The sequence below is a fragment of the Sus scrofa genome, chromosome 6, assembly GCF_000003025.6.
Source record: "Sus scrofa isolate TJ Tabasco breed Duroc chromosome 6, Sscrofa11.1, whole genome shotgun sequence".
NCBI classification, from domain to species: Eukaryota; Metazoa; Chordata; class Mammalia; order Artiodactyla; family Suidae; genus Sus; species Sus scrofa.
In genome coordinates this window covers 12,677,166-12,821,344 of record NC_010448.4, presented here as the reverse complement: position 1 = coordinate 12,821,344, position 144,179 = coordinate 12,677,166, and the positions used below count along the sequence as shown (strand labels likewise).

Below are 144,179 nucleotides of genomic sequence, written 5' to 3'. Positions count from 1 at the left end.
TGGATTGGCAGGTAGGTCCAGGGACCGGGAAAACACGATGTCGACTGGGACACGGCAGAGCTGGAGGACCAGAGGCAATGAAAGGAACAGGGCAGGAAGGACAGAACCAGCCTCCTCTCGACCCTCCCTGTCCCCCGACGCCGCTGATACTGAATGTGCTGAAGCCAGTGCCCATCCCCAAGAGCCTTTAATAACTGTTTTTCTAGAGTCCTGGTGTCCACTCTGTCCCTGGGGCTTCCATCTGATTGGAGGAAGTGTGCTGCCTGCAAAGGGCTGGGTCCCCCTGGAGGAGTGGTGACGGCAGATTCCTAAGGCCCCACTGGCCCGGAGCTCAAGGCCCTCGAGAGCATCTGAGGGAGGCAGCTGGATGCCTCCGCCCCCAGCCTCCAAGGCCTCCCTGAAAATTCCTGACCGCTGAACTTCCAAACTCCAAATAAAACGCCGAGGCGCACTGAAAAGAAGACTCTGAGATGCCCGATTCCCTAATTATACAATTCCACTTAAGATTATAACATCACACGTGAAACCTGCCCGAATGCTCCGAGCAACAGCTGAATTGTCTCCAGATACAAAAAAACCACAGAAACCAGTGGCTTCGATGTAAGGTCTGGAAAGAAATAAAACCAAACCTGATCAGAATACCAGCCTGTGGTGACTGGGTGGTGGCACAATGGACTTGAATCATCCTGATTTGGGGAATCTGACACGATTCACTGCCCAGGGCCGTCTTTGCAAAGGCCTAAGCCAGGAAGGGAGGAGGGCGAGAGGGAATGTGTGGGGTGACCGTAGAAGGCTGCGTGCTTCTGAAGGAACAGAGGTGGGGATGGGCTGTGTGCACTTGAGGGGACTTGCGGTGTAGACACAGGCTGTGTGTATCCAAGGAGATATGTGGTGTGTAAGCAGAAGGCTGGGTGCTCACGAGGGGACCTGGGGTCCAGAGGCCAGTGGCTGTCTATCTGAGAAGTCTCGTGTGGGTAGGAGGGCTGCGTGTGCTGAGGGGAGCTGGGATGTGGATGCACACACCTGAGAGAACCTACTGTGTGGACACGGAAGGCTTCGGGTACTTGAGGGGACGTGTGGTGTGGACATGGGTACCTAGCCAAGGGGATTGGTAGCGTGGACAGAGAAGGCTGCGTGTTCCTGGGGACACACATGGTGTGGTCCCAGAAGGCTGTATAGACACAAGGAGACCTGTGGTGTGGACATGGGTATTTGTGGGTACCCCAGGAGCTGGTGGTGTGGACACAGAATGTTTGTGCACCCAGGGGAACAGTGGTATAGACACGGACAGTGAGAGTACCTAAGGGCACTTACAGTGTGGACACAGACGGCTGTGTGTCCCAGAGGTGGTGTGGCTCCGAGCACAGAAGAGAGTGTGTATTTTGAGAGGACTGAGTGTATAGACAGAGATGCCTGTGCATCTCTGAGGGACTTTGGCGGGGGGCTTAAGCCTGAGTGTCCCCAAAAAGAACTTGCAGTGGAAGGAAGAGGCTGTGTGCGTGTGACGTCACTTGTGGTGCGGACCCACAACCCGGCGTGTTCCTGAGGGTTCGTGCGGTCTGGGGAGAAGACACGGAAGGCTGTGTAAACCCAAGGGGACCAGAGACACAGATATCAGAAAAGAAGGCTGTGGGAACTCAGAGGGGCATGTGGTGTGGACCCCTGGGTCTGCATATGTATCTGAGGGAACGCGTGACGGGGACGAGGAAGGCGGGACGTGCCCGAGACGACGCGTGCTGGGCACACGAGCACGTGCAGTCCGAGATCCCGAGGAAGCAGAAGGCTGCTGGTTCCCAGCATGACGGGCGGTGTGGACGCGCACACATCTGCGTGGGGTGAGGACCTGGGATGTGGGCTTCAAAGGCTGTGTGTCCCTGTGGATAGAAGGCCACGTGTGCCACAGGGGCCTGCGGTGTGGACACAGAGGCTGTGGGTCCCTGAAGCAACCTCTGAGTTGGACAAGCAGGCTGTGCGGGCAGGAGGCAGCTTGTCGTAGGGAGCAGGGGTTCTAAGTACCTGAGGTGACCTGTGGGGCTGACCTAGAAGGTTCTGTTGGCCTGAGATGGCTCGTACTGTGGACGCAGTACACTGTGTCAGCCCAGGGGGCGTGTATGGATCTGGAAACCAAGGGGGCTTGTGGTGTGGATACCGGTCTCCTCAGTACAGACAATAACACACTCGGGTGAGAAGCCGGAACCGCATACACGGCAGGTGGGAATGTGAAGTGCACAGCTGCTCTGGACAGCAGTCTGACGGCTTCTCACGACGGTAAACACAGAGTCACTGCCGTGGGACTCCAACACTCAGGAGAAATGAGAGCATAGGTCCCCGGAGAAACGTCTATGTGCATGTGCATGGCAGCCGGACTCGCAACAATCCCAAAGCAGAAACCACCCCAAAGTCCATCGACTGATGAAAGGATGAGCAAAATGTGGTGGACCCAGCAAATGGACTATGACTCAGCCACCAAAAGCAGTGGGAAATCCCTTCTGGGCCCCTCTCCCCGAGCCTGGCGGTTATGGGTGATCGGCTGATGCTCCAGAACTTGGGCTTTATCACTCCAGGCTCTGCCTCCGTCTTCACAGCCGCCCCCCGGGTCTCCGCATGTTCTCCTTTGGGAACCTCATATGAAGACACTCAGCACTGGCTTTAATAACCCTAGTCCAGAATGATCTCATCTCATGACCTTTACTTACAGCGCATCCACAAAGACTCTTCTTCCAAATGAGGTCATATTTTGAGATTCCAAGCGGACGTATCTCTGGGAACCACAATGATGGGGGTACCGGCTATGAGGTACAGGGTTCCTCTGGGGGATGATGAAAACATTCTAAAGTTGGTTGTGGGAGCTCCCTTGTGGCACAGCAGGTTAAGGAACTGGCATTGTCGCTGCAGCAGCTCAAGTCACTGCTGCAGCGCAGGTTCGATCCCTGGCCTGGGAACTTCTACATGCTGTGGGTGTGGCCAAAAAAAAAAAAAAAACGATCATGGTGATGGTTGCACGACTTTATGGATATACTGTAAGCTGCTGAATTTTTTATTGTTTACTTTTTATTTTTTTTAGGGCTGCACCTGCGGCATATGGAAGTTCCTGGGCTGGGGCTAAATTAGAGTTGCAGCTGCTGGCCTACATCACAGCCACAGCAATGTCAGATCTGAGTCACATCTGCAACTTATGCTGCAGCTTCTGGCAATGCGGGATTCTTAACCCACTGAGTGAGGCCACGGATCAAACCCACGTCCTCATGGATACTAGTCAGGTTCTTAACCTGTTGAGCCAAAACAGGAACTCCCTGAATTGTTTACTTTAAATGGGTGAATTGTATGGTATGTGAATTCCATCTCAATAAAGCTGCTATTAAAATAAAGAGTCACATATACAGACGGCCAACAGGCACATAAAAATACATTCAACAAAGCTAATTATTAGAGAAATGCTAATCAAAACTACAACGAGGTATCACTTCACACCAGTCAGAACGGCCATCGTCAGTGGAATATGGCTTAGCCATAAAAAGAATGAAATAATGCCATTTGCAGCAACATAGATGGACTTAGAGGTTATCACACTAAGTGAAGTAAGTCGGGCAAGGACAAATAACATATGATATTACTTACACGTGCAAGCTAAAAAAAAAGATGCAAATGAACTTATTCACAAAACAGAAATAGACCCACAGACACAGAAAACAAGTTTATGGTCACCAGAGCGGAAGGGGGTGGATGAGTGAGGAGGAGAGGACCCGCATGAACACACACTGCAGTAAACACAGAACCAGCGAGGACCCAGCGCGGAGCCCCGGGAGCGAGACTCAGCATTTGTCATAAGCCACAAGGGAAAAGAATCTGAAAAAGATATATATATATATCTCACTATGAATCACTATGCTATACACCTGAAACTAATATGACAGTGTAAATCCACTATACTTCATTAAAGAAAAAAAAAAGAGCCACAGCATCTTAATGCACTCCCTACTATTCAACTATGAGTGATAGGTCTGCTTCTTTATGGAGCCATGATTAAAACAACCAACCAACCAAAGCCCTGCCTCTTGCCCCACATCTCCGGCACAGTAAGGTTCCCTAAAAATTGAATTATTGAGTATCTGACTCATAAAGTGGTTTTTGAAAGAGAAAAGTGGCCGGCCAACAAAGTCATTGCAAAGTACCCTATCACTCAAAGATTACCATAGCCGCCGCCGCCGAGTAGGACTTTCCAAACCAAACCAAATATTAATTCAGTGGTAAAGTTGTAAACCCACACAAAACCAGTACCCCTTCCTTAGCGCTGTAGTTTTAGAAATTGTTACTTAGATATCCTTGAAAGGCAAACAACTTTCCCAGCAATGTTTATCTACTTCTTAGTAAATACTAACCGCATGAGGCCAGATACTAAGACTAAGGTTCAGACATCAGAATATCTCTGACCTTGATCTGACCCTCTGCTGGAAAGCCAGGACTTTTCTGGCTGCTGTCAAGTTTCCAGAGGGCAGGGCAGTATGATGATGTCTTCCATGCTTTTAAAATGTGGGCAAAGGTTTTGAATGGAGCAAAGCCCACAGCGAGTCAGCACCTTGAATCTCCTGCTAATCTCTGGAGAGTGCAATTCAGACACCACTTCCTCCGTGAAGGCCTCCCTGATGCCCTGGACACAGCTCTCCTTCCCCTGTACTCCTGTGGTACGAGGCACATTCCTATTCAATACATTGGTTAAATGTAAACCTAATAAAATACGTTTTACAGAAAACAATGTAAAGCCATAAATGCAAGCCACCAACGGAAACTTATATTTTCTGGTAGCCACGCTTAAAAAGATAAAAAGAAATAGCTCCTGAAGTTAATTTCAATAATGTATTTTATTTAACTCAATAAACCCCAAATATTTTTAAGGAAACATGCCATCACTACAGAAAACTTTAATAAGATATTTCATTCTTTTTAAAAAATGTATTAGAAGTTCCCATTGTGGTACAGCAGAAACGAATCCGACTAGTGTCCATGAGTGCTTGGGTTCAATCCCTGGCCTTGCTCAGTGGGTTAAGGATCTGGCGTTGCTGCAAGCTATGGTGTAAGTTGCAGATGTGGCCTGGATCTGACATTGTTGTGGCTGTGGTGTAGGCCAGCACTTGTAGCTCTGATTCGACTCCTAGCCTGGGAACTTCTATATGCTATGGGTGTGGCCTTAAAAAGCAAAAAATAGGAATTCCAATCGTGGCTCAGTGGTTAACGAATCCGACTAGGAACCATGAGGTTGCAGGTTTGATCCCTGGCCTTGCTCAGTGGGTTGGGGATCCGGCGTTGCCGTGAGCTGTGGTGTAGGTTGCAGACACAGCTCGGATCCCTCGTCGCTGTGGCTCTGGTGTAGGCCAGTGGCTGTGGCTCCCATTCGACCCCTGGCCTGGGAACCTCCATATGCCATGGGAGCGGCCCAAGAAATGGCAAAAAAAAAAAAAAAAAAAAAAAAAAGCAAAAAATAAAATAAATTTTAAAATTTAAATTAAAAATAATAAAAATTATTAAACTTTACATTAAAGTTTAATTAAACATGTATTAAACAAGTTCCCTAGTGGTTCAGTGTGTTAAGGATCTGGTGGTGTCACTGCTATGGCTCCAATTGCTGCTGTGGTATGGGTTTGAGCTCTGAACTAGGAACTTCTGCGGGCTGCAGGCATGGCCAAAAAAAAAAAAAAAAATGCATTAAGTCTCTGAAATCCAGCACATCTCACGACAGACGAGCCGAATATCTTTTTTTTTATTATTACTTTCTTTTTATAGCATATGGAAGTTCCTGGGCTAGGGCTGCAGCCGCCGGCCTACGCCACAGCCACAGCAATGCCAGATCTGAGCCACATCTGCAGCTACACTGAGGCTTGCGGCCATGCCAGATCCCTAACCCACTTGAGCAAGGCCGGGGATCGAACCCACATCCTCACAGACACCATGTCCAGTTCTTAACCCACTGAGCCACAACAAAAGTCCCAGATCAGCTGAACTGTAATGCTCAGGAGACACATGTGGCTAGGAGCTACCACACTGGGTGGCACAGACTAGGGGCATCTGCAAACAGCAGCCTCCACACTGAGCACTTTATCCCATAATCAGCCTGGACTGTGTGCCTCAGACTAACCCCACGCCAGGCAGTCTTTCTGCTCAGGGCTTCACTTGGATTACTGCATTAATCTTCGCAGCATGCCTGTGAACATACACCATCAGGAGGCTCGCTCATCCATGGGAGGGAAGTGAGGATTAGAGATGTTAATAAACTAACCCAAAGCTGCGCAGCTCCTGTGCGAAAAAGCCTGGCCAAGAAGCCTTAGCAGGAGCTGCCCTCATGAATAGCTCCCGCCTGGTCTCCCCCAGATCCCCACATCCACCTTGCAAAGCAGGTTCTTGTGTTTTTTTGAAAAATAAGTCTACCCGAACATTCTTTCAGGCTGAGTTGGTAAAGATTGAGCTCTAGCTATGCGTTCATTTCAGCCCAATGGAAGCCTCATCACCATGACCCCATTCACCGCTTCATACGTTATTCAGAGACAAGGTGTGACTTCCATTGCAGCCATCTGTCTGCCTGTAGTTCAGAAGTAAAAGACTAAATTATTTCCCTATTGATTTGACTGATGATTTTCAGTTATGCAGGTTGTTAATTTTCACACAGAGATCAGAAGAGGAAACGGCTCTTTTTGCTTCTCTCCATGTTTGGCAATGGGATTGAAGTGGTTCTTACAAAGGCTAAGATTCTTCGAAACATGTCATCAACGTTCTCCAGCTGCACACAGGCCACTGCAAAAATAGCTACTTTAAGGAAAGCAAGGACATGAAGCTCTTGCGGCAATTTCTCTACCATTTGGATGTGGGATTCCCTTAGATTGGGGGGTTTGCCCTACTCCTAATCTCCACGGTAACCGTGAACACAAGGGCCTGAAAGGAGGTCTGGCAGCCAGCAGAGGGGATAGCCTGGAGCTCCTTAGACGCTTCCTTCCTGGAGAATCATGGTTCCACCTGTCTGCTGGCTCCCGAGAAAACCACTTGCAAGGCTCTCTTCATCTCACCTGACTTGAAGCAAACCCAGGGAAAAGTCTTTTCCCCGGGTTGTTTGTCAAAAAAGAGTTTACAAGGAAAACCTGGGTTATGAGATCTTCCTAGAGCTCTGACACACTCTAATACAATCTTGGAACTAGTGAGAGCCACAGGAGAGAAGGGTTGTGCGCGTGCACAACGACGCGTGCAAAAAAAGCCTTGAGTTCTCCCCTCTGGCTGACCCTGAGGCTCTGCCCACGCAGGAAGTGAAGGAGAAGGTGGAATTATCAACTGCCAACTGAGTGTTAAAAGCCAGCCCCAACATGCACACACAGCCCCTCGGCAAAGACGTTGCTTCCAAGGGCTTAAGGAAATCTCTCCAATCATGAGCCGACACTAAGCAAACCAAGCAGAGATGCCAGTGGTCAACATGACCAAGGTCACAGACTTCACAGAATTTTTTCCAAAAGGTTACTAAACAGGAAGGCAGTAGCAACAAACAGGAGAAACCACAGACTCTGGCAGGAGAGTGTAAAAGGATCTGATTTCCAGATTTACCAGATTATGGTTCTTAAGACAGCCAGCTTTCAATCAAAAAATTATGAGACATATATGGGAGTTCCTGGTGTGGCTCAGTGGTAATGAACCTGACTAGTATCCATGAGAATGCAGGTTTGATCCCTGGCCTCCATCAGTGGGGTAAGGATCCGGCATTGCCGTGAGCTGTGGTGTAGGTTGCAGATGTGGCTCAGATACTATGCTGTTGTGGCTGTGGTGGCAGCTGCAGTTCTGATTCAACCCCTAGCCTAGGAACTCCCATATGCCGCAGGTGCAGCCCTAAAAACAAAGCAAAAAGAAAAAACAAAAAAGAAGGAAAAAAAATTATGAGACATATAAAGAAACAAGAAAGTACAGAAACTACAGAGGAAAAAAGCAATCAATAGAAACTGTTCTTGAAGAAGCCCAGACACTGGACTTCCCAGACAAGGATTTGATTATATTATTATTTTTTTGGCCGCGTCCATGCCATGCAAAAGTTCGTAGGCCAGGGATGGAACCTGCACCACAGTAATGACTCAAGCCACAGCTGTGACAATGCCAGATCCTTTAACTGCTGGCTACCAGGAAACTCCCAGACAAAGATTTTAAATCAGCAATTTTCTATATGTCCAAAGAACTAAATTAAACATTTATATAAAGAACCCAACAAAAGGCTTTGGAATGATATTTCACCAAACAGAAAATACCAAGAGATAAGTTTTCGTTTTGGTTTTTTCTTTGGCTGCACCCATGGCATATGGAAGTTCCTGGGCCAGGGATTGAATCTGAGCTGCAACTTTGACTTAAACCATAGCTGAGGCAATACAGGATCCTTAACCCACTGCACCAAGCCAGGGATCAAACCTGCACCACTCAGAGACGACACCGGATCCTAACCCAATGCTTCACAGTACGAATTCCATGAAGACAGGTTCTTTATAAAAGAGAATCGCATACACATTCTAGAGTTGAAAAACACAACAGCTGAAATTAAAAATTCACTGAGGTTGGAGTTCCCATCATGGCTCAGTGGTTAACAAACCCGACAAGTATCCATGAGATTGCGGGTTTGATCCCTGGCTTCGCTCAGTGGGTTAAAGATCTGGTGCTGCTGTGAGCTGTGGTGTAGGTCACAGACACAGCTTGGATCTGGCGTTGCTGTGGCTGTGGTGTAGGACAGCAGCTACAGCTCCAATTGGACCCCTAGCCTGGGAACCTCCATATGCCGTGGGTGCGGCCCTAAAATGACTAAAAAGACAAAAAAAAATCATTGAGGGGATCAACAACATATGTGAAGAGGCAGAAGACAAAAATCAGAGAACTTGAAGATAGGTCAACTAAGATTATCCAGTTTGAGGAAGAAAAAGAAAACTGAATGGACAAAAATGAACAGAGCGTCAGAGACCTTCAGGACACTATTAAGTATACCAGTGCACAAAAGGAGTCCCAGAAGGAGTAAAATGAGCAAAAAGAATACTTGAAGAATACTGACTGACCACTCCTCAAATTTGATTTAAAAAATTAGGAGTTCCTACTGTGGCTCAGCGGGTTAAGAATGCAACTGCAGGAGTTCCCGTCATGGCACAGTGGTTAACGAATCCGACTAGGAACTATGAGGTGGCGGGTTCGATCCCTGGCCTTGCTCAGTGGGTTAAGGATCCATCGCTGCCATGATCTGTGGTGTAGGTCGAAGATGCGGCTCAGGCCCAGCATTGCTGTGGCTGTGGTGTAGGCCAGCAGCTACAGCTCCAATTAGACCTCTAGTCTGGGAACCTTCATATGCCGCGGGAGCGGCCCTAGAAAAGGCAAAAAAAAAAAAAAAAAAAAACAAGGAATGCAACTGCAGTGGGTCAGGTTGCTGTGGAGGTGTGAGTATGATCTCTTGCCTGGCACAGTGGGTCAAAAGATCCAGCAACATAGGTCACAGCTGTGGCTTGGATTCAATTCCTGGCCTGGAAACCTGGAAACATCCATATGCCTTGGGTGCGACTGTTAAAAAAAAAAAAATCAACCTGCACTTCCAAGAAGCACAACAAACTCCAAGGAAAGAGAAGGATACCCGCAACAAGACATACTGTGATCAAACTTTTGAAAGACAAAAAGAGAATTTCAAAAGCAGCAAGAGAGAAGCCCTTCATCATGTTCAAGGAAGCCCCAATAAAAGTAATAGTTGATACTCATGAGAAACCATGGAGGCCAGAAGGCAACATTCAAAGTGCTCAAAGAAAAAGACTGTCAATCAAGAATTTTTTGGCAAAGGCCATATATGACAAACCCACAGCAATATCATTCTCAATGGTGAAAAGCTGAAAGCATTTCTGCCAAGATCAGGAACAAAACAAGGATGTCCACTCTCACTACTTTCACTTCACATAGTTTTAGAAGTCCCAGCCACGACCATCAGGGAAGAGAAAGAAATATAAGGAATCCAAGGAGTTCCTCCTGTGAAGTAACAGGGTGGGTGGTGCCGCGGGACCACAAGGACGCACGTTTGATCCCTGGTGCACAGTGAGTTAAGGATCCAGAGTCGCTGCAGCTGTGGCTTAGGTCACAACTGCAGCTCGGATCTCATCCCTGGCCTGGGAATTCCATATACCACAGGGAGACCAAAAATAAAGCGGGGGTGGGGGGGGGCCAAATTGGAAAAGAAGAAGTAAAAAGGTCACTGTTTGCAGATGCTATGACACTATACAGAGAAAATCCTAAAGATGCTACCAGAAATCTTGTAGAGCTCATCAATGAATTCAGTGAAGTTGCAGGATATAAAACTAATACACAGAAATCCCTTTATTTCTATACAGTAACATCGAAAGATCAGAAACAGAAATTAAGGGAAAAAAAAAGAGTTCCCATCATGGTACAGCGGAAATGAACTCAACTAGGAACCATGAGGTCACGGGTTCAATTCCTTGCCTCCCTCAGTGGGTTAAGGATCCAGCATTGCTATTAGCTGTGGTGTAGATCCCAGACAGGGATCCTGCATTGCTGTGGCTGCAGAGTAGGCCAGCAGCTGGAGCTCTGATTTGATCCCTGGCCTGGGAACCTCCATATGCTGCAGGTGTGGCCCTAAAAAGCAAAAAAAAAAAAAAAAAAAGAAATAGAAATTAAGGAAACAATCCCATTTACCACCATATAAAAAGTAATAAAATACCTAGGGATAAACCTACCTAAAGAGGCAAAAGATCTGTACTTCAAAAGCTATAAGACACTGTATGAAAGAAATAAAAGGTGACACAAACAGATGGAAAGATATACCATGCTCTTGGACTGGAAAAATCAATATTGTTAAAATGACTACAATACCCAAGCCAATCTACAGATTCAATGCAATCCCTATCAAACTACCAAGGAAATACTTCACAGAACCAAAACAAAAAAAATTATTTTATTTAATTTATTTTTTTGTTTCTTTAGGGCCACTCCTGCAGCATATGGAGGTTCCCAGCCTAGGGGTCAAATCAGAGCTATAGCTGCCAGCCTACGCCACAGCCACAGAAGTGCCAGATCCAAATGGCATCTGGGACCTATACCACAGCTCAGAGCAATGCCAGATCCTTAACCCACTGAGTGAGGCCAGGGATCGAACCTGTGTCCTCATGGAAGCATGTGTCCTCAGTGGAATTCATTTCCACTGAGCCATGATGGGAACTCCCCCAAAATTTTAAATTTATAGTCAAAGCACTCCTGAAGAACAAAAATGGAACTGGAGGAATCAGGCTCCCAGACTTCAGACTATACTACAAAGCTACAGTCATCAAAACAGTACATTACTGGCACAAAAATATAGATGAGTAGAAGAGGATAGAAAGCCCAGAGATAAACCCACACACCTATAGTCAACTAATCTATGACAAAGGAGGCAAAACTATACAATGGAGAAAAAACAGTCTCTTAAGTAAGTGGTGCTAGGAAAACTGGACAGCTGCATGTAAAATGATAAAATTAGAACATTCTCTAACACCATACACAAAAATAAACTGAAAAATTGGAATTCCTGTTATGGCTCAGCAGGTTAAGAACCTGACTAGTATCCATGAGGATGCGGGTTTGATCCCTGGCCTTGCTCATTGGGTTAAGGATCCAGTGTTGCAGCAAGCTTCGGTCCAGGTCACAGATGCAGCTTATATCCAGCATTGCTGTGGCACAGGGTGGCAGCTGTAGCTCCAATTCGACCCCTAACCTGGGAACTTCCATATACTGCAGGTACAGCCCTAAAAAAGAAAGAAAGAAAAAAGGATTAAAAACCTAAACTTAAAGCCGGATAAAAACCTAAACTTAAGGCCGGATACTATAAAACTCCTAAAGGAGCTTCCATCGTGGCTCGGGGTAATGAAAACAACTAGGATCCATGAGGACGCGGTTTTGATCCCTAGCCTTGCTCAGTGGTTTAAGGATTCCTCGTTGTCGTGAACTGTGGTATAGGTCACAGGCACAGCTCGGACCCTGCATTGCTGTGGCTGTGGTGTAGGCTGGCAGCTACAGCTCTGATTCATCCCCTGGCCTGGGGACTTCCATATGCCATAGGTGTGGCCCTAAAAAGACAGAAAAAAACCAAACCAAAACAAAAAACTCCTAGAGGAAAACACAGGCAGGACACCCTCTGACATAAATCACAGCAATATCTTTTTGAGTCCACTTCCTAGAGTAGTAAAAATAAAAGCAAAAATAAACAAATGAAACCTAATTAAACTTAAAAGCTTTTGAATGGCAAAGGAAACCATTAAAAAAAAGAAAAGACAACCCACAGAATAAGAGAAAATCTTTGCAAAGTGAGACTGACAAGGGATTAATCTCCAGAACATACAAACAACTTCTGCAGCTTTATATCAAAAAAATGAACAACCCAGTCAAAACATGGTCAGAAGATCTAAATAGACATTTCTACAAAGAAGACAGACAGATGCCCAAAAAGTACATGAAAAGATGCTCAACATCACTAATTATGAGAGAAAGGCAAATCAAAACTACCCTGAGGTGTATCACCTCACACCAGTCAGAATATCCATCATCAGAAAGTCTACAAATGGGAGTTTCCATGGTGGCCCAGAGGAAATGAATCTGACTAGTATCCGTGAGGAAGCAGGCTCGATCCCTGGCCTTGCTCATTGGGTTAAGGATTCAGCATTGCCATGAGCTGTGGTATAGGTCGAAGATGCAGCTCAGATCCCACATTGCTGTGGCTGTGGTGTAGGTCAGCGGCTATAGCTCCAATTCAACCCTTAGCCTGGGAACCTCCACTTGCCGCAAATGTGGCCCTAAAAAAAAAAAAAAAAAAAAAAAAATCTGCAAACAATGAATGCTAGAGAGGGTGTGTGGAGAAAAGAAAACCCTTCTACAATGTTTGTGGGAATGTAAATTGGTGCAGTTCCGATGGAGAATAGTATGGAGATTCCTTTAAAAACTAGGAGTCTCGTCGTGGCGCAGTGGTTAACAAATCCAACTAGGAACCAGGAAGGTTTCAGGTTCAATCCCTGGCCTTGCTCAGTGGGTTAAGGATCCGGTGTTGCTGTGAGCTGTGGTGTAGATGGCAGACGCAGCTCGGATCCTGCACTGTGGCTCTGGTGTAGGCTGGCAGCTACAGCTCCGACTAGACCCCTAGCCCAGCCAGAAATGGCAAAAAAAAAAAAAGACAAAAAAAGAACAAAACACACACACACACAAACTAAAAAACTACCATATGATCCAGCAATCCCACTCCTGGGCATCTATCCAGATAACACCAAAATTTGAAAAGATATATACATGCATGCCACTGTTCATTATAGCACTGTTTACAATAGCCAAGGCATGGACACAACCTAAATGTCCATTGACAGAGGACTGGATAAATAAGATGTGGTACATACATACAATGGAATACTACTCAGTCATAAAAAAGAACAAAATAATGCCATTTGCAGCAACATGGATGGGTCTAGAGATTATCATACTAAGTGAAATAAGTCAAAGATATACATCATATGATATCACTTACATATGGGCTCTAATAAAAAATGATACAAAAAAGAATTATTTTGGCAAAATCATCCTACAAAAATGAGGAAAAAATTAAAATATTCTCAGATAAATAAAAAACTGATAGAATTCGTTACTAGCAAAACTGCCATTCAAGATATGCTAAAGCAAGTCCATCAAGCTGAAATGAGACAGTAATATGAATTGACAGGAAGAAATCAAGAAAGTAAAGGTAACTACCTAGGTAGATTTACAGACATTATTTATGTAGTTTTGTTTGCAAATCTCTTTTTTCTGCTGATTTAAAAGACCACTGCTTAAAGTGATTAGTATCAATCCGTGCTGATGTGCACATAATCTATAAAGATGTCACTCGTATGATAATAACAGTATAGGAGTTCCCGCTGCGGCGCAGTCGTTAACAAATCCAACTAGGAACCAAGAGGTTGAGGGTTCGATCCCTGGCCTTGCTTAGTGGGTTAAGGATCTGGCGTTGCTGTGAGCTGTGGTGAAGTTTGCAGACGCGGCTCGGATCCCGCGTTGCTGTGGCTCTGGCGTAGGCCAGTAGCTACAGCTCTGATTTGACCCCTAGCCTCCGATTCGACCCCTAGCCTGGGAACCTCCATATGCCTCAGGAGTGGCCCAAGAAAAGGCAAAAAACAAATAAATAAATAAGTAATAAATAACAGTACAAAGGAGGGGGAGAGAATGAAGCCATGGAGGAATAAAGATTGTGTGTGTTACTGAAATTAAGTTATATCCGTCAGAACTAGATTCTTTCAGGGTCAGATGTTAATTGTAATTCCCAGGGAAACTACTAAAAAAAAAAAAAAACCCACAAAACTTCAAAAGCATAGTAAAAGGAATGACAAAGGAATTAAAATGGCACCCTAGCAAAGAACGATTTAACACAAACAAAGGCAGTAACAGGCGTGTTTGAGGAAGAGTTCGAAGAGCAGGATGAGAAGGTAGAAATCAGAGATACGGGCAGGACCCTAGGGTCATGCAAAGCCTGATAAGCCGAGTTCGGAGTTTATTCAAAGGGTAGGAGTACAGTGGGTTCTGATGTCTCTCCGTCTGTCTGTCTGTCTCTAATAGAAAGAAGAGCAAGCAGAATCTTGAGTGTACCTCCTGTCTCTTGGGGACCCCTGACCCACACAAGGGTAAACAGTGTGTATCACAGACACAGAGACAGACCTGTGGTTGATGGGGGGGGTGTGGATGGAGTGGGATGGACGGGGAGTTTGGGGTTCGTGGATGCAAACTGTTACATTTAGAATGGGTAAGCAGTGAGGTCCTGCTGTACAGCACGGGAAACTGTATCCAGTCTCTTGGGATGGATCATAATGGAAGGTGAGATGGAAAGGGAAGTGTATATATATGTACAGATGACTGGATCACATTGCTGTGCAGCAGAAATTGGCAGAACAACTTAAAGCAACTACACTTTAATAAAAAACAAACAGTGCGTAGAACCAAACTAAGAAAGTCCAGCTAGGAGGAGTTCCTGTCCTGGCGCAGCAGAAACAAATCCGACTAGGAACCATGAGGTTTTGGGTTTGATCCCTGGCCTCTCTCAGTGGGTTAAGGATCTGGCGTTGCCAGGAGCTGTGGTGTAAGTCGCAAACACGGCTTGGACCCTGCATTGCTGTGGCTGTGGTAGCTGTAACTCCAATTAGACCCCTAGCCTGGAACACTCCATATGCCACAGGTGCAGCCCTAAAAAGCAAAAAAAAAAAAAAAAGGAACTAGGTCCATGTAGGTATAGGCCATCAAATAATTATTCAAGGGAAGAGCAACTTCTTTGAACACTTAAGAGTGTACCTAAGATGTATAATTAACTGCTTTGATGTACTGCTCTAGAGTGAACATTTTCCTATACAAAGTTTTAACAAGTTTCCTGCATTCTAGCTCATTTATTTAATTGCATTTTATGCAAAGTCGAATGTCTCTTTGGATGCCCTCTGGAGTATCATAGTGCTGATTAGTGAGGCTTAGTTGTATAAAGTATTTTCTTGATGAATGTCTGAACCATATCCATTCTAACTCTTTCCTAATGTCCTGGTGTGACTGGCGCAAGGTGAAGTCACACTAATCCTTGCTCTCTATCAAAGCTGCAGGAAACAGAACAGAACAATTTCTTACAAGCACGTTACCATGTGAGCTGAGTAACTGGAGACCTAGAGGGGCTCAGGGTTACCGCTGTTAAAGAGACAGACTCAGCAGAATTTATAGGAAGTTTCAGAGGAAGCTGAAGGCCCGAACCTCAGATTTAAGCAGAGGGATTTTATTCTCTAATTGTACTTTTAATAATTTAAAAAAAAATTTTTAATTAGGAGTTCCCTTCATGGCTCAGCGGTTAACGGCTCAGTGGTTACCTGTCTAGGATCCATGAGGTTGCAGGTTCGATCACTGGCCTCAGCGGGTTAAGGATGCGCTGTTGCCATCTGCTGTGGTGTAGGTCACAGACGCAGCTTGGATCTGGTGTTGCTGTGGCTGTGGCGGAGGCCAGCGGCTGTAGCTATGATTCAACCCTTCGCCTGGGAACTTCCAATGCCGTGGGTGCAGCCAAATAAAATACAGAGTTTAAAAAATATTTTTAATTAAAAATTTTTAAAACTGGGAGATACCATTGTGGCTCAGTGGTAACAAACCCGACTAGTATCCATGAGGATGCAGGTTTGATCTCTGGCCTCACTCAGTGGGTTAAAGATCTGGCATTGCCGTGAGCTGTGGTATAGATCACAGACACGGCTTGGATCCTGTATTGCTGTGGCTGTGGTGTAGGCCAGCAGCTGTAGCTCCAATTCGACCCCTAGCCTGGGAACTTCCATGTGCTGTGGGCACGACCCTGAAAAAGAAGAAAAAATTTTTTATCTTTTAAGTTAAAAAATTGGGGGAATGACAATTTTTTTTAATTTTTAATTAAAAAAATTTTTTAATTTTTAGAATGATACTTGTCTCATGCCTTGTCTTTGTTAGCTTCCACATTTAGCAAGCACATCTGGCAAGTTAAAAGGAGAATGTAAATGGAAAACTATTCCTCCCCACCTCACTTTCTGCAATTCTTTCTTTCTTTCTTTTTTTTTTTTTTTTTTTTTTGTCTTTTCATCTTTTTAGGGCTGCACCCGCAGCATATGGAAGTTTCCAGGCTAGAGGTCTAATTGGAGCTGTTGCTGCTGGCCTACACCACAGCCACAGCAACGCCAGATCTGAGCTGTGCCTGCAATCTACACACAGCTCACAGCAACGCTGGATCCTTAACCCACTGAGCGAGGCCAAGGATTGAATCCGAGTTCTCATGGATACTAGTCGGATTCATTTCCGCCAAGCCACGAGGGGCACTCCAGTTTCTGCAATTCTTATAACATGCTCATTCTTAGCCTCCTTCCCTCTTCCAGCCCATCCTTCTATAAGGTCTGTTGACAGCTTATGCGATTTCATTGATTCATTCAACAAACACCATCTAAAACGCTACCCCCATCCTTTGGTTGTGGGAAGATGGCCGTGTTAGTCATGATTCTTGGTTGCAAGAAGCAGAAACCAACTCTACATGTACACACAGAATATTCTAGAAGAAATAGACGGGACAGAGGAAAACCGGGCTTGGAAAATGGACAGGAAGTAAGGCAGCTGTGGAAGGCCAGCAAGCAGGGAGACAACAACCATTTTCTAGCAGACACCACTTGGTTGGGATGCTACCACCACAGGCCACAGCAGGACGCCACCGTCACTGAACAAGACCTATCCCTCTCACCGTCTGAGATTCTGTGTCCCAGGCAGGAGCAGGGACTGGCCACACCAGGACCTGGGTCCAGGCCCTAATGGCTGGAGACACGGAAAGAGAGTTTCTTATCCTTTTACGCTTTCCCGCGGGAGGTAAACTATACAGTTTCACCCAAACTGAGGAAAGGCTATGGCGGGAAAAGCACCTACACATTCAGTAAGGAAAGCACCGGCCTGGGCCTTAAGGGGCTCCAAGTCTGAAAGGAGAGACACCCAATGAACAGATGAAACTCCACACAGTAATAAACACAGTAGCAGAGACGTGCTCAAGCCAAAGGTGCTTAACCTCTCACTGCCTCCTCACCCGCAAAGAAAAGCTATGCTTAGTAATCGCTTCAGAGGATATGGATTATATAAAGAAGGCAAAGCAACGATCACAGTGCCGGGTACCCAGTTACCCCTCAACGAATGTCAGCAGGGGTGCTTATTACGAGAAAGGGCCAGGGAGCCCTGCCAGAGGCGGGGAGCAGCTCATTGCTCACTCCCACGAGACTCTCATCTCCGGGCTCTACCTATGCACATCTTTCCAGAAAACAGATTCATTTTAACTTTTGTCTTGGGAAGTGGGTCAGTGACGCTCCCTAAAGCAGGGACATAAATTATGATCCTATCTTACAATCTTATTTTACTTTTTTTTTTTTTGTCTTTGTTGTTGTTGTTGTTGTTGCTATTTCTTGGGCCGCTCCCGCGGCATATGGAGGTTCCCAGGCTAGGGGTTCAATCGGAGCTGTAGCCACCGGCCTACGCCAGAGCCACAGCAACACGGGATCTGAGCCGTGTCTGCAACCTACACCACAGCTCACGGCAACGCCGGATCGTTAACCCACTGAGCAAGGGCAGGGACCAAACCCGCAACCTCATGGTTCCTAGTCGGATTCGTTAACCACTGTGCCACGACGGGAACTCCCTATCTTACAATCTTTTCCCCAGTCCTTCATTTAATTCATAGAAAAATGGGCTGGGTGGGGTGGAGACAGGTCATGACACTTGCATCGGATTCATAGGTTTAGCAACCTCAGAAACAAAGTCGGGAGTCTCCACATGAGAAGGAGGCTCTGCAGAAGAAGTTTTTTGTTTTGTTTTGTTTTGTTTTTTGTCTTTTTTCAATTTCTTGGGCCGCTCCCGCAGCATATGGAGGTTCCCAGGCTATGGGTCGAATCGGAGCAATAGCCACTGGCCTATGCCAGAGCCACAGCAACGCGGGATCTGAGCCATGTCTGCAACCTACACCACAGCTCACGGCAACGCCAGATCTTAACCCAATGAGCGAGGCCAGGGATCAAACCTGCAACCTCATGGTTCCTAGTCGGATTCGTTAACCACTGAGCCACCACGGGAACTCCTGAAGGAGCTTTTTTAAGAATTGTCATGTTGGGGAAGGACCTGGAATTGCAGGCACAGACCCAAAGCTGGATGTCCCAAGAGGCTAGCGGACATTTGAAGGACATTAACCCCCTTCCCTGGCCTTCTATCAATCATCCTGCCATGAGCTGATACTCTCGGAACGCTTCAGAGCGTGTCTCTTGATGGTTCCACAGCCTTGTCCTTTCATCTCTGTCGAGCAGAGAATTTTTGCCTATCTTGGTTTCACCCTCCAAAGCAGTGCTGTCCACTAGAACTTTCTGTGATGACAGAAACGTTCTCCATCTGCACCGTCCAACCTGCGGCCCCTGGCGAGTGAGCATCTGAACATGGCTAGTGTGACCACGACACTGAATTTTTCATTTCACTTGATTTAAATTTCCATAGACCCATGTGGCTGATGGTTACCAGGTGGGACGGTCCATTCCCTGTGTCAACCGGACTGGGCTAAGGGAGCCCCAGAGGGCTGGTAAAACATGATTTCTGAGTGTGTCTGGAAGAGTGTTTCTGGAAGAGATGAGCATCTGAATCGGCGCCCTGAGGAAAGGAGATGGCCCTTAGCAACGTGCGAGACGAGCAAGAGAAACAGACAGACGGGAGGCGGGCAAAGCACAGCACTGCCTGCAGGGCTTTAGAGCAAGACCCTGCCATCGCCCACAGGTAACTCCTGCCCCTCTGAGAAACCGCTCTTGGCTGCTACTGGACCTTCGTAGAAACTGACCACTTGACTAGGGGCCGCCAAGTTCCCCTGTGACCTGAGCGGCTCATCATGAACTGGGTTCTCTGACCACAGTGTTGAGATACACAGCAACACTCCATCATCTCCCAGCGGAGGTGGTATGTATATATTCGGGCCCAAGCAGGCTCTCAAGGCATGAGTAAGTTCCATGATGAAGTGGCCCAAACGCCTGCGGTCCCAGCCCTGCTACACTGTCTTGTTTTTCCCAGGCTGGATTTATGGCTTCATGGGGACTTCCCTGTGGCCAACTGATAGAGGAGAAGTAAAGACTCAGACCAGGGAGTTTCCATCGTGGCTCAGCAGAAATGAATCTGTGAGGACGAGGGTTCGATCCCTGGCCTCGTTCAGTGGGTTAAGGATCCGACATCTCCGTGAGCCGTGGTGTAGGTCAAAGATGCAGCTTGGATCTGGCCTTGCTGTGGCTGTGGCGTAGGCCTGTGGCTACAGCTCCAATTCAACCCCTAGCCTGAGAACCTCCATATGCCACAGGTGTGGCCCTAAAAAAAAAAAAAAAAAATTTAAAGACAATAAATAAATAAATAAAAGACTAAAAGACTCAGCCCAGACTGAGAGTTGGCTCCGTAGATATGTAGGTGCCACCTGAGAGTGGATGGCTGCAGCCCTACAGCCCCTCTCTGGGACACGCCTGACAGGGCACATTTTTATCAGTAGGAAATTTGTTCTGAACTGCATCTTTCCTTTTACTTATTTATCTTTCTTTTCAGCCACACCTGTGGCATATGGAAGTTCCCAGGCCAGGGATCAAATCTGAGCCTCAGCTGTGACCTACACCACCGCTGTGGTAATGCCAGATCCTTAACCCACTGTGCCACAGTGGGAACACCTCATTTATTTTAAGGAGTAAATATTTGGTTGCTTTATACTCACTCCATAACTTTACCACCAAATTTTGTAAGTGATGCTGTTTTGTTTAATGGAAGAGTAAATATTAATGATCTATTTTCTCCTTTTCAAATTCTAAAATTGAGATATAATTGACATATAATGTTCCATTGGTTTGGGGTGTACAAATAATGATTTGATAGACGTTTAAGTTATGAAATGATAACTGCAATAAGTTTAACATCCATCACCTCACATAGCTACAATTTTTTTTTCTTGTGATGAGAAGTTTAAAAAAGGCGGGGGGGAGTTCCCGTCGTGGCGCAGTGGTTAACGAATCCGACTAGGAACCATGAGGTTGCGGGTTCGGTCCCTGTCCTTGCTCAGTGGGTTAATGATCCGGCGTTGCTGTGGCTCTGGCGTAGGCCGGTGGCTACAGCTCCGATTGAACCCCTAGCCTGGGAACCTCCATATGCCGCGGGAGTGGCCCAAGAAATGGCAAAAAGAAAAAAAAAAGGGGGGGGGGAATTTTTGTTTTGTTTCTCCCATTTTAAAAAATTTTATTGAAGTATATAATTGATTTACAAGTTGTGATTATTTCTGCTGTACAACAAAGTGATTCAGTTACACATATAGACACATCCATTCTTTTCCAGATTCTTTTCCCACATGGATGATCACAGAATATTGATTGCATAGAGTTCCCTGTGCTGTACAGCAGGTCCCCACCAGCCAGGCATTCAATATACAGTGGGCATGTGCCAATCTCCAATCCCCAGTTACCCCCTCCCCCCACCCCACCTGTCTCCTTTGGTAACCATAAGTTTGTTTAAAGTCTGTGAGTCTGTTTCTGTTCTGCAAGAAGTTCATTTGTATCTTTTTTTTAGATTCCACATATAAGTGATATCATGTGATGTTTTCACTGTCTAACTTCACTTAGTATCTCTAGGTCCCATCCATGTTGCTGCAAATGGTATTATTTCATTCCTTTTTATGGCTGAGTAATATTCCAGTGTGTGTGTGTGTGTGTGTGTGTGTGTGTGTGTGTGTGTGTGTGTGTGTGTGTGTGTGTGTGTGTGTGTGTGTACACACCACATCTTCTTTATACAGGGTCTTATATATGGGTCTTGTTTTTGCATCCATTCAGCGAGTCTATGTCTTTCGGTTGGCGCATTTAGTCCATTTACATTTAAGGTAATTATTGATATGTATGTTCTTATTGCCCTTTTGTTAATTGTTTTGGATTGGTTTTTGTTGATTTTCTCTGGCCCTTTTGGAGCTCCCTGGTGGCCTAGTGGTTAAGGATTCGGCGTTGTCAGTGCTGGGTCACTGCTGTGGCACTGGTTCAGTCCCTGGTATGGGAAATTTTAAAAACAAAACAAATCAGCAACAACAACAACAAAATAATAAATAAATAAATAAAGTCCTCCTCTGCTGAGTTCACTCTTTAGCAAGCATGCACATGAGCCACAGATAGCTTCACATTTTTTGTCCATTCAGAAAGACCTATCCATATACCTCTTTCCTCACCTTTCTTTGTCCCAAATTTTCTAATCATGTCTCTTCTAAGTCCCTGGCCATCTAGCCAAACCTTTGGCTACAGCCCAGGAATTGGTACAGAATCGCAACCAGGTCCGCTGCCTGAAGATCTGACCCCTGGAGGTCAGAAATCAAAACATGCGAGTTTGCCTGGGGGCTCAGCGAGTGAAGGATCTGGCACTGTCACTGCTTTGGCTCTGGTTCAATCTCTGGCCCAGGACCTTCCACATGCCATCGGTGCAGCCAAAGGGAAAAAGAGAAAGGAAAAAAAAAAAAAAATAGGGGCAAGAGTTATGGAAACTGTTGAGGAAGACACATCCTCTGGGAAATGCAAATGACATAATGATTCACCTGGCAGCTAATGAATTTGTTTTGGGCCAAAATCGAACTTTTGCAACAGCAATAGAAATCCTTGTCGACGACACATTTCATTTTCATTATCCAGTCCAAAAATGGGTCTCTGGGGCTAAACTCAATGTTTGCCAAAGCTCTATTTCCTCCAGAGAGCCTAGGGGAGAATCTGCTTCCTTGACTTTTTCACTTTCTTGGCTTGTGGCCCCTTCCTCTGTCTGCAAAGCACATCACTCCCACATCTGATTCCATCTTCAGGTCTCCTGCTTCTGACTCTCCTGCCTCCCAAAGGACGCCTGTAATTACACTGGCCCGACCTGGTTCATCCAGGCTACTCTCTCCACCTAAAGGTCCTTAATTTGGAGACAAATCCAAAGTCTCTTTCACCATGTGCTATAGATTGAATGTGTCTCCCGGCTCCCCCAAAATTCACATGTTGAAACCTAATCCTCATGGAGTTCCCGTCGTGGCGCAGCAGAAACAAATCCAACTAGGAACCATGAGGCTGTGGGTTCCAGCCCTGGCCTCGCTCAGGATCCAGCATTGTGGTGAGCTGTGGTGTAGGATCCCGAGTGGCTGTGGCTATGGCTGTGGCCGGCAGCTGCAGCCCCGAATGGACCCCTGGCCTGGGATTCTCCATATGCTGCGGGTGCCCCCCCACCACCACCAAAAAAGAGAAAAGGAACCTAACTGCCAATGGGACGCTATGAGGAGATCGGTGTTTGGAAGGTGACTAGGTGATTTAGGGTGGCGTCCTCAGGCTGAGGACGGGATTATGAAAGACACTCCAAAGCCCCCCCACCCCGACCCCTTCAGCCCTGTGAGGACACAGCAAAAAGCCTGTCATCTATGAATCAGAAAATGAGTTCCGAGCAGACACTGAATCTGCCAGTTTGCGAAATAAATGTCTACTGTTTACAGGCGCCTCGAGCCTATGGCATTGTGTTACAGCAGCCCAGACTGAGATACCACCTGAGAGAAATTCACAGGTTCCTGGGATCAGGATGTGTGTATCTTTGAGGGGAGGGTCTAGCCTTCAGGCTAACAAAGGAAGATTTTAAACTATATGCTGCCTGCAACAATAATGTTTTGACAAATGAATAGAAAATGGAATTTTAGTTCTGGCCTTTTTTTTAGGGCCGCACCTGCGGCACATGGAAGTTCCCAGGCTAGGGGCTGAATCCTAAGGTCGATTTGTTCACAGGCACAGCAACTCAGGATCTGAGCCTCATAACTGACCTACACCACAGCTCACGGCCACGCCAGATCCTCCAACCTGCTGAGCGAGGCCAGGGATCAAACCTATGTCCTCATGGATACTAGTTGGGTTCGTCACTGCTGAGACACAACAGGAACTCCTGGTTCCGGTCTTGATTGTATCAGTTTAGCTCTTGTTGCCCAACTTAGCATTCAAGTAGCCAGAGCTAATGAGCCATGGGAACCTCTGAGAGTTTTCAAAATCCCTCCAAGGTTGAGGCGTGGAACTATCACCTGATAAGGCTGGAGGTGTTGGGTGCTTGCGACCCCTCTCTCTAGGAGCTAACCAAGCCATGGCTGGGTCACTCCTTTGGGATATTTCCATCCACCCTCTCAAGGTCACACAATGCTAATAACGATGTCTTTACAAAAAAAAAAATCAGAGCCCTCGATAAACTCTGCCTTTCATTCTGCTTTTAAAGAAGTACACTGAATTTTTGGAGCTCCCATTGTGGCACAGCGGAAACAAAACCAACTAGGAACCATGAGGTTTGGGGTTCGATCCCTGGCCTTGCTCAGGGGGTTAAGGATCCGGTGTTGCTGTGAGCTGTGGTATAGGTCACAGACGCAGTTCAGGTCTGATGTGGCTGTGGCTGTGGCTGTGGCGTAGGCCAGCGGCTACAGCTCCTAGTCCACCCCTAGCCTGGGCACCTCCACGTGCCTCAGGTGCAGCCCTAAAAAGCAAAAACAAACAAAAAGAAGTACATGGAATTTTTTAAGCTAATACAAAATTAGGCAAGTATATAAGATTTTTTTTTTTTAACACTTAGGAGTTTCCAGAATAGATTTTTATTCTAAGTGCAATAGAACTGCAAATGTTTCTATACAACAAGGACAAACCAACAACAGAAAAGGGACAGGTGAGCTGAGCAATAGCAATCTCCATCTTTAGACTGGAAATTTGTTACTTAAGAGTTAAAAAAAAAGGAGTTCCTGTCGTGGCGCAGAGAAAATGAATCCCACTAGGAACCATGAGGTTGCCGGTTCGATATCTGGCCTCTCCCACTGGGTTAAGGATCCGGCGTTGCCGTGGGCTGTGGTGTAGGTCACAGATGTGGCTTGGATCCCACGCTGCTGTGGCTGTGGCGTAGGCTGGCAGCAACAGCTCCGATTTGACCCCTAGCCTGGCAACCTCCATAAGCCGCAGGTGCGGCCCTCAAAAGACACACACACACACACAAAAAGTAAAAAAAAAGTAATGCAGGTTACTTTAAATAATACCTTTACCTGAAAGCCTCAAAGCCCATTCCAACACGTTCATGGACATCAGCACTTCGTATACTGAAGCGGACAATGACTATAAAGATAATTTTGCGTTCAAGGTATGCGGATGTCACAGTCAATCTGCTGCACCCGTGTACCTTTGTAAAGGAGCTTATGTGTCGCCAGTGCTCTCGCCCCCACAGATGTGAAGAAACGGCAGAATGGAGGGTGCGAAGCTGAAGGGCAGACAGGGCCTCTGCCATGAGGCAATGGGACGAACACGCAACAAGAGCATCCAGGGCACAGACCGCCTTCTCCTGACCTAGGGATGTGGCAACGTTCTCCTCAATTACATCCTGGCTTCTCAACTGAAAACCCTTATGAGAGACACCTGCTTAATTTCTCAGCGGCTATCTCTTGACCTAAAAACTATCAACGAAAATGAGAAACTTGACGAGGAGACACTTTCCACATGTTATCTGGAGTCCTAAGGTCGATTTGTTAACACTGTGCAATGGGGGCTGATGGGTGAACATGGAAGCATAACAGAGAGAGAGAGAGAGAGAGCAGAATCCAATGAGCTCTTTTTCTGTTTGTTTTGTTTTTTTGCTTTTTAGGGCTGCACTTGCGGCATATAGAGTTTCCCAGGCCAGGGGTCGAATGGGAGCTGTAGTCGCTGGCCTATGCCACAGCCACAGCAATGCCAGATCCGAGCCGCGTCTGCGACCTACACCACAGCTCACGGCAATGCCGGATCCTCAACCCACTGAGTGAGGCCAGGGATCGAACCCGCAACCTCATGGTTCCTAGTTGGATTCGTTAACCACTGAGCCGCGAGAGGAACTGCTTCATTGTAATACTTAGGATGATTTAATGAATTAAGTATGCTGTCAACATTTAAGTGCTGAAGAGTTCTGATTTTCTAAATGTATAAGTTTGATTTTTAACATACAGAGATGTTTAAAAATGTTTACCTTTCTGAATGTATATTTTGATTTATCGGATTTATAAGAATTACCTAAATCCCAAGCAAGATGTTACTGTTAGATTCGTGAGGCTCTCTCTTAGATGCTTGCAAGATTCGGACTTAAGGAAAGAGCTTAACTTTTCTGCATAACCTGTACAGAAGAGTAAGTTCTTTATGGAAGAACACCAGCTAATAAACGCAGGAGGAATGACAGCCTTAGCAGAGTGTTATCCTGCAAAAGCTAATAAGGTTCTGGGCAAAGACCATCTACGGCCAAAGTCATCAGCTGAAAAGCTGAGGGGCTGAATTGATGATGGATGCAGCCAGCTGACAAAATACGACCCCCTGGATCACTCTTCACTCCACAAAAAAGAGAAACGACCAGACCTTAGGTGTCTCCTGACAGAAGTACACAACACCAAACTGAACGTATTCTTGCCAAAAACCCAAGCCTGAATATGAGCAACTCTCTAGGTTTATGGTTGTCAAACTTAACAAACAAAAATACAAGATGACTAAATACTGCACTACTGAGCACTCTTACACTAAAAAATATTCATTGTTCAGTTGAAATTCAAATTTAATTGGGTGTCCTGTAGTCATCAAAAATCCTACTCTTGGAGTTCCCATTGTGGCACAGCAGAAACGAATTTAACTAGGAACATGAGGTGGAGGGTTCGATCCCTGGCCTCAATCGGTGAGTTAAGGATCCGGCGTTGCCGTGAGCTGTGGTGTAGGTCCTAGATGTGGCTTGGATCTGGTGTTGCTGTGGCTCTGGCATAGGCTGGTGGCTACAGCTCCGATTTGACCCCTAGCCTGGGAACCTCTGTATGCCGAGGGTGCAGCCCTAAAAAGCAAAAAAAAAAAAAAAAAAATCCTACTTTAGATCTAACTTCCATTTCATAGGAAATGGAATGAAATCAGCAAAATCTAGAATGTAGAAAACTCTCTGGGACATGTGTCCTTTGCAAGTAACTTGGGAAGAAACAATAGCTTATTTGCTAATTGGAAGAAAAAACAAGTTTGTCCTTTGCAGACGAATTGCAAGGATGAAAAGAGAGGAAATCTATAGATCCTTTAGATTAAAAGAGATCCAAGAGGCATAATAATAAACTGAATGTTTAGATTAAAAGAGATCCGAGAGGCATGATAATAAACTGAATGTGTGGACTTTGGCTCCTGATTTGAATAAACATTCGTGACAGTAACATAGGAAATGTGAAAACTAACTGAATAAATGGGAATTAGTGTTAAAAGTTTTAAGGATCATGGCTGTGTTTCACAAGACAAGTTTTGTTTTGTTTTTTTGTCTTTTTGCTTTTTCTAGGGCCGCTCCCGAGGCATATGAAGGTTCCCAGGCTAGGGGTCCAATTGGAGCTGTAGCCACCGGCCTACACCACAGCCACAGCAACTCCGGATCTGAGCCGCATCTTCGACCTACACCACAGCTCACGGCAACGCCGGATCCTTAACCCACCGATTGAGGCCAGGGATCGAACCCGAAACCTCATGATGCCTAGTCGGATTCATTAACCACTGTGCCACGACGGGAATTCCGTCAAGTTTTATCTTTTAAGTGTGCATACTGAAGGTATTGATGTAATGATATGATGTCTGAGATTGGCTTCAAAACTATCCCTTGATGGAGTTCCTGTCATGGCGCAGCAGAAACGAATCAGACTACGAGCCATGAGGTTGCAGGTTCAATCCCTGGGTGCGGCCCTAAAAAGCTAATTCCCCCCCCCAAAAAAATAATCCCCTGGCTAGATGGGAGGGGAAGGGTATCAGGAAGAGACAAAAGTGAAATAAGCAGGTGTTAACATTTGTTGACACTGATGAGCAGAATGTGAGGGTTCATTTTAGTCTCCCACCTTTGTAAAACTCTAAAAAGGTTTTTAAAAGGGGGATGTTTAAGAAAAACTTGAGGTGTAAATGTGTAACTTAAACAGGATATGAATTAAGACCCAATCAAATATACATTTTCATGCCTTCAAAATAGCTGAAAAGAACGATAAATTTATGGAGTTCCTGTTGTAGCTAATTTAAATTATAGTTTAGTAAATATAAATATGCTATTTTTTCTCTTGGGGAGGAATGGGACTGAGAAGCTCATGGGAAGGGCCAGTTGAAAGACGGGAGACTAAGACACATGGAAACAGAAAAATTTATGCCCCACTGTCCTCAGTTTCACAATGGCTAGAAAACATGCCTGAAGTAAGAAGCCTCGAGATCCAATTAGCACTTTGTGAGAAAACATGAAAATAATAAGGGCATTATCGGTGCACCACCATGCCTGGCTAAAGACCAATTTGGCAAATACTTGCAAACCATTCCTCACACTATGGAAGTTATATAACACCGTAACTTAGGTATATCCAGCAGGATGGATACAAGTTATTATCCTTTTTGTCCAAACCCAGAGAATGAACCCTGAATGAACCCAACAGGCAGAGTGAACCCTGGACTAGAGGTGATGATGATGTGTCCGTCTAGGTTCATGGTAATAAAATGAGTCCCTCTGGGGAGGGAATGTTGGTAAGGAGGTGAGCTGTGTCTGTGTAAAGGGAGATGGGTAGATGGAACTTTCGGTATCTCTCACTCAACTCTGCTGCGAGCCAGCAAATAAGAAATGAAGCTTCAAAAAAAAAGCGACATTCTCTTTGATCATCGCTGCCAATAGCAGTCTCCCTGATGCTTCAAGGGAACTATAGTTATTGGTTTAACCCGTGTCCACAGAGAACAGAATGTTCTCTGTGCATTTATAGATGTATATATATGGACCACAGAACCTGCATAGCATCATAGTGTTTTTTCTGTTTGAATTCCTGCCTCGCTGTCATCTGTTAAATAACCCTTGATTGAAAGTTAAAGGATCAAAATACTGATAACACTTTGCTCTGTGGCCTTTTTATATATACCACTTTGTTTTTAAATGACGCTTGAGAAAAACAAATGCTAGCAAGGTAGATTAAAAACTTGGTTTGTTATTTTGTTTGGTTTTTGACGCTTTGCGCGTGGCCTGGGCAAGTTCCCAGGCCAGGGATCAAACCCAAGCTACAGTAGCAACCCAAGCTGCTGCAATGAAAATGCCGGATCCTTAATCCGTGACACCGCAACAGAACGCCCCGGTTTGTTGCTTTGAAAGAGGCATTCATCTGACAAAATAGTAACTGTGGGTAAAACGGCAAAAAACAGTTCCTGACGGTCAAAGGTCTGGCTCCCTCGGCGAGGTCGTGCTGTTCTCCGGGTGAACACAGCAACTTCACATCCACGAGGGACAGGGCTACGCGGAGACCACGTGGGACAAAATGAAAGCACGACCACCCGGGAATCGCGTCTGAACAGATAAAACCTGAACACCGTGCTGTCCCCAAAATACCAACCATCCCCTGTGCCAGCCAACATAAGCGATGCCTTATACGTGCTCCCTGACCGAGTACCGCGGTAGCCTCACTCGGTCGCCCCTTCCTCTCACCATGTGTGTTATTCATGTACCTGTTCCGCAGTCTCTCCAGCCCAGGCAGGTTCAACCGGGAGTCAGGCAACCGAAAGAGCCGAAGCGCTGTGGGCCCCTTCCTGGCCTCCCCGGCCTTAAGAGGGCCGGCGGCGGCGTGGACGCCCCATCCGCCGTTTCCACTGGCAATTTGTCCGCATGTTACATGAGCGGCGGTCGCGACCACGTTCTACGGCGCAGGCACAAGCATGGCCCTGATTACCCCGCAGTTGCTGCGTCATCCCGCACCGGAGCGACGTGGCGGCTGGGCTGCACGCGCCTGAGTTAGTCCATCTCCCCCCGCAGTATCCGATCACGGAACGTCCGGGCTCCCGACCGGAGCAGGCCGCCACGTCACCGGACTCACATAAGAATCACCCAGCACAAGTGCACATCCTGTAAGAAGGGCCCGAGAGCCCCGTCCCACCAAGACGGCCCAGGGCGAGTGGTCTCCCTCCCTGCGAGTGGCAGTAAACTGGACTTGCTCACCTGTCGGTGTGGTCCTGGTGACCTTCCGCTGTACGTTGTATGTGAAAGTTAAGAGTAAATGCTGGAGTTCTCATCACAAGGGAAAATATTTTTTCTATTTCCTTGATTTTGCAGCTATAGACGATGGATGATCCCTAAAATTATTGTGATGATCATTTCACAGTGTGAAATTATGCTGGACTTCAACATGTATATCAATTATATCAATAAAACTAGAAGGAAAGAAAACCTTTGCAAACACTGGATCCTGCCTCCAAATACAGAGGCATAGGTCAAGCCTTCCTGACGACTGCTTCCCGCAGTGAGTGGATTTAGTGATCATCTTCCCGGCCGCCAAGTCCCATTTCTCGCGATAACCACCGCTAATTTTTCTTTGCGGTAGCACCCTTCCCCCCGCCCCCCCCCCCCCCCGACGCTCAGCTTGACCTGCCATTCCTTGGCTTCCCCAGGCCCTGGGGATTGAGGTCCTCCGTATGAGGCCAGTGTAGACCTCCTCCCATGGAGCCCAGGAAGCTTCCAGGCCCACCCAGCAGGGCCCCCCAGGCTCCCTGGCACGCACTCCCCCCGCTCTGGGTGGGCCCAAGTCGCCACTACATCCAGCAGCCCACAGGCAGAAGGACTGGAGTTGGAAACGGGTGGGGGTGGGGAATGGTGGTATTATTCCAAGATGTAAAATGGGTGGATGTGTAGATTTTTGTTTTACGGAATTAGAACACTCATCTAAATTTAAGTTCTTTAGTCTCTTTTTGCTATTTAATATATTATTGTTATTTGTTCCAAATTGCTCCAAACTTCCTGAATTCAAATTCCTTGGAACGGAATTTAGCTAGCCTGTTTGAGATAAAATCTCTTTTCTTTTACACTTTATAATCACCTTTTGAGACTATTTTGGAAGAAGAGTCGCGTTTTCTCAGGTAGCGTTATTCTTCCAAGGATTGTAATATGCATAATGCCAAAACTCTTTAGGGAAGGACTTTTAAGATCTGGCTTTAATTGTAATTACCTATTATCTACACTATTAACCTTAAGTTAATTACTTCAGGCCAGTTACTTCAGATCAAACAGATATTGCATCAGAAACATACAAACACCCATAAAATTTACCTAGTAATAAATCCATTCAATAAAACTTTCAATATAAGTGATAAACACATGTTATTTGGGTGTATGCTTTTTTTTTTTGGCCATGCCCAGAGCATGTGGAAGTTCCCAGGCCAGGAATTGAACCCGTGCCACAGCATTGACCATGTCATATCCTTAACCTGTTATGCCACAAAGGAACTGAGGTTGTGTGCCTTTTGACCTAGGTAAACATTTTGCCCCAGGTACAGAAATACCCTGTTTAAAACAAAATTGAGAAATTAGAGTGGTTTGTTCCCAGCTGCCTTTAATACACAAAATTTTTCTCAGTCAAGCACTGAGAAGCCAAAAAAACTTCTCTTTTTATATTTAAAAAACGTTGTTTGTTTTTGACCAGGAAGCCTTATAATATTTAACCTTTTTTTTACATTAAAATGTCAAAGTAACATTAAAAAATAAAACGGTGTAGGAGTTCCCACTGTGGTTCAGTGGGTTAAGAATCTGACTGCAGATCAAGGTGCTGCAGAGGGAGGATTTCGATCCCTCACCTGGGAACTTCCATATGCCTTGGTTGCAGCCGTTAAAAAAAAAAAAAAAAAAAAATATATATATATATATATATATATATATATATATATATCAAATAGTACAAAAAATTAAAGATGAAGTTATTTTCTACCCCAAACCCTTCCAGGCCTATTCTCCAGAGAATATTCCTTTTAATAGCATATCCTTCCAGAAATTTTCTGTGTATTTATAAATATGTATGTACATATCACTAAAAAAACAGAAATAGGACCACACGTGAGACATGGTTTGTATGTTCTTTCATTTAACAATGTATATTGCAGCACATAATCCGCATCCATGTTTTTCCAATGGTGGTGTAATATTCCAGTGTATGAACACATCACAATTTAATTATTCCCCTAATGATGAGCATCATGTTGTCTCTCATTGTGTGTGTGTGTGTGTGTGTGTCTTTTTAGGGCTGCACTCACAGCATATGGAGGTTCCCAGGCTAGGGGTCCAATTGGAGCTGCAGCTGCCGGCCTACACCACAGCCAGAGCCATGCAGGATCTTTAACCCACTGAGCGAGGCCAGGGATCAAACCCGAATCCTCATGGATGCTGGTTGGGTTGGGTAACCACTGAGCCACAATGGGAAGGTCTCATTTTTTTCTACTATAAAAAACAATGTGAAACTAAACATTCTCATATAAGCATTTTCACACGTGTAACTGCATTTGTGAAATAAATTCCTAAAAATAACACTGAGTCTGAGGGTTGGGGAGTAAATAGAGAGCTACTGTCAAACTGTTTTCTAAAAAGGCTGCAGCAATGACCACTCCCACCCGCAGTGGGTAACACTGCGCACATCCCCACACACTAGCCAACACCGTGTTTTTTCAGCGTTTTTTTATCTTTACCAGTCTGATACATGGAAAAATTATATTTCCTGGGTGTGTGCTTTTAGCCAGTCTACCGTGAGGGCAATGTTGCTGCCATTTCTGAATATGGTGACCCAATTAAATGAAATCAAGGTAATAACAGGGATGGCTGCTATTTCAAAAGTTTATCCTGGGAGTTCCCAACATGGCTCAGCAGAAATGAATCTGACTAGAATCCAAGAGGACGCAGGTTCGATCCCCGGCCTTGCTCAATGGGTTAAGGATCCAATGGGTCTGTGATCTGTGGTGTAGTTTGCAAACACGGCTCAGATCTGATGTGGCTGTGGCTGTGGTTTAGGCCAGCAGCTATAGCTCTCATTCGACCCCTAGCCTGGGAATCTTGATATGCTGTGGGTGGGGCCCTAAAATTAAAAAGAAAGACCAAAAAAAAGTTTATCCTTATTTCTAAGAGTAACTAATTGACTTTGCAGCCTAAATTGGAAAGTTTAACTGTATATTGACTTGTGCTTTGGGGTCACCTACTATTTATTGTTTGATCTTAAAATGTCAAGCTAAGAATTGAGGGAACGATGCAGATTATATAGGGAATGATTGCAATTTTGATTCAATTCTTCAGAAATGTCAGCACATGTCATTTGAAATTGTGATACCGTTGGCAATGCATATTGTATGTGTACGTGAAACACGAAGTCTTAGGAACAGGTAGGAAGAGAGTTCCCTTTGTGACTCAGCGGGTTACAAACCCAACTAGGAACCATGAGGGTGTGGGTTCATATCCCTGGCCTCACTCAGTGGGTTGAGGATCCGGCATTGCTGGGAGCTGCAGTATAGGTTGCAGACACGGCTCAGATCTGGCATTGCTGTGGCTGTGGTGTAAGCCAGCAGCTGCAACTCCGAATCAACCTCTAGCCCAGGCACTTCCATAGGCCGCAGGTGTGGGCCCTTAAAAAAAGAAAAAGAAGAAAGAATGGGGTAATAGAAAAAGGTAATTCAGTACCTCTTTAAACGTTGCCTTTTCTCATATGAATGGTTTTGGAAGAAAGTTATTACTGACGCTAGGAGAAATCTAGAATCCCTTACTGGAATACATCTAAGTAAGCTTTTTCGTTTCGAAGAGTTTGAGACTTAAAGAAAAATTGCCAAGATACTACAGTACTCACATCCCCTCATCTAGTTTCTGCATTAACACCATACATTAATATGCTCCATTTGTCACAATTAATCAACATTGTTAGTAACTGAAGTTCATATTTGACTCAGCTCTCCTTAGTTTTCCCTGACTTTTTTCTGTTCCAGGACCCCGTTCAGGATCACACATGACTTTCAGTCATCACAGTTCCTTTGGCTCCTCTTGGCTGTGAGGTTTTCAGTTTTTCCTTGTTTTTGATGATCTTGCCAGTTTTGGGGGAGCACTGGCCAGGTATCTTGTGGAAGGTCCCTCCGTTGGGACCTCTCTGGTATTTTTCTCATGATTTCGATTGAGATTATGGACTTGGGAGAGGATGACCAGAGAGGTCATGCATCACATCCTACAAACCATCACGCTGTGAATATGATGAATCCGTGGCCGCTGACCTTGAGCACCTGGCCGGGTGAAGTGCATTTATTAACTGCTGGCATAAGCAAGGGCACAGGACATGGCGAGCTGAGTCCTGAGGGTCTGCAAGGTAAGTTGTGGTGGTGAGGCTGACTATTAGGGGGCCTGGAGACCCCTGATTCTCTAGGAGACCCGGCTGCAGGAGTGGGAAGAACTCTATGCCAGAGCACAATGAACTTTGAAGCAATACTGGAAATTTAGAAATCCATTGTCTAAAATCACCCCATTGGGGTGAGAACTGTTACACGTTACAGAGGAGGAGACAGGCACAGTGCCAAGGATACAGGCAGGCTGAGATGCAACCCACGCTGTCTCGCCACAGGCTCTTAGCACTGTGCACACACTGCCTTACCAATGCTATCTTTTGTCTTAACTTGCATTTCCCAGATTACTAGTGAGATTGGACATCTTTCCATTTGTGCATGGAAAAATTAAAACATTAATAACATTAAAAATGTTATTGTATTGAAATATAGTTGATTTACTGGACTTCTTTTCAAGACCTGGCTTCGGAGAGGTATTATTAAGGAGGAGCTGTGAGGAACAGATTCGGGATGAGACCCCAGAGTCAGAGCTGGCAGAGACCTGGAGGGGTGGCGTCCCGCCCAGAGTGGGGGCCCTGCTGGTGCCCGCAGCCAGAATCATCTCAGCGTATAATTTAAGCAGCCCCTTGGCAAAGATCACCAGATTTAGCAAATAAAAGTACAAGAGCCCCACTGAAATTTGAGCCTCAGATTAACAACACGTATGGTCTAACTGAAATCCAGCTTTGCCAGGGCATCCCGTATTTTAACACTCCCCTGCCTGCAGGGCCCACCTGATTTCCAGCCCGCCTAGATTTTGTGAGCTGCTTCTCCTTCACCAGGCTCTTTCCTGCTTAGACTAGCTGTGCTGGAGTCTGCTGTGGCGACACCACAGCAATGGGACTCTGCCAACCCTGGAAGGTAAATGGAAGCTCTTGAAGGCTGCGTGTTTCAAGACAAACTGGGAGAGAAGACGATTCTTGGTGTGAGAGATCAGTCCAGTGTGCTTCGTGTGCCAACTGTCCCTCTAGAGAATCCCACCTAAAGTGTCTTTATGAAAGAAATCATGACATCTTTTGCTTCATGTATTTGCTACGTGCCTGATCCCCACAAGCTCTGGAATTTGCAACACCTGCAATGGTCATGCACCCTTACCTGATAGCTGGGTGACTAGAGATTTACTTACAGAAGCCCTGTGCCTGCTCTACAGTCACACAGCAAAGCTGGGGTGGGGACAAAGGTCTTCAGGTTCACAGCCACTGTCCCCACTACTCCAAATTCCTAACCCAGAAAGCCCTCATTAAAACAAGCATGGTGCATGCTAACATTTAAGGTCATGAAATGGCAAGAATTGCGTCTAATGAGCAAGTGTGTCTCTACAAAGGGCAGCATAGTGCCTGAAACCGAATAGATACTTGTTAAGTGGGTGGATGGAGAAGCAGAGTCAGGTCTTTATTAAAAAAAAAAAAATGTTGTTTAAGCATTAATGTATTGGGGCGCATTCAATTTTTGCCAACCCAAAGTTGACCTCAGAATGAAAGGGCATAATGGGGCAGGTAGGGGTAAGACAGTGGGTTTCTTTCATCAGGATTCTTAGCGCTCAGGGGTGCAGCCTCCTAAACAATGAAGGAAATCCCTCTAGAGTACCCTAGGGATTTCCTTCATTGGAATCCGTCCAGTGACGGGGAGCTCACTACCTCTTGTTGGACAATTTTAAGTTTCCCCTAGTGTGATCTGGGCACCCTTGATCCTATACCTTCAATATCTATGTTAAAGATATGAACATATCTGGGCCACCTCCCCCGACATTCTCACGGATTTCCCGGAAACCAGTATTGACCCCAGCGATCCAAGCCACAACCTGCTCACACCTCAGCGTCCACGTTCTTGGTCCTCTCTCACTGGTCACTTGATTCCATCCTGAACCTTACTCCTCTTCCGTCATCCCCACTCCCCCCAATCCCGGAGACACCAAGTCTCTGTGTGTGGCTGACTTTTACGGAAGGGCTAGTAGCAGTTGAGGGCCGCTGTGGCCCAGAACAGGAAATGATTTCAAGCAGCCCTGCTCTGAGGAATCACTGGGCCATGCCCCACCCGAGCACCTGCGCGTGTCCCTCCAGGGGGCTGGACCTCTTCACCCCCCCGCCCCCGTTCACCTTCTCCCTGTAGCTCCCGGGGAATGTGGAAACTCCTCTCACCTGATTTCATGGGAAACCTGAACTCTATTTTTTTTGTATCGTCTCCCGACCACACTGGCAGCAGCTCACCTTTCAGACACAAAGAAGCTCCTCGAGATTATTTCCCTAAGCAGAAATACTCCAAGTTATGTTATACCCACGCCATGTGAAAACCATTAGAATCATTTTATTTCCCCCCTCCCTACACTATACTGAGCTGAACTCTACCTCCTTGAAACTTGTTTCCATTAATCCTGCTTTTTGACTGTCAGTTACAGAATCAATCTAATTTATTTTCAGCCATTGACATCTGTGGTCCATGTCTTGCCTTTGTTTTTGTTTTTTTTCTTAAATGGCCACATCCATGGCATATGGAAATTCCCAGGCCAGGGATTCAGAGACACACCTGCAACCTACGCAGCCACTGTGACAACTCTAAATCCTTTAGCCCACTGCACCGGGCCAGGGATTAAACCCATGCCTCTACAGCAACCCAAGGCACTGCATTTGGATTCTTAACCCACTATGCCACAGTGGGAACTCCCCCATGTCTTTCCTTTCTTTCTTTTTTTTTCTTTTTTTCTTTTTAGGGCCGCACCCACAGCATATGTAAGTTCCCAGGCTAGGGGTTGAATCAGAGCTGCAGCCGCCAGCCTACACCACAGCCACAGCCACCTGGCATCTGAGCCTCCTCTGCGACCTATACCACAGCTCATGGCAACACTGGATCCTTAACCCACTGAGCCAGGCCAGGGATCGAACCCGCGTCCTCACGGATACTCATCAGGATCATAATCTGCTGCGCCACAGTGGGAACTCCTTATTTCACACAGTTTCTAAAATTTTTCACCACTTTGCTTATTCTTTGCATATCATTCTGGAGTTCCCGTTGTGGCACAACAGAAATGAATCCAACAAGGAACCATGAGGTTGCGGGTTCGATCCCTGACCTTGCTCAGTGGGTTAAGGATCTGGCATTTCCGTGAGCTGTGATGTGGGTCACAGACGAGGCTCGGATTTGTCATTGTTGTGGCTCTGGCGTAGGCTGGCAGCTACAGCTCCGATTCGACCCCCTAGCCTGGGAAACTCCATATGCCTCGGGTGCAGCCCTAAAAAGCAAAATAAATAAATAAATAACAATATACGGTTCTTTTAAAAATGCCCCTGAGGAGTTCCAACTCAATCCCTAGCAGGGGAACGTCCATATGCTGCAAATGTGGCCTAGAAAAGCAAAAAAAAACAAAACAAGCAAACAAAATTCCCTGAATTAAACAGAATGATCCCCACGTGGACTGATAAAGTGGCACAAACAGGGCTGTCACCTCTCCGCATTCTCACAATGACATGTGAGATGTCGCCGACTTTGGGGCCATAAATGCACATTATTGGCCCGCTCAGGAGTAACCAGGGAACTAAACACTCTCGGTCTTTTTCGTGTGAACTCTCTCATCCTACACACCTACAGTTAATTGTTCCAAAACAACCGAAGACGTTTTAGTCATCCTGCATAAAACGTATCTTTTTAGTTTTCCTCTGTGACCATAATTTGTTTTCTAATCTTGATTTGATGCAGTTATCCAACACGTAAATTGTACATCTCAGCTCTGTTTCACTGACCGATGTTATATGAATACGCTTTCTCGCGAGCCATCCATCAGGGATCGCCACAGTTCCCCCAGGTAAAGCAACAAGATAGAAGGAAGGAAGTCAGGCTGAAGTAGAGGAAACCTTGGCTTTGAGCCCAGCTTTGTCCTTTCTGTGACCACAATGTCTCCGAGTCTCAGTCTCGCTGATTGTAAAACATACTATGTCCCTGATCAAGTCGGTGTGAAGGTCAATGGTGAAAGTACATGAAAAGATGCACACCTGCCTTCAGGTTAACGTTTTAAATTATTTCACTTTCTCTCTGCTTCAGCTTCTGCCTTTTTTATTTGCTTCTAGATTCGCTGTTGGTAAACTCTTCTGAACCACCCGAGACCAGGCTCCTTGATTTGGTTTGAACACATCGATCTCTATTTATTTATAACCGTTTTTAAACATGCATTTTAAACGTGCATTTTAAAATGCACTTCAAAATTATTGTTAAGGAGTTCCCGTTTGGGCTCAGTAGTTAACAAACCGTCCAAGCATCCATGAGGACTCAGGTTTGATTCCTGGCCTCGTTAAGTGAGTTAAAGATCTGGTGTTGCCATGAGCTCTGGTGTAGGTTGCAGACACGGCTCAGATCCCACGTTGCTGTGGCTGTGGTGTAGGCTGGTGGCTACAGCTCCAACTGGACCCCTAGCCTGGGAACTTCCATATGCCTCAGGTGTGGCCCTAAAAAGACCAAAAAAATACGTATATATTATTATTAAAAGCTCAGGTGTTAGGAGTTCCCGTTGTGGCTCAGTGGGTTATGAACCTGACGAGTATCCATGAGGATGCAGGTTTGATCCCTGGCCTCTGGAGCTGTGGTGTAGGTTGCAGACATGGCTCAGATCTGGCTGTGGTGTAGGCAAGCAGCTGCAGCTCCGATTTGACCCCTAGCCTGGGAACTTCCATACGCCATATGTGTGGCCCTGAAAAATAAAACAAATAAACAAAAGGCTCAGGTTTATCAGCAGTAAGTAAAAAATATTCATAACAAGGTGACGAGCAGGATTTCAAATGGCTTTTCTCTTTTGATGTTATATGTCTGTTCAATCATTAGATCGATAGATCTAGATGAATTGTACAGGTGAGCAGATTTTTCATTTCACAACTGGAGAAACAGGTATAGACTAGACTGGATTAATCTTTATCCTCAACCCCATTCATGTTTCAGAGCGCTATCAGACTCATCAAATCTAGATCTCTGCTGCCACCTAATGTTCATAAATTCCTCAGCTTTAAAAAGGTAAAAATTCAGGAAGCTCTGTGCTCTGAAAAAACAACACCTGGAGCTCCTTCAACCATTTCTAGTTCAGTATTTCCAACTCCAAAAAACCCTTTAGTGGGGAAAACAAGAAAGAATGTATCCTTTATTGGTACTGCACAAATATTTAAACCCCATCACACAAAATATTTCCAAAACCCTTACAAAAGGAAAAAAAAATTAAGATACAGATTGGCGCAAGCTGTTGAAAGCCAGCAAGATTTTTCTGGGAAAACTGAAACATTTTCCTAATGGGAAAGAAAATACTCCTTTTTGGGGGGGGGGGTGGCCACACCCATGGTATGCAGAAATTCCCAGGCCAGGGATTGAACCAGCACCACAGAAGTGATAATGCCAGATCCCTAAGCCACTGAGACACATGGGAACCCCCCCAAATCCACCTATTTTGGGTACCAATGTTGATTTTTTTTTTCTCTCTTTCTTCCATTTCTGGTCTCTATTAGGTAAAGAAGAAAAAACACAGAGACAGTTGGGAGTGTTCTCAGTCAATGATTCTAAATGAAGAGAGTGGCAGAAGAAGGTCATATCTGGTCTGGCCCCAGGCCTTTAAACCAGAGTTACTCCCAGTTTAGACACAAAGGCATCTAGCAGTGTGGGCCAGTGTGTGGCAGCCAAACTTTTAATCTTCTGAAAGCACTGGGGGTGAGGGAGAAAGCTTTCCTGCATGGCAATCCAGAGCTGTGATAGCAGAGCTGAGCGCAGAGAGAAAGAAGATGCCATCTCCATCCAATCTCCTTATTCTTGATTGTATCTCAGCTTAATTTAGTAAGATAAAGGTAGTAACAAGAAAGAAAAGAGGAGTTCCCACCATGGCCCAGTGGATAACAAACCCAACTGGTATCCATGATGACAGGTTCAATCCCTGGTCTCCCTCGATGGGTGAAGGATCTGGCCTTGCCCTGAGCTGTGGCGTAGGCTGGCAGCTGCAGTTCCGATTCGACCCCACGCCTGGAAACCTCCATATGACTCGGGTGCAACCCTAAAGACAAAAGACACAAAAAAGGAAAAAGAGAAGTTCCCATCGTGGCGCAGTGGTTAACAAATCCAACTAGGAACGATGAGGTTGCAGGTTCAGTCCCTGGCCTTGCTCAGTAGGTTAAGGATCCGGCATTGCTGTGAGCTGTGGTGTAGGTTGCAGATGCAGCTCACATCCTGCGTTGCTGTGCTGTGGTGTAGGCCTGCGGCTGCAGCTCTGATTCAACCCCTAGCCTGGGAACCTCCATATACTGCAGGAGTGGCCCTAGAAAAGGCAAAAAGACGACAGACCAAAAAAAAAAAAAAAAAAAGGAAAAAGAAAGAAGAGGAGTTTCTATTGTGATGCAGCGGAAATAAATCTGACTAGTATCCATGAGGAGAGAAGGTGGGGGTTCAATCTCTGGCTCGCTAGGTGGGTTAAGGATGTGGCATTGCTGTGGTATAGGTCGAAGATGTGGTTCAGATCCCAGCGTTGCTATGGCTGTGGTGTAGGCTGGCAGCTACAGCTCTGATTCGACCCCTAACCTGGGAACTTCATATGCCTCGGTGCGGCTCTAAAAACAAAGGAGGGAAGGAAGGAAGGGAGGGAAGGAAAAAGAAAAGACAGTCTCTTCAAAAGTGGTGCTGGGAAAACTGGAATGCTACATGTAGAAGAATGAAATGAGAACACTCTCTTATACACACAAAAATAAACTCAAAATATATTAAAGATCTAAACATGAAGCCAGATGCTATAAAACCCCTAGAGGAAAACACAAGCAGAATACTCTCTGACATAACCTGCAACAGTATCTTTTTTGATCCACCTCCTACAGTAATGAAAATAAAAACAAAAATAAACAAATGAGGAGTCCCCGTCGTGGCTCAGTGGTTAACAAATCTGACTAGGAACCACGAGGTTGGGGGTTTGATCCCTGGCCTCACTCAGTGGGTTAAGGATCTGGCGTTGCTGTGGCTCTGGTGCAGGCCGGCGGCAGTAGCTCCAATTCGGCCCCTAGCCTGGGAACCTCCATATGTCTCAGGAGCAGCCCTAGAAAAGGCAAAAAGACAATGAATAAATAAATAATAAATAAATAAACAAATAACACCTAACTAAAAGCTTCTGAACAACAAAGGAAACCACAAAAAAATCAAAAGACAACCCATGGAATGAGAAAATATTTGCAAGTGAAGTGACTGACAAGGGGTTAATCTCCAAAATACATAAATAACTCGTGTAGCTTTATATCAAAAAAGAGAACCACCCAATCAAAAAATGGTTGGAAGATCTAAACAGACATTTCTCCAAAGAAGACAGACAGATGGCCACAAAGCATCTGAAAACATGTTCCACATCACGAATTACTAGAGAAATGCAAATGAAAACTGCACTGAGGTGTTACCTCACACCAGTCAGAATGGCCACCATCAAAAATCTATGGACAGTAAATGCTAGAGAGGGTGTAGAAAAAAGGGAACTCTCCTAACACTGCTGGCAGGAATGTCAATTGGTGCAGTCACTGTGGAGAAGAGTATAGAGGTTCCTTAAAAAACTAAATATAGAACTACCATATAATCTAGCAATCCTACTCCTGGGCATATATCTGGAGAAAACCATAATTAAAAAGATATACACACCCCAGTGTTCACTGCAGCACTATTTACAACAGGCAAGAGATGGAAGCAGCCTAAATGTCCATTAACAGAGGAATGGATAAAGAAGATGTGGTACATATATACAACGGAATATTACTCAGCCATAAAAAAGAATGAAACAATGCCGTTTGTAGCAACATGGATGGACCTAGAAATTATCATAATAAGTGAAATAAGTCAGACAGAAAAAGACAAATACCATGATATCACTTATATGTGGAATCTAGTAAGAATGATATAAAAGAACTTATTCCAAAAAAAGAAACGGACTCAAAAGATTTCAAAACCAAACTTATGGTCCCCAAAGGGAAAACGCTGAGGGGGGTGGGATGGATTGGGAGGTTGGAACTGGCATCTACGCTCTACTATATGTGGAACAGATGAGTAACAAGGACCTACTGTACAGCACAAAGAAATCTCAATCCTCTGCAGGTGCCTATGTGGGAAAAGAATCTGAAAGGGAATGGATATACGTATAGTGCTACGTATAACCGGTTCACTTGGCTGTACACCTGAAAAATAACACATTATAAGTCAACTCTACTCCAGTAAAATTAGTAGTAGTAGTAGCAGTGTTGCTTTTTAGGGCTGCACCCGCAGCATGTGGAGCTTCCCAGGCTAGGAGTCGAATTAGAGCTACAGCTGCTGGCCTATGTCACAGCCACAGCAATGCAGCATCGGAGCCGCCTCTGCGAACTACACCACAGCTCACACCACCGCCAGATCCCTGACCTACTGAGCAAGGCCAGGGATCGATCCCGCATCCTCATGGATACTAGTCACAGTCATATTCGTTTCTGCTACGCCACCAAAGGAAGTCCTAAAATTCTATTTTAAAAGGCGGTAATAAGAGATTGTTAGGAGAGTTATGTTACTGTTAAGAACCATATATTTATGAAAGAAGGGAGAGAGGGATACTTGTGTCTGTGTTTTTCTTACCTTCCTTCTGCTAGTCCTGTCTGGAAGGTTTATCCACGGCCCTTCCCAAACACAAACAGGCGTCCTCCCCGGAGGCAGCACTGGGGATTTCTGACAGCTGGTTCGGAGGTAATTACCAGACTCCCAGGTTTAGTTGTGTATTTTTTTTTTTTTTTTTTTTTTTTTTTTTTTTTTTTTTTTGTTTTTGCATTTCTTGGGCCACTCTCTCGGCATATGGAGGTTCCCAAGCTAGGGGTAGAATCGGAGCTGTAGCCACCGGCCTACACCAGAGCCACAGCAACGCGGGATCCGAGCCACATCTACAACCTACACCACAGCTCACAGCAACGCCAGATCGTTAACCCACTGAGCAAGGGAGGGACCGAACCCGCAACCTCATGGTTCCTAGTCGGATTCGTTAACCACTGCGCCACGACGGGAACTCCTGTGTATTTTCTTATTTTTTTAATTAACCAATGAATTTTATTACTTTCATAGCTGTACAACAATTATCACAACCAAATTTTATAGCATTTCCATCCCAAACCCTCAGCGCATCCCCCTACTCCAGTGGTGTATTTTCAAAGTGATGGCCAACTTCACATCTGTCATCTATTCCTGAAAGTTTTTCAACCCAAGAATTACTGGAACAGAAGGACAACCACCAGAAGGGAGCAGAGTCAAAGGACTAAAACTGGAGCGACTAGAAAGGCTTATTAATATGCGCTGCTCCCTCGAATGGGGGCAAACCCAGGCTGACCTCAGACATGCCGAGTGCCAGACCCTCCCACCCTCTCCAAAAAGTTCCCACCACTTATGAAAGCACGATGGGTGCTCCTGAGGCAGGCAGCCTGGCCTCACATCTGATCCTGCTCATTTACGGAAAGCCTTGGGCAAGTCCCTTTAACGGGCCAAGCCTCAACTCTAAACATATCCCACCACCATTAAAGGAAAGACAAAATTCACATACCCGTGGGTGGCATACCAGGGGCTGACAAGGCTAATGAAGGATTTAATCTTGCTCCTTTGTGAAGGAAACTGGAAAATGTCCCTCCAAAATATCCCTCTTTGACATAAGAATCATTTTGAGCTAAAGGCAATGAAGCAGCAAAGGTAGGAAGCACTCTCTGCCCTCCCTCCGTTTGCTTAAAAAGCAAGACATAAATTTACAAAGGAGTCCCTCCCCCCATCTCTACCAAGAAGGATAAAATTAATCACCGTTGTCTCCCTTTAGACCCTTGTGGAGGCATCTACATAACAAACTTTACTAACCAGCCTCTACTACCTTTAGTTTCCCATATATTTGCCTCCCAAAATTTGCTGCCTCGAGGTTCTTCTCCTGTGACTTGTCACATCTCTAAAAATGGACTGTGCTTTGTGCAGATGCCCCATAAGCCTGAATGCTAAGCCACCACTTTGAGTTACTCATCTCTGGGTGCTTGCATGTGTCACATGTACAGTGATACACAGAAGAAACTTCTATTTACGTTCTCTTGTTCCTCCTGTCAGCCTGATTTACAGTCTGCTTACTCCAGTTGGAGAACCTAATTTTTTCCCTCCCCTCCACCGGGTAGGACAGAAAAAGTCCATAAGCCCTTGTGCGAGTGGTTGAAACAAGTCCTATGAGCATGAGTCAAGAAAGACTTCAGTTAGGTCCAGGGTGGGACTAGCATGCCCAGGTTGGTGCCCAAAGGTCATAGCCATTTATCAGAACCAATTGTGGTGAATCACAGAATCTGGACTTTTTTTTTTTTAATAAACTTTTTTTGGAAATTATTATAGATTCACACACATTTTAAGAAATAAAATGGAGAATGTGAATGAAATAACGGCATTTGCAGCAACATGGACAGACCTAGAGATGATCACACTAACTGAAGTTCGACAGTGAGACGGGCGTCAGGTGATGCCACTTACGTGGAGAGTCGGAAAAAAAGGGTATGAAAGTACTTATTTGCAGAACAGAAACAGACTCAGACTTTGAAAAACTTATGGTTACCAAAGGGGACATGGGAAGAGAGGGGTGGACTGGGGGGTTTGGGATGAAAATGTTCTAAAATTAAGTTGTAATGATGGTTGCACAACTATAAATAAAAAATTTTTTAAAAGAAATAATATGTAGAAAAATAAATTCAAGCTAATTAAAATAAAAAATTCGGAGGAGTTCCCGCAGAGATGGTGGCATCTCTGGAGCATCGGGACGCAGGTTTAATGCCCAACCTGGCAGAGTGGCTAGGGATCTGGTATTGCTGCAGTTGTGACATAGGATGTGACTGAGGCTTGGATCCCTGACATGGAACTCCATATGCCGAGGGTGGTGGGGCGTGGGGGCAGCCAAAAAAGAAAAAAATAATAAAATTTTCAGAAAAAAAGAGAGAAGTTCCCATCACGGCTCAGTGGTTAGCGAACCTGACTGCATCCTTGAGGACTTGGGTTCGATCCCTGGCCTCATCAGTGGGTTAAGGATCTGGTGTTGCCGTGAGCTGTGGTGTAGGTTACAGAATGGCTCTGATCCAGCACTGCTGTGGCTGTGGCACAGGCCAGCGGCTACAGCTCCCATAGGACGCCAAGCCTGGGAACCTCCATATGCCACAGCTGTGGCCCTAAAGACAAAAAGACCAAAAAAAAAAAAAAAAAAAAAAAAGAAGAGAAAGAAAGAAAAAGAAATAGAGATACTTTGTGTACCTTTTATCCAGTTTCCGCCAATGGTAACATCTTTTAGTTTCAGAAGTTAATTATGTGTCTTGGAGTTCCCGTTGTGGCGCAGTGGAAACGAATCTGACTAGTATCCATGAGCATGAGGGTTCGATCCCTGGCCTGGCTTAGTGGGTTGGGGACCAAGCATTGCTGTGAGGTGTGGTGTAGGTCACACACATGGCTTGGATCCCACGTTGCCATGAACTGTGATGCAGGTCGCAGACATGGCTTGGATCTGGTGCGGCTGTGGCTATGGCGTAGGCCGGCAGCTTCAGTCCGATTCGACCCCCAGTCTGGGAACCTTCTATGCTGTGGGTGTGGCCCTAAAAAGCAAAAAAAGAAAAAGAAGTTAATTATGATGTGTCTTGATGTGGATTTCTTTGGAAATCCTATTTGGATAATTAATAAATTTAAAAATTTAAAACAAATCTCAGCTCTCAACTAATTAAATCAGTAAGTTTGAGCTTTTCAATAAATATTTGGCAAGTGTGGCCCTTAGTTCTTGGAATGCTATTTTCAGCCCCTATCTTTTTGTGTTTCCTTCTGGAACTAGGATGGTAAAAACGTATCTTTTGTTACTGTCCCTGAGGCTCCGACCTTTTTTTTTTCAGTGAAATTTTTCTGTTTAGCTTGGGGAAGTACATTCTATCCTCAAGTTCATCCATTCTATCCTCTGTCATGTCCACTCTACTTTTGACTCAGTTTTATAATTTCCATTCCATTATTTTTTTATAACGTTCTTTGCTGAGATTTTCTACACTCTGTTTCAATAGTTTGTAATCGGTTGTAGAAGCTGTGACGCTGCTTTAAAATCCTCGTCAACTAATTTTAACATCTGTTCATCTCAGGGTTGATCCGATCGCTATCTTTTCTCATTCAAGTGCAATCGTCCTGGTCAGAGTCTGACAGGCCATTTTCGGCTGTATCCTGGACATTTTTGCAGTTGTGAGGAGGCGCTCTATTGAATCTTGTATTTTTAGCAGACAATCACCCTGCTTAGTTTAACTTTCGTAAGTGGGCCTGGCCTACTTTTGTGGGCCGTGGTTCCAACGACAATTTAATTCTCAGCGCCTCTGTCGTATTATTTTGGTATGCTTAATTTATCTGGTGCCACTGGGCCTCCCCTGGTCCCTGCTGGTGCTGCCTGTAGGGCTGAAGAAGTTTTCCAGGTGGTAGCCTGCTGCCTGCAGGCAGGTGGGGACAGAGAGACAAGAGAAAAAGGCTAAGTGCAGGGTAAACTGTGTCACATAACATTTTTTTTTTCTGTATTTGTTTGCATTTTTGCGTGAGAGAAAAGTGTGTGAGCATAGGCCTAAAGCTGTTAACACTGGCTGCTGGGGAAGACGGAGGAAGAGCATTTCTTTCCATGTGTCGTTTCGCCGACTGCAATGAAAACATTTATTATTATTATTTTTGCTTTTTAGGGCCAGACCTGCAGCAGATGGAGATCCCCAGGCTAGGGGTCCAATTGGAGCTACGGCTGCTGGCCTGTGTCACAGCCACGGCAACACCAGATCTGAGCCGTATCACGACCTACACCGCAGCTCACGGCAACGCCGGACCCTTAACCCACTAAGTGAGGCCAGGGGTTGAACCCATGTCCTCATGGATCCTAGTTGGGTTTGCTAACCACTGAGGCATGACAGGAACTCCCAGAAACTGTTTTTTTAATGCTGAGGGTGAAGTATCGGAGGTCACAGAGGGGCTGTGTTGTAAGTGGCTCGATGGACAAGTATTCGGGTCTCCCCAAACCTGATGATTTTCTTTACTAGATAAAGAAAGGAACAGACGACATTATTAGTGGGCATATCTTTCAAAGCACAGCCAAAGGCTACAACAGGACAAAAAAGGGGACTGAGGACCCAGTTATGGCTACAGCTTCTGAGAAATACACTCGTTTGCCCACTGGACAAAATGCTGAATGAAGTCTTTAGGGGAAACTCTCTCCATAATTTATCATCCATGTTTGATTCTAAAATATCAATAATTTTATAACATCAAAATATCAAAAGTATCAAGAGACTATACACAGAGACACTAATTATTGTTTGACAGCCACCAAAAGCCTGTGTTCTCAATGACCTGTAATAATGAATTTTGGATTTTCTTATTTCAGGGAGGAGGGAGAAAGAGTAAAAATTAAAATTAAAATAGGAGTTCCCATCGTGGTTCAGTGGTTAACAAACCCCATTAGTATCCATGAGGATGAGGGCTCAATGCTGGGCTTCACTCAATGGGTTAAGGATCCAGCACTGCAGGAAATGTGGTGTAGGTCACAGACGTGGCTCGGATCCCGCGTTGCTGTGGCTGTGGTGTAGGCCAGCGGCTGCAGCTCCGATTCACTCCCTAGCCTGGGAACCTCCACATGCCACAAGTGAGGCCTTCAAAAGACAAAAGGGAAAAAAATAAGCAATAAAAAACCTAAAATTAAAATAGACCAGGTATGGAACCTCACCTACAGTTTATGTTATACATCATTAAGCCAAATATAAGAAAACTGATGAAAGATAGGGCCTTTGATGATATGATTCATTTAAACACTTCCATTGGTAATTTTTTAAAAATTAAAACTGCTGCTCTATATTTGTGCCAAATATCCACAATGCAGTCAGTACATTAACAAAAACCAAGGACAGAGTTCCTGCTGTGGTGCAGTGGGTTAAGAATCTGACTGTAGCGGCTCAGGTCGCTGCAGAGGGGCCGGTTTGGTCCCCAGCCTGGCTCAGTGGGTTAAAGATTGCTGGAGCTGTGGTGTAGGTCAGAGCAGTGGCTTGGATTCAGTTCCTGGCCTGGGAACTTCCATAAGCCACAGAAGAAGAAAGAAAGAGAGAAAAGAAGAAAGGAAGGAAAGAATGAAGGAAGGGAGGGCAGGAGGAGAGGGAGAGAGAGAAAGAAAGAGAAGAGGGAGAATAGAAGAGAGAGAGAGAGAGGGAGGGAGGAAAGGGAGACGGGGGAGCTGGCTTACTTACCACTAAGCCCAGACCCCCTGGCAGAGCTCGGGACCCATGCGGCTCTGATTCCTGCCCTGGTCCCAAACTCCTTTCTCAGCCCAGGTCTACTTTCCACCTGCAAGAAACCATGTTCGGTGCCCCCAAGTACGACGCCTGCCTCTCCATCCCCGGAGTAGCGCTTCCCTGCTCTTCACCACCTGAAGAACACTCCCGCATCCTTAAACTCGCCAAGGCCTCCTTCTCGTCTCTGCCCTCAGCCTCTCTGCCCTCAGCCGGGTGGCTCCTCTCCCCGGCCCCTGCCCACCAGCTCTACATGGTGAAATCATTTACATAAACACTTAAACTCCTACTAAACTCTGAGCTTCAGGAGGATGGAGACCACATTCCACACAGCTCATCTTTGTTCAAGTGCTCATCTGTGCTAAATACTTGGTGCATTAAATCAGACCTTCCTGGGTTGAAGAAAAAAATATCCAATGAGTGACGATGGGGGGAAATCCATGTGCCAGGAATACAGAAGGCCAGTGTGATAGACTTAGGACAGCAGGTTCTAAGGAGAATGAGGAAACCAAGATGGGGGTTATCCTCTGGACTCTCCCGTGGAGTGTGTGTACGAGACCCTAACGCCAGCTCCAATGTGGAGGAAGCTATGAAATGCTGGAACCCCATTTTCTGAGCTGTTTTTCCACAACCAGCAAAAGCAATCCTCTAAGAAATTGTTCTGTTGCACAGAGATGACCGATGGTTCCTCCTTCCCTTCTGCACAAGGGTGGCTAGAGCATCAGTCTTCTGACAAAATGCACGACTCCTGGGAGTTCCCGTCGTGGCGCAGTGGTTAACGAGTCCGACTAGGAACCATGAGGTTGCAGGTTTGATCTCTGGCCTCGCTCAGTGGGTTAAGGATCCAGCATTGCCGTGAGCTGTGTTGTAGGTCGCAGACGCGGCTCGAATCCGGCATTGTTGTGGCAGTGGTGTAGGCCGCGGCTACAGCTCTGATTAGACCCCTAGCCTGGGAACCTCCATGTGCCATGGGAGTGGCCCTAGAAAAGGCAAAAACACACACACAAAAAAAAAAATGCACAACTCCTGATATTTCCCCAATTTTCCGCTGCCTGAAGCCACCAAAAAGGAGCCAGCTCTCTCCTCAATCCTATCAGCCACCAGGGAAATCAGTGAATAAGTGAAGGGGCATGTGAACTCAGCATCTTCAGACTAAATGCATTTTTTTTTTTTTTTTTGGAGCTTTTCGGGGGCACACTTGCAGCATATGGAGCTTCCCAGGCCTGGGGTCCAATTGGAGCTGTAGCCACCAGCCTACGTCAGAGCCACAGCGACGCCAGATCTCACCCATGTCTGCAACCTACACCACAGCTCATGGCCTCAGCGGATCCTTAACCCACTGAGCGAGGCCAGAGTTGAACCTGCAACCTCATGGTTCCTAGTTGGATTCGTTTCTGCTGTGCCATGATGGGAAGTCCTAAATGCATTTTTATATTAGATGAAAAATGTTTTAATAATGAGAGCAGGATTGATTCTATCTATGTGGCGTGACACCATCTGAGTTTGAAAGAACACTGAGACAGGGGCACAAAATCAAGCTGGTGGCCCAGAAGGGTCACCCTTTCCCTCGTTCCTTCCAGGAGGCCCCTAAGAAACTTTCCGTTTCTGATGCACAAAGAAGGCTGCTAGCCCCTGCTTTCCTTGCCAGGCTCAAAGGTACTTTGGAACACAGCTTGTATTATTTTTAAAAACAACCAGAAAAGGATTTAAGTGTTTGTAACAATCTATTTGGAAATCGAAAGAATATTGATCATGGCCAGCATCCAGACTAAAATATTTCTAAACATGAATATTTTTAAAATATTAGACTTTTGTTCCAGTAACTTGGAATTTTTTTTAAAAAGCACATATTGAATGAAGACAGTATGCAATGTCTTTAAGCATTCAATTTCTTAATGCCCATTATTAAGGGGCTTTAGAAGACAAAGTTCCTATAACACAAAACATCTACTTCTTGTTGGGGACAGACAAGGGCAGATTTTGACATCAGCTTGAGCAGTGGGGGAACAGGCGAAGATTGTTCTCTGCAAATGATGTGATTGCACTGAGAGACACAACAGACCCTTCAGCTCAGGGTAAATTCGTCAAGCTCTTCTGTGGGGTCAACACAAACAAGGGAACAAGAAGCAGTGAACAAACTGGGGTTTCCTTGGCCCCCTCCTTTATCAGCCTCCCATGTACGTACCACACGGAGTTACCCAGCCCACTTGGCAGACAGACTGGCACCTTACCTCGGATCACAGCCCAGGGTTCAACCTTTGCTCCACTGCACGGGATCCAGGCTTTTCTCATGTAATGGTGTTTTGCGCCCTATAACACAAGGATGATGTTCATATGAGCATCATTCGGAACAGGACTTTTTGGTTTTGCTTTTGTTTTTTTTACCACTTTTCATGTTCACATTAAACATATTAAGCATATTTCTGCCAAGCTACGCCGTCTTCCTAGTTAGCTTTTTGTCTTTTTTGGTAGATGCAAACTATTACATTTATTGTTTTTATAGCATTTTTTATTACTCAATTATATTTATAGTTGTACAACGATCATTATAACCCGATTTTATAGCATTTCCATCCCAAACCCATAGCACATCCCCCCAGCCCCCAACCTGTCTCATCTGTTCTGCAAAGAAGTTCATTGTGTCCTTTTAGATTCCATGTGTAAGTGAAAGCATTTGATATTGGTGTCTCCTTGTCTGACTGACTTCACTTAGCACGCTAATTTCTACATCCATCCATGTTGCTGCAAATGCCGTTATTTCTTTCCTTTTAGTGGCTGAGTAATATTCCATTGTGTATATGTACCAGAACAGGACTTCAAAAACGTTCTGACCACAACCTTCTGTAAGAAATCAATTTACCTTGTGATCCATTAGACATGTGCAGGTGTGTGCATGTACGCTTCAAACAAGTTACACAAAACAATGTTTATCCTTACCGGTAAGTTCTGATATTTTTCTTCTCTATTTCATTTTCTTCTTCCTTTTTTTTTTTTTTTTTTTTTTGGCAATGCCCATGACACATGGATGTTCCTGGGCTAGGTAACAAACCCATGCCTCAGCGGTGACTGGAGCCACAGCAGTGAAAATGCTGTAGATCCTTAACTTGCTGAGCCACCAAGGAACCTCCTCTATTACATCCCTTAAAAATTCTGTAGAAAATACAAAAAAATAAAAATAAAATAAAATGGAGTTCCCGTTGTGGCTCAGTGGTTAATGAATCTGACTAGGAACCATGAGGTTGCGGGTTCGATCCCTGGCCTTGCTCAGTGGGTTAAGGATCCGGTGTTGCCGTGAGCTGTGGTGTAGGTCGCAGACGCGGCTCGGGTCCCGCGTTGCTGTGGCTCTGGCCTAGGCCAGTGGCTACAGCTCTGATTCGACCCCTAGCCTGGGAACCTCCATATGCTGTGGGAGCGGCCCTAGAAACGGCAAAGAAAAAAGAAAATTCTGGGCTTTATCCACTAGGTTGATTTCACCATCTATTAATGGGTCCAGCCCTGTAGTTTAAACACAGTTGATGTACACTTTTGTATTTTGAGAAATGGAGTTCCATTTCTTAAGCTAATCATTTTGGAAGTATAAAATTCTAAGAAAGAAATATAATTTCAGTCGAAATAACAAAAAGAAGACTTCTCTTTCCTGGCACATACAAAGTGGGAAGCTTTGAGAATCACTCTGAAGAACTCGTGAACAGATAAATACGGGTCGAACCCCCAAGGAAGGAGCCCAAGGAAGAATGAAGACGTGTCCTGGAGCCCAGCCAAGCTAAGCAGCAGCAACGGGGCCCTCTCACAGCAGTGCTGTCGCGTAATCTCATTTCCCGTTTGCTAAAATAAATTATCTTTAAAAACTCTCAGGGTTGGGAAGAACCTTAAATGTTCAATTCTATTTTCCCTGTCAGATGACAAAAGCAAAGCACCATTTCCTTTGGGGGGAAAAAAAAATCTGAACACTGACTTGGGTCCCATCCCAAAGAGTTAATTTCAATTAGAAGTAGAATTAAAAAAAAAAAAAAAAAAGATTCTTTAAAATGTTGTTCAACTTCCTCATTCCTTATTTTTTCAAATGATTATTAGAATTTTATTCTCCAAGGGGAGCAGCTAGAAGTAACAAACAAACAAAAAAAATACATCTTAAGGATCCTTAAGTACATTACATATTTATAATTTGTTTCATATTTTAAAAGGCCACATTCCATCCGTTCATTAAATGCACCAACTTATGTCATAGGCCCATTTGTCAACTCAATTAGTCCACTGTCCTTTGGTTCAGGAGACTGTCCTTTGCAGCCGACCTTGGTCTCTGTGATGACAACAGAAAGGATGCTGTTTCGTGGTTTAAAGTTAATATCATAAAGGTAAACACAGCTCTGGAGGCAGGTGCTTTTCTCCAAGGAAACTTCCAGCTGTCTGCGCAGCGCTGCACATCTGCCTGTGTCCTCCTCCACCGCCACCCACCTCACCGCCACCCGCAAAGGAGAAGGCAAAGGCTCATGAGCAGCTGGCGCCGTGTCACCACAGAGGGGGACATGTCCTGGTCTAGCTGGAGGTGGCTTCTGGAGCCTCTCTCCTGGCAGAGCTGTCACGGCAGTGACGGGGTCCTCTGGGATTTCCAACAACTCCCCAGGCCAGAAGCTCAGAAAGTGCTTTCAAGCAGGCAGTGGCACCCACACCCGGTGGGACACACCTCCTGGGTCCGAAACCATTCCATCATGTGGCTGGTGTGTCCCCCATGCCCGCAGGTCAGGCAGAAATTGGACGAGCCCCGCACGGCCACGTGGCAGATGGCGCACTGGAAGGTGAAGCCTTTGCAGATGGCACACTGCGTGCCCGGACCTCACTCCGGCAGTGGCTGCAGTACACGCCGAACTCTGGAGGGGGGGAAACGGCCAAAAAGAGAGACACGATGAGTTTCCTTCTGCAAAAGAGAACTGCACTTTGTAAGCTAAGAAAGATGCACTCTCTTTGGGATTCTGGAGGATCCTATCAGACCGTTTTGTTTCAATGGCAGAACCCCTTCGACAGTCTCACTCAGTCTTATTTATACAGAGGAGCTTCTGCACCGCAGGGGCAGGGCGCAGGCAGAGGGTGTGGCAGGCGCCTGGCCCTCTGAGGCCCTGGGTCGGAACCCCCGGAGCTTGCAGTCATGGCGGCTGCATCTTGTTCTCTTCCCACCCCAACAGCTACGAGGCCTGGCGCAGCTAGGGGGCCGTTAACAAACGTCTGCTCAAAGTACTGATGGACTCAGTCCACACCCAGCGGGAGCTGGCCGATCTTACAGTCTCTTCCCTACCTGCCTGCCAGTGACCCAGACGGACAGAGTCAGGACACGGCAGTGCAGGGGAAAGCGGTCAGGATCGCCCAGCTCCACTGGTCCCCAGCTTCCTCTGCATGTTCCAGTCTGCTTCGGCCACAGCCCTGAGTCCAGGCAGCCCACGCTGACTGCCCAGTCCCGGGATCATCCCCTGCTGTCCTGAGGCCCTCCTCTCCCTGCCCACCTTCCACGATGCCACCCTCCCACGTGCTCCAGTGATCTTCCCGGAACGGTGCCCTAACCAAACCCCACTGCCTCTCAGCCTCCAAAGGAAAGCCCGTTTCTGTCTTAAGTTCTAAGGATGGAGGAGCAGGAGCCGAATTACTGCACATTATGAAAGCCTTTGGTTTGTGTTCCCATTAAAAACTGATTCGTTTATATTCCTTAAATTTCCTGTACTAGCTTTATTGGTTTGGTAAGATTCAACATTTAAAACTGTAGAAGTGTAAAAAGAGTGTGTTCAAGGAATTTGAATTATAGTAACGTGTCTTTTTAAAAGGGTTGTTCTTTGGCACTTGAGATAACTGTAAATGTAAACTTAATTATTCTTAATTTCTATGAGTAAAATGATTAAAATATCATCTCTCTGAAAAACTGAATCTATCATTAGTAATCGTGTTTGTTTTTAGTGTGTCACTTAAACATAATTTTAGTATCCTTATTAACTCTAAGACCTTGAACTAATATTTCATTTAACTAATGAATTATTTTTGGGGTTGTGGACAATTTCTAAATGGATATAAATTTCCAAAGATACAAAATACAATAAAACACTAAGTCACTGTGCATGATCTTAATGTTTCTCTCTGGCCTCGTACTGCTACATATAATGAAATGACCACTAGTTAACAGTTAGGAAGAATGTGTGATCACTCTGTGCCTTGCTGGTGAACACGCTAACTTTTCCCACTCTCAGAAGTACCAAGGGGTGTGAAATGTGTTCACAATCACTTAGACGTGTACAGTCTCCAGAGACTGAACCAAGAAGAAAGAGAAATATCAAAAAGGCCAATTACCAGTAATGAAATCAAAGTAGTAATTTTAAAACTCCCAACCAACCAAAGTGCAGGACTAGAGGGCTTCACAGGTGAATTCTACCAAACATTCAGGGGAGAGGTAACACCCTTCTCAAACGATTACAAAAAATTACAGAGGAATCAACACTCTGTAATTTACAATACCCTGGTATCAAAATCAGACAAAGACATCACAGAAACAGAAAATTACAGGTCAATATCACAGAGGAACGTAGATGCAAACATCTTCAACAAAATATTTGCAAACTAATCCAACAATACATTAAAAGGATCATACAACATGATCAAGTGGAATTTATCCCAGGGACTCAAGGATTTCCAAATATCCGGAAATCAATAACATGATACAACACATTATCACACAGAAGAATAAAAACCATATGACCAGAGTTCCCATCATGGCTCAGCGGAGACAGATCTGACTAGCATCCATGAGAACACAGGTTCGATCCCTGGCCTCAATCAATGGGTTAAGACTTCAGCGTTGCCATAAGCTGTGGTGTAGGTCGCAGACTCGGCTCAGATCTGGCTTTGCTGTGGCTCTGGTGTAGGCCGGCGGCTACGGCTCTAATTATACCCCTAGTCTGGGAACCTCTATATGCTGTGGGTGCGGCCCTAAAAAGACAAAAAAAAAAAAAAAAAAGAAAGAAAGAAAAAGAAAACCATGTGACTGTATCAACAGATGCAGATCAGGAGCAAGATAAGGATGCCCACTCCCGTAACTTTTGTTCAAAATAGTACTGTAAATCCTAGCCACAGCAATCAGACATGAAAAAGAAATAAAAGGAATCCAAACTGGGAAGGAAGAAGCAAAAATGTCACTATCTGCAGATGACATGGCACCATTCACAGAAAATCCTAAAGACACCATCAGAAAACTACTAGAGCTCATCAAAGAATTCAGTAAAGTTGCAGGATATAAAATTAAAATACAGAAATCTCTTGCACTGCTATATACTGATAACAAACTATCAGAAAAAGAAATTAAGGAAACAATTCCATTTACGTCACATCAAAAAGAATAAAATATCTAGGAATAGACCAACCTAAGGAGGTAAAAGACCAGTACTAAGAAAACTAAGGCATGGATGAAAATCACCAAGCTGTCAAGTGCCTTTCATAGGAACACTGACAAACTTGGGGATCTTGGGGAAGGAGGCAGACAACCACAGGCATAGCCTCTGAAGCTGAAATCTGGTAGAGGCAAAATGGATCATTCTTGGTTCCTAAAAGAAAAACTAATAAGAACAATAAAAATAGTGCTGGTACATGGAACAATCAAATTACAATTCCCAAGGCTTTAGGAAACCTCCAAGCAGAAGAGAACTCCAAAGGCTTAGCATCACATAGTTCTAGTTATGTTAACCATGTAGAAGAGCTGAGTGTGTCAACTAACATTATATGGTCAGTGAGACACTAACATCATATGCTGTCACTTACATGTGGAATCTAAAAAAGGATACAATGAACTTCTATGCAGAACAGATACTGACTCACAGACTTCGAAAAACTTATGGTTTCCAAGGAGACAGGTTGGAGGGTGGGGAGAAGGGCTGGGGGTCTGGGATAGAAATGCTATAAAACTGGGTTGTGATGACTGTTGTACAACTATAAATGTAATAAAATCCATTGAGTAAAAAAAAAATAATAATAAACTAACATCACATCACATGCATGTAAATAAAACCAGCCAGGTAAAGAAGACATTAAATTAATAAACCCAAACAGAAAATGGCTGGGTAAAATTTTGGTGAGCAGTTCTGCACCCCTGGGGCAGGAACTGGGGGTGAGGCTGCAACATTCTCGGCCACCATTCTGACCTGGCAGATGACTGAATATCATTTAATTCTTCATATCTTATGTTTCATCTCTCTGACTGTAGTACAGACTTGCCCATACTCCGTGGTAAAACATACCTCAGTGGTAAAAACAAAAACAAAAGTCACCTTTCATATGGAGATTTTCTGAAGAAAGGATATTCTGTTGAGCATTATCCCCTCAAAATAAATGACGTCTTGAGTCTTTCTATATCTATAAATATCTAATCCCCTAAATGAAAACGTTATTCCTCAAATCTTGCCACCAATACGGGATGCCCCTGGTGGATGTGCTACGTCCAAGAGGAAAATGCTGGTCTTCCATCAGGACGGGACCGGCTTACATCCTCATCATATTCAATACCCGCCGTGTCCTGTGTTTGGGCAGTCTGACTCTTCCAAAGGAAAAACTTTAAGGATGAAACACATAATGTTTTTGTCTATGACTCCTTCACAATCCACCCCATTCCCACTTTTAAACATTTTGTGATATTCTTTGTAATGGTTCTAGGACATGCTGTTCATTCTTTTTGTTTGTTTGGCTTTGGGCCATGCCCATGGCACACAGAAGTTCCCAGGCCAGGAACTGAGCCTGTGCCGAAGCAGTGACCAGAGTCACTGCAGTAACAACGCTGAATCCTTAACCCATTGCACCACCAGGGAACTCCTTTTTTTTTTTTTTTTTGTCTTTTTTGCCTTTTTAGGGATGTGCCCATGGCATATGGAAGTTCCCAGGCTAGGAGTTGAATCAGTGCTGCAGCTGCCGGCCACAGCCACAGCCAGCAATGTGGGATCCAAACCCTGTCTTCAATCTACACCACAACTCACGGCAACGCCAGGTCCCCAACCCACTGAGGGAGGCCAGGGATTAAACCCACATCCCCATGGATTCTAGTCGGCCTCATCACTGTCTGTCAAATTGGGAAGTCCCCAATCTTCTTGAAAATCATTTAAGTCTTCATAAACTTATGTTTCATCTCTCTGATTGGATTACAGACTTCCTGAACCACCCCCTTCCCAAACTACATCTTGCAGTTTTGTCCAGCCCACAGAACCCAGCAGACCTTGGTAATAGATTTCAATAAAAGTCTAGCCGGCTGATGGATTGTCGCAGCAGTTACATATCTCTGTGATTCATTTATTTGCCTGAAAACTAATTTTAAAAGACAAATTGCTCCAGGCCATCATTAACTTCTCCCAGATACACTTTCATGCATGAAGATACTCTGAAAAATACATTACCCAAATGGGATTTTGTATCTGCATTTCTTCACGTGCACGCACCATATCTGGTCCATGTTAAAATGATCCTTGTTATCCAGTATTTAAGTCTATGTATTACTTTGGTTTGTTTTTTTAAATTGAAACCATGGGTCAGATGACTTAAAGAGTCAAATTATTCTATACATCATGTTACCAAAACCAGCATTCCCTTCCACCCCAACTCCCATCACTCTCTGGAAGAAATTCTTCCAACCTACTTAACTGTTTCTTCTGTTTTTATCTTTCTACCTCTTCAACATGTTTATAAAGCTACTTCTTAGTGGTCACATTTAAGCACTACTGACTTTCCGCGATGGAAATGCTTTCACTCCCCAACCGGCCTCACCTTCCACCTGTCCCTCATCTTCCCCACATGGTTCTGTTACCATTTGGTTGGATCAGTATCATTCTACCATTACTTCTCTAGGTAAAAATTACTCAAGCCAAGCCATGTACCACGATGAAGAGTTTTAAGTTTTCTAAAGAGTGACAGGAAAGACACATATAGAGTGGGCTGAAGACGCTCTGATTTCCGATCTCCTCCAGACCCCACTGAAGTGTCTGTAGAGAGCTTTTCTTTCTTCTTTTTTTTTCCTAGGGCCGAACCCACGGCATACGGAAGTTCCCAGGCTAGGGGTGCAACTGGAGCTATAGCTGCCAGCCTACACCACAGCTGGCCGCGGTAACATCAGATCCAAGCCGTGTCTGCGACCTGCGGCAACGCCAGATCCTTAACCCCTTCTCTCATGTTGAGGAACCGCCCGAGTCGTGGTTCCTAGCCAGATTCGTTTCCGCTGCACGACAGGAACTCCCGTACAGAGCTTTTCTGAAAAGGCGCAATTGTGAAGGAGAAGTAATGTTGGCAATAAAATTGTGGACCTGGGCATCAGCTAGGTTCGTGGCAGCTGATTTTAGAGGGAGAAAGCTGAATCCCGAGCTGGAGGCGGAAAAACAGTAAATGGACATGACAGAGTCCCCAAATGGCTCAGGAGTTAGTGTTACCCGGTCCGTCTTCACGTGGCAGGGAGGTAAGATCTGAAACAGGAGTATTTGGAGTTCCCGTCGTGGCGCAGTGGTTAACGAATCCGACTAGGAACCATGAGGTTGCGGGTTCGGTCCCTGCCCTTGCTCAGTGGGTTAATGATCCGGCATTGCCGTGAGCTGTGGTGTAGGTTGCAGACGTGGCTCGGATCCCGCGTTGCTGTGGCTCTGGCGTAGGCCGGTGGCTACAGCTCCGATTCAACCCCTAGCCTGGGAACCTCCATATGCCGCGGGAGCGGCCCAAGAAATAGCAACAATAACAACAACAACAACAACAAAAAAAAGACAAAAAAAAAAAAAAAAATGAAACAGGAGTATTTTGTGATGGCTTTGCTGGGGTCCCCAGGTCCCCCTCCTAGTCTGCAGAGCAATTATTATTCTTCCTCTGCTCCAGCCAAGAGCTGGAAGTTCATCCTCCAGAAAAGGAGAGCACATTTCCCACTAAAGGGGCTACAAGTCACTAGCAAACAAATGAGGAAAGACCCACAGTTAAAGAGAAGATCCTAGAAGCTTCTAGAGGGAGAAAACAGGTCACACATAAAGAATAAGGAATGTGGAGTTCCCTTTGCAGCTCAGCAGTTAACGAACCCAACTAGGATCCATGAGGATGTGGGTTCGATCCCTGGCCTCGCTCAGTGGGTTAAGGAGACGGCTTTGCTGTGAGCCGTGGTGTAGGTCTTAGATGAGGCTCAGAGCCCACATTGTTGTGGTACAGGCGAGCAGCAACAGCTCTGATGAGACCTCAGCTAGCCTAGGAACCTCCGTATGCCACAGGTGCATCTCTAAAAAGCAAAAGAATTGAAAAATTAAAAAAAATTAAAAGAATAAGGAATATGGATGGCCTCATGCTTCTCAGGAGCAGGGAACTAGACAGTAACAGTGCAGCAGCGCTTTACCCCTCAAGAAAATGCTCCTCTTTCAATCTCCTAGGATCCTAACTGAGAATTTTGCACCCAGATGATCCGCAAAGTGTGAAAGTAAACCTTCAGCCTATCTGAGGAGGAGGAGTGGGTTCAGTCCGGGGAACCAGGGCTGCGGGATGGTAATGAGGGGAGAGGCACCTGACAGACCCAGAGATGGACCGGTCCAGGTTGGAGCTTCAGGGCATTGTCTCCAAGAAGAAAAGATCAAGAAATTATCTAGTGTATTTCAGTATTCAGTGTATTTACAGAAGATTCAGATGTTTGGAGAAGAATTAGCATTCTATATGTAGCTAAGAACAAACAAACCAAAAAACCCACGGCTAATTCTTTTAAAAACAAAATATGCAAGAAAGAAAGGAAGTCATTGAGTTGCCTCCGTGGCTCAGCAGTTAACGAACCTGACTAGGATCGAGGAGGACATGGGTTCCATCCCAGGCCTCGCTCAGTGGGTCAATGATCTGGCGTTGCCGTGAGCTGTGAGATGGGTCACAGATGTGGCTCGGATCTGGTGCTGCTGTGGCTGTGGCTCCAACTCAACCCCTAGCCTGGGAACCTCCATATGCTGCGGGTGCAGCCCTAAAAAAGAAAAAAGAAAAGCTATGTACAGGCACTTTTTTTTTTCAGTGGGGTCTGGAGGAGAGCGGAAATTAATGCATCTTCAGGCCACTCTTTCTATGTATCTTCCCTGTCACTCTTTAGAAACCTTAAAACTCTTTCTCTCAGCTTCTTTGATAACACAGTCTTGCTTTTCCTCAAAACGCATTGCTATCGCTTTCCAAGTCTGTTTCCGGTTCTTCCTCCAAGACTGAAGCTCCACGTCCTGGTTTCTCTCTTGGCCCAGAGGGAGTGGGTCTCTCCGTCTGCTCCCCCCATACTCTTCCGCCCCACCCCCGCTCCCAGGTAAAGGCATTCATTCTCACAGCGTGAACAGCACCATGTGCTGAAGATTCCCGAATTCCTAGTCTTAGCCCTAAACGCTCCTTTAATTAAGCTCCAGACGCACATCCAATTGCTTACAGGATTTCTACAGTCTCAACCTCGCCATCATTTCCAACTGTCCCAAACTGAGTTTTCAGTTTTCTTCCAATCTTTTCTTTTTTGGCTTCTTAGGGCCACCCCTGGAGCATATGGAAGTTCCCAGGCTAGGCGTCGAACTGGAGCTGCAGCTGCCAGCCTACACCACAGCCACAGCAATGCGGGATCCAGGCTGCGTCTGAGACCTACACCGCAGCTCACGGCCATGCCGGATCCTTAACCCACTGAGCAAGGCCAGGGATGGAACTCACTTCATCACGGATATTCATCCTCATGGATGCTAGTCAGCTTTGGTTCTGCTGGGCCACAACGCGAACCCCTCAATCTTTTTTCCCTTACAATATGGCACCACCATCTCCCCAGCTGCTTAAGCTGGGAACTTAGGAATCAAGGGAGTTTCATCTCTTTTCTTCGAGCCCACAACCAACCTGAGAGTAAGTGATACTGAGCCACCGCTAAAACTCACTTGAACTCCGTCCTTCTCTCTCCATCTCCACTGGGTCGTCTGAGACTAGACGGCCCATCTCTCTCTGACTCTCTAACCGTCTTCAAACTGCCTTCCTACCTCTACATCCGCCCTCCGCTAACCCTTTCTTCCTCTAATGGCCAAAGTGATCCTCTTACAATGGAAACCAGAGCTTATCACTCACTTCTTAACGTCCTTCGAAGCTTACCAATGGACTCAGAATACATAATCCAAATTCTTAACCGTGACTTTTGAGTCCCTGACTGTCCTACAGTCTAACTGATGCCTCTCTTGTCACTCGCTGTCTTCTGGCCACCACCGGTTTCCTTCAGGTGGTCACATGAACAAGTCATTTCTCCCCTGGGCCTGCTCCCTCTGCATGGGAGGCCCTTCCTGCTGCACAGATGGCTCCATCCCACCCTTCACACCTGAGCGCCCCAAAGAGGCCTTCCCAATTCACCTCAACGCTTCTTCCAAATGTTCCCCCCACCCCCACCCTGGTCCCTACCCCAACATCCTCTTTGCTGGCTCATAGATACTGACTACAATTTGTAATTCTTTTTCTCCCCCACTGGTCTGTGAGTTCCATGACGGGAAGGAGTGTACCGGTGACTAAGGGGAGTGTGATAAATATTGATAACTGAATAAATATCCCTACTTCCAATCTATCTCCGAGTACTGTCTCTAAAACCTCTTCCCTTACAATAGAAGCGTAATCTTCTCAGGAAACACCAGAGTTTTCAGAAGCTTAAAACAGACTCAAGATGCTTGAGACATGAGAAGCTGGGACGTCAGGCCAAGTATCATGTGATGAACACATCAACTTCCAGGACCTTCCGGAGAGGGACGGGAAAAGAAAGAGACTCATATTCACCGATCCCTTTGTGAGGATCAGGAGGGCAGGAGACAAACTTCAGCACTTCAGCTCGTTTCTCTCTCAGACCCCAGCGGTAGAGGATTTCTCCATAGCACTTCTTAAAGTCATCAAACTGCTGGGTGTTAGCCGGGTCCAGAAGCCTGAATCAAATTCAAGAGACTTCCTGTCAGCTCCTTTAAGAGAAAACACCTTCAATGCCCGACGGCCCTTAATATACCTTTCTTAAAGCGGGCGCCCTGATTTCGGAGAATCTAAGCCTCACGCACCTGCAGCTCCCGCCTGGGAAGGGCGCTCGTTACCTTTTATTTTTATCGTGCTGGTCACGTTCGCGCTCCCGAGGATCGCTGTAGGTCAGACTCCCAAAGCGGATTTCTTCTGGTGAAGACTCTCCCCAAGGGGAAGACATGTGTTCTGTCTCTCTGCCCGCTGAAGAAAATCAAATGGGAAGGGAAGATGGAAATCAGAGACGGCATGGGAAGTACCTGAAAACTCGCATAACACAGCGTGTGTCCAATTTATTGTCGGGAAGAAAAACAAGCCAAGTTACAGATCCTGAGAAATGTGAACTATAGCGAACACTTTCCCAGCCTTCCCTTTGCGTCTAGGTATCTACTAGTACGGTAACCTGATAATTAAGTACACACGGAACGATTAACCAAATTATAATAGAGTGACAAGATTAGGCAAGCATTACTTATTTTCTTCCCTTTTTAAAAATATTATAAGAATGTGTATATATATGTGTGTGACTGGATCAATTTGCTGTACAGGAGAAAAGTGACAGAACACTGTAAATCAACTATAACGGAAAAAATAAAAATCATTAAACAATTATAGTTGATTTACAATGTGCCAATTTCTGCTGTATAGCAAAGTGTACAGCAATGTGTGTGTGTGTGTGTTCATTCTTTTTTTTTTTGTCTTTGTTGTTGTTGCTATTTCTTGGGCTGCTCCCGCGGCATATGGAGGTTCCCAGGCTAGGGGTCGAATCGGAGCTGTAGCCACCGGCCTACGCCAGAGCCACAGCAACGCGGGATCCGAGCCGCGTCTGCAACCTACACCACAGCTCACGGCAACGCCGGATCCTTAACCCACTGAGCAAGGGCAGGGACCGAACTCGCAACCTCATGGTTCCTAGTCGGATTCGTTAACCACTGCGCCACAACAGGAACTCCATGTGTGTTCATTCTTATACTACCTTCCATCAGAGTCTATCCCAAGAAACTAGATATAGTTCCCTGTGCTATACACTAGGACCTCACTGATGGCAGGCATTACTTACAAAACCTCTTTACATGACATGAGAAAATGCTCACGATAAAAAATGGAATAGATCACAAATACACCATGATCCCGCACACACAAAGATGGGAAGAAAATGTTCTGGAACATTAGCAGATGTTATTTTTAGGTAATCATCAACGGTTACTATTTTCTCCACTAATACTTTTTGTTTGTTTTCCTTCACTGGGCATCTGGTACTTTTATAATCAAGAAAATTAAGATCCTTTTTAAAAAGAAAATTTAAAAATCCAGAAAACACAAATATGCCTATGTTATCTCTGGGGCCAGCTGGAATCAGGCTCAGTTTATTCCGCGACCTTGAAGGAGGTGCACGGGACGAGGGAGGTAACAGATGTGGCAGGTGATCCCGCAGGGCCACAGGCAGGAGAAAGGATACGGGTTAGGGTTTGGGCTGGACACTGGGAAGTCCCAGTGTCAGTTTCTCAAGGTCGGGCACAATGTCGTACCAGAAACCAGCCTGTTCAAACACACGAGTCCAGGCCTTGCTGACTACAGCATTTCCGATGAACTCAGTTTAAAGGAAGATGAGAAACCAGGGGAAATCAGGAGACTGTTTATCAACTACAGATAACCCCTTAAGTCACACACCGCATTCAGCACGCCCGGCAGCTCCGTACCAACCTATGTTCCAGCCGCTGGTGTTGAACCCTGGGTCGGACATGCTTGAGCAGGAACCAGAGGAAGTAAAGCTGGGCTGCAGAGCAAACGGGAGCAGCATGAGAACCCATCCCTGGGACGGCTGACCTCCGGGCAAAGTCAGAGGCAGACCAGGAAACCCCAGCTTACGTATCGGCTGTGAGACACCACAAGGTTAGAGGAGCGGCTGGGAAAAGGCCCAAAGGGGTTTGGCACCCCCTGCGGCCGGGACTGGGCTTCAAACACGCTGCACAGCATGGCCAGTGTCTGCACGTCCCGGAGCCGGCAGTAATGAGCCAACCTGGAGAACGGGAGAGTCACGAGCGGGTGTTGCTATCGGGTAGGGAAGGGAGATTTCTCAATTCCGCCTCAAACACCCGCTCAGGACCCAGGGCCTCCCGCATATCCAGGGCTTGGCTGACTCTGAGTCTGGCTAAATCTGTCGTCAAATGACCCACAGAACCAACCTGACACTTCCTGGTGGGCTCAGACCTGAAGGGAGCTTCTCCGAGAACTAAGAAGACTCAACTCCCATCTGAGGGAGGCCACACGCACTCTCGGCCTCCCCGATGCGGGAGGCATCACGCTGCTTTCAGGGGTGGGGAGGGGGGTCCTACTCCCTCCGCTCACGCAACCGGAGGCCCCGTGCAGGTGCTCAGCGAGCACGGTGCCACCATGGGGCGGGGAGTGTGTCGCAGACTCGGAAGGTGGCAGCGTGAGCTACTGAATCAGAACAGCAGGGGAGAGGGCTGCCTTCTAGGTACTCGCACCCCTTTGTGCCTTTCGGGACCACTGGGCTAGACCACGAGGCGCGGCCTCCACGCTGGATGAACACGGATGCTTTCCTACTAAGCAGCGTCTCATCTTTCAAAGCTGTTCTCACACCATCTTTGGAGCCCCCAAAGGAGGCAGGCAGAACAAGCACTAGCAGACCTGCTTGTGAGGACGGGAAGCCTGATCACGCGCCCAGGTCTGGCCTCAACAGGCAAGGAGAGGGAACCTCCACCGGAAGGCCCGGAGTGTCTCCGTCTCCCTGTCAGGACCCAGGTCTCCCTGCCACGGAGGCGCATGTGGTTTTCCAGGTGGGAAACCATTCTGCACATGGTATTTCCAGTGTGCCATACGTCAGTGCAATAAATCAAACGCAAACTCCGTGTTTTTAGGAACTGCCCAGGAGGGTGGATGCATCGGGGCCTTCGGAAAGCACAAAGGCCGGCGTGCACGTCTCTAACCTGCTCTCAGGGGCGAGACACACAGCACCCGAGAAACCTCCCACCTCAAGAGCCCACCTCCTGCGCTGAGACGGACGTGCCTTCTGGGCTGAAGCATGACTCTCTCAAGGACAAGAGTCTCAAGTCCCTGTCATACAGGGTAAGTACTGAATGGTTCCTTCCGCTGTGAGAAGGGAGCTCTCCCGGCGAGCACTGAGGCACCAGAGGAGAGGCCTCACTTCCCCTGCTCAGGCCTCAGGCCTCTGCACCCTCCTCTCAGACGGTGTCGCTGAGAGTGTTCACAGACCTAAAACAGACTTCACTCTTTCTCCTCACTTTTTGCTCTCAAAACCTACAGGGACTCCAGCAGCTGTCGCCCAAATGGATGTCGAGCCCAGGGTGTTTCCAAATCTGGGTCAGACTTCGGACCAAGGCAAAGATCCGTAGCTACTGTAGCCAGTGACCAAACCTGGACAGAACAAAGAGAAACACCCACACTCAGACTGGGGAGCACAGAAGCAGGATGGGAGCGAACCCCCCCTCCCCTCCACACGCAGCCCAAAGCCCTGCTCCTCTGGGGATGGCCAAAGCCAGCTTACTAAAAGGCAGAAACAGAGGCCCCGTGCCAGACCTGCTCAATCAGAATCTGCATTTTAGCCAGATTCTCAGGGGACTCGTATGCATATTTGAGAAACACTAGCCTTTAAAAGTTTTATGGGAGTCCCCACTGTGGCACAGTGGATTAAGAATCCAACTGCAACGGCTTGGGTCGCTGCAGAGGCACAGGTTTGATCCTCAGCCTGGAGCAGTGCATTAAAGGATCTGGTGTTGCTGCATCTGCAGTGTAGGATGCAGCTGTGGTTGGAATCAATCCCGGCCATGGAGCTTCCAATATACCACATGTGCAGCCATCAGAAAAAAAAAAAAAAAAACTTTTATGAAACAAACTTCAGAGAAATGACACTGGCAATAATTTCACCAGGCTGTCTATTTAACCACTAACTCATGTGACTTTTTCCACTGCTTCATTAGTGAATTGTCAGGGAGGAAAAAAAATACACATTTGGTATCACACTTAAGACCTGTCCTCTGCTCGTGGCTTCCATTATAAAAGTTTCAGGATACCTTCTGAAGCTAAAGAAAAATAGACTCAGCTTTCTTTTTGTTGACCTCAAGTCTGAGGAATATCTCCAAATCTGAAAGCTCAGAGTCATCAAGCAGAAACTAATATCCATGAAGTGTCTATTAAATTTAAGATTTAGCACACGCTAAATAGAAATACATCATGCCGGAGTTCCCGTCGTGGCACAGTGGTTAACGAATCCGACTAGGAACCATGAGGTTGCGGGTTCGGTCCCTGCCGTTGCTCAGTGGGTTAACGATCCGGCGTTGCCGTGAGCTGTGGTGTAGGTTGCAGACGCGGCTCGGATCCCGCGTTGCTGTGGCTCTGGCATAAGCCGGTGGCTACAGCTCCGATTCAACCCCTACCCTGGGAACCTCCATATGCCGCGGGAGCGGCCCAAGAAATAGCAAAAAGACAAAAAAAAAAAGAAATACATCATGCCATCAACAGAGCCCCCTCGCCTCCAGACCTTTAAAAATGAAATACTATTTTGGGGAAATCTTTCTTAGCAATACATCACTGTATGCCCACTAAACTATACTCTACTCAGAGAAATTCGAGAGGAAGAAGATACAGACTTTTAATCAAGAAGTATAAAAAAAAGGAAAAAAGAACAAGCAAATAAAAATATCAAAAAACAGAGTTCCTGTTGTGACTCAGCGGTAATGAACCCAACTAGTATCCATGAGGACACAAGTTCGATCCCTGGCCCCATTCAGTGGGTTAAGGACCCGGAGTTGCCATGAGCTGTATATGTAGGTCACAGATGCAGCTCAGATCCTGCATTGCTCTGGCTGTGGCGCAGATCAGCAGCTGCAGTTCCAATTCGACCCCTAACCTGGGAACTTCCATATGCCTTGGGTGCCACTCTAAAAAGATAAAAAAAAAAGAAAAAGAAAAAAAAAAACAGGTATGAAACATATCAGATATGCAAAAAAAAATCAATTAAATCATGTGGCACCAATATACTTAAATAATGCCTGAAAGTATGGGTTCAAATGAGAAATATTCATTTCTATGAGCAATGGCCCACTGGGATGGTTGCTGAAAGCAGTTAACGGGTTTCTGGTTTAGGAAAGGATCTGCACTGCCCTGGCTGACAACTGGGGTCCACTATTCCCTCCCTTACAATATGCATTTCCTACGTCTTCAACAGAAATGGCTGACACTTAGGTTTATTTCTGCATCTCTCCGCGGAAGACATACAGGAGTCTATATGTGGCAGACACGTTATTTTCAACATGTGCGTGAAGAATGAAAAAAAGCTCTCCCAGCATGTACACAGATGTCATTTCCATTCCTTTAAGCAATACCACACCATAGTAATGACTCCCTGCAGGAGCAGCAGCAGTAACTTAGCACATATTGGGTATTTACCATCCACCAGATAAAGACATGGCAATTTTTACATATGTCTCATAAGTACCTGCGAGGTGTTGTTCTTACTCTACAGTTGAGGAAATTAAAGTTCAGAATGATGAGGTGGCTGCCTAGGATCACACAATACAAAAGGGACAGAGCCCAGATGTAAACCCAGGTGTGTCTGAACGCCAGGGAGGGGTCTTTTCACTTCACTCGGACCAGCCTGACCTTCCAAATCAACTCTGCCAGAAAAGTATGGATAACGTGAAGAAAAAAGGGAAAAAAAAAACCTACTTTAGGCAGTAATTTTTCTCAGAGAATGTATTTTCAGAATGGGAACTAATCTCCTCCTCAAACACTACGAGGTAACTCCTTTTGCGCATCTCATTCTACCTAGAGGCTGAGAGAGTCTGAAATACTCAGCCCAGGGTTATACTCCTTGGACCTGGGCCTCCTGTGAGAAACTCCCCACTAGTTCCCCCACTTCGTTTTGCTTTCTTAGGGTTCACAGAATTTGGGGTAGCTGGGTTCTTAGAGAAATAGCCCATGACTAAGTTTCACCTAAAGGATTTGGGGCATAGGACTTGACAGTGTTTACTAGGAGACAAAAGGAAATCCTGGGATTTTTCTTGTCTCTTTTTTTTGGAAGCTTGCCAAGGATGTGTAACGGGGTCTTGTAAACATTTGCATTCTGAATGACCGCTAGTGTTCTTAGTCTGGGCTCTTGATGGTAAAGAACTGAAAAGACTATCTGCATTGCAAGAGCTCACAAGTGTACAACGACAGCATTCTGGACGCAGTCAGAAGATGCTGCGAGTGGCCTCTCCAATATTCATCACTCTCCTTTTTACCCACAGAACCCTAATTTTGCTCAAGGCAGTATGATGCCCAATTAAAAGGGCTCACCTTCCCAGACTCCCTTGCAGTTAGGAGTGGCCACATGATTCAATTTTGGCCAATGAGATGTACGTGGAAGCTTCCTCCAGGAAATCTTTAAAAAAATTTTTTTTGTATTAAAGTATAGTTGTGCCAATTTCTGCTGTATAGCAAAGTGACCAGGTTATTTATATATACATGCATGGAAATCTTGGGATTTTTTTTTCAGGGAGATAAAAATCAAGGGAAGGCCTTAACTTTGGAGGGTTATAAGGAAAAACACCAGAAACAACAATAGCTAGTGGTTTCCAATCCTCAATCCAACCCTCACACTAAAGAATAAAGGGTGCGATAGAGACAGATAGAGATTAATAGCTGGAGAGGGCTGGGTCAGGCAAGAGAGGACTGAGCAGTGACAGCTAAGGCGTGTGGGATGCCTTCAGCGAGTAATGGAAATGTCCCACGCTTGTGGTGATGATTGCAAAAGTCTGTGAATATACTAACAACCATTGAATGACACACCTTAAATGGGTGAACTGCATGGTCTATGAGCTACAATCTCATGAAGCTGTCTAAAAAACCAATATAGGAGCAACCTGCTTTAGTGCACTAATGTGTTCCCGCAAAGATGAGGGAAATTTAAATTTTTACAATATTACATCACATTTTAAAAGTGAACATGTCTCCATCTTAAGGGATGCCTTGGTAAAGCTTTTATGAAATGAAGCATTTTTCAAAGTAAAAAACATGCAGTTATCTGGTTGGCCTAGTGGTTAAGGATTTGGCACTGTCACTGCTGTGGCACTGGTTCAATCCCCGGCCCAAGAACGTCCACATGCCGCAGATGCAGACAAAAACAAATTAACTAGGTCATGGCACAGTGGTTAACGAATCTGACTAGGAACCATGAGGTTGCGGGTTCAATCCCTGGCCTTGCTCAGTGGGTTGAGGATCCAACACTGCCGTGAGCTGTGGTGCAGGTTGCAGACACAGCTTGGATCCCACGTTGCTGTGGCTCTGGTGCAGGCTGGCGGCTGCAGCTCCAATTCGACCCCTAGCCTGGGAACCTCCATATGCCATGGGAGCGGCCCAAGAAATGGCAAAAAGACCAAAAAAAAACCCAAAAAAACCTAACTAAATAAAAGTTTTTAAAAAAACCAAATCGGCACAAATGGCAAGGATATAGATATCCAAATTTAGGTACATTGCAATCATCATGGCACTAGAATAGAAAAGGGATGTTATAAAAACTTAATAAATGCTTAAGGATCTTCTCAACAAAGCACTAATAAGAAAAACATCTGAAGGATTTAGAAAGCTGCTCTCGTCCTATAGTTTGGCAAAGAAAATGGGAAAGGAATTACAGAATAGGAGGCACACCCTGAAATTTTACTAAACCACAACTATAAAGCAAAAAGAACCTGCCCCAAAAGAAAAATCCAGACAGCCAACAAAAGGGATGGAAAATACCTGGACAAGATCCTTCCTTCCGACAAGCAAGGCAGAAGTGGCGTTCTTCTGACACGTTTCTTGAATATCATTCACATTCAATCTGAAATTAAAAAACAATTTAATAGTTTCCTCCTAGTCTGCCTTTCTCCAGTAACTCCTTCTGGTTTAACTAAATAATTTAAACAATAATTTAAATAAATACATTTCAATATAAATTAAATAATAATAATTTTAATAATAGCTTAGTTTAATAAACTAAAAACTGACTCTTTGGTTGTCACTCAAAATGTTTTATTTGGGGAGCTCCCGTCGTGGTGCAGTGGTTAACGAATCCGACTAGGAACCATGAGGTTGCATGCAGGTTCAATCCCTGGCCTTGCTCAGTGGGTTAAGGATCTGGCGTTGCCGTGAGCTGTGGTGTAGGTCGCAGAGGAGGCTCGGATCCGGTGTTGCTGTGGCTCTGGTGTAGGCCAGCGGCTACAGCTCCGATTTGACCGTTAGCCTGGGAACCTCCATATGCCATGGGAGCGGCCCTAGAAAAAGGCAAAAAGACAAAAAAAAGCAAGTTTTATTTGGACTGGCCTTAAGCTCCCTTTCTATGTAATGTGGAGAAAAAGCTTATCTACAGCTGACCTTAAGCTGTGAGTTCAGACCTGGGGAAGGTCAAATTGCTCACTTCTTTGTAGTCAGGACAGGAGGCTAGACTCAAAGACCAATTTGCCAGTCAGCTTTTCTGGGGAGTTTCCCAGGCTTAAGGGCTGCATAAAAATGGATTTAGATGGCTATAATACTGACTGTAGTTTCTAACACAAAGGGTATACGCTATGTACATACCACAACAAAAAAATAACTATTTTTGTAACATATTCAAGTTCTGGAAGGGGAAACCACAGGTCAGCAGCCTCTGTATGCCTATCGCTCACCTCCCAACTCCCTTCAACTAAAGTGGCTCTGCTTTTAACTGTTTTACATGTAGGAGGCAGACTTCTGAGACTGCGCTCAAGATTTCTGCCCCCTGCTGTGCATGCCTCGTATAAACCCTCCCTTGAACCTGAGAGACCAGTGAATACTGAGGCATTATCACTCCCATGACTGTCAAAAGGGAGATGCTCCTGGGTGGGCCTGCCCTAATCAGATGAGGTCTTAGCAAGAAGATGAAGCATCAGTGACACTGGCTGGTCTGGGAGAAGTTGAACTTCCCTGATGTCTCGGGCTGCAAGGAACTGACTTCTACTAACAACCTGAAGGCGCCTGCAGGAGGACCCTGAGCATTGGCTAAGACTCCCCCGCCCCCACCTGACTGACTTCATGATTTCAGCCTGGGGGGACCTGAGCAAGGACCCAGATAAGTCAAGCCCAGACTCCTGACCCACGGAAACTGCAAGATAATACAGGTGTGTTTAAATGGCAAGGGCTGTGGTCATTTGCTTCGCAGCCAAAGACAGCAAAGGCACTGGGCTTCTCCTAAAACTGCTTTTGAAGAAAGGAGTCCGATACCTTAGAAAATCAACCAACCAACCAACCAACCAACTTTGATACTCCGGCATGGTTGAGATGCTGAACTTACATGTACAGTTCTCCCAGGGACTTGTGAACAGGAAGAAGGCAGGCGATATCCTGAATGATCACTTTCCCAGCAGCCTTGATGGGTCGATTGCCAGCGTCCGAGCCCTCCCGCTTACTTTTCCATCTCCTCGATTTCTGAGGGAGAGGACAAGATATGACTGATGGGGACTTTGAGGAATGGGAACCTACAGCTGCAGAGCACATCCTAGTCGGGCCACTGGTAATTTGCAGGGACTGTGCATTACATCATGCCCACAATTACATGAATCAGCGTCTGTAGGAAGTAAAAGGATGGCGAAGGGCATTGAGCTCATGGTCCAAAATCCTACCAGGAAAACAAGCACCGACTGCAGCACTAGCTGCACTCTGCAGGGGCTCAAAATAGATGCCTTGACACCAGAATTTTAAAAAATAAAGAAAGAAAGAACAGGAGGTAAATAAGTTAGTAAAGACCACAAAAAATGTGGGAGGAGAGCAACTTTTAAGGTTGGGTTCAGCTCCAGGGTCAAAGTTCTTGCTTGAAACGAATGAAAGTTTTTTTTGTTGTTGTTGTTTTCCCTGGACAGTTTTAACTGGATTTTGGAAATTTAATTCAGACACAGCAGTGTGGGATCTGCAAACCTTCATCTACGGGAGGCAGGCAGAAACTTAGCAACTCAAGGAGAACTACCCTGTTTTTCCTAACAGATTTGAATTATTCCTACAAGTGATCATTTAGAATGTCAGAAATACCTGAGCAGAGGGACCGGGGTAATAGATGTGGAAGATCATGAGCAATTATCCTTTTTCCCCAGAGGCATCCCTACAAACTGCTAAAGAGAAGCCTGATGTGGGAAATGGAAGACCTCCTGGAAAATGAGACTTATTAGAGTGCAGCCCCAACTGGTATCTTCAAAATGATGACCAGCCAAGGGAGCAATAGTCTATTTTATTGCCAGAAGTTAAAAAGGGGGCCGCGAAAGTGACTCAACTCAGGAGGGAAGTGACATATTAACAAGGAGGCAAAAGGAACTGGTGAAAGACCCTGTAACATGGAGTCTGAAAACCAAGGTGTACTGTCATGTGACCCTGGGCCCCTGCCTTTTTGTCATGTCACTCGCTCTTCGCTCATTGGTAACTTTTGGGCTCATGACAAGCTCTGTGGTTCCAATCCACAAGGAGAGTCAGGGGACAATTAAAAAGTGAGAGTACAAAGCGTGAACTGAAAAAGTGCAATTTAAACTCTCTAACTCTTGTCAATGTACACAAACTCTCGGGCATAGAGACTAGGTCATTCATCAGATGACTCTTGCGAAATTCGCTTTCCTCTAGCGATTTTTATCCAATCACTCTTCTGTAAGCCAGTCCCGGTCTATGTTCAGGCATTTCTGACCACTGATGTCCCACCTGAGCCCCAAAGTTGTCCCATGCGTGGAGCCTCCTAAATCCAGCACAGCTGGACTCAGGGCATGGCAGGTAAATGCAGGCATTTAACTGAAGCACCTGGATTGTTGATCATAATTTGTAAATACATATGCTACATTGTCAATTTGGAGCCTTAACCCATCTGGTCTTAGAAGTGGTAGGTGTCCATCCACAAGCCATTACTCTGCAAGCCAAGAGGAAGTCTCATCTATTGTCACGGGGTAGCCCTTCATTCCTCTGTGAGCCCTGGTTGTTTTCTAGAGAAGAATCGTGATGTGGGTGCAAGGAAGGGGAGCGTGAGCTAACGAGCAAATGGCCTGTAAGAATGGGCTGGAGCCAGGCAGCGTTCCCCGACACGAGACAGTGTGGCCGCATGTACACTAAACACTGTGACGCATTTTAGGGACAGTAACCTGGCGGTGACAGGACAGCACAGTATGGTTAACTATTATAGGGAGGGCACAAACTCTTCATTTGGGATCCTCATTCAGCTTTCTGGGGGTTTAAAAATTCCCAGAAACGACACACCCACAGGCCCCACGTAATTAGTCATCTCAAATGAGACTTAGGGTACTGGATTTTTCTTTCTTTCTTTCTTTCTTTTTTTTTTAAGGCAGAAAGAAAAGATCTATATTAAAAAGATTCCACCTGGAATCCAACAGGCTCCATCTAATGTACTCTTCCAGGCTGGTTGAAAGGCTTCTAAAATGCTGTTCCAGGCACTGACTCTGGCTCCTTAATACAAAGAGGAAATGAGAAGCCCTTGGGCAATGGAGCTGTTACCACTCAATAGCGGAGACCAAAAGAGGCCTTGGGACGAATGGGGGCTACAGCTTTCAGATGACACTGGCAACAGTCACAATTCCCTGACTTTTTAAGCAAACCTCATGAAAGCGTAAGGTTAATAAGGCCCACGTGCCCAAAGTGGTTCATTTGCAAATAGACTAGTTCATGTAAGAATGCTTTTCCCAGCAGACCTGAAATATTTCTAAAAAGGATCATTTTCAGAATGTCAAAAATACTTGAGCAGAGGGACCTGGGGAATGGTCATGGAAGAAGACCATGAGCAATTATCCCATCTCCCCAGAGCCTCCTCTACGACGGCCAGGGAGGAGCCTAAGTGTGGGAAATGAGAGGCGTCCTGGACTGTACCAGTGAGGAGGGGAGCTTACTCAATGCCACTCCTAAGAGCTGAGATTTGCACTCAGGCTGGCAGCCTGCTAAGCCCATACTTGTTCACCTGGTTTCAGGAGCAAGAGTTTAGATTTAAAGGGGGGGGGGAGGATTAAGTCCTGACTAAGCTACTTGTAAATATGTAAGTAGTTTGGTCCAGGAGTAAAAATGGATCCAGGAGTTCCCACTGGGGCACAGTAGGTTAAGGATCTGGCAATGCCACAACTGTGGCTAAGAGTGAAGCTGCCACTCAGATTTGATCCCTGGCCAAGGAATTTCCATATGACGTGGGTGCAGCCAAGAAAATAAATAATAAAAATTTGAAAAATATATCCATTCTAGTGAGGCCTGTCCAACACGCCAGCATCTACAATTACTCACTTTCTAAAAACAAATTTTTTGGCTGCACCCACAACATACGAAAGTTCCCGGGCCATGGATTGGACACGGGCCACAGCAGTGACCCTAGCAGTTGCAGTGACAATGTCAGATCCTTAACTGCTAGGCCCTCAGGGAATTCCTACAATAACTCCCTTCCAAAGTCACTTCTCTGCCAAGCCTGGGGGCTGCACTCAGCGTGGGCGGGAGACGGGCCGAGGCAAGCAGCTCCAGGCTGCAGGGCTTCGCACACCAGGATCGGGCCAAGGTGCCTTGTTTCAGGCGTGCACTTCGCACTGTTTTAACTCCTCTCTGAATCTGTTAGGATTTGGCACCTTCAGAGAAAAGAAAACTCAGGGTCCAGAGAGAGGTCCCGGGGCTTTTCTCGCTTTGCAGTCTTGGGTGACAGGGGTCCATGGAGGCGGCCCCGGCGAGTCATCCAAGTACTTAATGAAAATATAAACGGTGGTCTGAGGTAACTTTCCGCAACCATCCTTCACTGGGCTACGGAGAGCACAGCATTTCCTGGGACCACCTTGTCGACTTCCTGAGACGCCAGGCTTCTGGGTGATCTGTCTGATCTGTACTGATGTACAGGGGATGGCTGCTTTCTGGACCTTGCTAAACTGCCTCTGAGCCTGCAAGAGGAGATGCCCTGCCCAGGATCGCCCTAAGGAAGCTGCCGCCAAGACTCAAACTGTAAAAGCCACTGAGAGACAGACAGCTCTTCTTGTTCATTTAATCCAGCAAGAAAGAGCTGCAAAAGAACATGACAAAAAATTCTTAAGGGGGTCATAAAATAGTTTCATTCTCGTTTTGGTTTTGTTTTTTAATTTGGTGCTTGATGATTTTTAAATATGAAATAGCTCCCCTTCAGGTTACGGAGTTCACTCAGTAATCCTGTCTCGTGGCCACTTATTCTGGGGATTCAAATCCAACACGGCTGCCTAAACCAAGATCTGGTAAATTCCCAATCAGGCAACAGGGCCTCAGGTCCCTGCTCGTCCCTATCAAGCTCAGACAATGTTTCAGGGTGTTTCCTCCTGAACTCTGGCAACAAAACACAGTTCCTGTCGCATCCACACCTCCCCAAAACTTCTTTGCCCGAGTACTGCGCTGACGTTGTTAAGGACGGCCTCTCTCGTCTGAGCCACTGTCAGGCAAGGACAGCGGTGACACAGGGGCTGAGGTGTGGCTGCCCTTTGTGGGTGAGGGAAGGGCACCATGGCCCCAAAGCCCCCTAAACCCCCTGCATTGCTCCAGTCCCACTCTGACGGGCTTAAATGTGGAAACTTTTCTGTGCAGTAAAATCAGTCCCTTTGGGAGGCCCAGGACTCTGCACTGCTCTTAGGTCTTTCTCAATGCCCCATCGATAGAAAACGCCCCTTCCCCACAGATTCCGTGAGCAGGGATCGAGGGAGGAGAGACAAAGTGAGACAGACAAGTTATCACACGATGAGACCAGGATGCTCCTCTGAACAGACCAAGAAGGTGTTCATGGAATTACAGGGAAAGAGGACGGGGGCGGGGCGGGGGGAAGCGGGTGGAGAGAGGGTGGGGAGGGAGGCACGGGTGCAGAGAGCGCTGAATGACAACTGAGAGCCAGCTTGCGACTGCACCACCAGTGTTACTGCTACAACCGGAGGCAACATCGATGCCAATAAATGGGTTAAATGTAAAAACAGCCCAAGAATAAGCCACCAACTGCTTCGCAGCAACCCCGTCGACAATGCATAATCAGTAGAGTGGGCAGTGAGTCAAAATCAGTTCCTATTTAAATAGCAGTGGGAGCAGGGACTTGTGGGAAAATCAGTGGAAACGCTGCAGTCAGGGTGATGGGACAGAGAGGAAAGGTGGCCACGGTGGTGGCTTCACCTCCAAGTTGTTAGGCAGCAGTGGCACTTGTTAATCAGGGCTCCTGATTTCAACTGTTTTTTATATGTAAAGGCTACAGGACTATCTCCCTAAACAGATACATACATTTTTTTTTTTTTTTAAACACCAAATGAAATTTACACAAATGCCTCAAGGCTGCCCTGCACAGCCTGAGCTCACCTTGGCGTGACTGAAACACGAAGGGGGTGGGAGAGGAAGACAGAAGAGGACAGAGTAAGCAAGAGAAAAGGAAGAGAGGGTGTCCATAGCAGAGGTTTTACTGTCAATGCAAAATACTGACGGTTAGGAAAAATTTGTTCCAGGAAATTCCCAAAGGATTACAAACTAGCTTCTGCGTCACGCCAATGAAGCAAGCAGGCATGTCCTTCTCTGAACTCGACCAAGACGATAAAAACAGAGACAAGATGGTAAAAGCCTCTTATATCTTCCTCTGCTGCCCTCAATGCCAAAGGTAGGCTCTTGGAAACTCTATGAAGTTGTATAAATATTTCAAGTGAAATCAGGTGAGCTAAAGGCTTATTATTGGGGTTCCTTCCAAGAAACCCAGGATTTGCCTTCACTTTCATAGGAGTCCGTTCACAATCCTTACCGAGATCCGTATTCACCCATTTGAAACGGATGGAACCAGGAGGCAGTCCCTGGCACCTGACTCCCAAGAGTGAAAAATTGATCAGGCTGGTCCTGAAAACCAGTCAGCCTGTCATTTCAGGTTCCTCAAAGCCAGGCAGGTGGCATTTTATTCTTGGGCCTTTGGGCAGAGACAGGATTAGTTAAGGAGAGCATTTGCACAGCGCACAGTACCGGGAAGTCGTTAATTGCTTGTATGGACCAACGTCGCCGGGCAGAGCGAGGAGACATCTGTGCGTGAAAACGTTACACCCAGGAGAAGGGAAGAAAAACACCAAGAAAATTAAAAGGGAAAAATATAGAATAAAACGAAAGCTTCCCATACATCTGATGGATTCAAAGGTACCATAACATACTGCAAAATCGGATGGGAATGACTGAAAAATCTGAACCTCAGCACAGCAGTATCTGGCTTCCCTCACCCCCCTCCCTCAATCCATCACAATCCATACACCGTCCTTTAGTCTGAAACACATCTCAAGGTAACAGGAGGCTGACAGAGGATACTGTGGGGATCTGTGGTTCTCTTACGAGGATGAAGATCACGAGCAACAGGTGGAGAGCTCTGCTGCCCCTTCAAGAGCACTCGTATGTGCGAGAGGACTCTCGCCCCTGAACACGAAGGTTCCTCCGTAGACTGAACACCGAACAGTGTTTGGCCTGTGGCTGCGCAGTGCTGGAGAACCTGAAGTCTTGACCTTGGGAGGGCAGGACATTCTCAGAGTTGGTGCCACGAGGGAGCGACAGCCCCCGAGGAGTGCAGGGTGACCCGCCCCAGGGCTCACACTATCCACACCAGCATCAGTATGAAACTGGGGGCACAAAACATGGTTCAGGGAAATCAGAAATTATTCTGGAGTTCCCGACGTGGCTCAGTGGTTAACGAATCCTACTAGGAACCATGAGGTTGCGGGTTCGATCCCTGGCCTTGCTCAGTTGGGTTAAGAATCCAGCGTTGCCGTGAGCTGTGGTGTAGGTTGCAGACACGGCTCGGATCCCGCGTTGCTATGGCTCTGGCGTAGGCCTGTGGCTACAGCTCCGATTAGACCCCTAGCCTGGGAACTTCCATATGTCGCAGGAGCGGCCCAAGAAAATGGCAAAAAGACCAAAAAAAAAAAAAAAAGAAATTATTCTATTAACTTCAAGAACTCCCTGCATATTTACATTACAGCTATTTTAGTGACATAAATGCAAGCAAACGTGGGAAGCTGCAAACATTTTTTTTTTAACCTATTGCACTATCGGTTTTATTTTGTGTGTGTGTATTTTTTATTATTTTTTTAAATTGTTATTTCCCCAATACAATTTACATTTTTCAATGTTTATAGGGCAATGCCTAAAGTCTGTCTTAAATTCTGGGCCTTCTGATTCAACCTAAGAATAAACAATATTTCATCAGCTATTAATAGTTTGTCTAGTTACCTAGTTAGAATCTCTCTGCACTTTCTAACTTCCTATGAAATTTAATCTTTTTTTTTTACATCTCTCACATTAAAAAAATTTTTAAGAGTGAACACTGGAATTCCATTTGGGTGATACAACGATACGACCGAAGTAAGGCAGGTTAAAAACACAAAAAGATGAGAGAAATGAATATTAGGCCCTAGTGGCTCTGTGAAGATTTTTTCTTTTTTGCAATCTCCAAAATATGCTATAACTCCTTCAGCGCTATGCTTTAATGCAGCTATACTCTCTTCCTTTATTCTTACTCATTTAAAGCTTTCAGGGGTAAGCGATCTAAACAAGAATGAAAGTATGCAGGAGACAAAACTTCAGCTGAAAATGAAGACTTAAGCACGGAGAAATTTAGTAAACTGGAATCGTCTCTGGGACAAAAGTAATAAAAGTGGTATTACTTCACATTTGAAACTAGATACCCAAGAATCAGGAAATATTCCTCGAGAGCCAAAACCATTATCGCCCTCCACGAGGAAAATAAGACGGCCTGTGTACATACAATACCATGGCCATATTTCATTCCTTTTAACTCTTCCCCTATGCCCCATGTAAATGGGGTGGACAAGAACAAGCTTCAAGGAGAACTTAAGAAATTCTTTCAGCTTCATCACAAAAAACTGATGTACCAGTTATTAGTAACTGATTTTAACTTATTAGGTTGAACCACATGAAACTTTTTTTTCAAGTCAAAAATGTTCAAATAGCAGCAATTTCATATGACTTGACCCAGTAATTACTATGCCTCATCCATTAAAAAGTGCCTCCCACCCCAAGGCTTCTAGTGTTTGTAGAATATTCTATTTCTTGGCCTGTGTGACTGCTAATTCTCTGAACTACAAAGCTATGATTTGTGAACTTTTCTCTGTATCTTATACATCAATACAAAGGTTTCCTATGAAATTACAGTGACACTACCTCCCCTAATTTTATTTGCTCAATAAATAATTTTATTTATTGAAATAAAATGCAGAGCCACTGACTATATCACCCTAGAGGACCAGAGGAGCCCACTTTCTGTGGAGAAGCAGACACTGGGAATTCCCCCAGCTGAACTATCACGACCCTTCCCCACCCCACCCCCAGCAGATCTTGTCTGATAAGAGGTGATTATGGGATAAGCAATGAGGTCCTGCTTATCCCATAATCTAATGGGATAAGCAGAACATGATGGAGGATAATGTGAAAAAAAGAACGTATATAAATGTATAACTGGTCACTTTGCTGTGCAGCAGAATTTGACAGAACACTGTAAATCAACTATAACAATGAAAACATTTTTTTAATCCTATGATAAACCACAATGGAAAAGAATATATATATGTGTGTGTGTGTATATATGCATGTATATATATTAATGTATATATGTATTATATATGAATATATAAACTGAATCACTTTGCCGTATAGCAGATATTAACATAACATTGTAAACCAACCATACTTCAATAAAAAAATAATAATATTAAAAAACAGAGGTAATTATCTACCCGCCTTTAGTTCCTCTTCATGATTACGGTGTTTGTAGCAAAAGAGCCAAGACCCTCAACAACATAAATGCAGGCTTTACGAGCGCTTCTCGATTAGGAGAGCTCCCTCCCTGGACCGGGAGCCATTTCGGTGAAACGTGGCCTTTACAGACCACCACGGGATCCAAAGTGCTAGTCCATCTATGCTGCCCCATCCGAACCCAAGCACGAGAAGCGTGCGGTATGATCCAAAGGGCAATTCAGAACTGCCCCTTTGACTGTAAGCACCCCTCAACCTGGCCCTGACCCTAAAGAAAATTCCCCCATTTCCCAGCCTTGAGTTTGTTTGGCTATTAAATCAAAAATAAAATGCCTTAGCTCCAATCAGTTTATCAAACCAATCTCACCATTTACCTGCTAGCTTACACTAAAAGCAAAAATATTGTCTTTTTTTTTTTTTCTTTAATGTAAAGGACTTGAGAAAACGAAGGTGTTCCAAGAAGGTCTGCGGCAGTTCAGTGGGCAGGGCAGCCCTCCGTCAGTGACGTGAGGAAGCAGACTCTGGAAAGGTGACCAGAAAGACAACCAGCCAAAAAGCCCTTTGCCCTATTTGACTGAGGTTTTGCCAGAGACCAGTCCTGTCTCAAGCACCAGTTCCTGTCACTCATTTGTCACACACAGTCCTAAGACTGGACAAATCAGACGGCCACCTGTGGTGCGAACTGGGAAGGGGAGACCTTAACACAGCAATTTCTAAAACTTGCTGGAAATCAGGGTTTTATTTTAAGTAATTCAATTTTTAAAAAAAAAATAGATTTAATTATAGTCAATTCATGCTGTCTCAATTAGCAGGAGAAAGCAACAAAGAACTCCTAAGGACTGAGCTTATGAGAACCTAAGAGGTAAGCTGACTATGTCCTGCCAGTTAAGAGCTGGTTTAAGCCAGACTCGACCTGACAGCAGAGAAAGAGTTCTCAGAATCATCCGATGTTCTCCACATTTCTGGTCACCAAAGGCCTCTGACAGCTCAACAGCTACTTTAGGGACAACAAGTCCCTTAAGAACCCAGGCACAAAAGGACGGTTTCAGGCGATTTTTGTATAAACGGGTCCATTCAAATGGGTCCTTCAGTGCAGACTTAGTAAAGGCATAAAAACGCAGAGGTCAACTTTAAAACGTCCCACAGCTATGAAGTTCCAAATAAATCAAGATTCCAAGCCTCCCAAAATATCCTTTAATTTGCTGACAAACATCAGAATTGCAAGGAAGACCTGAAGCTAAACGATTCTGAGAGGCCGGGAATCAGCTTCATTTGAATGAGCATCACAAGATCAGGGCTGAAGGGGAGGGAAGCGTCTGGATGACAAGAACCAACCAGCCCCTCTCCCCCCCAACAACTGACAGAAGGTAAAACCGACTGAAGAAGGAAGCAATGGTTTTTAACACTCTAACTACCAACGGGACTGACCACAGGGGCTAGTTTAGCTGCCGTGCGTGCGGGGCAGGCAGGGAGGCAAAGAACCAGAGTCCAGGGAAGGGACAAGACAAAGGCGGGGCTCTGCCACTTACCCGCTCCTTGTAGTAGAAGGAGCTGACCGAGAGCTGCTCCTTCTCGCTGCGTGTGGGGCTCCCGCTGTACAAACGCAGGTTCCCGGGGGCCTCGGTGCGGATCTTCATGGGCGCAATCAAGCCAGTGTGATAGGCAGACAAGGCCGAGAGAGATCTGGGGTTGAGAAGGCACGATTATCCAAACTGGCGTCAGTCTTTGCATATTTCTAAGGAGGGCTCTGCTTAGCCCTTGATGAAATCAGGAGGAAAAGACAGATAACGTGGAGGAAAAATGGAAACTCCAAAAAAAGAACCAAGCAGCACTTTTAAGAACTGAAAAATGCTTTGTCTGCAGAAGCAGAGTGTGTCTATGACTGTATTCACAGAAGACTCAAAAGAATCTACAAACCACTTAATTCAGATACACGGTCGATCTACAGGCATCTACTGTATTTCTATGTATTAAAAGCAAACACTCAGAAAATAAACATTTTTAAAATTGTATTTTCAGGAGTTCCTGTCGTGGCACAGTGGTTAACGAATTCGACTAGGAACCATGAGGTTGCGGGTTCGATCCCTGGCCTTGCTCAGTGGGTTAACGATCAGGCGTTGCCGTGAGCTGTGGTGAAGGTTGCAGATGTGGCTCGGATCCCGAGTTGCTATGGCTCTGGCGTAGGCTGGTAGCCACAGCTCCAATTCGACCCCTCGCCTGGAAACCTCCATATGCCACGGGAGTGGCCCAAGAAACGGCAAAAAGACAAAAATAAATAAATAAATAAATGAATAAAACAAAATAAAATAAAATTGTATTTCCAATAGCTTAACTCTTAACCAAAACACATTAAGAATTCCTGCTGTGGCTGAATGGGATCAGCAGTGTCTCTGGAGACACAGGTTCAATCCCCAGCCAGCACAGTGGGTTGAGAGAGTCCAGTGTTGCCACAGCTGTGGTGTAGGCTACAACTAAGGCTTAAAGCTGATCTCTGGCCCAGGAACTCCTTATGCCACAAGCCATCCAAAAACAAAAAACAAAAACCACATTAAATACCTAGGAACAAACTTAATGAAAAAAAAAATTGTGTACTGAAGATATAAAATATTGCTGAAAGAAATTAAAGAGATGGAGTTCCCGTCATGGATCAGTGGAAATGAATCTGACTAGCATCCATGAGGACATAGGTTCAATTCCAGCCCTGCTCAGTGGGTTAAGGACCCGGTGTTGCTGTGAGCTGTGGTGTAGGTCACAGACACGGCTTGGATCTGGTGTTGCTGTGGCTATGGTATAGGCCAGCAGCTACAACTCTGATCTGACCCCTAGCCGGGGAACCTCCATATGCCACAGGTGTGGCCCTAAAAAAGATAAGAAAAGAAAAAAAAGAAAAGAAATTAAAGAGGACTCAAAGCAACAGAGAAGTACACCATGTCAGTAGACTGGAAGATTCCATATTGTTACGATGTCGATTTTCTCCAAATTGATCTACAAAATCAACACAATTCCAATCAAAATATGAGTAAAGGAGTTCGCGTTGTGGCACCGCGGGAACAAATCCAACTAGGAACCAAGAGGTTGCGGGTTCAATCCCTGGCCTTGTTCAGTGGGCTAAGGATACGGCGTTGCCATGAGCTGTGGTGTAGGTTGCATATGTGGCTCAGATCTGGCGTTTCTGTGGCTGTGGTGTAGGCCGGAAGCTGTAGCTCCAATTCAACCCCTAGCCTGTGACCCTCCTTATGCCAGGGGTGTGGCCCTAAAAAGGCAAAACAAAACAAAAAATACATATGTGTGTGTGTGTGTGTGTGTGTGTGTGTGTGTGTATGAGTAGACTTTTTTGTAGAAACCAGGAAGCGGAGTTCTATTTTTATAGGAATGCAAAAAGTCTAGAATAGCTAACACAATCCTGAATGAGAAGACTAAAGTTGGAGGCCTTAAACTGCCGGATTTGGAGACTTACTGTATAAACCTACATTGAGAGTGTAATTTTGTCATAAGGAAAGACCAATAGAGCAAAGGAAAAAATAGAATTCAGAAATAGTTCCAGGAGTTCCTGTTGTGGTGCAGGGGAAACAAATCCAACTAGGAACCATGAGGATACAGGTTCAATTCCTGGCCTTGCTCACTGGGTTAAGGATCTGGTATTGCCATGGGCTGTGGTGTAGGTTAGATATATGGCTCGGATCTGACATTGCTGTGGCTCTGGCACAGGCTAGCAGCTATGGTTCCAATCTGACCCCTAGCCTGGGAACTTCCATACGCCATCGGTGAGGCCCTAAAAAGCAAAAAAAGGAAAGAAAAAAAAAAAAGAAGTAGATCCAAAACATATGGTCAACTGATTTTCAACAGAGGTATCAATGTGAATTCAATAAGAGGAAAATCTTCTTCATAAATGATGCTATATGTGTCACAACTATCTATCTCTACTGGAAAAAAAAAAAAAAAGCTGACTCCCTACCTCATATCATAACACAAAAATTAATTTGAGATTGATTATAGACCTTAAATAAGCCATTTATTTATTTATTTATTTTAAATTTATTTTTGCTTTTTAGGGCTGCAGGCGCAGCATATGTTCCTAGGCTAGGGGTTGAATCGGAGCTATAGCTGCTGGCCTACGCCACAGACAAAGCAACACAAGATCAGAGCTGTGTCTGTAACCTACACTATAGCTCACAGCAATGCTGGATCCTTAACCCACTGACTGAGGCCAGGGATCAAACCCGAATCCTCATGGATCTAGTCGGGTTCGTTACTGCTGAGCCACGATGAGAACTCCACATAAGGAATTTAAAACTATAAACTTTAAAGAAAACACAAGAATATTTTCCTATTTTCTTGATAAGCAGTTTCTTTTTTTTTTCAGACAGCACATAGAAGGACTAACCCTAAATCTTAAACAAACTGAACTGCATCAAAATCACAAATTGCTGAGAGCCAAAAATCATTAAAGAGGGAGAAAGAAGATCCTGTATTGGCGCAGTGGTTAACGAATCCGACTAGGAACCATGAGGTTGCAGGTTCAATCCCTGGCCTTGCTAAGTGGGTTAAGGATCCGGCATTGCCGTGAGCTGTAGTGTAGGTTGCAGACGAGGCTTGGATCCCACGTTGCTGTGGCTCTGGCGTAGGCCAGTGGCTACAGCTCTGATGAGACCCCTAGCCTGAGAACATCCATATGTCGAGGGAGCGGCTCAAGAAAAGGCAAAAAGACACACACAAAAAAAAAAAAAAAAAGAGGGAGAAAGACAAGCAACAGATTAGAAGAAAATCTATACACATATCCAGCCAAGGATATGTAACAAGCATTGATAAAGAACTACCACAATGCGGGTTCCCGTTGTGGCTCAGAGGGTTAGAAACCCAACTAGTATCCACGCAGATGGAGGTTCAATCCCTAGCCTCTCTCAGTGGGTTAAGGATCTGATGTTGCTGTGAGCTGTGGCGTAGGTCATGAAACAGTCTAAAAAAGTTGGGCAAAACCCTAGACCAGGCACATCACAACAGAAGATACCCAGGTGGTCAATTAGCACAAAAGCTCAGCATCACTAGTCATCACCATGGAAACACAAATCAAAGACCTGAGGAGCTAATACAACACACTACCACGACAGCTAAAACTGAAAAGATTGAAAACACCCAGTTTTGGAGAGGATGTGGAGTAACCAGAACTCTGAAATATTTACTGTAAGAGAGTAAAATGGCAAAGCACTGGGGACAGACTTTTTGGCAACTCTAATAAAACTAACACACACCTATCATATGACCCAGGGAGGCAACTCCTTGGGTAGCGAAATTAATACACATGTCCATAAAAAGACTTGTATGTGTAGGTCTATACATAACAAAATAAAAACTGGAAATAAACTAAATGTCCATCAACAGAAGTATGAACAAGCAGTATTATTTTCATATAGTGCAACCACTGCTACATGCAACAATGTGGATTAATCCCAAAAACATTCAGTTAAGCAAAATAAGCCAGAATAAAAGAGTACATGCTGCATCACTCTAGATGACGTTCAAGCACAGGCGAAAGTAAACTACAATGATGGAATCAGAAAAGCGCTCTCCTCTGGGTAGAGGGACTGGGGAACATTTTGGGATAAGGGCCACACTATGTATCTTGATCTGGGTGCTGGTCATCAAGGTAGACTTCACATTTGGGTACCCTAAATTATACAACAAAAACAGTACCAAAAAGTTCTCATAGGTACATTTCACCTCTGATCCAAAGTCTAGATACAGGTATTTGCTGTTTCCCTTTATGAGAAGGTAACTGTTTCCTTGTTCAACTTTTCTTTTTTTTTTTTTAGGGCCGCACCTGGGGCGTATGGAAGTTCCCAGGCTAGGGGTCAAATTGGAGCTGCAGCTGCCAGCCTACACCACAGCCACAGCAATGCCAGATCCAAGCCACGTCTGGGACCTATACAACAGCTCATGGCAACACCAGATCCTTAAGCCACTGCGCGAGGCCAGGGATCGAACCCATATCTTCATGGATCCTAGTCAGATTCGTTACCACTGAGACACAACAGGAACTCCCTTTGTCCAACTTTTTGACTAAGGAACCTGGTATGATGTAGGAGGCTCTCTGTCATTTAACTCCCAGTTCTTGTGGGGACAAGGTCTCATCTGCCAGGTTAACTATAGCAACTAGCAAACTCTCAGGGCAGCAGTAGTGTCTGCTCGTGACCTTGGTGCAATGTCCTCTCTTTCTTATTAGCTTATCTGTTCATTATAGGTATGCTAATCATATCACATCCAACATAACCAGTGTTTGTAGCAGGAAGCTAAGTTATCTTGGTCACCACACTTTAGAACCAGAAGTCTACAATATAATATTTAAGTTTAAAAAGTAGGCAATGTGGAGGAGGCTGTAAACGTGTGGGAATAGGGGTATGTGAGAATGCTCTGTACTTTGCAATCCATTTTGCTATGAACCTAAAAGAGAAAATATATTAATAAAGAAAAAAAATCTATAATCTGATCCGGCCATTCAACTCCTAGGTATATACCCAAGAAAAATGAAAACATATATATCCAAATACAAATTGGTACAGGATGTTCACAGCAGTATTATTCATAACAGCCAAAAAGGGGAAACAACCCCAATGTCCACTGACTAATGAATGAACAAATAAAGTATGGAGAATACGAGTGAGGGAACATCACTTGGCAATAAAAAGAAATGAAGTTCAGATACAACTACAACATCCATGCTCCCTGAAAATACACTAAGTGAAAGAAGGAACACACACAGATTCCATTTATGTGAACGGTCTAGAACAGGTGAATTTATAGATAGAAAGTAGATCAGTGTTTGCCCAGGCCTGGAGGAATGGGGAACGTGGGGGCTGGTGTGACCCCTAAGTGACACAAAGTTCCTTTCTGGGGTCATGAAAAGGTTCTAGAATTGCCTGCAGTGATGGCTACATACACACTACACCCGGGAGGTAACATGTCAGAGTGGCTAATTTGTGTCATGGGACTACACATGATCTCTTGCCATTTTTCTAATTTTATTTAATGTCCAGATAATACCTTAGAAATAGGGGGAAAGCACATTAAAAGAGAATCTGCCTTGTTTTGACAACAGCTTTTATCAAATAACTCCCTCTAGGAGTAACTTCACAGTAGAAATCTCAGCTGAGCTGCCAGTTTACGAACCCTGATCTTTCGGGAAGAAATCTCAGAATGAGTGTTTGCTGAAGAACTAGAACCAGTTGTCCAAAGACACGCTCCCAGATGTCTGCCCACTTCTGGTCCATGAACACTGCTTATGCCTGTACCTTCCAGACTTACCTTGGAGTGGGCTCTGTTGGAGACACTGCTCGATGCATCGTCATGGGCCTCGTGAAATACACCAGGTACCCTGTCAAAGGAGTTAGTACATGTGCACATCAGGGTCAATGAGCTGGACGTGGGAAACCCTAAGACAGCACTGGCCAGTCTTTTGTCTACCTCGGGATGCCTGAAGGATAAGACATAGTAACCCAAGTTACACAGGCGCACAACAGGCATGATACTTCACACAGACAAGTGTGAGAATCTCCGGGATCCGGGAGAGATGGGATGTATGCGGTCTGGACCAGTCTTCACAGGCACTTTCTATTCCTAAGTACGTTCTCGATATTCTGAGGCAAAACTCAAATTCACACTCAACAGAACGAAAAAACTTTAGACTGTAATTCTGGTGAAACATTCTCAGGATGTGTCCCTAGCCGCCACTGCGGCATCAGACCACATGACACTACGACAGAAATCTTCTGAGTTCTCAGGAAAGAAAAACAAAGACAAATATTCTGACGGAAATTTTTAAATAGACATTCTTAGCTGCATGCTCTCAAAATCTATAATCAGAGAACCAAAAAGAGACCAACCTGCCCCACAGAACCTGGCCCCCGAGGTCCGGGGAAAAGGAATATTGGCATCCTGGTAGGACCCGTAAGCGGTGGTGACCCGGGCGAACGTTGGTAGGGGCGGCGTGACGGAGTTCGGGAGCGCAAAGGGGTTGCTGGAAGCACTGTCTTCTTGGTTCTGAAATTTTAAAATCAACAGACTAAAACCCACACTCTGCCTTCAAGCTGAATTACAAAACGGGATACGTTATTACAAGATCAGGGAGCCCAGGGGTTTAGGGAGGAAGAAAGGAAATAAAACCCCAAAGCATAGGTTGCTAACAAGGATCCCACCACAAAAGACTCGAGGCAGGAGACGAGCTGGCGCAGGCAGGGCTCCAGACAGCTCTGGTTGCGTTTCACTTTTTGCAGGGAAGTGTCTTTCAGGATCTAGAAAAGGCGCAAAGCACAGTCAAGAATAGCAACATTCTTTCTTCCGGTTCGCTTTTGTTATTTATGAGAAGCATCAGAAAGAGGAGCGATGCTGAGGATGCTGGGCGACTGCAGCGTGGCTGGGTCTGAGGCTGCCGACGCAGCACACCCCCCTCAGCCCTCAACCTCCAGGAAGCTCAGAGCAAGATTCTTTTGCGTGTCCTCTTCAAGAAGCACTTTGAGAGGACATGTTTCTAGTACTGGAACAACTATGCTTCCTTTACAGCCGATTCTACGCCTGTGCTCTCACCCCACCTGACCCCATCCTCCTCCTCCAGGATTACTTAGAAGTAAGATCCTCCTGGAGTTTCCTGGTGGCTCAACGAGTTAAGGATCTGGTGTTGTCACCCTTGTAGCTCTGGTTACTGCTGTGGTTTGGGGTCAATCCCCGGCCCAGGAACTTCCGCATTCTGTAGGGGAAAAAAAAAGTAATATCCTCCAGTCTGGACTGAAAACTGTTCCAAGGGATACACAGATGCCAGGGGGAACCGATTTCACTTTGGTGAAAATGAAAATATACCTTTTTTTTTGGTCCTTTAAAATATACAAAAGCCTATCATTTTAAAGCATGTGCTACAGAAATAAAGTGACACACTCACTGAAGACAGGCATGTCGACTGGCCCTGGGCTGTCCAGCATGGAAGTTACGGCTCACATGGGGCCACAGAGCCCAGGAAGCATAGCAAGTCTGGATTGAGATACATCATAAGTGTAAAACTCACGCCAAAAGTTGAAGACTTGGTAACAAAAAGGAAAAAAAAAAAATGTACACTATCTCAATTTTTATATTGGTTACATGTTGATATGATAATACCTTGTTTGTTTTGTTTTGTTTTTCTTTCAGCCAAGCCCAAAGCATGCAGATGTTCCTGGACCAAGAATGGAACCTACACCACAGTAATAACACCACCAGGTCCTTAACCTGCTAAGCCACCAGGGAATTCTCAATATGATAATACCTTGGATATACTGAATTAAATAAAAATACTATTGAAATTAATTTACTTGCTACTTTAAAGTTTTTTAGTGTGGCTACTAGGAAATTTAAAATTACATGTGGTCTGCGTTATATTTCTACTGGACAGAACTGAATTAGACCTTTAAAGACATTTCTTGGGGTTTTCTTGTGGCTCAGTGGGTTAAGGATCTGGCGTTATCACTGCAGCAGAGCAGGTTGTTGCTGTGGTCTGGGTTCGATCTCCAGCTCAGGAACTTTTGCATGCTATGGGTGCAGCCAAAAAAGAAAAATACTCTTCCTAATCTTATCATTTTTATGCCAAAAGAAAAATCTATCTTTTCTGTACGTCCAAACGAGACAGTGAAATGTTTAGACTCCAAGGACAAAACATCAGGTACCACAAAATCTGAGAAATTAGCATTTCAGACACCTGAAAAAGACACCTGATAAAGTCTTAGGTTATGGATCATGCCACAAGAAGATGGAATAATCAAGTGTGTGCAATACCGAGGAGCCAAAAAACGAACAGCTCGCAGGTCAACTTGGCTTAAGCAACACCCTGCCACTATTTCACATGTCATGCTGCTCAGACTGAAAAAAGGTATATCAGCCCAGCTTGTGGGGCTTTTTGATGGGGATTCTGCCTGAACTGGCAAATCAAATTTCTGAACCTGTAGAGGTAAAGACGAGATGCCAGGCTGGCCCCTTCCATTCAGGAGGAACCGCTATGCCGTCACACACCTGGCTGTCCAGCCAGCCAGCTTCAACCTGAGCCAACACATCTTCTGTTATGCAATGGATTTTTTGTAATGCCCTTACACACATTTTTTCTGATTAGAAAGTATCATTTAGGTTTAGAACATTCTTTGCCTATTGTTTTGCAGATAAATGATACTGTATTCTACTAACCTGGGATTCTTGCACAGCATTAATGAGATCTGTGAGTAGACTACATGCAATTATAGAATTTCCTATTTTTTATATGCAATACTTCTGAAATTATATGCAACATGTGTGCAAATTTTTCTGTGGAAAGATCCATGGTTTTCACTGAACTTTCAAAGGGGGGGCCATGACTGATTAAGAACCAGTGCTCACTGGTTTCTATACAAAGGGAATACAATCGTTAGCAATGACTTCTGATCAGCACTGACATTCAACTTTACCCCTCAACTCAAACACGGATGCACATGAGCAGTGCCTCCCTCTTAGGATATCAAGGAGAACCTGCCAACAGAGATGCCCACCTTCAGCAGCTTTGCTTTCATCGTGGACGTGATGGTGGTGGGGTTAATGAACTGGAAGGAAGGGGCCGCGTGGTTCGGGTACTGCGCCGGGAACTTCACCAGCATCTTGACGCGATGGTTGCTGCAGTGCACGGACACCGTGCAGCTCCTGTCTGCTGCATCCATCTGCAGGGGACAAATGCATAGCTGCTTTGGAGATGAACTAACTGCAAATAGTCTTCATTGGCAAATGGGTTTAAATAAGGTAAGTGAATGCTCTAGGTATCTAGTAACCAAGTGAAGGGAGAGGGTTTCCAAAGACAATGCATGTGAAAGATGTGGGCAACCTCATTTTCGAAACAGATGTTTAACTTCGGCACCGATATAATAAGGTCATGGTGTTTCAACTTAAAAAATCTTCATCCCAAAGCTGCAATAAAGGTTGAAACTTATGTTTACTTTGAGATGGGAAAATACAGCAGGAAGACGTTAAAGACCTGACTCAAATTAAAAGTCCATAGGGTGGGAGCTCCCATCATCGTGGCGCAGAGGAAATGAATCCAACTAGGAACCACGAAGTTGCGAGTTCAGTCCCTGGCCTCACTCACTGGGTTAAAGATCTGGCGTTGCCATGAGCTGTGGTGTAGGTCGAAGATGCACCGTGGATCCCGCATTGCTGTGGCTGTGGTGTAGGCTGGCTTCTACAGCTCCGATTAGACCCCTAGCCTGGGAACCTCCATATGCCATGGGTGCAGCCCTAAAAAGACAAAAATAAATAAATATGTAAAAGTTCACAGAGACAGAAAGACGGAGCCAAGGGGACGGGAACTGGGGAGAGGCTGCCCATGGATGTAGGGTTTCTTTAGGGATGATGCAAACTCTGGAAGTAGACAGCAGTGATGGCTGCAGGGCTTTGTGAAAACACCAAGACCCACTAAACTGTACACTCAAAAAGGGCAAATTTCTTGGTATGTGAATTATATCTCGGTAATTTTTAAAAAGCAGCCCTGGAAGGAGTTCCTGTCGTGGTGCAGCCAAAACGAATCCGATTAGGAACCATGAGGTGGCAGGTTCGATCCCTGGCCTCATTCAGTGGGTTGAGGATCCAGCGTTGCCACGAACTGTGGTGTAGGCTGCAGATGCGGCTTGTATCTGGCATTGCTGTGGCTGTGGCTGTGGCGTGGGCCGGAGGCTACAGCTCCAATTAGACCCCTAGCCTGGGAACCTCCATACGCCATGGGTGTGGCCCAAAAAGCCAAAAAGCCCAAAAAAAAAAAAGCAGTTCTGGGAAAGGAATCAAGATCTCCTTCTCAGACTTGATCAGTGAATAGCCACACTGTTCTCAACTCGGACAAAGGGAGTATAAACTGAGTTGATATAGATAACCAATTAACCAAAGAATCCTTTATCTTTTTCAATTTCTTATGCCACCATCTAGAGATGACAGCAAAAAGAGCCATACACATGGGAAACTCAGATATAGCTGCTGACCTCACCCAAGTCATTTCTTTTTTTCTTTTTTTGTCTTTTTAAGGCCACACAGCATATGGAAGCTCCCAGGCTAGGAGTCCAATTAGAGCTACAGCTGCCGGCCTAATCCACAGCCAGATCCGAGCTGCGTCTGTGACCTACACCACAGCTCATGGCAAGCTGGATCCTTAACCCACTGATCAAGGCCAGGGATTGAACCCACATCCTCATGGATGCTAGTTGGGCTCGTTAACCACTGAGCCACAACTCGAACTTCCATTTCATTTCTTAGTGTCTCTGTTTCCTCCTCTGTAAAATGGGGATAAAACCACTTACTGCACAGTTGTTTTAAAGGCCAAATGAGATATTTATGTAGGTGCACATATCCAGGCCTACTGGGGTTTGTTTGTTTCGTTTTGTTTTTGGTGGCACTTGTGGTATGTGGCAATTCCTGGGCCAGGGATCAAATCTGCTTCACTGCAGTAACCAGAGCCATTGCAGTGACAATGCCAGATCCTTAACCCACTGAGCCACAAGGGAATTCCCAGGCCTACTGTTAAATGAAGTTGAGCAAAAGAAAAACTAATTGAGTTTTGAAACCCCTTCACAGAGAGACTCAATTCTCTGAAGCAAAGAACTTCAATACCTGCCTATGTGTTAAATGAACAGAGAGGCTTGGTCACCTTCTCATTAGCAATCTAAATCCCCGAGGAAATGGCCAACAACAAGGCAAGATCATACAGCAAAGCACAAAGAGCCCTGCAGAGTTAGGAGAATGGCTTCCAAACTCTGCCCTGCCATTAACTCCACCAGCAACCTCTGCCAAAACGCGATAAACCTTCTGGGTCTGAGTATCTTCCCATCTGGGAAAACGAGGTGCTGGAACATCTAAGGAGTGGGGGGGAGTCTGCCTTTGTAAAACATCTGTTTCTTTAGAAAACCAAGGAAACGAAAAAGCAAGCTCGGACTGTCCCTGTTAGAGCACAGAGCTGTCTGCCAGCCCAAATCCTGGCCCCCAGTCCCGCCCCACCAAGGGCCACCCGCCAGCCTGCGAGACGACGGCTGGGGAGGCGCGAGCACCTCCACGTTGACGTTGCGGATCTGCACGTTGATCAGGGAGAACTCCTGCTGCAGAGTCGGAGGCAGGCCCAGCGGGTCTGATTTCTTCTCTTCCAGGAGACTGCTCGGGGGGTCTTCCTTTAAGACTAGCAGGAGAGAGAGGTTCCACTGTTGGAAAACATTTCTGAAATGGATTCAGAGAGCAGTTCTGGGGTATCTGCCATGACTCGGAGACGCAGAGGGGGGCGCCTCACCTAAAACATCAGGGCGACCCATTACCTTCTTCTTCCCCGTGGCTTGAGTTGTGCTGGTGCTCCGCGTCCTGAGTGTGAAGGGTCTTCTCCGGTTCTGGCAGCAGAGAAATGCCCTCAATGAACTCATCGACACCATCCAAGAGGTCATGTGCGCACAGCTGCAACAGAGGGGGGGACATCTAGGTCTGGAGAAGTCTCAGGAAATGATCATTATCTTCAGCTCAATTCTGACTTAAAAATGGGAATCATGGAGTTCCCTGGTGGCTCAGCGGGTTAAGGATCTGGCATGGTCACTGTGTGGCTCTGGTTACTGCTGTGGCTTAGGTTCTAACCCTGGCGCAGGAATTTCCACATACGACAGTGTGATTTAAAAAAAAAGACAAAGTTCTCATCATGGCTCAGCAGAAACAAATCTGACTAGTATCCATGAGACACAGGTTCAATCCCTGGCCTTGCTCAGTGGATTAAGGATCCAGTGTTGCTGTGAGCTGTGGTGTAGGCCAGTGGCTACAGCTCCAATTTGACTGGGAACTTCCATGTGCCTTGAGTGTGACGCTAAAAAGACCAAAAAAAGGAGGGTGGGTGGTCCTGTTGTGGTTCAGTGGGTTGGGAACCCTACTAGTATCCATGAGGATGTGGGTTTGATCTCTGATCTTGATCAGTGGGTTAAAGGATCCGGCGTTGCCGTAAGCTGCAGTATAGGTTGTAGACTCGGCTTGGATCTGGAGTCACTGTGGCTGTGAGAAGGCCAGAAGCTGCAGCTCCGATTCAAATCCTAGCCCAGGAACTTCCATATGCCATAGGTGCAGCCCTAAAAATTAAAAAAAAAAAAAAAAATTGGGAATCACAAAGGAGAAAGATGTCAGCTGCAAAACAACACAATCAAAATAGGTTCTGCCCATCACCAACTCTCCCTGGTTAAACCCAAAGGATAACAGACTCTATTATTCTACCCTGTAAAATGTTTTATCCTGTTCACAGTTTATGCAAATCTAAGAAAACTTTTTTTTTTTTTTTTTTGTCTTTTCTAGGGCCACACCCATGGCATATGGAGATTCCCAGGCTAGGGGTCCAATCAGAGCTGCTGCTGCCTACACTAGAGCCATAGCAACTCAGGATCCAAGCCGCATCTGCAACCTACACCACAGGTCACAGCAATGCTGGATCCCTAACCCACTGAGCCAGGGCAGGGATCGAACCCGCAACCTCATGGTTCCTAGTCAGATTCGTTAACCACTGAGCCACGAGGGGAACTCCGTGACCCAGCATTTTCTATCTGCCCTGTACAGAGTGCTCTGTGTGATACGACATAGGTGAGAGATTGTTCCCACCTTCAAGGAATTCAGCCACCAGGTGAGGAGTCAGAACTCCTGATGGGGCAAAACAAACCAAGGGCCACGCAAGCAATTCACACCGGGTACCACTGTGCTTGATAGAAGAGACACAATTTAGGAGTTCCCCTCGTGGCTCAGTGGTTAACGAATCTGACTAGGAACCATGCGGTTGTAGGTTCGATCCCTGGCCTTGCTCAGTGGGTTAGGGATCCAGAGTTGCTGTGAGCTGTGGTGTAGGTTGCAGACTTGGCTCGGATCCAGCGTTGCTGTGGCTCTGGCGTAGGCCTGCGGCTACAGCTCCGATTGGACCCCTAGCCTGGGAACCTCCATATGCTGTGGGAGCGGCCCTCAAAAGGCAAAAAGACAAAAATAAACAAAAAAAAAATTAAAGAAGAGATACAATTTAGGGGGCAAAAACTGGAAAGGGCTTCAAGCGACAGTCCTTGTGATGAAGGGATCCGGGATCCGACCACTGCAGAGTGTGAGGGAGACTTTTCTGGCCTGTTTAGAAGGAATAGAAGTGAAGCCCCCAGGCCACTTGCTCAGTATGCTAATGCATGCTATCTTAGACCAGAACAAGAGAAAAAAGAGATAGTCAGAGGCTTTGCAGCCTTAAAGCAGTGACACTGAAGCTGGCTCTTAAAGACCTCAAAGCCTCCATGTAGGGGACCAGCCTCTTGGCCAACCAGCGCCATGTATTCAATGCCCCTCCCGTATCCTCTAACTTCCGCCACTACCAAAGCTTCTATTTTAAGTTCCCGGTGTATGCAGTTACTTCCCTCCACCACAGACGTGAATACGTACCCGCTGCATCTGGGAATCCACCCTCCACATTCTCAAGGTCTGATCCCGAGACCACGTAACCAGCTGGTAGTCCTTGGACCCTAGAAATCACCAGATAAGAATCCAGGAGATTTTTCGGGATTCAACATCAAGTTTGTTACAGGTCACGACGGCATGAGATTCATTCATTTATCCACCAAACAAATATTTATGGAACACTGCCTGTAGGCCAGGTGCCGTTCTAGGCACTAGGACTATAATGTGAACATGAGAATCTCTCTCTTTACAGATCTCACACTTCAGGAGTGGAAACAGACACACATATAATAACATGTCCAGCAGTGACAGTGTTATTAAAAAAAAACCCAAAAGATAGGAGTTCCCACCGGGGCACAACATGATCGGCGGTATCTCCGCAGCGCCAGGACACGGGTTGGAGCCCCATCCCAGTACAGTGGGTTACAAGGATACAGCATTTCTGCAGCTGTGGCACAGGCTGCAATTGTGGCTTGGATCTGATCCCTGGTCTGGGAACTCCATCTGCCAAAATAAGGCAGAAAAAAACAAAAAAAAAAAACATGATAAGAGGACAGAAACTGATGGGGGAAGTATTTTTAGACAGACTTCCCTGAGGAAGTCACATTTGAGCAGAAATTTAAATGAAGTGAAACAACAGCTGGCAAAATTAGCATGTGAAGATCGATGCTGGGATTTAACGTCACACTGAACCTTCACCTCCACAAGTGATCTTCCGTTTATGTGCTCCGGAGGAGCTGGAGACGAATACGTTATTTGTAAAATGAACTGGGTTTTTTTTTGTTTTGTCTTTTTGCTATTTCTTGGGCCGCTCCCGCGGCATATGGAGGTTCCCAGACTAGGGGTCGAATCGGAGCCATAGCCACCGGCCTACGCCAGAGCCACAGCAACTCGGGATCCGAGCCGTGTCTGCAACCTACACCACAGCTCACGGCAACGCCGGATCGTTAACCCACTGAGCAAGGGAAGGGATCGAACCCGCAACCTCATGGTTCCTAGTCGTATTCGTTAACCACTGCGCCACGACGGGAACTCCAAAATGAACTGTTTTAAACGCATCCTGGAGAAGTTCCCATTGCGGCTCAGTAGTAAGGAACCCAACGAGTATCCATGAGGACACAGGTTCAATCCCTGGTCTCACTCAGTGTGTTAAGGATCCAGCCATGCCATGAGCTGTGGTGTAGGTCAAAGGCCCGGCTCAGATCCACTACTGCAGTGGCTGTGGCGCAGGCTGGCAACTACAGCTGCAATTCAACCCCTAGCCTGGGAACTTCCATATGCCATGGGAGTGGCCCTAAAAAGACAAAACAATAAAATAGAATAAAATAAAAAATAAATAAATGCATTGTGGCATCTTATTGTTTAGAAGAATTTTTTGGTAAAGAGTTGAATCTTTGATTTCACTTTTAAAAAGTTTTATTGAAGTTTAGTTGATTTACAATGTTGTGGCAATTTCTGCTATATAACAAAGTGATTCATTATACACATATACACGTCTGTTCTCTTTCTCTTTGTCCCCAAAAAGACAAAAATAAAAAAATAAAAAATCCTTTTTTTGAGGCTTTTGAAAAGGCTTGTGAGGGTCACAAACATGCTGGGATAAGATAACTATTCTAATCCCAGGTCCACCAAAGACCTCTCCCAGGCTCTGGCCAAGCCACGTCACTCCCCTGCCTGGATTTCCTTCTGTGATATGCAAGGACCACAAAACAGACTTCTGGTCTGGAAAACATTTAGAGACCAGACGGGAGGCTGCAACGAAATCTGCATGGTGAGTTGGTGGAGAAACCCAGGTCGAGGGCTTCCTGACTCCCAGGACACTTAGGCTGCATTGGTAAGGACTGGATAGATTAAGCTGAAGTAACAATCAGACCCAAGTCTCGGCGGCTTAAAGCAAAGATTTCCTGCTCTCTGCATCTCCACCTCACCCTCACTCCACATGACGTGTTGCCAGAGCCACGGTGGAAGCAGAGAGCATGAATAATCACACACTGATTGTTTCCACTTCAACCCAGAAGAGATGGCATCACTTCCGTTCATGGTTCAAGATCAAAGCAGGTCATGTGGCCAAACCCACCTTCAAGGCGATGGGAAGTAAAAGACCACAACGTGTTTTTGAGCAGAACTGGGACTATGTGGGAGTAGCAAGGGCCAAGGGCCAGGGATTTCTGGGCATGACCCCAGAGTTTTCCAGCTCTGGAAGTGACCCAACAGCAAGGCTACCAACCTGTTACAGATCCCTTCCATGCAGGAGAAAGAATGCACAGGACACAAGGGAAGAGGAGGGCAACTGGGGCAAGAACCACAGCCACACATCCTTTCACCCACCTGCGAGTGAAGGGGGAGGCGCCCTGACTCCCGCTCCTGAGCCAGCTCTGGCCCCGCACCCTCCCCTCCGATCGCTGGTGAACAGGGCCCGGGAGGAAATGGGTCAGCGGTCTCTCTACCACCCACCTTCCTTCTGCTTCCTCCACTGGAACTCCAGCACCACGTCATCGTGGCCCACAAAGGTATGGACCGGAGTGTTCAGGTCAAAGACATTCCACAAGAGCAGGCTGTTCTCCCTCCGCAGCTGGGGGACCATCACCGTCACCAATCCATTGCTGAAAGGCTATGGCCGGAAAGAGAAAAGCAGCAACTATTCCAGGGAGAATCAGCCGAGGTCTCAGTTACCCAAGTTGGAATTCTAGCCTCACTAGGACAAATCAGGTGACAGAAGGCCTCGACCCACCTGGGGAATGTTTCCCCAATTCCCTAAGTCGACCATCACATCGACGTTACGTTTGCCTTTCTTCCTTCCTTCCCGATGGAAGGGACGACAGCAAGGGAAACTAAAGCAAAGCCAAACTCTCAGAGAAGAACTGTTTAAGATCTAAAATAAGGAGTTCCCTTCACAGCTCAGTGGGTTAAGAACCAACATAGTGTCCATGAGGATGAGGGTTCATTGGCCTTGCTGAGTGGGTCGGGGATCCAGCGTTGCTGCGAGCTGTGACGTAGGTGGCAGATGTGGCTCAGATCTCAGCAGTCCTGAGCTTGGGAAAGGGCTCAGTTACAGCTCCACTTCCACCCTTAGCCTAGGAACCGCCATATGCCACAGGTGCAGCCTTAATAAAAGATAAATAAATAAAAATTTTTTTAAAAAATCAGCAAATGGGAGTTCCCGTCATGGCTTAGTGGGAACAAATCTGACTAGTATCCATGAGGATGCAGGTTGGGTTCCTGGCCCTGCTCAGTGGGTTAAGGATCTGGTGCTGCCGTGAGCTGCAATGTAGGTCGCAGACTCGGGCTTGGATCCTGTGTGGCTGTGGCTGTGGCGTAGGCGGCAGCTACAGCTCTGATTCGACCCCTAGCCTGGGAACCTCCATATGCCATGAGTACAGCCCTAAGAAGCAGAGAAAAAAAAAATTAATTAAAAATAAAAATAAAAACCAGCCAATGGCTCTGACTGTTGCACATGAGAACAGCCCGTCTCACAATCCGGCGCCTCTCCATCAGCCCGCTCCGAGGGTCACCAAGGACTCTCCCAAAATGAGCTCGCAAGGACCAGGGGCAACCCCAGATAGCCAACAGCCCCTGCCATGTGCAGAGGCACCAGAAACGCACCTTCCTCATCACGTGTCCCTCCCCACTGCCCCCAAGACCACAGCTTTTCAAAGGAAAACCTTCTGACTTCAGAACAGGCACTTTCACTTATCAACACCCCATCTACGAGGCACCTGGGAGCCCATGTGGCTGATGTGCAGACTCTGTTCTTTAAGGAACAAACCACAACCGCCTAAGAGCACATTTCTCTTCGCCTCACCTCTGGGCATTGCTCCTGAGCTTTTCTTTTTTAAAGCAAATCTATTAATCCAGAGAAGAATTTCAACTCATAAGAACAACGTCTGGCGTCTTCCCAAACGCTCCCAGATGTGAAGGCCAGGTAAGACCTCGAATACCTTCTACACTCCACAAGGACAGCCTGATGGAGCTTTATGCACCCCGGGCTCCCTTTCAAGAAGACACTGAAGTGAATACGGTGTCTCTGATCAGCAGCTATCAGCGTGGCAGGGAAAAACCTGCGGGAAGGTTGTTAAGAGCTTACGTGCTACCTCTGTAGCATTTCAGGTTCATACCGCCTCTTCATACACAGCTTTCGTGGAAGGGGAAGCATACTGTACAGAGACTGAATGCCACTGAAATTGTACACAGTGAATTTCATTACAATTTTTTTTTAAAAAGAGCAAGGCATAGTAAACCTTAGTATTCATATTCGACAGGGGAAGAAACTATTGCTCAAAAAACATCAGGTGGCTTGTCCCAGGCCACACAAATATTAAATGGGCCACTGCAGCATTCTTCACAATAGCCAAGACAGAGAAACAGCCTACATGTCCATCAGTGGATAAAGAAGATGTGATATATATAAATGGGATATTATTCAGGAAAAAGGAAGGAAATCCTGCCATTTGTCAGCACATGGGTGGACCTTGAATGTGTATCACGTTATATGACAATTACATCCCAATAAAGCTGGGGAGATTCTCTCTCTCTCTCTCTCTCTCTCTCCCTGGGACTGCCCCCCCCAGCTCTTTCCCTCTCTCTCTAGCTCTCAATCTTTCCTCCCTTCCTTTCTCCCCCTAGAGAGAGCCATGTGGTGTAAATTTTAAATTTAGAAAACAATGCAGCATTTGATATTTTAATATTGATCATTCAAATTAAAAGCCTCCTGGGCTGTTATTTATATTACTAATGAGGTATTTCCAAAAAAGGTTTGCCTCTCAGTTTAGAAACTGCCACTGAGAAGGGGGGCCTAGGAGAACCCCCTCAGCCACCCTGACAACTGACATTTATTTCTCCAACTGCGGCCCTTAGGCAGGAAGCAGGCCATTCTGGCATCTCTACCTGACCTTTGTCACTTGTGGAAGGCGTCGCCCTCACCTCCATGCCCTGTCCCCCTGGGCCACAGCCGGGGGCCTCATCTCGAACCTGCAGCCCTGGGACCTCGCTGGCGTTAAGCTAAACTGGAGACCACGGGCCGGCAGCCTCCATGTGGGACGCTTGTTTACGGTAACCACAGACTCTGTCTTCATGTACTGAACTCTTTCTGAGGAATCCACCTTTATTACTTATAAGGTTTTTTTAAAGGAAAAATGCGGAATTCCTCTGTGGCTCAGTGGTAATGAACCCAACTAGTATCCATGAGGACAAAGGTTCGATCCCTGGCCTCGCTCAGTGGGTTAAGGACCCCGCATTGCTGTGGCTGTGGTGTAGGCTGGCAGCTGCAGCTCCAATTTGACCCCTAGTCTGAGAACCTCCATATTCTACAGGTGCGGCCCTAAAAAGCAAGCAAGCAAGCAAGCAAAGAAAAAGCAAGCAAGCAAGAAAGCTGGGGGAAAAATTAAATGGCATTGCAGAGCCTAAAATCCAGACCTTCTGAATCTAAAGCCAGAGTTCTTTCCAGCACAATCCACTGACTTCCAGCCTTCTAACCTTTACTGATGGGAGGTGGTCAGCCTCCATCGTCACTGACCACTTCACACCACCCAGCTCCCCAGCCCAGCTCGCCCAGCGTTCTATCACAGATTCTCACTCAATATTCCAAGGGCAAATTTTTTTTAATTTTATTTTTTATTTTTGCCTTTTTAGAGCCATATGCAGCATATGGAGGTTCCCAGGGTAGAGGTCGAATTGGAGCTGTAGCTGCTGGCCTACGCCACAGCCACAGACATGCCAAGTTCGAGCCATGTCTGCAACCTACACCACAGCCCATGGCAATGCTGGTTCCTTAACCAGCTGAGCAAGGGCAGGGATTGAACCTGTGTCCTCATGGATACCAGTCAGATTCATTTCCTCGAGCCATGAAAGGAACTCCTCCAAGGGCAAATTTTTTAATAGATTAACAATTTTTTTTTTTTTTTGTCTTTTTGTCTTTTTAGGGCTGTACCCACAGCATATGGAGGTTCCCAGGTGAGGGGTCTAATCGAAGCTTTAGCCACTGGCCTATACCAGGGCTACAGCAACACGGGATCAGAGCTGTGTTTGCAACCTACACCGCAGCTCATGGCAACGCCAGATCCTTAACCCACTGAGTGAGGCCAGGGATCGAACCTGCATCTTCATGGATGCTAGTCAGGTTCATTAACTGCTAAGCCACGACGGGAACTGCATAAATAGATAACAATTTTTATGCCATCTTTACCACCTTTGTTCCATGCCTAAACCAAGACAGAAAGAGAAAACTGCCTCACAAAGAAAAGAAGAGAAAATACGCCAGGCCCCTCATGTCCAGTACAGCCAGGGGAAGTTTCCAAGGAAAAGGTAGCACATCTCACTCACAGTGTATCTGGCCTTCCAGACAGGCACCTGGCAAGGGAGAATGCTGAGGTATTTCCGAGGCTGGCGGTAATCCCAGAACTGTAATAAAGAAAGCAGGATCATTTGTGAAATAAATGCCACTAAAAAAACCCCAATTCCCCTATTGAAATAAGCATTGCCCTCAAACTCTTTGCGTTCTGTCCTCTAAAGATAAAATCAACAATACATCTGAGGGAGTTCCTCGGTGGCCTAGTGGGTTAGGGATCTGGCATTATCACTGCTGTGGCACAGGTGGGTGCTATGGCATGGGTTTAATCCACATGCTGTGGGTGCAGCCGAAAAAAAAAAAATTCAAAAGAGTGTATTTGAGTGAGCCCCCATGACCATGCTTCTGTGACAGAGACTCAAAGAAAACGTCCCTTTCAGGAGTTCCCATGTGGCTCAGCGGTTTAAGGACCTGACTAGTATGCATAAGGATGCAGGTTTGATCCCTAGCCTCACTCAGTGGGTTAAAGGATGTAGCATTGTCACAAGCAGCAGCATAGGTCTCAGATTCAACTCGAATCTGGCGTTTCTGTGGCTGTGGCATAGGCGGGTGGCTGCGGCTCCAATTTGACTCCTAGCCTGGGAACCTCCATACACCGTTGGTGCAGCCCTAAAGACATACATGCACGGATACATAAAAACATGTATGACTATTAAGCAAAAAAAAAAAAAAATATATATATATATATATATATATATATATATATATATATATATATACATATATATATATAAAAATTACTGACTCTTAAAACAACTTGGGGGAATCTTAAAGGCATTATGCCAAGTGAAAGAAGCCAACTTCGAAAAGTTACATTTTGCCTGATTCCATTTAAATGACATTCTCATAAAGACAAAACTACACTGACGGAGTCTAGATCAGGGGTTGCCAGAATTAGGGGCTGGGGAGGGTGGGACTACAAAGGGATGGCACGAGGTAGTTCTTGTTTCTTCTGACAATCCTTTTGGCCAAATTCAAGTCCCATATTCAAAATAATAAAATGTTAAGATGTCATTTCCATCTAGACTGCTTTTAGGTTTTGAGATGGTCACAGGCTAAACGATAACGTGCTCCCTCAACTTATAAAAGAAGTAAAACTAGAAATAATGAGTTCTGCCTGGCATTCTCTATAGTTTTAATTAGGTCAACACTTTGTGAATGCTCTCCTGTGAATCAAGTCTACCATATGTGAAAAAAGAGCAAATGAAAGAGAAGTTCAGGAGTTCCCATCATGGCGCAGTGGAAAGGAATCCAACTAGGAACCATGAGGTTGTAGGTTCAATCCGTGGCTTTGCTCAGTGGGTTAAGGATCCAGCGTTGCTGTGGCTGTGGCGTAGGCCAGCAGCTGTAGCTCCGATTAGACCCCTAGCCTGGGAATCTCCATATGCCTTGGCTGAGGCCCTAAAAAGCAAAAATAAATACATAAAAAGAAAAGGTTAAAAATTTTTAAAAGATTCTGGGAGTTTCCTGGCAGCCTAGCAGTTAAGGATTCAGCATTGTCACTGATGTGGCCTAAGTCCAATTCCCGGCCTAGGAACTCCTGCATGCCACGGCTTACAGAACTTCGGAAGCCCAAAAATTTAATTATTTTGTTTCTAGGAGTTCCCGTCGCAGCGCAGTGGTTAACGACTCCGACTAGGAACCATGAGGCTGTGGGTTCGATCCCTGGACTCGATCAGTGGGTTAAGGATCTGACATTGCCGTGAGCTGTGGTGCAGGTCGCAGACGTGGCTCTGATCCCATGTTGCTGTGGCTCTGGCACAGACCGGTGGCTACAGCTCAGATTCAACCCCTAGCCTGGGAACCTCCATATGCCAAGGGTGTGGCCCTAGAAAAGGCAAAAAGATAAATATATATATATATATATATATATTGTTTCTAGATTTAAATATGCTCATCGGTTGGTGACATATACAACATATAATTTATGGGATAAATTAGAGGACCCTGGAAAACGTCCTCGCCCTTCATAATATGGGCTTATTCTCAAGGGAATCTCTGACGGAGTCTTATGGAATAACTGACTACCTGTTACTTGCGAATGGAGGGCTTTAGTCTGTTTCTGTCCAATCGAGTTGCTTGTCATAATAAGGTAACCAGAACCCTGTTGCTTCCCATCCACAGGTGACTTCTGCTTTCCCCTGACCACTGCCAAAGAGCCTCTGCTCCAAGCGATGGACCAGAAAGGATGTTTCCTGAAGAAGTGTCAGAAGAGCGTTGGTCAAGAAGCAGGCTCCCAACTGTCGACATCACAGGGAACAACCTTGTGAGCAAAGGTTTCTCAGTAAGGCTGACCTTCAACCATGAACATGTCAGAATGGACCAAGGGACTAGGTCTGCACTTCCAGAACTCAGTCTAGAAGACAGAAACTTTGTAAAACAGACTGCTTAACCCAAGATCAGGGGGAAAAAATGATCATCTAAAATGATATAACCTAATTTCATTATGGTTCATGTTCTATTTTTAACAGCTATAGAAGAAAAATACTTTTCTTTTTTCTTGATCCAGCTCTGACCCTCAACTCAACAGTTTTTTGGGGCTTTGGGAGGTTTTTTTTGGTATTTTTAGGGCTGCACTCACAGCATATGGAAGCTCCCAGGCTAGGGGTTGAATGTGAGCAGTAGCTGCCGGCCTACACCACAGCCACAGCAATGCCAGACGTGAGCCGCATCTTCGACCTACACCACAGCTCACAGCAAAGCCAGACCCTTAATCCACTGAGCAAGGCCAGGGACTGAACCCATGTCCTCATGGATACTAGTCGGGTTCGTTAACCCCTGAGTCATGATGAGAACTCGTCAACGCAACACTTATTTTATAATCTACAAACTGAAGTGAAACTCATTCAGTGGTATCTTGTTCCAACTGACCCCTAAGAATTCACAAAAGAAAAATGGAATTAAAAATTACTACTAGGAGTTCCCGTAGTGGCGCAGTGGTTAACGAATCCGACTAGGAACCATGAGGTGGCAGGTTCGGTCCCTGCCCTTGCTCAGTGGGTTAACGATCCGGCGTTGCCGTGAGCTGTGGTGTAGGTTGCAGACGCGGCTCGGATCCTGCGTTGCTGTGCCTCTGGCGTAGGCCGGTGGCTACAGCTCCGATTCAACCCCTAGCCTGGGAACCTCCATATGCCGCGGGAGCGGCCCAAGAAATAGCAACGACAACAACAACAACAACAAAAAAAAAAAAAAAAAAAAAAAAATTACTACTATACTCAATAGCAAAAAAACTAACAACCCAATGGAAAAATGGGTGTTTCTCCAAAGAAGATATACAGATGGCCAATAAGCACATGAAAAAATGCTCAACATCACGAATTACTAGAGAAATGCAAATCAAAACTACCAACCATGAGGTACCACCGCACACCTGTCAGAATGGCCATCAGGAACAAGTCAACAAATAACAAATGCTGGAGAGGGTGTAGAGAAAAGGGGACCCTCCTACACTGTTGGTGGGAATGTAAATTGGTACAACCCCTATGGAAAACATTATGGAGGCACCTCAGAAAACTAAATATAGAACCACCATATGACCCAGCAATCCCACTCTTGGGCATACATCCAGACAAAACTTTCCTTGAAAAAGACACATGCACCCGCATGTTCATTGCAGTACTATTCACAATAGCCAAGACGTGGAAACAACTTAAATGTCCATCAACAGATGAATGGATTAAGAAAATGTGGTATATATACACAACTGAATACCACTCAGCCATAAAAAAGAAGAAAATGCCATTTGCAACAACATGGATGGAACTAGAGACTCTCATACTAAGTGAAATAAGTCAGAAAGAGAAAGACAAAAACCATATAATAGCACTTATATCTGGAATCTAATATATGGAACAATGAATCTTTCCGCAGAAGAGAAACTCAAGGACTTGGAGAACAGACTTGTGGTTGCCAAGAGGGAGAGGGAGGGAATGGGATGGACTGGGAGTTTGGGATTGATAGATGCGAACTACTGCTTTTGGAGAGGATAAGCATGAGATCCTGCTGTAGAGCACAGGGAACTATATCTAGTCACTTGTGATGGAACATGATGGAGATTAATGTGAAAAAAGAATATGTATATATATATATGTAGGTATGACTGGTCATACATATGACCATGCACATACATATGAATGACTGGGTCACTTTGCTGTAAAGTAGAAATTGACAGGATACTATAAATCAATGGAAAAAATAAAAATCATATAAAAATTACTACTATAAATTTTAAGCTAATAAATTCACAGGTAACAGGACTCTTTGCCCTCTCCCAGCAACCCTGGGAGCTATTTGCTTTCCTTTAATAAAGACTCTGCTTAAAAAAAAATTAAAATTAAAAAAAATTCACAGGTAAACTTAAGAAAATGATTATGTAGGAAAAATGGCATGCCTAGATCCTTATCAACATGTTAGATTTCCTGCTGTAGTGCAATGGGTTAAGAATCCGACTGCAGCGGCTCATGTCACTAAAGAGGCATGGGTTCCATCCCTGGCCTGGTGCAGTGGGTTAATGGATCCAGCGTTGTTGCAGCTGCAGTATAGGTCCCAGCTGTGGCTCGGATTCAATCCCAGACCTGGGAACTGCCCTATGCTGTAAGCGTGGCCATAAGAAACAAAACAAACGGATTTGAAAAAAACCCTAATTACTGGGAGTTCCCGTCATGGCGCGGTGGAAACGGATCCAACTAGGAACCATGAGGTTTTGGGTTTGATCCCTGGCCTCGCTCAGCGGGTTAAGGATCCAGCGTTGCCATGAGCTGTGGTGTAGGTCTCAGACACGGCTCTGATCTGGTGTTGCTGTGGCTGTGGTGAAGGCCAGCAGCTGTAGCTCCGGATTGGACCCCTAGACTTCATATGCTGCAGGTGTGGCCCAAAAAAACAAAAAGAAAAGGAAAAAAACCCTAATTACTAAAAACAATGATTGACAATTATACAAGGCACCTCTGAATTGCTTCACTTTTTTAATGTCATTTATATATTTTCAATAAAAGTTACCTTCCTTCCTATCAGGATACAGTGGAATAAATCAAATATCATGTCAAAAATCTCATTTAATTCATAAACTAAGCCGACCAGTAAGATACAAGGACTGTATTTCACAGCTGGAAAGTGGCCTGTTACCTGCTTTATTTCTGTGGAATCCCAGCCTCCAGAGTAGCAAAGACGTCACTGAATATTGACAAACCAGGGAAATTCCAAGAAAGAGGAGAGGCTGAATTGGATGGTTTCTGGTTCTTGAACTCGGGGAAACAAGCTCATCAGAGTATGGGGACAAAAACTTAAACCCCCAAACAAACAAACAAGCCACGTTTGGCACATAAAAGCAAGTTACAACCCTAGGGGATCAACAAACCTCAAGAGAGAAGTTAATTTTTAAGCCTTAGTGTATGATTCTAGCTTTGCCAACCACACCGAAAAGATATATACGCCTGTTTTTAACAAAACAGAGCATTTAAGTGCTGAAGCTGAATCCCGACATTGCTAAGCAAAATTCTGTGGTCAAACCTTCATCCTTCAGGGCAGAGACCTGACCACAAGGAGGAACAAGGTGCATGTGACATCCCACAGTCAGAGCGGATAAACACACGCGTGACACTGCAGCCTGGAATCAACCAAAAGTAGGAGGGTCGCCACCACACGTGCATCCTTGAGCATCGTCCTGTGAGACTCTAACAAGTCTCAGCCCCGACCTGTGCAAGGCTGATGACAGACGACATCTTAACCTCTGCAGGTATGTCAGTCATGTGAGGAAACGGCTGCTCTTCCACCCCAGACTCACGGTAAACTTGGTACCTTGAACAATGGTGTAGGCTTTTCTCCTTTAGAATTTTGTTTTTCCGGCCGCCCCACAGCATATGGAGTTCCCCCAGCCAAGCCAAAGCTCTGACCTGCTGAGTCGACAGCTACACCGGATCCTTAACCCACTGTTCCCAGCTGGTGGTGAACCTGCGTCCCAGCGCTCCAGAGACACCACCGAGACCCCTGTGCCACAACGGGTACTCCAGCTTTTCTCCTTTACTTGTGTATCTGCTGTGCTTTTCCTCTGATGAGCCAGTCCTTCTAAAATGTGACTTCTTCCTGGCAACTTCTGAGCAAGTAAATTTCTTTTTCTTTCTCAATACTTTTGTCTCTACCTTCCTTTCATGAAGGGAAAGAAGAAAACCCTGGGAACAGACATCAGAAGCCCTATCAGGCACGTGCTACTCCATCACTCTTGCTGGTCCACAGAACCAGGTGTACGTGCCCAGGTCAAGAAGCACATGTGCCCCTGCAACACACCTACGCTGCCCTACTGCAGCTTTCCTTCCCAAGAAAAGTGCCCTGATGCCTCCCAAACACACTCCCCCAACCGCCCCAGGAGCGCCACCCACCTTGACCGAGTTGTCCTGACTGGAGGTGGCGAGAATGTGCTCGCTGTCTGGGTGCCAGTCCAGGCCATGGATTTTGGAGAGGTGGGCTGCGAGATATTCCACTGCCGTGCTGGGTTTCTGCAAGAGAATCAGCACTGGGTGTGTCCACTTAAAATAACTCAGAGTACAGCACAGGGAACTATGTCCAATCTTTTGGGGAAGAACACGATGGAGCATAGTATGAGAAACAGAATGTCTGTGTACGTATGACTGGGTCACTACACTGTAGAGCAGATATTGACGCAACACTGCAATCAACTATACACTAAAAAAAAAAAAAAAATGAAGGAAAGAATTCAGAGTGTCTACTGGGTGCCAAGTGGAGATACAAAAATATCATCAGAGGAGTTCCCATTGTGGCTCAGCAGGTTAAGAACCTGATAAAGTATCCATGGATGCAGGTTCAATCCCTGGCCTCGCTCAGTGGGTTAAGGATCCAGTGTTGCCGTGAGCTGTGGTGTAGTCACAGACGCTGCTCGGATCTGGCATTGATGTGACTGTGGTGTAGGCCTGCAGCTGTAGCTCCAATTCGACCCCTAGCTTGGGATGCCACAGGTGTGGCCATTAAAAAAAGAAAGAAAGAAAAAAATACCAGCAGAGACCATCTCTATTCGTAAGAAAGTCCACTCTGTTTTGTTTAAAACAAATGAAACAAGGACCGAAACCTTAGCCAGCTCTCCATGCCTGCTCTGTATTGGGCGGATGAGCCTCCTCTCTTTCTGCTCCAGCCCCAGACACGGTTTCAATCAAGGATGTAAGGTAATGGGTGTTCTTCCCCTTTGGAAGTGGGGGCTCTGTAGTTGCGGCATAACACGTAGAGCAGCTGACTTCTTTAAGATTCCCCGAACAAGTTTCAGGAAAACTAGCAGTAGGTCCTCCCACAAAGATAGGATCTCCAGCCTCAGGTTTCACAGAGCAGGAACCAGAACTTACACTCCAGATCTTACAGAAGTCAGCCATTCTATGCATTATGCATTATTCCCCAATCCTCTGGCAGGTAGATATGGGGGAGGCATCTCCCTGCGTCGTTATTCTCACTGATGCCAACATATCGAACTTCTGACAGACTTTCCGTCAGAGCAGCAGCCCAGGGCCCTGCACCCCTTTCGTGCCTATCAGTTACCTGGGCTTCTGCAGGGAGAATGTATGATCTGTGGGCTCCTTAGAGGCTGACAGCAAAGCGAGACGTCTAGGGGAAGATGTGAGCATGCTGAGGGCCCCTCAGTGATTGAACTCTGGATGGCATGCCTCCTAGAACAATGCGTTTCCACTGGCAACCTGGGCGGGGTGGATAAGAGGCCCTGCCGGCCATCCTAGAACAGTGGCTGGTCCCCCAGGCTTGCGCCCCCTCAGTGATAGCCTCTCCCTCACTATTATTATCTTTATTCTGAAGATAAGAAACAGGCTTGGAAAGCTCGTGGCTCACCTCAAATCAGCAAATGGGACTCTAACTTAGGTCAGGCCAAGTTCATTTTCTTAACCAGTGACCATAATGCCTCTCTCCCCTGTGTTCCTTCAACACCCATCTGTTTGGGAAACGAATGTCATCTGGTACCAGGATCGGAACACGGCAATGAACCCCGCTGCACAGGGTACCCTGGCCTCTCAAGACAAGCCCTGCGCTCACAACATCCTCTTCGCACCCGGGGGAGGGGAACTGCGCTTACTCACCCGCTTGTCCCATATCCGAACGTCCCCGTCGTGACTGGTGGCAAGGCAATTAGCGTTTTTTTTATTCCATTTGACCTGTGAGGCACCCGCTGCCAAGAAAAATCAGGGGAAGAAAAGCTGTTGCCTTCAAGGTCTTCGGAACCAGAGTGGAGCTTATCCAGGGGAGCTGGATAATGCGCTTCAGAGGAATAAGAAGAGAGCTCTTCGAGTTTCAGGGACTGCATCGGCTCCACCATGGAAGAGAAAATGAAGCCACAAAAAGAAAGGAGTTACCACACGGGAACAGGATCAGAGCCGTCTAACTGAGGCAATAACCTCACTGAGGAAAAAAATCTTCAGGTTACCTCGGAGCAGAATCAGCCGGGAAACGGAGCTTCTCACAGAGCAGCAGCCCGGCCCGGCTCTGCTGGCTGGGAGTGACTCTGGCCACACAGCCTGGCCCTCGTGATCCCCGCCGCTCCCGGTCCAGGGCGCCTCCGCTCAAGGCCTGCTCCTCCCCACGTGGGTTTTGTTTTGGGGGGCGGTTTTTGAGGGACCATCTTAGACAAACACAGCCTTCAACTGCAGCACAGCTGAAGAAGCCCCAGTGTGGCCCGATTCTGCCCTCCGAAAGTTCGTGCACCCCACGCCCTCCTCCCATCACCCCGGCTGCGGTTAGACCGGCCCTGCATGGAGCCTGGGCAAGGGAGCGCTCTTGGCATCGTGGGAATCCGGTCCTCTGCCAGGACACAGAGGTAACGACAATGACCAAGGAGCTACGTAAGAGAGGAGGCACACTGGCAGATGCCAGAAGGGCCTGAAGAAGCAGAAAACTAGGACACCTCGGCACTTTTAGCTGGCTCTTAAAATAATCACGTTAATTAAGTTAAACCCGAACAACACGACTCTCCTTCCCACCTCTTCTTGTTCTTGCTCAGCCAACACATGACATTTCTGCTTTGACACCCTCTCCCTTTAGGTGGGTGTTTATTACTGGGGCCACCAGAGTAGATCCAGGGCTGTGGAAATCAATCTGATCCAAGAACTCGGGAGAGGGCGAGAGAGAAAGCAAGGGCTTAGGACCTAACAGGCGATAGGGGAAGGCCCAGGCCTTATCCTGGCTTAGTTTGGGTGAAGATATTTGTTTGTTTGTTGTGTTTTTCCTTGAGACACAGGCACCTTAAATCACCCAAGAACGAAGAGTAGGGACCCCTAAAGTTGGAGGACAATAACTTAGAAGACCCAGCGTCTTTGCAAGAAAGAGTATCAGAAGAAAAAGTGTGTAAGAAAAGACTGTTCTACCTCTGTGTGAGTTACCAAAGAGCTCAAGGAGACAAGGGAAATAAACATGTTTCTGTTTCGGAGTTCCCGCAGTGGCGCAAGAGGATCGGCGACGTCTCTGGAGCGCTGAGAAGCAGGTTCGATGCCCAGCCTGGCACAGTAGGTTAAAGATCTGGCATTGCTGCAGCTGCAGCCTAGGTCACGCCTGTGGCTGGGATCTGGTCTCTAGACCAGGAACTCCATATAACTCTGGGCAGCCAAAAAAGCAAAAAATACTTTTCTTTGTAAGTTGCACTATGAGAATTCCCTGGCGGCCTAGCGGTTAAGGATTCTGCATGGTCACTGCGGTGGCTCCGTTCTGACCCCTGGCCCAGGAACTTCCACACACTGTGAGCACAGCCAAAAATCAATCAATTAATGAACTCATTAATTAACAAATGAATGTTGTATCTATATGAGAAGACGGATGGTCACTAAATTCACAGCAAAAATCATTTCGTGATGTACATAAGTCAAATCATCATGTTGGGCACCTTACACTGAGACACTGCCTAATGTCCACTAGATCTCAATAAAACTGAAAGAAAAAAAAAAGAGGTAAAGAAAACAAAGAGTTCCAAGAAAATATATCTTTCCCAGTAGGTGGTCCATCAGAACATGAAACCTCCCCAGGAATTCTGGGAATCCCCTAATTCAACCTGCTTTACCAGGATCATGACACCAGGGTCAAACCAAGGTCCCAGGCCTTTGCTACTAGCTCTCAGACTCAGAGAATGCTCTGGAGCACAGGTAGACATGCTCTTACCGCTCCCCCGCCCCAAGGTATGAACAACATGCTCGCAGTGAGATGGGACCACACAGCAGCATCCAGGCTGCCACTTTCAGGGAATATTCCATCAAGTAGCTTATAAAGGCCCACAAGCCTCTCAGCTGCCTCTTTTCTCCCAGGGCAGCTTGGCCACCTCTGAGAAACCGGACTGAGGTGCAAAAAGGGAAGCAGTCTCCTGCCTCTGTCTTCTCAGAAGGCCTTTGGAAAGAAAGCAGAGTAACTCAAACAGCCTGTCTTTTTTTTTTTTTTTTTTTTTTTTTTTTTTTGTCTTTTAAGGGCCACACCGGCAGCATATGGAGGTTCCCAGGTCAGGGGTCCAATGGGAGCTGTAGCCTCCGGCCTACACCACAGCCACAGCAACGCCAGATCCAAGCAGCATCTGTGACCTACACCACAGCTCACGGCAACGCCGGATCCTTAACCCACTGAGCGAGGCCAGGGATCGAACCTGCAACCTCATGGTTCCTAGTCGGATTCGTTAACCACTGAGCCACAACCGGAACTCCCAGCCTTTCTTTTCAGAGGTCCTCTAACAACCCATTTACCTCAGAAACCTGAACAAAGTCAGGGAAGGGTGACTGAGGTAATTCACAGACCATGCATATTTTCTTGCAGCTAGCTGGATGTCCCCTGTAACCGCGTCTGTGGGTCCTTACACGCCTCAGATGCTAAATGCCTATAGGTGCATGTGTGCAGGAGGCAGGGGTGGGCGTGGGGTGGGCACCAGATCCACTGAACTGTGAAGCCCTCAGCACTGAGGCACAGGTGCTGGAGTCCTACATCCACAAAACAAACACTCACGAAGCAGCTCCTCGGGTCAGGCATGCGGGCTGCCCCTGGCCTGCAGCAATGAACAAGGCAGACGTGGTCCCTAGCCTCACAGAACCAACAATCCCCCTGCTTAATACGTTTAATGCTTTTAAATGATGAGGCAGGGAGGAGCAGGGGAAAAAAAGAAGAATCGTGTAATTCTCTTGGAGAAATGCCAAATGTGAGTTCCAATGACCCAAGAAGATACAAAAAAGCAGAGGTTAAGAGACAGATAATATGACCCTGTTTTTTTTCAAGGCTGCCAAAAGAGAACACTGATGACCGGGCTTCAGCATGGTGGGTAAGGTACACTGGGTCTCCGACCGAGTTCAACTCTTAGGAAGGGGTGAGAATGGGCTCAGCAACAGCCCAGGGCAGAACTGCCAAAAAGAGTCAATTCCAAATGAGGGATGAAAACAGGCAGATCAAAAAGTAATTTCAAAGTTTCAGCATGTCCACATTAAATGATACCACGGGGACACAAACAGCATAATCTAGATTGTGCAGAAACCACTGGACAAACAATCTGATTCCTTCAGTAAATACACTGCAAGAAAGGAAAACCAACCAACCACAAAAGAGGAGGGAGAGGAAACCCACCAACTGAAAGAGATGAGAAATGCATCAACCACTTATAAATATGGACTTTATGCAGATTACGATTCAAATCATTTGTTAAAAAAAACAAACAAACGACTACTGAGACTACTGGGAAATTTGAATACCGTTAATTTGATGATATTCAAGAAGTCCTGGTAATATTTTGAGGTATGCTAAATGGTACTATGGTTCGGGTTTTTTTTTTTTTAAGGATTCTTTTCTTGTAAAGAAGATACTTACTGAAATATCTGTTGATGAAATGACATGACACCTGAGTTTTGCTGCAAAATAATCCTGAAGGGGGTGGGGCTGGGGGTGGGCTAGTAGGTACAAGATGAAAGCAGAGAAAGCAGAGTGTCTGTCCAATGACAACTGTACAAGCTGGATGACGAACGCAGGGCAACTCATCCTCTTCCAGTTTTATACACTTTGGAAAGTTTCCACAATAAAACGCTTAAAAATAAACCCATGGGGCCCCTGCCCTGGAATTCTGAAGTAAGTTCCTGACCACATTCCACAGCCCTGACGCCACCTCCTGAGAGCAGCGGGAGCCAGGCCCTTGCCACGTGCGGCTTACAGGTCTGCGTGGACGGGGCCGGGGCCGGGGCCGGGGCCGGGGCCGGGGCCAGGGGCCAGGGGCCCGGGGCCCGGGCACAGAGAGGTCAGGGGAGAGGAGCAGTGGAGACAAGGGAGCGGGGCCGCCAGGGGTTCACTCACCTACAGCAGAGAGCGCCACCGTGGGCTTCCTGGTGTCTCTGAAACACAAGAGGCAGAAATCAAATGCCCATTCCTGTGCCACCAGCTGCCTGGTGCCTTTCTCCCTCTGCTCACACCTCTCCTCTTTCCTTTCAGGAGGTACGCGAACTTCCTTGGGGACGTGAGGCCTTAAACAGACCTGTCAAGATGGTACAGCCACGATGGAAAACCATGTGGAGGTTCCTCGAAAAACCAAAACTAGAACTATCACATGATCCAGCAACCTCACTCCCAGGAACATATTTGGAAGAAATCGGGACGCACAAAGATTCATGCACCCCAATGTCCACTGCAACACTATTTACAACGGCCAAGACATGCAAGCGACCTGAATGGCCGTGGACAGAGGAGGGGGTCGAGAAGACGGGGTACAGATACACCATGTGCAGATTCAGCTTACTGTTCAGAAACCCCGAGAAGGCAAGTCAGCGCAGGTCTTTCGATCTCGAAATGATGGAAACAACTGTTTCATGTCAATGAGGGACCTTGCTGCAGAGCTCCCAGGGGGACATCTGTTTGTCACGAGCCCCCTGGGCTTGGCTGGCTCCTCCTCTCGCCTCTGGCGCTGCCTTTAGACTCATCACCTGGGACGCGCTGACCTGCGCGGGACGCAGGTGAAGGCAGCCGTGCAAGCCTTACTCCCTACGAATCCCCCTCAGGGGCCTGTCTGGTGTGCAGACCTCACCACTGGGCTTGTCCTCTGCCCACAGTTTACCTTTCAGTGCAAAGTACACACAGTCATGGCCGTCCAGGAGCAGAGGGGAGAGGCCTGGTGACGGGGAGGGTGTCCTGTCCTGGGGTCTCCATAGGCCACCGCCTCCAGTCAGTCACCCTGATGGTTATGGCGAAGGAAACGTGCCGTACAGACGGGAAGGGGATGGACGTTTATGAAGAACCTGGGCTGCGCCAGGCCCTGGGCTCGGCACACCTCCACTCCTGGCTCCATCAAGAGTTACCCTAAGAGGTGGCTCTTGGCCGCCTTTCCAGAGGGGCAGCAAAGCGTCACCGGGAGCTAAGCGGTGGTCCTGGGGCATGGCCCCCTGTAGCCCACGTGGGTCTGTGCCCATCAAAACCCCTTCATTGCCACCTGCCACTTCAAGAAACTCCAGCCTGACCGCGAAATCCCAGTTCCTGTGTTTCTTTGCCAGTGGGATTTCCCTGGCTGCTGAAAGCCATTTCGCAAACCTTTGTGACAGGCCTGAAGTGCCCCTGGAGGCAGCCTTCAACCAATGACTGCCTCGGTCCTGGGCGTGGGACCCCTCTGAGGAGGGGGCTTTACCCCAGCACCCAGTGTCCCCAGTAAGACCACGCTCCACTGGTCGCAGGTGGATAATGAGCTCTCTTCCCAATCCTGTCTCTCCTCCCCACCCCACCAGCAGTGCTGCCACCTCCTAAATACCGTCTCTGCAAGGTCTCCTTGTCTCAGGGTCCTTGTCCAGAGGAAACCAAGTACAACCCCTGATTTTTAAGACAAAGGTCCCAGATCATCCCACAGCCAAGCAGTTATGCTCTTCGTTGTTCTTACTTGATATCCCAAATGTAGATGTAGGTGTCCACAGAGCTGGTGACCAGGAGGTCTGGCTCAAACACCGCCCAGTCCAAGTCGCTGGAAACATAAGCAATAAACAGGACCACAATGAAGAGAAAAAATTCAGAGTCCAGGTCCAAAGCATTAGCAGATTTCCTTTCCAGTGGCTTTGGAAAGTCACCATTACGTGGCCACGCAGCTCTCAAGGGGGTGCCAAGCAGGCCTCTGGTCCCCACCACCCACATCCTGACGTCTTAAAAGGCACTTACTACACACGCGGTCAACACAGGCCAGGGATCTGGCCTTTCCCATCACCTCCAAGGTCAGCTTCGCCACTTCCTGCTGCTACTTCCCACAAGTTGTCCCCACCCAGAAACAGTGACCAAGGAAAGGACGGACTAGGAACACTCCAGAAGCCTGCTCCAAGGCCACGAGTGGGAAGCAACTGTGCTGTGCATGTGGATAACGGGCGGTGATGCAGGAGCTCCGGGCAGTGCCCCACAGCGGCTGACGAGAGAGCAGAAGGCTCTGCCCTGAAGTCTCCGTGCTCCTGGGCACCACAGACCGTGAGCTGGAGGCTTCTGCAGGTGTAACTTCATCTCCCTCCCGCAGCAAACCAGCTCTAACCCTTTACTCTGGACCAGGCTATAACCATCTAAGTGTCTCCTGCGATGGGGGTTAACAGCCACACGGATGCCAGTTCCTAAATGCAGGCTGCTCCTTGCTGTGAAGGCCATCGCGTCAGGACTGCTAAGGACCCAGCAGTCACCCAGGGCCAACGCAACAGAGAGTCAAGCCTGGAGAAGGATGTCTTTGTTTCAGTTTCCAAAGAACCGTGACAAAGCGGGACAGGCCAGGGAGCTGCGGAGGGCAGCGCCTACCTGATGACGCGAGTGTGGCCTTGTAAGGTCGTGCCAACTTCCCCACTGCCATCTTTCCACTTATAAAGGTCGACCCGTTGGTTGCTCTGAAAAGAAACAAGGGGAGACCCATCTTGAACAGTTAGTTACAGCAGAACTGAGGCTACAAGTGTAGTCCTGAGCACATGAGCTATGGGCTATGGAGCTGTCCCCTGCCCATTAGAGGAACCATCAGCCCACTCTGAAGGTCACCACCCATCTCTCCAGCTGCTGTCACTCGATGTTTTCAGCTCACCCTTCCCACTATCAAATGCCTGGAGGCCATCTACCACACATGAAAAACACGAGAAAGAAAAGAGAAGGCAAAATTAGACAACACTCCTTGAAATATGAACTTGCTGCTGTGGCGCAGTGGTTCACAGATCCGACTAGGAACCATGAGGTTGCAGGTTCAATCCCTGGCCTTGCTCAGTGGGTTGAGGACACGGCGTTGCAGTGAGCTGTGGTGTAGGTTGCAGACACGGCTCGGATCCCCTGTTGCTTTGGCTCTGGCGTAGGCCGGCAGCTACAGCTCTGATTAGATCCCTAACCTGGGAACCTCCATATGCTGCGGGAGCGGCCCTAGAAAAGACAAAAAAAAAGAAAAAAAGAAGAAATACGAACTTCTTTAAGGGTTAAGCAGAAAGATACAGGGCAATGGGCTGGAAGAAACTGTAACTACAATAAGGAAGGAAAAAGAAGCTTTGATCAAACTACATTTCTCTTAAAGGAAATAAGCCAGCAAACACTTCCTAAATATCATGCGTTCATGAAACACTGAAAATGAATAAAGATTACTAATAGAAGCTATTTAATAATTTCTGAAACTTATACATAAATATATATGCGACTGATTTTCATTTTAGCTCAGAGACAGATAGTTGTATAAAGCTCTCTGAGATTTTTACCGAGAAACGTCAGTTTTCAATTCCAAATAGGAAAACATCCTGTCAAAAGGATAGCTTCCCACTGGGAACAATGTCTGGTCACTTGCGATGGCGCAGGATAATGTGAGAAAAAAGAATGTATATATGGATGTGTGACTGGGTCACCTGGCTGTGCAGCAGAAAACTGACAGAACACTGTAAATCTGCTATAATGAAAAAAATAAAAATCACTGTTAAAAAAAAAAAAAAAAAAAAAAGGTTAGCTTCCAATGGGAAGAGGAGAGGAAAGCCCCTTCATCTTATAATATTCCCTGCCATCCCCAAGGTTGGCCGTGCCCGCTGATGCAGGAACCTTAGGAACCCGGCCCTCTGCGCCTTCCCAGCACACTGCACCCTAGGTGTCATCACTCACATCACAGATGAGGCAAGCGAGGCTCTGAAAGCTGGGTGGGTGCTGAGGATAAAACAGTGAGTGCGAAAACTGGGACCTGACCTCAGATCTGCCTAACTCCAAAGCTCTTTCTCTTGAAAACGCCTGCCTTACAACCAAGAGCAATGAAAGGAAAAAAAAAAGGTTAGTAAACTGAACTTCATCAAAAGTAAAACTCTTATGAGGCGTTCCCTGGTGGTCTAGCGGTTAGGACTGGTGCTTTCACAGTGCGGCCCAAGTTCAATCCCAGGTCCAGGAATCGATAGCCCATATCAACCCACTGCACACCGTAGCCAAAAAAAAAAATAATAATAAAACTATAACTTTTTATGTATCAAAGGACATGATCAAGAAAGTGAAAAGACAAACTACAGATTTAGAGAAAATATTTACAAATCATATCATTGATAAGGGTCTAATAACAAGAGTATATAAAGATCTCTTACAACTCAACAGCAAAAAGACAATTCAATTCAAAAAAGGACAAAGGAGTTCCCTCATGGCTCAGTGGGTTAAGGATCCGGCACTGTCACTGCTCTGACTCTGGTTATAGCTATGGGGCAGGTTCAATCCCTGGCCTGAAAACTTTCCCATGTTGCAGGTGTAAAAAAAAAAAAAAAAAAAAAAAGAATAAAGGATTTGAATAGATCTGTCTCCAAAAAGTGATATACGAACAGCCAACTAGCACATGAAAAAAATATGTTCAACATGACTAGTCATCAGGGAAATGGAAATCAAACCCACAGAGAGACACCACTTTACACCTACTAAGATAGATAGAATTTTTAAATTACAAAACCTAAAACAGGAAAAAACAAATTTTGGTGATGATGTGGAGAAATTAGAACCCTTCTGTGTCTCTGATGGGACTGCAAAACAGTCCAGCCATTGTAGAAAAGAGTTTGATGGCTCCTCAAAGAGTAAATACAGACTTACCACTTGGCCTCTAATCACTCCTAAGAATATACCCAAAAGAAGTGAAAATGAGTATTCAAAAAAGTACATGTACACACATGTTCTTATATCAGCACTACTCGCAATAGCCAGCCCAAGGAGTTCCTGTGCGGCTCAGCAGGTTAAAGATCCACTGATGTCACTGCAGTGGCTCAGGCTGCTGCTGTGGCACAGGCTCAAGCCCTAGCCCAGGAACCTCCGCATGCCGTGGGCAGGGCCAAAAACAAACACACAAGCAAACAAATAGCCAGCCTAAATGTTCATCGGTGGATGAAAAGACAAAATATGGTGTATCCAAACCATGGAATAGAATTCAGCCATAAAAAGGACTGAACTACTGATACATGCTTTAACACGAATAAAGAAGCCAGACACAAAGGGTCATGTACTGTATGACCGCATTTAGATGAAATATCCAGAACGGCTAAATCCATGGAGACGGCACCCAGACTGGAGGTGGCCAGGGGCTCTGGGTCCGGGGAAACGCTAAGGGGGCTGACTTCAGAGTGATGGACATGTTTGGGGACTAGAGAGAGGTGGCTGTTACATAACAGTTAATGGAGTAAATGACACTGAATTGTCCTTTAAATGACTGAAAAAAGTGAGTAAGTAAGGCTCATTCTTGCCACTCCCGAACACATGCAGGGTTGACCCAGTTGGGCAGAGTACTGGGGGGGTCAGCTGACATCTGTGGTTCCCCATCAGGAGCCGTTTTGCTTCCCAGGGGACACCTGACAATGGCTAGAGACAGTTTTGGTTGTCATAGTGGGGGTGGGGATGCTACCAGGATCTCGTGGGGAGCGACCAGGGATGCTGCGAAGCTCCTACAAAGCACAGGACAGTCCCTGCCACGCAGAATGATCTGGCCCGACCTGTTGACAGTGCAAGACCAAGAAACCCTGGACCCGATGGTCAGGGCTGAGGGGCTGGGGGAGGCCACAGGCGAGAGGCGTAAGCCAAGAGAGGGCATCCTCCCTCACTCACAGGAGAGGCTGCGAGCAGGACACAGAGGACGGACAGCCTGCCCTTTCAGAACAGTCCCCAGAAGCAGTTGAGAGCCAGCTGTCGTCCTGGTTACAGTCAAACAGTCGGATTCTATTTTGGACACGATGGGGAAGAGCAGCTTTGTGTTCCTTCCAAAGCTGACGAGGTGCTCTCCTTTCCTCTGTCAGCCGCCTTCCTCTCACACACTGTCACTCCCGATAAGGACAGACCCAGCCGGCACTGGGCACAGTCACAGCCCCTGGCAGGAGAAGCTCCGTTAAGTACCACCCTCCCCACCCAGTGCAAAAGGAGCCACAGGTTTAGATCTCCAACTGTTTCAGCAGAACAGAACTCTGATGGAGAATCTGGGGAGGGACACCAGAGATGATCTAGCCCAGATCTTTTCTCAGTCGTGAATCCATAGGAAAAACCCTAATAAAACGTACACAACTTTTCCCAGGAAAAATTCACATATAAACAGACCCATCAAGTTTCATGGGGTTAACCAATCTAACGAATCCCGATGAGAAGAGACTCCCTTCCTTTGAGTGGAAGGGGGTATGGAATCAACTGAGCCCTCCGACAGCAATGACGGTGCCCTCACCCCCAGACCAGATCACCAGGTCCCTCCTCTGACTCTTTCAGACTCGGTGCCTAGTGATAGTCCTGCGAATGAAAACGGGTTCTTAGCACAGAAAGACATGGAGGCGGCTACCGGTTTCCCTTTCTAAATCGGGATTCCATCCTTAGAAATACTGAAGGCACCCCAGTTCTTTTCATATATACGTGAATCTGTAATTTGCCTCCATCTTCCTTGTAGATCCATGCACACGCCTCCTTCTGGCTGAGAAATGAGATACATTCTCCTCTCCACATACAACACAGACCTGCCAGTCCAGACCTCACGTTTAAAGGTCTTTTCCAAAGTTCCTATTGTAGCTCTGCAGAAATAAACCCAACCAGTATGAGGATGCGGGTTGGATCCCTGGCCTCACTCAGTGGGTTAAGGATCCGGCATTGCCGTAAGCTGTGGTGTAGGTCAAAGACATGGCTCAGATCTGGCGTTGCTGGGGCTGTGGTGTAGGCTGGTAGCTGCAGCTCCAATTCAACCTCTAGCCTGAGAACTTCCATGTGCCAGGGTGCAGCCCTAAAAAGACAAAAAAAAAAAAAAAAAAGCCCTTTCTTGTACTCCTTGAACGAGCTCACCGAGGCTGCAAAATAGTGCGAGAAGCTGTCATGAGGATTCCACTGCACGGCTCCGATGTCCCACTTGCTCTGGCGTGAGATCTTTCGGTGACCTTCAAAAGGGGCATCCAGATTGACGATGTAAAGGAATCGGCGGCTAGGAAAACAGCATCGACATTATGACAACAGAACGGTGTTAGCATTAAGATAGAAAAGCCCATTGGAAATTACATACGGTTCACAAGCAGTGCTCAAAAAATGCCCAGATGTGCATGACGTTTATCTACTCTGAAAGGCATACAAGTGACAAGAGTAACTCGAGGTGGCTGCTGGGCAAGCGGGAGCCGTACCCCTGTGAGGTCAGCCTCTAGAACTGTTAGTCTGACCTCCTCTCCCCAGATTCAGCTCCAGCCCAGTCCTTCCCCAGGCATTTCCAATCACCCAGCAAGGGCTGTAGCTGCTTCCCCAGGACGCCCACTTTGCAGCCTGCACTCTGATCACAGCACTTAGCTCCGAAGCCGAACTACTAATGTAGAGGCTCTTGCTCCAAGCCCACCGAGTGTCTGGGGTATGAAACAGGTCTCACATATTGTTCTACGTCCCTCATCACTGGGCACAGTGCTTTGCATTCAATAAGTGTGTGTAGGAGTTCCCGTCATGGCGCAGTGGTTAACGAATCTAACTAGGAACCATGAGGTTGCGGGTTCGATCCCTGCCCTTGCTCAGTGGGTTAACGATCTGGCGTTGACGTGAGCTGTAGTGCCGGCTGCAGACGCGGCTCGGATCCAGCGTTGCTGTGGCCCTGGTGTAGGCCAGCGGCTTCAACTCCGATTATACCCCTAGCCTGGGAACTTCCATATGCCGCGGGAGCGGCCCAAGAAATGGCAAAAAGACAAATAAATAAATAAATAAAAATCAATAAGTGTGTGTAAAATTAAATACACCGCTTATCACTTAGCCAATAACTTCAAATTCCTGTGCAAGCTGACTACCTAGTGTCAGGAACCAAGTTAACGCTATTAGAAGGGAAAACAGCAACCCAAAAATAATAATTATGAAAATAATATTATTAAGTGACAATAATGTTCAAGGTGCCAATCAACATAAAGGATGTGAAAATGGAGATATCTTTTGTCCACCTATTTTCCTTCCGTTTTAAGAAAAAAATCCTTGGTGTGTGAATCAACCTCTCGGCAGCCCTCCAAGGAGGACAGGTGGGCTCGATAATGAAGAAAAATATTAACTGTCCCTGCTCAGGAGAGACGGGAAGTGAAAAGTAGAAACGGCACACAGACCTCTAGCAGAAACCCTAGGAGGGACAGGTTAAGGTACAAAGAAAGAACAGGTAAGACCCATATTCACAGAATTTCTGGGACTTTCAAGAAAGGTGGTGTAGAACAAAGACCTAGAACCTCTGACTTCCTCCTAAGGAAGGCCGGCATCTTCCGGAACAAAAACAGGGAAAGAGCCAAGCACTCTCTCTACAGCAGGTGTATCAACAGGGGAGCTCAGAGATACTACAGAGCAAATGCAGACCCACCAGAAGGCAGGCGCCTGAGGATCAACGTGCCTGACTAAACATACACATTTACCTTTACTCCCCACTGAAGACCCACTCACGTAAGAGTGAAAACACGGAAGACAGAAACCCACGAAGACAAAGAAGATGGGGGGGGGGAGGAGTTCCCATGGTGGCTCAGTGGTTAACGAGTCCAACTAGGAACCACGAGGTTGCAGGTTCAATCTCTGGCCTTGCTCAGTGGGTTAAGGAGCCGGCATTGCTGTGGCCGGCGGCCACAGCTCCGATTAGACCCCTAGCCTGGGAACCTCCATATGCCGCAGGAGTGGCCCTGAACAGACAAAAAAAAAAAAAGAAAAGAAAGAAAAGAAAATGAGAGATGAAATGGAAAGCAGGCAGGAAAATGGTAACTGATCTAGAGGAACGACAGCAAGCATCCAAGTGGCCACAGAGCGAGCTGACTCACTGCACAATATCCAGGCCGGCACGAGCCGGAGGGGAAGAGAACCTGCTTCAGAGGAGGCCCAGGCCGGACAAGACGCACAACAGAGGGCGAGCATGAGGAGAGGGTGAGACCCTCACTACTCCGCTGCTCAGCACACACAACACCCGCTTGTAGCCTCCAGACCGTGACGAGTGACAAGAGGATTCTTCTCAAGAAGAAACGATCAGACCAAGAAAGAACAAAAGCAAACAAACGAACAACAAGGACAAAGCCCTGGATATAATGACACCCAGGCACCCTCCAACCAAAGGGCCTGGCTCCCACCTGATCCCCCTACAGCGGACCCCACCATCGCACACGCAGAGACTCCAGTCACTCGTCAATATTAACAGAGAACCTGTGAGCAGCGGTCATCCAGAGACACCTGAAAGACAGAAGCCAAGGCGACTGAAAGGAAAAAAAAGGAAATGGGCAGCACAGGAGAAAGAAGAAAGCCCAGAATTAATATTCTCAAAGATGTAAAGGAAGACAACGTAGAGAACAAGAACGAGCTCTTAGAAATTAAAATACTCATTGAAATTTTAAATATTTAATAGAGGGCTGGAAGTTAAAGATGAAAAAAACTTCCAGAATGGCAGACAAAAAGAACAGAACCCATACATGACATCCAGCATGCTCCAAGAGGAGCTCCAGAAAGAAGGAGGACACTCATCAAAGACATAATGCAGGGAAATTTCTCCAAACTAAAAGAAACGGATTTCCAGACTGAAAGAGCCTTCCAGGGTGCTAAAAATTATTCTGTATCTTAATCTGAAGAGTGATCACATGGGTGTATATATTTGTAAATTCATCTGACTATTCATTTACTACACATATTTTAAAGTTTAACATAAGATAATCAAATGATGGACTTCAAGACCATTTAAAAAACAGTATGAATGTACACATGTCTAAGAACACACCAAAACAGGAAGACCAGCAGAATTTCCAGTTGCATAATCCTGTTCTCTCCTAGAATGCTACAAATGACAAGAACCTGAGACACCGTTATTCTAGAGCACCTGAAAGTATTTAATGGGCTGTTAATACAGCTGTATGATGCCAAGTCTATGCTGTTTTTTTGTTTAGATAAAACTGGTGATAATGTCAAAAAGGGGAGCCCAGCATAATGAAGGAAAAAGACGGGCCTCAAAGTGGTCGCAGTAAAAAATTCACAGACAAGAGGTAAAGATAACACTGGGACAAAGACAGGATTTCTTTTTTTTTTTTTTTTTTTTTTTTTTTTGTCTTTTTGCCATTTCTTGGGCCGCTCCTGCGGCATATGGAGGTTCCCGGGCTAGAGGTCGAATCGGAGCTGTAGCTGCCAGCCTACGCCAGAGCCACAGCAACGCAGGATCCGAGCCACGTCTGTGACCTACACCACAGCTCACGGCAACGCCGGAACCTTGACCCACTGAGCAAGGGCAGGGATCGAACCTGCAACCTCATGGTTCCTAGTCGGATTCGTTAACCACTGCGCCACGACGGGAACTCCAGGATTTCTGCAAAGCGTAAAAATAGGTCCCATACAGAGTCCAGAGTCAGAATGGCATAGGACCTCTCCACAGTAACCCCAAATTCTGATTCAACCCTGTATCGGAAGGAGAGAAAGTCAAGTACATACGTAAGGGGGACGCACAGAGCAAAGCAAAAGTGCTCCACCCTCGTCTTCTGTTGTAAGAAGTCAGTCTGAATCTCATCTTCTGGATAAATCAAGAATAGCAGTTTCCGCAGTATACCACTTAGAAAAATGGAGGCAATTCAAGAAAATAGCCATTTTCAAGTGCCTGCCTCTGGTGAGTGGGATTAGGGTGAAGAGATGAGGCAGGATTCTGCCGTCTGACAATATAAACACTACTTGAATTTTTTTTTTTTTTTTTTTTTTTTTTTTAAGGGCCACATGTGTGGCATATGGAAGTTCCCAGACTAGGGGTCAAATCAGAGCTGCAGCTGCCGGCCTAACCACAGCCAAACAACCTGGAATCCAAGCCTCGTTCCTGACCTATACTAGAGCTCATGGCAACTCCAGATCCTTAAACCACTGAGCGAGGCCAGGGATTGAACCTGCATCTTCATGGACACTAGTCAGGTTTGTTACCGCTGAGCCACAAGGGGAACTCCCTTGATTTTTTAAACTATGAACAGGCATTTACATGATTTATTTATTTATTTATTTATTTATTGTCTTTTTGCTATTTCTTGAGCTGCTCCCACGGCATATGGAGGTTCCCAGGCTAGGGGTTGAATCAGAGCTGTAGCCACTGGCCTACGCCAGAGCCACAGCAACGCAGGATCTGAGCCGCGTCTGTGACCTACACCACAGCTCACGGCAACACCAGATCGTTAACCCACTGAGCAAGGGCAGGGACCGAACCCGCAACCTCATGGTTCCTAGTCGGATTCGTTAACCACTGCGCCACGACGGGAACTCCGCATTTACATGATTTAAAAGAAAAAAAGGAGTTCCCGTCACAGCACAGCAGAAACGAATGTGACTAGGAGCCACAAGGCTGTGGGTTCCATCCCTAGCCTCGCTCAGTAGGTTAAGTTATCTGGCGTTGCCATGAGCTGCAGTATAGGTTGCAGATGCAGCTCAGATCTGGTGTTGCTGTGGCTGTGGTATAGGCTGGCAGCTGTAGCTCCGATGAGACCCCTAGCCTGGGAACCTCCATATGCCATGGGTGCAACCCTAAAAAGCAAAATAAATAAATTATATATATAAATAAGTACATAAATGAAAAAAAAGAGGTTTAAAAACTGATTGGAAGATTAGTAATATATACCAAAAACCATTGGTATTGAACCATTTAAATGGGTGAACTGTATGGTATATAAATTATATCTTGATTAAAGTTGTTTTTTAAAAAAGTGAGTTTGGGAGTTCCCGTCGTGGCGCAGTGCTTAACGAATCCGACTAGGAACCATGAGGTGGTGGGCTCGGTCCCTGCCCTTGCTCAGTGGGTTAACGATCCGGTGTTGCCGTGAGCTGTGGTGTAGGTGACTCGGATCCTGCGTTGCTGTGGTTCTGGCGTAGGCCAGCGGCTACAGCTCCGATTCGACCCCTAGCCTGGGAACCTCCATATGCCGCAGGAGCGGCCCAAGAAATAGCAAAAGACGAAAAAAAAAAAAAAAAAAAAAAAAAAAGTGAGTTTGGGGGTCAGAAAAGAGACATACCAATTTTCCTTGTCCACGTATCCAGTGTGACACAGAAAATGGTATCAATAATTGTCTCAGGGAGTACAGTCGAGGGAGGAACAAAACTTACTTTGCATTGTGTATCCTTTTGAATGATTTAAATGCTTGCTGTGGTTTTTTTAAAAAGTAAATCAAAACATGATTTCAACGTAAAATAATGAAGTTACTAGAAAAGACTTCATTTTATATATGGGTTCATCAACTAAGTCAATGAAAACACAGCTGAAGGTGAGGCGTATCTAGAGCAACGTGAAAGGGAAGGCTCTCTGACCATCAGATGCCACCAGACCGCTTCAACATTAGCCTGATTAGCAAACGCAGGCATGAACCTTAATTGCCATAACCTTTAAACTTTTAAGCCAGAAGACACTAGAGAAATCATGTAGTTTGATTTCTTCATGATGAACCTGAATTCCTTGATGAGAAAACAGAAGTCCAGGGAGGCCAAGTGAATAAGCCTCCAGGGGCTCATAATCAATGGCACCGTCAACCTGGAACCTGGGAGTTCCTGCTGTGGAACAGGGTCTCAGTGGGGTCTCTGGAGCCCTGGGATGCAGGTTCAACCTCTGGCCCAGCACACTGGATTAAGCATCCGGTGTTTCAACAGGTGAGGTTGCAACTATGCCTCGAATCTGATCCCTGGCCTAGGAACTCAGTATGCCGCAGGGCAGCCAAAAAACAAAAACTGGAACCCAGATCCCCTCAATCCCAGTAGCTAACTACCTGTTAGACCATACCCTGCAGCATCCTTCTGAAGAATCCACGTGTGCAGAGTTCTCCGCGTGGCGCAGCAGAAACGAATCCAACTAGGAACCACGAGGTTGCAGATTTGATCCCGGCCTCACTCAGTGAGTTAAGGATCCAGTGTTGCCCTGAGCTGTGGTGCAGGTTGAAGACGTGGCTCGGATCCCATGTTGCTGTGGCTCTGGCGTAGGCTGGCAGCTGTAGCTCCAATTAGACCCCTAGCCTGGGAACCTCCATATGCCACAGTATAGCCCTCAAAAGCAAAAAAAAAAAAAAAAAAAAAAAAAAAAAAAAAAATCCACCACGTGCGAAGCAGCAAAGGGCAATTTCAAAAGGGCAATTTTAAGACCAAACTACCAGTCACTCAAATTTCAAAGGAAGTTTATTACTTACCTATTGGGGCAGAGATAAAAATAAGCTGTAAATAATCCCGACAACTACCCTTGAGGTCACTAGAACAGCAGAACTCAACCCTACGACTATATTCCTTAAATAAAAAAGTATTTTCCAATTTCCCAAAAACCCCTTGATTTGCAATGTGTTCCCAGAGATCGTGGCAGACGAGCTCTGGGGGCTCACTTACCCGGAAAGCACCGCATGCTGCCCCAGACAGTCCACAGACATTGCAGTTGCCTATGAGAGAGAACACGGGTTCAGTTCTGCCAGCAAGGCCAGCTCAGGTTGGCGAAGACAGGCGCCTAGGCACCTGCGGTCTCCTCTGCCCACACCCGGTCGTCCCCAGCTGGCAGGGATCACGAGTTCTCCCCAGGGGACATTTTAACCCCTTCTAGTTGTCATCCAAATCTCACATTCACCTTCTACAACAGGGCAGTTGCTATCTGTGCCCCTGAATACCAGGAATACACACAACCATGCGCTGGCATATTCGAAATTGAGGACGAAATTGAGGAAATAAGTCCTGCCTAGCTTGGAGGCAACAGAGATACTAACAGCCCCTTCCAAGCAAACTCTAACTGAGGGCATCTCTCCCCCTCCCTCTCCCTCCCTTAGCACAAATGGACACTTCCAGGCCAGGGATCGAATTCAAGCTGCAGCTTCTATCTACACCGAAGCTGCAGCAACACTGACTCCTTTAACTCACTATGCTGGGCTGGTGATCAAACCTACATTTTCGCAGTGACCCAAGTTGCTGCAGTCGGAATCTTAGCCCATTGTACCACAGCAGGAACTCCTCGATTTGAGATTTCTAGCACATTTTTACTGGTTTCCATTTCCCAGGTCTTCCAATTTCTAGGAAGAATCATCTTTTCAGGGTCCAATATCCGATTTCCAAAAGAACACACCAAAAAAATGGATTTGTATTCAGGCTGAAACACGAGGCTAACTTTAATCATGGTAGTTACAGTCCTAAATTCTCTAATTTGGACAAGTTCAAGTCCTGCTGCATCCTCAGGGCATTATTGGAAACAGTTTGTGCCTCTGTTTGGTTATTAAATGCTCTGCGTTCCTTCTAAGAGACTATCAAGAGAGAAAGCATTTTCTACATTCTGCTATATTCACAAATCACAAATGGTGAACAGAAATTCTCTTCCTCCCTCTCGCTGGTCTTATTAATGGGTTTTTCACACTTGTACACCCTCAAGAAACATGTCGCAAGTAATATTAGGGACAAGAAGCCAGAGTGCTTTCAGTGGAGGCTGAAAAGGGATTATTATGCATCCTTCATTCCACTGGAGTTGTGAGCAGAGAAAAATCATCTGGAATGGCAGGCAGTGAATAGAGGTGCCACTCCCAGAACTCTTCTGTGCAATTTAGACATTAAGGGCATGAAAAAGGCAAAATGGTACCTCCAACCAGGGGTAGTACAATCCTCCTAGAGGGTATGTGGTAGCAAGAATCCCAAGGTGGCCCCAAGATTCTTGGGGTATGTATACATTCTCCCCATTATTCAAACACTAAAATAGGTACTGCTGTGAAGGGATTCTGAGATGTAATTAAAGTCCCAAATCAGGTGACCATAGGAGACATGAAACAACTCAATGCCCGCCAGCAGATGGACAAATAAAACGCGGTACATACACACAGCGGCATGCATACCAGAGCACGAATGAACCCTGAACACATGACATGAAATGTAAGTTAGACCAAAAAAAGGACAAGTACTGCATAATTCCACTTATATGAGGTACCTGGAATAGGTAAATTCAGAGAAACAGAGAGGAGAATAGAGGTTGCCAGGGGCTGCGGGAGTGGGAGTCGGGTGTTATTGTTTGAGTACAGAGTTTCCATATGGAATGATTCAAAAGTTCTTGGGGGCGTTCCCGTTGTGGTTCAGCAGGTTAAGAACCCAACTAGTATCCATGAAGATGTGGCATTGCCGTGAGCTGTGGTGGAGGTCACAGATGAAGCTAGGATTCCATCCATGTTGCTGTGGCTGTGGGGTAGGCCGGCGGCTACAGCTGCGATTTGACCCCTAGCATGGGAACCTCCATACGCCGCAGGTGCAGCCCCCTAAAAAAATTCTTGGGCTGGCGGGGGTAGGCGGATAGAGAGACCTAATCACAGCAGCCCTTTAAAGCTAGGTCTAGAGATCAGAAACAGAGGAAGTCAGAGATTAGAAGGGTGAGGGATTTAACGTGAGGAGAGTCTTTGTGGCTGGCTGTGAAGATGGAGGGCCACATGGCAAGGCCCTGAGAGTGGCCTTCAGGAGCTGAGAGTGACCCCTACATAACAACCAGCAAGAAAACTGGGACCTCAGTCCTATGCCCCTCAAGAATTAAAATCTTCTGGAATTCCCATCGTGGCGCAGTGGTTAACGAATCCGACTAGGAGCCATGAGGTTGTGGGTTCCATCCCTGGCCTCGCTCAGTGGGTTACAGCTGGAGTTGCAGTGAGCTGTGGTATAGGTCACAGGTGCGGCTTGGATCTGGTGTTGCTGTGGCTCTGGCGTAGGCTGGCAGCTACAGCTCCGAATGGACCCCTAGCCTGGGAACCTCCATGTGACATGGGAGCGGCCCAAGAAATGGCAAAAAGAAAAAAAAAAAAAAAAAAGAATCAAAATCTTCTAACAACCTCAATGAGCTTGTTGGCAGTCTGTTCCCTAGTCAACCACCCACCCACAAGAACACAACCAACTGACACCTGGATTCAGCCTTCACTGAACAGAGAAAGCAACCATGCAGAGCCTGAACTTTTTTTTTTTTTTTTTTTTCTTTTTAGGGCCACACCTGCAGCATATGGAAGTTCCCACATTGGGGGTCAAATGAGAGCTGCAGCTGCCAGCCTACACCACAGTCACAGCAACGCTGGGTCCTTAACCCATTGAGCAAGCCCAGGGATGAAACCCACATCCTCATGGATGCTAGTTAGGTTCATTACCACTGAGCCCCTAAGGGAACTCCCAGAGCCCAGACTTCCGACCTACAGAACTATGAGCTAATGAACAGGTGTTGTTTCAAGCTGCTAAGTTTGTGGTACAGTGACAATAAAGTGTGATCTGGTAACAGTACCCCAAAAAAAAATCAAACAAACACACCCTTTGACTCAGAACCTATTCAAAACACAGCAAACTTTCACACTCAGAGTTATTTAATTGATGTTATCTATAAGTAAATTATGCATATCTACACAATGGCATGTTCTAGAAGGATTAAAGAATGACAAAGAAGGAGAGTTCCCATTGTGGCGCATCGGAAACAAATCCAACCAGTATCCATGAGTACCGGGTGGATCTCTGGCATCGATCAGTAAGTTGGGGATTTGGCACTGCCGTGAGCTGCAGTGTAGGCCACAAATATGGCTCAGATCCCGCATTGCTATCGCTGTGGTGCAGGCCAGCAGCTGAAACTCTGATTCGAACCCTAGCCAGGGAACCTCCATATGCTGCAGGTACGGCCCTAAAAAGCAAAAAAAAAAGAATGACACAGAAAGATAATGGAGCCAAGCCTGAAAATAGTACATAACTCACCATATTATCTTAATAGAGCAAGTTTTTTTTTTTTTTTAATGAAAACGAAACAAAAAACCCACACCTAACTGATGTTTCCCTACCCCAGAAAAAAAAAAGCCACCGTATGCTTGCAGAAGCGCACGAAGGAGGGTGTGCCAAAGCGGGAAATGGAGAGGGGGAAGAGCTCCAAGCAAAGGATGCGAAAATAAACTGACCAGAATAAGAGATGGTGCTCGCCGAGGACAGGACAACCCCGCAAGGCCTGGCCATCCTCACCGCGCCTGATGGGCCACGGCTGAGAGATGCTAGGTCTGGACAGAGGGTGAAGAGTGAGGGTTTTGACACAATCCCATTGCAAGAGAGGGAGTCCCATAAAGGCGGAGAGAGAAGCCCCAACAGTCTGAAAGCAGGGCTTGCTGTGGATTAAAGACAACTTAGAGGAGTAAAGGAGAGTGGAATTTCATACCCTACGATGAACTAAGATTTAAATCAGCTACTTAGGGAGCTCTTGTTGTAGCTCCGTGGGTTAAGAATCCAACTAGTGTCCATGAGGATGTGGGTTCGATCCCTTGCCTCGCTAAATGGGTTGAGGATCCGGTGTTGCCGCAAGCTGCAGCATGGGTAAGCAAATGAGGCTCAGATCCCACATGGCTGTGGCTGTGGTGTAGACCTGCCAGTGAAGCTCCAATGAGACCCTACCTGGGAACTTTCATATGTGGCAGGTGCGGCCCTTTAAAAAAAAAAAAAAAAAAAAAAAAAACACTTTCTGGAGTTCCCGTCGTGGCACAGTAGTTAACAAATCTGACTAGGAACCATGAGGTTGCGGGTTTGATCCCTGGCCTTGCTTAGTGGGTTGAGGATCCCGCATTGCCGTGATCTATAGTGTAGGTCACAGACGCAGCTCGAATCCTGTGGTGCTGTGGTTCTGGCGTAGGCCGGTGACTACAGCTCCAATTCGACCCCTAGCCTGGGAACCTCCATACGCTGTGGGAGCGGCCCTAGAAAAGGCAAAAAGATCGGGAAAAAAAAAAAAGACAGCTCTTCTGCTCACTTTTCCAGCCCGTCTCATGGCTCTCCTTCCCAATCCCATTCCAACACTCCATGAATCCTTGCGCGTGTGCGGCTAACAGGAGCACAAAGTGAACTCTTTAAAATGAACTCCTTCCAGCCCCCAAACTCAGGCACACACTCTTTCCCCTCTGGACTCTGACGCCAGCTGCCTCCTCTGCCTTCTCCCCATTCTTCGCCGGGCCAACTCCCTCTTGTCCTTCGGGATTCTGTTCAGGCTCTCTGAAGTTATCCTGAACCACACCCTCTTGCACACATCTAGCACCTCCTCTGTGCTTCCACAGAACCCACGGCTTATCTCTATACAGCACTTCTGCTACTTTATAATAGTCGTCTATTTGCTTATAGGTCTCCACCATGAGACTTCAACTCCCTGAGAGAATCGAACGCTAGCACAACGCCTGGTACATGACAAGTACATGTCCATAAAGAGGTGAATGGATACACAAATTGGGGTCTATCCAAACACAGGAACACTGCTGGGCAACTAAAAGGAACAGATTCACTGGTATGTTCCACAACATGGACAAATCTCAAAAGCACTAGACCAAGTTAGAAAAGCCAGACTTGGAGGTCCCATTGTGGCTCACCAGGCTAGGAACTGGATTAGTACCCATGAGGATGCGGCTTCAATCCCTGGCCTCAATCAGTGGGTTAAGGATGTGGCATTGGAGTTCCCGTTATGGCACAGTGGTTAAAGAATCCAACTGGGAACCATGAGGTTGCGAGTTTGATCCCTGGCCTTGCTCATGGGTTAAAGATCCGGCGTTGCCGTGAGCTGTGGTGTAGGTTGCAGATGTGGCTCCGATCCAGCATTGCTGTGGCTCTGGTGTAGGCTGGTGGCTAAAGCTCCGATTAGACCCCTAGCCTGGGAATCTCCATATGCCAAGGGAGCTGCCCTAGAAAAGGCAAAAAGACAAAAAAAAAAAAGGATATGGTGTTGCCCTGAGCTGTGGTGTAGGTTGCAGGTGAGGCTCAGTTCTGGAGTTGCTGTGGCTGGAGTGTACGCCAGTGGCTGTAGCTCCAATCCAACCCCTGGCCCAGGAACTTCCATATGCCACAAATGTGGCCCTAAAAAGAAAAAAAAAAGGAAAGAAAAGCAAGACTCAAAAGGCTGTACACTGCACATTCCATTTGTTATGGAAAGCACATCAGCGCACTGCCACAGTCTGGGGGTGAGGGAAGGAGACGGGCTACAGAGGGCACAAGGGAATTTTTTGGAGTGATGCTATGGTTCTCTATCTTAATTGCAGTAGTGCCTACCGGACTACACACATTTTTCAAAACTCAACAAACTATACATTTAACAGTGTAAGAGGATTTTTTTGGGGGGAGGCAGGGGGGTCATGCCTGTGGCCTATGGAAGTTTCCATGCTGGGGATCAAATACACACCACAGCAGTAACACTGGATCCTTAAACCAATGAGTGACGAGGGAACTTCAAAAGGGTGAATTTTGGAGTTCCCGGGGTGGCGCAGTGGTTAACGACTCCGACTAGGAACCATGAGGTTGCGGGTTTGATCCCTGCCCTTGCTCAGTGGGTTAAGGATCCGGCGTTGCCGTGAGCTGTGGTGTAGGTTGCAGACGCGGCTCGGATCCTGCGCTGCTGTGGCTCTGGCATAGGCCAGTGGCTATAGCTGCGATTCGACCCCTCTCCTGGGAACCTCCATATGCCGTGGGAACAGCACAAGAAATGGCAAAAAGACAAAAAAAAAAAAAAAAAAAAGGGGGGGTGAATTTTGTGTGACTGAGTCACTTTGCTATACAGTAGAAAATTGACAGAACACTGTAAACCAGCTATAATGGGAAAAAATAAAAATCATTAGAAAGAAAAAAGTAAATTATTATTGTACATTAATTATACCTCAATAAACCTCGATTTTTCTAAAAAAAAAAAAAAATCACTCTGTGTAGAGGACAGATTGGAAGGAAGCAAGAAGCTGGGATAGAGGGAGAGTGCTTCCAGAATATGTCCAGCTATTTTGGATACAATGAGTTTCAGATATGTCACATATGCAAGTGAGTTTGCACAGTATGTCACATATACAGTGAGTTTCAGATATGTCACATATGCAAGTGTGACTTGCTAAAGTGGAGCTTCTATGAGTCCACAGTTTTGTTTTGTTTTTTCACTTCTTTAAAGTTTTATTGAAGCATAGTCGATTTACAATGTTGTGATAATTTCTGCTATATAACAAAGTGATTCAGAAGTTCCCGTAATGGCTCAGTGGTTAACAGACCCTACTAGTATCCAAGAGAAGGTGGGTTCAATCCCTGGCCTTGCTCAGTAGATTAAGGATCCAGTGTTGGCTACAGCTCTGATTAGACCCTTAGCCCGGGAATCTCCATACACGGAGGGTGTGGCCCTAAAAAGACAAAAGACAAAAACAAACAAACAAACAAAAGCAAAGTGACTCAGTTATGCATGTACACCCATCCATTCTTTTTTTTTTTTTTTCTTTTTGGCTTTTTAGGGCCGAATGCACAGCCACAGCAATGCTGAATCCAAGCATTTCCGCTGCGCCACAACCGGCACTCCAACACATTCATTCGCTTTCAGATTTTTTTCCCACATAGACCATCACCGAATACTGGGTAGAGTTCTCTGTGCTACACCGCAGGTCCCGGTAGCCAATCATTCCTTACACCCCGGTGTGCAGAGTTCTTATCTTCATCACAGCAGTCTCCATCTGTAGTATTTTTGCACTTACTGTCCAGCTGGAGACTTCCTAATTGTACAGTCCACCACTTTAACTCTGAGTAGAAACTCCTCTCCACTCCCCTGAACTGAACCTTCCAATACCACAGCCACCAGCCACAAGTGGCTGTTCAAGTGATTAATGAAATTTAATTCACTTTAAAAATACAGCAGCTTGGAGTTCCCGTCGTGGCGCAGCAGAAAAGAATCCAACTAGGAACCATGAGGTTGCGGGTTCGATCCCTGGCCTTGCTCAGTGGGTTAAGGATGCGGTGTTGCCGTGAGCTGTGGTGTAGGTCACAGATGTGGCTTGGATCTGGCATTGCTGTGGCTGTGGTGTAGGCCGGTGGCTACAGCTCTGATTCAGCCCCTAGTCTGGAAACCTCCATATGCTACAGGCATGACCCTAGAAAAGACAAAAAGACAAAAAAAAAAAAAAAAGCTGCTTGGCTGCACTAGCCTCAATTCAAATATCAAAGAGCCACATTTCCGTCATCTCAGAAAGTTCTACATCTGGATGCTGGTGCTCTAGTAGACTATCTCTAAGTTTTCTCTTTTTTTTCTGGTTCCTTTTCTTGTCTTTCTTTTTTTTTTGGCCACCCTGTGGCATATGGAGTTCCTAGGCCAGGGATCAGATCTGAGCCGCAGTTGTGTGACCTAAGCTGCAGCTGAACCTACTGTGCCAGGTCAGGGATCGAACCTGCGTCCCAGTGCCACAGTGATGTCACCGATCCATTGTGCCACAACATGAACTCCACTGTCTAAGCTTTCTTAGTGTTCGCACTCAATGATTCCAGGGACCACTTCAGAGGAGGTGCCAAGCAGCAAAGGTTCCTCACAATCGGTGACATAATTTCTGTTTTACAAAGTAAATGGAACATAGAAACTGTAAAAAAGAATTCTGCCCTTCAGGCTGGGGTTTTTCCTCTGAAAAACCTGAAAGCTTTGAAGATTTTTTTTTTTTTTTTTTTTTTTTTTTGCTTTTGAGCGCCACATCTGTGGCACATGGAAGGTCCTAGGGTAGAGGTCAAATTAGAGCTGTAATAGCAGGGCACAGCCATAGCCATAGCCATAGCCATGCCAGAGCTGAGTTTCATCTGCAACCTACACCACAGCTCATGGCAATGCCAGAGTTTTTAACCCATTGAGCGAGGCTAGGGATCAAACCTCCATCCTCGTGGATAAAGGTCGGGTTTGTAATCCACTGAGCCACAATAGGAACTCCCTTTTAATGATTTTTAAAAGCGGTGGCGGAGTGCCCATCGTGGCTCAGTGGTTAACGAACCCCACAAGCAACCATGAGGATGCAGGTTCGATCCCAGGCCTCTCTCAGTGGGTTAAGGAACTGGCGTTGCTGTGAGCTGTGGTGTAGGTCATAGATGTGGCTCAGATCCTGCATTGCTGTGGCCGTGGCATAGGCCAGGGGCCACAGCTCCAATTGGACCCCTAGCCTGGGAACCTCCATATGCTGCTGGTGCAGCTCTAAGAGACGATAGATAAATAAATAAACAAATAAATAAATAAATAAAAGTGGTGGGGTGTTTGAAAGTTTATTGTTCTAGCCTTTTCAGAAAGGCAGTGTGAAGTGTTTTAACTTTTTCCTTTCTGCATTAATGAATTGTTAATAAAATGTGTCCCTAACCCCCCCAATTATCACCAAAATTAATCACAAAGCCATGTTAATTCTCACTAAGACGTACCCTTCCAAATGAACAGAAAAATCAGAGAGAGAAACAGAAACTCCTGCAAGGCAGTTAAATTACCCAATTTACTTTGTTCTCTTACTATGACAACCGCTGTTTAGGTTTAATTATTTGATACGACTTCATAGCATCCTAATCTGTGTGACAGCGCTCTCTCTGCAGGTCTTTTCAATTACATCTCTGTAGAGAAGTAGGGGTGAGACTACCTGGGCTTCTGTGAAAATTAAAGGGTTTGCAGATTAGTAACTTCCAAATTAGCAGGCTCAGAGGTAGGACACGTGATTCTGTTCTGAGTCCCCGGTGAAAGCAATTAACAAGAAGGGTAACAAGAATGCGGTTCTTTTTCCCCAGGAGTCTGGCACCTCCCCCGGGAGAGCAGGCCTCCTGGAGACACATGCTAACAGTGCAAAGAGCTTTAGGATTCTTTAATGCAAATGTGGCTGCTCACATTTTCCATGGGGGCTGTGTATCCAGAGCACCAAAAAGCAAAACCATGGGAGGATCTCCAATCGTTCATTTTTATGGCAAAAGAAGGGCTGGGTTTTAGAAAGGAAAAATCACATCACCCCCTTATCCTAAACCTAGATTCCCCTTCAGTATAAATCACCTGAGCACCAACACAGTGCCTGGCACATTATTCACCTGCCAAAAGCTCAATAAATCCCACTGCATAAATGAGTGAATGGAAGCCTGGCACCAAGAAGGCATTCAATAAATATGGTTGAATGAATGAAGATAGCCAACAAGACACTGCCTGTCGCAGGGAAAAAAAGAGCATGACATATTTATTGTGGAACGACTGCATGACAGGCTCACAAAGGATGAAGCAGAGAATGTAATGAGTCCAATGAAGCCCTGGGGCCAGATGCTGCAATCAAATCCCAATGCAGCCCCATAATGGGAGGCCTTGGCCACGTCACTTGAGATCAGCCAAATGAGGATCAGTTTCCCCATTTGAAAAAATGGGGTGACATCTACTTATCTTGCATGGTTCTTTCATGAATTAGAAAAAGGAAATGTAGGAGTTCCCGTCGTGGCACAGTGGTTAACGAATCCGACTAGGAACCATGAGGTTGCGGGTTGGGTCCCTGCCCTTGCTCAGTGGGTTAACGATCCGGCGTTGCCGTGAGCTGTGGTGTAGGCTGCAGACGCGGCTTGGATCCCGAGTTGCTGTGGCTCTGGTGTAGGCCGGTGGCTACAGCTCCGATTCAACCCCTAGCCTGGGAACCTCCATATGCCGAGGGAGCGGCCCAAGAAATAGCAACAACAACAACAACAACAACAAAAAAGACAAAAGACAAAAAAAAAAAAAGAAAAAAGAAAAAGGAAATGTAGGGAGTTCCCATTGTGGCTCAAAGGTAACGAACCCGACTGGTATCCATGAGGATGCAGGTTCGATCCCTGGTCCCGCTCAGTGGATTAAGGATCTGGCATTGCAGTGAGCTGTACATCACAGATGAGGCCCAGATCTGGATTCTGTGGTACAGGCCGGCAGCTGTAGCTTGGATTTGACCCCTAGCCTGGGGAAGTTCCATATGCTGTGGGTGCAGCCCTAAAAAGGAAAAAAGAAAAAAAATGAAAAAAGAAAAAGGAAATGTATATATACCATTTAGCACAAGGCTGGGCATATGGAAAGCACAGAATACAAAAACGGTTTAAAAAATTATTATTATTATTATTGTCTTTCTGTCTTTTTAAGGCCACACCTGCGGCATATGGAGGTTCCCAAGCTAGGGGTCGGATCGGAGCTGTAGACACCGGCCTACACCACAGCCACAGCAACAGGGGATCAGAGCTGTGTCTGTGACCTACACCACAGCTCAGCTCACCGAAACACCGGATCCTTAACGCATTGAGCGAGGCCAGGGGTCGAACTTGCATCCTCTTGGATGCGAGTCGGGTTCATTAACCGCTGAGCCATGACGGGAACTTCAAAAAAAAAAATTCTTGGAGTTCACGTCGTGGCTCAGTGGTTAACGAATCTGACTAGGAACCACAAGGTTGCGGGTTCAATCCCTGGCCTTGCTCAGTGGGTTAACGATCCGGCGTTGCCATGAGCTGTGGTGTAGGTTGCAGTCGCGGCTCGGATCCCGCGTTGCTGTGGCTCTGGCGTAGGCCGGCGGCTACAGCTCCGATTGGACCCCTAGCCTGGGAACCTCCATATGCCGCGGGAGCAGCCCAAGAAATGGCAAAAAGACAAAAAAAAAAAAAAAAAGTACTAAGTTTCCTTTAGGCTCACCATGTGTCCAGCACTGTGCCACACATTTTAAGTGTATGACCTCATAAAAATTCTCACATCAATCCTTTAAGAGAGACACAATTGGCACCTCTTACAGGTGAGAAAAGATGCACAAAGGGTGATGACAGGCTAAGATATGAGCTGGGATTCGAACCGAGCAACACACGAAATGCATACGCCTCTTCACTGCGCGGTATCTTCCACTACCCTAGCATCAGAGACCACTTAAAGGTTTAAGCGCTGAAACGGGCACCTCGCGTGCAGTTTTTTATTAACTCCATTCCATCAAAGTTCTGTGAGGCAGGGTTCAATACATCTACCTAAGGCTCAGAGAAGTTCTGCAACTTGCCCAAAGTCACTAGGTGCAGGGGGAGCAAACACCCCCTCGCTCTCCACTCCGGTGGTGGGAAGCCTTCCCTCAGCGCTCACTAGAGCGCAATATCTGCACTTGGATATCCTCAGGCCGACCCCACTCCTGTATCCACGAGGGAAACCCCGAAACCTCGCCCATGGCAGCCCCAACCACCCCCAACGGTCTTCAAGGTAACCCTCATCCACTCAGCTCTGACACCTCCAGGTCACCCCCTTGACCATCTCCCCAGCCCGGGCTGGGGGTCGCCAGCCGCCCTGAGACAGACCCGGCAGCGTGGGGGAGGGGAACTGGGAAGGGCGCATGCTCAGAAGGCTCCATTTGGTCCCCAGCTCACCTGGGAGTCGCGGAATTCCACCACCACGTTCTCGCTGCTCCATCTCGCCGCCATTTTCCGCGCCCAGCCGTCGGGACACGAGAACTACGCGTCCCTACCTCAGACACCCGCGTTCCTGGGCTCGGCGAGCCCCACGCAGCCCGCGAGTCAGTGCTGCCACGCCCCGTCCTCGCTTCTGCCTGACCGCAAACTATTGGCTGACCCAAACACTGGCTCCACCCCCTCTTCCCGGATCCTCCAATTGTGGCACGGCGCCTGCCCCCCGAAAAAGGTACGACCCCCTTCACTCCGTCACGGCGTGGGTCACTTTCGCCCCTCGCGGCTGCGGATACCGCCCCCCCCCCTGCCGCGAGCTCTGCCGGGAGTTGTAGTCCAAAGTATGGACAACCGGGGAAGAGCTTGCAGGTTAGAGTTTGGCCGAGGGGAGGTGCGTGTTTTTCCAATCCGTCTCCTCGACGGTGTCAATGGCAAGGCCCAGACTGCATAAAAACCAAAGCTGAGCATTAGTGCAAACCAATGATTATCTCTTACCTCGAAGCCTGGCGCAAAGGCATTGAAAAGGGTAAATGCGCGATTCAATACAGTTTTATACAGTACAGCAGCGCCAGCTAAAATGTCTAGGGACCTGGGGGAGGGGGGTCTACGAAGGCAAAAAATGTCACTGTTATACTAAGAAGTTATTTGCTTTTTTCTTTTTCCTTCACAAATGCACAGTGTTTTTCACAGGTTAGTTACTACTTTTTTTTTTTTTTTTTTTTTTTTTTTGGTCTTTTTGCTATTTCTTGGGCCGCTCCCGCGGCATATGGAGGTTACCAGGCTAGGGGTCGAATTGGAGCTGTAGACGCCGGCCTACGCCAGAGCCACAGCAACGCGGGATCCGAGCCGCGTCTGCAACCTACACCACAGCTCACGGCAACGCCGGATCTTTAACCCACTGAGCAAGGCCAGGGATTGAACCCTCAACCTCGTGGTTCCTAGTCAGATTCGTTAACCACTGCGCCACGACGGGAACTCCTTAATACACATTTGTAACAGATTGAATGTAGAAGCAGGTGTGAAAATCTAGGATTTTTCTCTTAAGCCAATCATTAAAGAAAGTTGCCACTGTTCCCACTAAAGCTGTTTTGTTTTGGAAAATAAAGTTACTTTTCATTTACAAAATGTATTGTTAATGTTAACGCTCATTGACGTGTAAATTAATTTTTTTTTTGTCTTTTGTCCTTTTAGGGCCACACCCACAGCATATGGAGGTTCCCAGGCTAGGGGTCTAATTGGACCTGTTAGCTACGCCACAGCCACAGCCACACCACATCCGAGCCACGTCTGCAACCTACACCACAGCTCACGGCAACACCAGATCCTTAACCCACTGAGGGAGGCTAGGATCGAACCTGCAACCTCATGGTTCCCAGTAGGATTCGTTTCTGCTGCGCCACCACAGGAATGCCAAAATTTTTTAATTATTAGTGTTAATATCTGATGAACTAGACATAAAAGTTTGGGGGGATCATTAATAATTTTCAAGAGTGTAAAGGGGGAGTTCCCAGGTGGCACAGTGGGTTAAGGATCACTGCTGTGGCTCAGATTCCATCCCTGGCCCTTGGAACTTCCATGCCATGGGCCCAGCCAAAAACTAAAACCAAAAAAAAAAGTGCAAAGGGGACCTGAGATCAAAAAGTTGGAAAACCGCTATGCTAATACAGGGAATGGCCACTAAGTTCTCTTCCTCAGCTCCAACCTCTGAAATCCTGGGCTTAACTGGTTTAGCCTCAGTTTCTCTACAGAAGGAGAAAATTCATTTGGTTGTCCTAAGGAGTTAACCATTAACCACAAGGCCTGGAATATAACCAATCCTCAAGTGTAAACTGTCCCTATTGGGTTTTTTTGGTGGCCTACACCAGGCTCCAAGCTGCATCTGCGACCTACACCACAGCTCACGGCAATGCCAGATCCTTAACCCACTGAGCGAGGCCAGGGGTTAAACCCACATCCTCATGGATACCAGTCAGGGTTCATAACCAGCTAAGCCACAACTTACTGTTGTGTTTATATTAATGCTGCTTTTACATGCAAGCCATTGCATGAATAGAGATAAGAAGCCTTCCATTCCCTCCTGGAGAGTTGGAAACAATGGGAAACAGATTTGTCAACAGGTTAGGGTGACCAACCGTGGAAACTGCTCGGTATGGGCAAATGGGGCAGTCGGTCACTGTACAACAGGCATACAGTTGGCAGAATTATGTTTTATAAAAGCAATGTAGGGAGTTCCTGTCGTGGCTCGGTGTCTAACGAATCCGACTAGGAACCATGAAGTTGAGGGTTCGATCCCTGGCCTTGCTCAGTGGGTTAAGGATCCAGCGTTGCCGTGAGCTGTGGTGTAGGTTGCAGACGCAGCTCGGATCCCACGTTGCTGTGGCTGTGGCGTAGGCTGGCGGCTACAGCTCCAATTCGACCCCTAGCCTGGAAACCTCCATATGCCACAGGAGCAGGCCAAGAAAATGGCAGAAAGACAAAAAAAAAAAACAAAAAAAAAATTATTAAAAGCAAGTAGGAGTTCCCGTCGTGGCACAGTGGTTAACGAATCCGACTAGGAACCATGAGGTTGCGGGTTCGGTCCCTGCCCTTGTTCAGTGTGTTAACGATCTGGCGTTGCCATGAGCTGTGGTGTAGGTCAAAGACGCAGCTCGGATCCCAAGTGGCTGTGGCTGTGGTGTAGGCTGGCAGCTACAGCTCCAATTATACCCCTAGCCTGGGAACCTGCATATGCCACGGGAATGGCCCAAGAAATGGCAAAAGGACAAAAAAAAAAAAAAAAAAAAGGCAATGTATCAGGAGAGAACAGCCTAAATGGGACACCTGACATGACATTCTGAAGACAGTGACATCTGGGCTTTTCAATATGACATTAGGATTTTTTTTTTTTTTTTTTTTGTCTTTTTAGGTCCACACCCGTGGCATGTGGAGGTTCCCAGGCTCAGGGTCTAATCAGAGCTGTTACCCTGAGCAAGGCCAGGGATCGAACCTGCTACCTCGTGGTTCCTAGTCATGTTCAATTCTGCTGCACCATGACGGGAACTCTAACATTTGGATTTTTGATACAGTACACTATCAAAAAAATGCTTCAGGAGTTCCCGTCGTGGCTCAGTGGTTAACGAATCTGACTAGGAACCATGAGGTTGTGGGTTCGATCCCTGGCCTTGCTTAGTGAGTTAAGGATCCGGCGTTGCCGTGAGCTGTGTGGTGTAGGTGGAAGACGCAACTCAGATCCCGCGTTGCTGTGGCTCTGGTGTAGGCCAGTGGCTACAGCTCCGATTAGATCCCTAGCCTGGGAACCTCCACATGCCTCGGGAGTGACCCTAGAAAAAAATAGAAAAAAAGACAAAACCAAAAAAAAAAAAGAAAAAAAAAAGTGCTTCAGCACTAAAAAGCCTGAGGAGCAGGATGCGTTCCAAAGACATAAAGCAGTTCCCCAATTAGCACTCTTGACCCTGTGCCTCTTTCTCTCCTTCAAAATGCATATCACTCAATACTTGTTTATTTCATATTTTCATAAACACATTTATTTCATATTTCATATTTTCTAGCTTCAGAAGGACAGGGACCAGGTCTGTTTTATTCAGCCCTGCATGGTGACGCACAGACAAGGTGTCTGTGAATATGAATATTTGTCTAAAAAGCACATGTCATGTCCCCATAGTGCTTTCTAGATCAAAAGAATGCTTTCTTTTTTTTTTTTTTTTTGGTCTTTTTGCCTTCTCTAGGGCCGCTCCTGCGGCATATGGAGGTTCCCAGGCTAGGGGTCTAATCGGAGCTGTAGCCTCTAGCCTATGCAACCTCATGGTTCCTAGTCAGATTCGTTAACCACTGAGCCACGACGGGAATTCCAAAAGGATGCTTTCTGTGAAACCAAAAGCAATTTCTAAAACTATTCAAGGTCTTTACTTGTAATTCTTCACACCCAGAAAGAAACCCAGAATTACCAAGTTTTCCCTAAAATCTGCTGGCTCTCTTTCTCATTCACCTATCAGTTATTCTCACATGACCATAGCCCTTAAAAATCTCCTCCAGTCCTGGAGTCCAGTTCCACACTCGTGAATTGGCCTTTCTTCCTTCCTTCCAGTTTCCTCCCAATTCTCCATCAAAAAGGCTAAAGACTGCTCTGAAGAGGAGGGCCCCAGCTCGGAGACCAGGAAGGGGAAACTCTTGGCAAGCCAGGTTTGAGGGCAGGGAGATAGAAAGATAAAGACTGCTTTCTAGAAATTCCCACCGTGGCACAGTGGAAATGAATCTAAATGGTAACCATGAGGTTGCAGGTTTGATCCCTGGCCTTGCTCAGTGGGTTAAGGATCTGGCATTGCCGTGAGCTGTGGTATAGATCGCAGACGCGGCTTGGATCTGGCGTTGCTGTGGCTCTGGAGTAGGCCAGCAGCTGTAGCTCCGATTTGATCTCTAGCCTGAGAATCTCTATGTGCCGCGAGTTTGGGTCTAAAAAGAAAAAGCACAAAGAAAAAAAAAAGGCTACTTTCTAGGCATGCTCATGCTGCTATGTAGGAATAAATGAATTAATTCTTCTAACATGTCATAATCTTACTTGTCTACTGATTAGGACACAGTAGGTGCTCAATAAATATGCACTGAATGAGTGATTAGCAGATAGTAAGTATAGCTGTCACTTAGGGTAGATGACAGGCTATAACGAAGCATAACTGAAAAAGCTGGAAAGGTCTAGTTTAGAAGGGCTCTGCTTGGGTGTTGAAGTTTCGGGATTTATTTAGCCATGCTCATGGCATGAGGAGGGTCCCAGGCTAGGGACTGAACCCGAGCCGCAGCTGCGACTGGAGCCACAGCAGTGACAATGCCACATCCTTAATCCACTGCACCCTAAGGCAACTCCTAGGCGTTGAAGTTTTCTTTTGGGCATAGACAGAGACATTTCCAAGCTCTCTGTCTGTCCCTGTATAGCTAAGACCAGCAGGACTGCCTCTGCCTGAGCATTTCTGCAGCCCTCCCCCACTCCCACCTCTTTAGTTCCTTTTTGTCTATTTCTCAAACTCTGCTTGTCATGGTTATTAGGCACAGAAGGTACTTTGGGTTTCAAGTCCTCTCTGCTCTCTGTTCTCCCAATTTTCTTTCTTCTTTTTTTTGTTTTTGGTTTCTTATTTTTGTTTTTGTTTTGTGTATGTGTGCTTTTGG

General features: G+C 46.2%; 1 protein-coding gene across 1 annotated transcript; it reads right to left on the bottom strand.

The window, feature by feature from the left end:
- On the bottom strand, nucleotides 52,006-139,179 carry WDR59 (WD repeat domain 59). The gene is given in 28 exon segments (XM_021093785.1): nucleotides 52,006-52,813; nucleotides 52,816-52,851; nucleotides 61,751-61,893; nucleotides 62,053-62,179; nucleotides 63,680-63,752; nucleotides 63,845-63,995; nucleotides 65,262-65,374; nucleotides 69,737-69,818; nucleotides 71,286-71,419; nucleotides 76,937-76,993; nucleotides 81,256-81,409; nucleotides 87,026-87,095; nucleotides 87,604-87,760; nucleotides 87,916-88,011; nucleotides 90,259-90,423; nucleotides 92,788-92,912; nucleotides 93,046-93,178; nucleotides 95,159-95,238; nucleotides 97,628-97,784; nucleotides 101,492-101,569; nucleotides 107,888-108,004; nucleotides 109,598-109,686; nucleotides 113,814-113,851; nucleotides 115,378-115,458; nucleotides 116,262-116,347; nucleotides 120,741-120,876; nucleotides 127,245-127,294; nucleotides 138,987-139,179. Coding segments are annotated over 28 exon segments (2,979 nt in total). The 5' UTR covers nucleotides 139,041-139,179; the 3' UTR covers nucleotides 52,006-52,616.